The sequence below is a fragment of the Haemorhous mexicanus genome, chromosome 13, assembly GCF_027477595.1.
Source record: "Haemorhous mexicanus isolate bHaeMex1 chromosome 13, bHaeMex1.pri, whole genome shotgun sequence".
In the NCBI taxonomy this organism is placed as follows: domain Eukaryota; kingdom Metazoa; phylum Chordata; class Aves; order Passeriformes; family Fringillidae; genus Haemorhous; species Haemorhous mexicanus.
The window spans coordinates 9,322,730-9,440,635 of record NC_082353.1 but is presented as its reverse complement, the minus strand read 5'-3'; the positions used below and the strand labels follow the sequence as shown (position 1 = coordinate 9,440,635).

Genomic DNA, 117,906 nt, shown 5'->3' with positions numbered 1-117,906 from the left:
CAGTGCTGCCAGCGCTGCTCCCTCCAGCGCGCGGCCCTGTCACGGGAGAGCGATCGCCTCTCAGGAGTGTGAAGATAAACAGATTTGAAGCCTTCAAGGCATGTTCCCACCACCTCCTCCCCCTCACATGCACACAGAGGCTCGGCCTGCAAATGCCCTGTGCACAAGGCGGCTTTGGGGATGCAGACCGAGATGTTTTTGAAGGGCCACACGAAGCTGTGACTTGCACCAAAACAGCTTTGCCAAGAATTCGGGCTGACCCGCTAAAGGCAACACCCCAGTGCAAGGAGAGAGCTGAGGGGGGTGAACCCAGGGGAGCCAAAAGCTGGGCATTGCAGGGGGGATTTCTTTTGATGCCCAAATTGCTCCCTCCCTCAGCTGCAGTTGCTGGGATTTTATCTCAGCTGGGCCGCAGGAGTCACTTGGGAGCCTGTGGGGATCTCTCCTGTTTAAAGACTCTGGAAGAACTGTCTGCTCTCCAGTGCTGGACAGGATATGAAGGCAGGAGACACAGCTGGGTCACAGTGCCCTGCGTGGCCCAAGGGACTGTGGGGAAACAAAGCAGCCCTCCCCAATTCCTCCTCCCCCTGCATTGTTACCAACCTGGCTTAAGTCTCCAGCTGGTCTCTGCCCAGGCACAGCAGAGCAGGAGGAGATCAGAAGCTCTGCTGGAAGCCCATCCCCAAGTGCCCTCAGTTCAATGCAATTCAGCACTTGCCACTCCAGCATGGGCACTGCCAGCTGCAAAAAGGTTGTGTGGCCAAGTGAGGAATCAAAGGAACTAATCCTGATAGAAATAACTTGGGGGGCAAATTACAACTTGTTTTGTTTTGCTGGGATTAATTCCCTAGTTCAATTTAATATGTGGTATACACAGGTATGGCTGCATAATGTATCAGGAGAGCAACCAGCAGTTCAAGGCGCTCACAGTGTAACTGTGCTGCTATCCAGCTGTGCTGCTAATCATTAGTCCAGGACTATGCTTGCTAAATGCTAAATAACATTTTGCTGTTATTTGTGTTCAGATACCTCTGTAAGACCACAGAGGCCAGATGGTGGCACATGATGGAACATGTATTATTTAAATGATACACATATGGAATACATACCAAAATGTTCAAGCTAAGTAACTAGGGGAAAAAAGTATGTGTGCCATGTGTGTGGGGCAGTTATGACAAGTTAGGGAGTTAAATTGGCCTGATATGCTTACTGAGGACCAGGCACTGCAAGTCACAAAGTGTAAGTCCTATCTGGAGCAGCTGGGGCCGTCCCACCCAGCCTCAGCAAGCTGCAGCACCCAAAGCACGATGCCTAACCAGAGCAAACCTTCAACATACAGCAGCCCTCCAAAATCCTGCTGGGTTTTCAAACTCCTGCTGGCTTCAGCTGGAGCCTGCCCCGTTAACACCTCCAATGCAGGACTTCCCCAGACACATCCTGGAGCCCACTCCCACCATGGCCCAGCCCCACAGCAGCTGCAGCCCCACACCAACTGATGGAGCTCCTTCAATTACATACAGCCTGATCAAGATTAATTCCTTTCTCCAGTGAAAGATCAACTGATCCAGCCTGTTTGCACCTTCAGAGTCAATTAAATAGCTGGACCTTTTCCAGCACAGAAAAGCATTTACATGACCAAAATGTTGCTAGTTTTTCAAATTCAGGTCTATGTAACCATGCAAAATTTCAACTTCACCTCTTATCTTTACAAAATTGTAGACATCTATATAAATGAAAACCTCTTCTTAGAAAGACTTACAGCCAGACCCCAAATTCTCAGTGTGGAGAATAACAAAATTAATTAATGTGCAAAATAATAATTTTTAGCTACATATAGCTAGAGCTCAATTATATTATATTGGATGAAGCAGCACCTCACATTTTGATAGCTAACCTTTAATTATACTAAGAAAAGCACTTATAATGATCTGATAAAGCACAAAGAATTACTTTCTACTAACCTGTGAAATAATTATTCTTTAAGTCCTCAGCACAGGATGTCTCTAACTACTGCACTGAGACCCAAAATAGGAATGAACAGCTTCTCAGTCCCCTGGTTTTGGGCCCATTTCTGTAGGTCTACATAGAAAGGCAGGCATTTATTTAAAACTCTGCATTACTGCAAGCAATAGTGCATGAACAACTAATTAAGCATAAATCTATTAAGGATGGACAACTAATTGCTGGGCAGCAATACATAGAATGGAGGGGCTCAACTCCATCAAACACTTTCTGAAACTGACTTTATTATATAATTATCACAACTAGAAAACAATGTGTTGTAGCTGTTCATCATAAATAAAATATATGCTCATTAACTACAGCTCCAGCTAGAAAGTAATTTCTAATATCTTCTATAGAGAAATTCCTTTACTTGGGCAAAAGAAGAAAGATTTTCCAGACAAAGGGATGGCATGGCATGGTCTGGCCTGGGTAACTTCTATTAAAGTGGCATAGTTTGTCATATCTGACAACCCACTGAAGAAAGTTATCACTAGTTAAGGGCCTGACCCTGCATTCCTTAAGTAGACAAAAATTCCTTTGAAGTCAATGAAGCATCCTGCTCAGATAACTATATCAGGATTTGGCAATTAATGAAAACTTCTAATTTCTTAAGTAGATTATCAAAGGTTTTCCCTGAAAAATAACTATTACATGTTCCCCACAGCAACTCCTTCACGGTGTGGGTTTGCTTGCAGCAGCTCTTGCAGCACAGGAACTGTTTTTCACTAACTAGGAATTACCAAAAGTCAAAACCACATTGTTTTCTATTTGCATTGATCGGCCTTAAATGTTCTTCTCTAGCTGATGTCTAGTTGAAGGTTTTGACAGCTTTGCATTCAAAAGGTCAGTAAGCAGTCCTCGGGGCAATTTGATTTAAACCTTTAGCATTTTGCATACTCCCAAGCAGCAGTCCATAGAAGGAGGTGTAATCACAGCCTCTGAAAGGTCATACTTCCCAGCCCTCAAAATGAAACCCCAATCAGAAATATTTCAGCTTGCAGAAAATATCAGAAAAACTAACAATTATGAAAACATTTGCTATTGAATTAGACTCAAAATGGGTTAAGAAAAACAAATTGTAATGTATGTTTTTGGGCTTTGGTGTATTTCAACAGGAAGTTTTACATTCTGTCACAAATGGGAAAGCTGCCTTATCTGTCTTTCCTCAGGAGGCAGGCTCACTTACTTAATGTCTGTTTAGGTTTTCCAAGCCACTTGGCCTCCCCCTCCCCAAAATCCCAAGTGTCTCTCTGGGATGAGAACCTGAAACCTACAATGCAAAATTTGTTTGAAGTCTCATTAAGCAAGAAACCTCAAATTAAGGACAGCTCAGCAAAACAAAACATTTTTCTACAGAATCACGTGGACAATAAACCAGGCATTACATGGAAGTTCTCCCTCATTATCCCCTTTGTGAGTTGTTTGTATTCTGATTAGCGTGCTAGTGATATACCTTCCACAGAGAAAAAGCAATTAAGTCTCCACTTCAAAGAAAAATGATTTAGTATAAGAGCACCAAAGCTTGTGCTTGCATCTCCTACTGATTCTGTGATGCTGCAGAGCAAAATGGCAGCTGTTAAATGCTTAATTCCCTTTTATGACCATGGAAGATGGTACATGTGGATTGTCTTTTAAATGAATAGACATTTTAAAAACATGCTTCTAGGCCACCAGAGGTATGGCTCCTTGCTGGTGCTCAGACTGCAGATAAATGAGTTCTTCTCAGTTCACATAGTAAGAACTGCAGAGTGAGTCTTTTAATAGTTCATAAAGAAGGGGAGATAAAATAAACAAACTGCCTGATAAAAAGCAAAATCTCATAGAAAAATAATCTCATAAGACCCTATGTGAAGAAATCAAGCATCACAACAAACTAATTAATGAGAAACAGAACCCACACATGAACAGACAGCATGGAAATTACAGACAGAAGAATCTCATCTTCTAACAACTGACATCACTTTAGTAATTTCTTGTGGGGTCAAAAATAAAGACAATATTTAGAAGTACACAAATTCAGTTTTAAGTATTTCATGTTTTAGCATGTTACCATTGCCACAATAAAATTCCCACCCTAAGGAGTTGATGAGTATTATGTATCTGGTAAGTAATGCTGAAATTGCACTGAAAAAAGTACACAAGAAAAAAAAAAAAAAGGAAATGGGTGCTGATGCAGGACACGTTCCACATTGACAGCATGCCAGAGGCAGCCATGGATTTCAAGGACATGTGTGCAGATTTTTGTAAAGATGTCATCAATTAGTGAAGTAGCACCAAACTGTGCTATGGATCTACAGAACAAATCAAATGTCAGGACACTAGATAGCTTACAAAGTGAGTATATGTATGAAATAGTGAGGTTAGAGAGAGAAACAGGATAAAGAAGGAAAATTAGTAGTTGACACTCATGTATTTTGCCCAGGTTTTATGCATTAGTCCTAGTTTCAAAAAAAAACCTCCAAACTTGTTAGATACGCTACAGATGTGATTTTTTAATAGTAATTAAAAAGAATTTGAGTCATGTGTTCTTCAAACTGCATAAGTGAAGACTCAATGGCACTTTCTATAGAAACTATTGTTCTTCACTTCCTCTTAAGCCACAGCTCTAGCTCATGATGCAGCCAGAATGCTGAAGAATCACCTGCACCACCTCGAGAAGTGAGAGACTTGTATCAAGTAACACCCAGCCTGTTGAGAGAAATTAATTTTGAAGGGAAAAACGGACAACACCCACTGCCCCAAACCTCCAAGTGAGTGTTGAATGCGTCTTGTTCATGCCTAAAGTCTCATTTCCCTACCACCAGACTGCAGAGCAGTTACACAGACATTACCTTCAGAGTAAAGGAGAAATTTTCAAGTTTCCTCTGCAAGTCTTTGTTGGGGTTAATCTATATACTTACCTTTTTTAAGCTAAATAAATTCTCTTCAAAAGCATCATAACTATTTATTCAGAAACACCCTTTACTATATAACTGTAATAATTAACACACAAATAAACACCACCAGCAGCCTTCTAAAACATGAAACAGGAAAAGTTTAACTTCCTAGGGAAGTTCAGCCCCTGAAAAGTTTCCCAGAGGTTTCACACCATCGTAACACATCTAACCCCCGTGCCAGCAGCTCCCATCCCTGCTGTGCCCCATCACCCACTGACCCCAGGGGGCCTGGCCCAGCCATCTCCAGTGCCCAGGGATGCCTGTGGCCACTCCCAGCCTAGCCAAGAGACCAAATCCCAGGCAGAGCCTCCACTGGAGTCTCCAGGTTCTATACAAGATGCCTGAAATCAGCACTGAGCTGCAGAAGCCACAACCAACAGGAGGGAACTGTTTTGCTTACAGCTCTCCAGCTTGGAGCAGCCCAGAAAACTGCAACCACAAACTCCCCTGAATTTTCAGTGAGGTGTTTTTAAAGCTGAGAAAAGCAAAACTATTCCTGTTGCACTCATCCCCTGCCCTAGAATGTACATTTTTCTCAAGATCTTTTTAATCTCTCAGTTTCTTAACCAGATCTGCACAAAGTCTCTTACCAAACATCAACCCTATATCCATTTTTTTCCCCAGCAGATTAGCTCTTACCTACCTGAGAAACTCTTCTTCCTTACCCCTCACCTGGGTGTTAAGAGCAATGAAATCAGTGGGACAGAGCTGGTTGCTGGCTCACAAAGAAGCAGCTGTTAACCTCTCCTCTGCAATGGCTCATAAGAAATCTGCAGCTGGCACGCAGAACTGTTTCTGGTAAAAAAAGGGGTGTTCATAGGAGCATCTCTGGAGTTTCCCCCTCTCTCTGTGTATGTGCTTCAGGGAATACAGAGCTTGATGGGCAGAAAGTACAGGTGCAAAGGGACATGCAGCAGATCCCAAAGAGCATCTCCCTGGTTGCCCAAGACTGCACCCTTGTTTGGCTGCCCATGACCCTCCCTGTGGAAGCCTCCCAGGTTGCTTCCCCTTGCACTGCCCTGCCCACAGATGTGAGGGAATTTAGTCTCCCCTAAGAGCCAGGGTTTACAATTCCAGAATTCCTTGACAAGCTACAAAACCCACCCTGCTCCTTCCTCATGACAAACTTTAGGCAAGTCCTGACCAGGATGCTCCCACAAGTGTCTGCAGCAGCCTGTTGTCCCTTGTGCAGCCCTCACTCCATCCAGCAATACAAGCCATGTCTTTTACTCTCCCTGGCTTTTCCCTGGCTGCTCTGTGTTTAGGCACTCAAAGGCAGGTCCCCTTCAGCCTGTGCCATCCTCCACAAAGGCTGCCTCAACTCCCATTACCCTGTCCCATCTGACCAGAGGCTTGGAGCACCTCTCTAAGGAAAGGCTGAGAGAATTGAGACTGTTTTGTAAAAGAGAAGGCTTCAAGGTGACCTAACTGTGGCCTTCCAATACCAAAAGGGAACTTACAGGATAGATGGGGCAAGGCATATCGTGACAGAACAAGAGGGAACGAGTTAAGTTTAAAGAGAGTTGGTTTTGATTAGATATAAGGAAAAACTTCTTTACTGTGAGGATGGTGAAGCACTGGCACAGGTTGCCCAGAGAAGCTGTGGCTGCCCCATCCCTGGAAGTGTCCAAGGCCAGGCTGGATGGGGCTTGGAGCAGCCTGGTCTGGTGGAAGGTGTCCCTGCCAATGGCTGGGGGTTGGAACTGGATCATCTTCAAGGTCCCCTCCCCACCTAGGCCGTTCTATGATACTCAGCACCACCAAGCCTTCCTTTACTCAAGCACAAGCTACTATCACCACTCCCCCACAAACTTATTCTAAAGCCCACAGGAAGGACCTGCTGCTGGGCACTCCCTGCTGCTGCTGCAGGGTTTCAGGGCCCCTCTCCCACTCCCCACCCAGCTGTGTTGGCTGTGCACCTGCCAGGAAGGTTTCCAGAGCAGGGAGGAGCCTGGCTCTGCCTCACCTGCTCAGTGGCCTTGCTGAGGGGCCTCCCCTCAGCATCTCTAGGCTGGCCATGCAGTGAAGGCTGACAGTGCCCCAGAGCTTCAAGAAAAACACAATGTGTGTTCTTCCAAGGGTGCACAACTCAGGAGCAGAACACCAGCACTGCTGCATCTTCACTGCTCTGCAAAAGCAGCAACAAGTTGTGATGGAACTACTGCCATGGCCTACCTAGGAGTACAAAAATTACTCAGTTCTTGCTATTTCAAGATTACTGATTTGGACTTAAAAGAACTCAGTCACAACTTATTAGAATAAACTTTTATTTACTGCTCTCAGGATCCTTATTTTATACTTTAAAGTATGCAACAAAACCTGCTACATTCAAATCTATACAGATTTACTGATATATCATTCACGTTTTACAAAACTGCATATAGATTTGGGAAATTTGTATAAGTTACCTTTATTTACATGTAATACTCTCAGTCCTAATGACCTAGTCAAAGGATAAAACAAAGTGGGATTTTAAATATCCCTTAAGACCCATTAACATTTGTTACATAATTTACATATCTTCAGAGAGAGATGTGCTACACTTCCTTCTTGCATATTTATAAAGACCGTGACTAAACAGAAATTTGGTGGCCAAAGCCAGGTACTGTCATTTCCTCAGATCATATTGGTAATAAAATGTTAACATTTGAGCAAGCCAGGTATACAAACCAATTTGTTTTCTTTCAGAACCAACTTTGTTAATCATTTTAACCAGCACTTGCTCAAAAAAAAAGTTAATATTAATACAAAAAGGACCCACATTTACAAAAGAAATCAAACTAATATTTATATATGACAAGTTGATCTACAATAAATTGCACATTGTTGGTTATGACTTTGGTTATACTGTATTAACAAATTTGGTTTCTAGACTAACACTGGAGAAAAAAATATAAAAATGCAGCTGTAGAAACTAGCAACCTGTAAACATATCACAGAACCAAATTCTGCACCTGCTCACATGTGCATAACCTCCATGCAGTTCAGGAGCTTGCACATAACAGACTGCTGAATTTGGCCCAGAAAACCCTGTAAACATGTTCTTTATTGTTATGTAGTGCAATACTGCAAGAATGGATAATAAAGGCCTCTAACTATCAGTAACTAAATACTGTGTGATATCCATACAAATTTCATTTTAAGATTGATTTGTTGCAAAAGGCTGAATTGAAAATATTATCATTCAACTACAAATTTATCCAAAAAAGTGATGAACACTCAATAAACCAACATTAGTATACAAATTCAAACAAAAACTGGATATAATTTCTCATTAAAAGTCAGAATTATGCTGCTTATCTGTTTTGTATAAAAATCTTGGGTTTGTTACACTGTTTTAGCAAAAGCAAGTTAGAAACAGAAGTCTAACAACTGTAGCAAGTCAGTGTTCTGCAAACAAATGTTTCCCAATGTTTTACATAATATGCTGAATTATAAGGTGCTTTGGGCAGATCTGTTGCAAAGAGCCTGAAGCAGCACAAATTATGATATTATAATACATGAAGTTTGTTGGGGTTTTTTTAAAACAGTTCAACAATTTCAGTTGCTCCTCTTAAAGCAGCAAATCAAATTTAAATCCTCTGCAAAGTTTTCTTCACAGCTTAATTCAGTAGTTTACTGCAGGACAGTCTCAAATACTGTACAAGAGGCAACTGCTAAAAACATTTTAGTTTTTTACTTACTTGGCACTGGCTGATCCAATGTGTATATTGCATGTATCAGCAAATACACAAAGCTATGGAAATGACAAAATGCATTTTCAAAAGTTAGTGATTTTTAATACTTAGTTATTTTACACATGGTACTACGAAGATTCAATAGCCATGTGACTAAATACAATGTTAGTCCCTGGAAAATTCAGATTTGTTTGTAAACCCTTAAAATGAAATTGCAGCACTGGACCAACATAATTTATGTCTGTGTCTTAATCAACCCCATCAAAACCCTGAGTGTTTTCAATCGCTAGAAGAAGTTTATCCCATAAATCTTCAAACGAGTCATATGGAGGCAAATCCAAGCGATTAAAGCTGCAAAACAGATGAAAACTCTTAAGTATTTTATAACTTTTACTAGAGGACATAATTTATCTGAATTAAATACTCACCAGGTATGAGCTCTTGGCAGTTTTTCAGGGGTGCCCCACTGTTCAACTGTGAACAACTGTGGTCCATTTGAACCTGAAGAAAAGAACACATCAATTTTCACCCTATTATGAAATCCTTCTATAATCAGAGATACAAATGATGACATATTTGGGGGTTTTGTAATCCAGATCTGACATTTGAAGGAGCTATCTATATGAATAAAATACAGACTACAGGAAGTAATAGTCAAAAATCCTATCCCTTGTATTTGAATTATTTCTTGCTATACCTCAATTTCAAGAGACTTTTGCACCTTCAGCTCAGCAGTCTAAGACCTAAATGTATATGCATAGTAGCTGGCATTGAAGTTTTTATACTTTTATAAGTTTTTTATTATTACAAGTTTTTATACTTTTATAAATTTTGCATGTAAAAACTTTTACATATTTATCACCATGTGCCAAGTTTTATAAGCTGGTAGAAAGTAGTCAATGCACCTATGCAGCAACAAAAATAGAGGAACTGAGAACTTCTGGTAACATGGCAATCATATGTGTACTCTCAGGATGTTCTTATGCACCTGAGAGAACATTTTCTGGCTAGCAAAAACAGCCCCAGCTCCCTCTAGCCTTCAACAACTGTCTTGCAGCATCGTCAATTCTCACCAAGCAGACGCAAGGTGTATCTTATAACTGTTTCCTTAAGCTGAGAGAAAGGCTGCAATGAAAAAAAGCGTAAGACAAAAGCAGCACTATCTCAGAGAAGGTCTGTTCAGTGTGCCGGTTCACTCCCGAGCTGGGAGCCCCGGCATTTGAGGAGAGGAGCGCCCGGCGGTGCCACGAGAGGGAGATCTCGGCCAGGGAGCGGCTCCAGCGCTGCCGGGCGGGCGGGGAAGGGCAGCGGCAAAGCGCCACGGACCAGCAGCAAACACTGAAAAACCACGTACAGCTCTTTCAACACAAGGTACAGGAAATGACATTGTTACTGGGGTTTAGTAAGGACGGCATGCTGGCCACAGTAAGCAGAAATAACTGTAAGGGCAACAAACAAAGCACTGTGCAAACCAACTGCTAGTTGAATTTTTCATTAATAAGTGAATGAATACAACTACAGAAAACTGCTCAAGTATATTCTAATCCCTGGGCAGAAGGAAGCCAAGAACTTCAGCAGTTTTTTCCCCTGTATCAATCCTTATTTCTATCTCTAGTAGTGTTCTTGGACAAATGAGCAGAGCTCTTGAGGCAGCCGAATTCTGACTGGGATCCCCTGTGATGAGCACGTGCTGTAACACCAGCAATACCAAGGCTCAGGTGCAGCAGCAGACACATGGCTAAGCCTGCTGAGCACACTGTTCTTCCCACTCCAACTCACAACTCATTCACTGATGGAACAGAAAAACATAAACCAAGTATTTATGATGAAAATGAAGACATGGAGAAGTGGGAACACAAGATGGGTGGTTTTGCTCACAATCCTTTTGTTTTATAAACAAATTAATGTCCTGTTTATAAAAAAGGAAATGTTTAATCAAAGAGGCAAGTTAGACTATTCAGTCATTTGCACAGCATCTCAAGCACTTTTAGCCTTAATAAAGTAGTCTAGCAGAAAACATAATAGCTGATGGCAGCTGAGAACAGACCTCCCCTAAGCCAAGCATCCCCACCCTTTGTGGGCTGCTCTATCTGCTTGCCTGCAGTCTGCCCACAGTGGCTTTTCTGGCTTTGCTATTGAAATTTGCTCCCTGCTGTCCTCTGCTTGTCTCAGTCTCAGCATTGTAGGTTCAGCACTTTTCTTCCGACTTTATGTTTAACTCGTGACATTTCAGTGGTCCCCTTTGGAGTATATCCTTACAAACAACTGCTTCTGTACAACCATGGCTTGTGAGCAGATAAAAGCAGTTGTGGAACTGAAGTTAACTGCTGATGCCAGCATGTCTTTGTAATCAGATCTTGGATAACTGAGAATTTTCTTCAAGCTCAATCATGTGTTAAACAGGGATTTTTGCAGCTCTTGAGAACTTTAAAAATCCACATTCATTTGAGAACTCCTATACATCTAAAAACTTCCAAAACCAGAATTAAAACAGTATGTTCCCATATAAAACACGGGAAACGTGATGTGACTCTTCTCTAACTCGGTTTCTTATAACTGCCAGTACATACTAAATTTTAAAACAAAATTTGAAAAAAAAATTGGCAATGTCAAACATCAGGACAATGTTGGTATCGGGTTCTTTGTTACTTAATCGTGAAGATAATCTTAAGTACTCACCATACAGCTCAGCAAACCCATTCATGGGAACACGTGATGTGCCAGTAACAAACTGAAGTAATCTTATTCTCTTTTCAGAGTCCATCATTAAGACTGCCTGTGTATGATAATGTTTACAATTAAAGATTTCTTTTTAAATTAAGGTTTTAAGTTAGTAGACTTAGGCAAAATAGTATATACCTCTAAATCAGCATCTATGAAATACATATGGATTTTTTTTAGTGACACACACAGTCTAATTCATTGCCTATTGCTTAAAGCTATGAAGTCAACAATTTTTTAATGGCACTGTAACAAGAGTATGGTTACTGGCTTAGCAGGCTGTTAAAATGCTTCCCTTGAAGATTTGGCCCCATACTTTCTTTGAAGTTTCTTATGTTATGAACTAGAAGCCAAATTCCTGTAATTTATTAAACAGAAGAGTTTAACACCTCTTTAGTGTAACCATGCCAGGAAAACCTACATAAATATTTTTAACTCCAGTCAGACAGGGATATTTTTGAAAAAGCAATCATCAGTATTGCATTTACATTCTTACCATGCATCTCACCTTGAGTTTTCTTACTTTGTCAGGAATTTTAATGGTCAGATAATATTTACCTAACCTTGTAATGAATCAAACTATAAACTAGCAGAAAGGCAGCAGCTTTTGAACACATTTTCAATAAGAAAATATTAGAACTTCACAATACCTTCCAGAACCACTGTATTACTTGATGGTTTATGTTGTAGCCATTTTTGTATTTTGTGTGTAGTTTCCAGTCAGCCACGTCCACATCTCCCAATCCACACATTAATAACTACACAGATTAAAAAAAACAAACAACACCAAAGGTTAAGTCAGTAAACTAAAGTTTCAACATAATTTGTTCTCTTTTCCATGATACACCTACCTCTAGCTCATTTTCATCAAAAATTTTAATCAGATCCTGTGGTATTAGTTCAAAAAAGCCCTAAAAAAGATGAGGGAAGTTTGTAAAAATCAAGGCAACATTATATCAGTTTTCAGAAGAATATTGAGAGGCTTTGGTAAACACAGCCAAAGCAATATATCAAAGACAGATGTTTGGACACCAGTAGTCCTCAGTTTTATTATAGTACTTTTAATTGATTTCTCACATCTTTACTGTGCAACACTGAGTGATGAGCATGGAAGTCTGAATATCATCTATGTAATACAACTGGTACAAAAAAGGGTAAATTGCCTAGTTTAAATCAAACTAATATAATTAAATTAAGTTTAATTTCTGCAGAGGTCATTAAACATTTTGCTCTACAGCTAAAGCCGTCAGTCAGGATTGAGAAATAAGCACATTTTTTCAAGATGAATTAAACACCTCAGTAAAAACATACTAAAATATTTTAAACTCTGAAATAATTCAAAGCTGACCCTACAAACAGTATCACTGCCTTTTCTAACACTTTTAACAAAATTATTAGTGAGTCTTCAGGGCATCCAAAAGATATCAGATGCAACAAACTCTTAGAAGAATTTATTTTGTAATTAGAACTGTACCTCTTTAAAGGCTGTCATTTGTTTCTGTACTCGGCTCACAAATCTCCACTGAATTACAAGACTGCAAAAAAACAGAAACCCAAACAAAACCACATTTAAAATAAAAGTGATTTATATACAAAGCAACAACTTCCTTTTGTAAACAAAGCTAACACAGAGCCCCTGTACTAGAGGGCAATCCAGTGAGGTACATTGCACACAGCAGCCACTACTCACTGAATGTAGTCTCTCTTGTTCTTGTTGGTGACAACTATTTCTGATCCACCACTTTTCAGTTCATGTTGATGGGTCTAAATGCAATGCACAGAAGAGGTCTTAAGCAAGGTGAACATATAACAGAATTCCTATGTTAATATTAGATAATTCATGCAACTCTTGAAGACTGCAGAATTTGAAAACTATGAGAAACAGATCCAGTCACACAGGTCACCTAATAAATAGAATGTGGTACATTAAAAAAAAAAAAAGATATATTATTAAGGGGTGCAATGGGAAACCTCCATTTTTTCTGACCTGCTACAGCACACCACCCAAGACTGCACACAGGTTTACAGTAAGGCACACTCGTCTAACTGCACATTCCATGACCCAGCCCTCATTCCAAATCTCAAGGAAAAACAATTACAGAAACCACTTCAGCAATCATCCCAGCAAGTGAATCAATATACATCTCTGTTACAAAGTGACTTATACTACTAGAACCTTAGATCTAGCTGGCAACTGCAATCCGGAAGTTTTATTCAAGACCTGTGGTATTTCTACATGACTTATCTTAAATAGCTTTGTATGCAATAACAAACTTGTTTATTCTATAGGTTTCTAGTACATCTTAAGAGAAAGGAAACATGTTATCTCCCAGCAATTCCAGCATTTTCCAAAGGAACTCATCCTTTCCAGCCAATCACATAAATCCAACCTCTACTCCAGATCAAATAATGGACTGTGGATATCTTAGTCTTGGTTGCCTTCACAGCCACAGCTACATTTCCATGCAAGTTGTATTCAAGAAAAAAGCAGAAGCAATTTTTTAAAGCTCTGCTTACTTCCAAGTCCTTTATCACACCAGGCTGAAATGCACTCACTGCATGAGTGGAAAGAGCTGAGTGAGCAAAGGGCTTTTCTTAACACCAAACACATAAAATCCCCTTATTTCACAGGTCAAGTATTTTCTTCCATGTTTTTTCTATTCCACATTACATGAACATACTAACCTGACCAAAAAGCTCTTCATCAACTATGAATCTGAGGTCCAGTTCTGTTGGATCATTTTCGAGAATCCATCTCAGAGAATTGTAATATTCACTATCCTAAGAGAAAATTACAAAAGAGTAAATGCTAAATAAAGTAGCCACCCTGTAAACTGCAAGAGGTTCCATGACAGCCCAGTGAACACTTCTGCCTAGGGTAATCCTATACTGGATACAGAGACACTACAGTTGTACAAAGCTCTGAAGACCTTTAAAACCTGATTGCTCAGCAATCTATGTAAATGTCTCCAATAGCAAAATGGTGGTAAGATGGTATAGCACTATCTGAAGCAATACATTTTGGACTCTTCTCTTGTCTCCCATCCTCCATTTATCTTCTTTTTATTGTCAGACATTACTACAAAGAATCTAAGGAAATGAAAATTAAGATAAAGCCAACCACACATTGTCTCCATCCAAAGCAGTGTGACCAGAAGGTTGAGGGAGGTGATTCTGTCCCTTTACTCAGCTGTGCCCAGCTCTGGGGCACCCAGCATAAGGAGATGGAACAGCTGCAGCAAGTCCAGAGGTGGCCACCAAGATGCTGTGAGGGCTGGAGCACCTCTGCTCTGGAGACAGGTTGGGAGAGCTGGAGGTGCTCAGTCTGGAGAAGAGAAGGCTCCAGCAGACCTTCCAGCACCTTCCAGCATCAATACAGGAACCACAGAACAGATGGTGAGAGACCTTCTATCAGGCAGTGTAGTGATAGGATGAGGAGGGCAGATTTAGCTTGGACATTAAGAAATTCTTCCCTGTGAGTATGGGGAGTCACTGGCACAGGCTGCCCAGAGAAGCTACGGCTGCCCCATCCCTGGAAGTGTCCGAGGCCAGGTTGGACAGGGCTTGGTGCCACACCCTTCTAGTGGAAGGTGTCCCTGCCTTGCAACCCAAACCATTCCCTCATTCTAGAGCACCGAACAAAAACCAAATCATAACAAAAAAATCAGGACACATCTACTATAAATCTATTACTCAGAAACAGATAGCAACTACATGCTGTAATCTTAAAGGGCAGTAAAACCAGTAACAGATTAAAAAGACAGAATAAAAATCACTTTGTCCATGAGCATTCTAGATAAGAATCAGGGAACCACTGATCCCACACTATCAGGGAACCAACCAAACAAGAAAAGTCTCAGGGACATGTTTTCCTCTAAAAATGTTTCATCATATCACTCATATTTCAGTCCCTGAAAATTATTAATTTTTATAATAAAAGAAAATACTAATTTAAAAAACAGGTTAAGATAGGAATCCTGAAAGTATTTATATTCCATTTTAACAATCTCAGTGTCTTAAGCATTTTAAAAAAACATCACAGAAAGTTAAGGTTCCATTTTCCAATACAGCTTAACTGACTTGAACCTGAGACTACGTTTGGATTTTCATTGGAAGCTTTAATTTATACAACTTAGAGACTTATAAAAGATGTAGCCTAAGATATCTCTGAATTGTGCATTTTCAACCTTCAAAACGTAGATTATATATATATATATAGAGAGAGAGAGAGATATTATAGATAGATATATACATAAAATCTTAAATTAACATTAAATTTGTCAACATGATAAAGCAAATTACATACCACAGACTCCATATCATGTAGTGTGATTGGCTTTTGGAGCATCATCTTGTAAAAAGGACGAATAAAAAAGGCTTTAAAGAAGAAGAAATAAATTTAACAGATGCAACTTAGGACTCAAAACATATGCAATATTAATCTGAATATCACATTACATAAGATAAATACTAACCATCCAAAAGTTTGCCATGGTAAACAGCCATTCCAGCCACACGACCTATAAACTTGAAATAAGAGAGATGATCTTCATTGCAAAGTCCAGAGTTGGGATTGATCTGCAGAGTATAGTTATCTCTGAAGAGTTGAAAGAGGGAACAGGGAAGAGAAAGAAAAACAAAAATGTTGTACTATTGGATCAATCTCACATCTGAAGATCTGAAAGACATCACTTATCAAATTGGTTACTGCTTTTCATGATGGTATCTAATATTAAACAATACACAATAGAAGACTATCAGTATATCAGAAACAACCACCAGGAACAACCTCAGTAAGTTAGAGATAAACCAAAGAGAAGGGATTAATTCCCATTCATTTCAAAGCAGAGTAACATTCTCTGCATTACTGGTTACATACTGCCTCTTCTGTATGCAGGAGATGGTTGCAAGCACATGCTTGTCCATGCAAAAATGCCATGGCTTATGTCAGACTGCTGCAAAAAAAAACCCCCCACAATATTGTCTCCACATTACTCTTCTGACAAGCAACTGGTGCAGATTATTGCAGTTATTATCAACTAAACCCTCTGGTACATTTGCAAGGGGCAGCAGGAACCCCATTGTTAAAGAAGGTATGGAAATACAATTTCTCTTCCTAAGTTTTCACATCTTCCAGAGTGGTATTACTTACGTAGCTGAATATTCAAACAATCCATAATAAGGATTAAACATTTCTTTAGAGAGAAGGAAGAACCATTCCCTGGCAACTCCTCCATAGTCTAAACCTTTTTCACCATCAAATTCAATCCAAAGTCTTGCTTTAAGGAAATCTGCTCTCTTTACAGCTATGATTCTTCTGTAAGAATCTTCAAGGATTGTTGTGCGATGAATTTTCATTTCAAACCTATTTGGAATATCACTCTAAAAAAGAGAAACATGAAAACAAAGAATAATAAAACAAAACCCAGCATCTCAGAGATCTCAGAGTTTTGCAGAATATGCAAATTCTGAAAATAGAGAGCACAGAAACTGTTTCCTTACATAACTTGGAAACATAACACAGTATGATTGAAAAGAGGCTCCGTTTACCTACAATTCAAGTAGCAAAGAGAATTTCAGACACTAACTTCTATTTCATGCTAAGAAAATACAGTAAAGTTCTTACTAGTAACAGCATATGGGCAGTTGCTCTGCATGCAGCAAGGCATGGAGTCTCTTCTGACACTGAACATTTATCATATTACACACTTGATTAAAAACAGCTCACAGTTGACACATAAAATTATCTGGAACCATTTTACCTGACTTATTCACCTTCTAGTTCAATATTCTATGAGCCTAGGTGTCCTGTTCTCTTACTTAAGATAAAATCTACAGTTATATTTAAGTCTTAAACTACCACAATTGTATTGTGTAGCTGAGCTCTCTATCTCAGATAAAGAGACTGACATTTGAATGAATGTCAATCTTGTTTTACTAGGAACACAAAAACCAAGGTCATATATAATTGTGTGCAATTTACATGCAGCTCAAAATGCACAGGCAGACTTGGCAGGTAGGTAAAGCATGGATCTAAACTCAAAGGCTATTATATATGTAAAATATCTCCCAAGGATGTAAAATTTGATTGAACTTGTGCAGACCCATTGTTATCTGCCTGTCCAGATGCTATTTACAGTGTTTTATGCCACATGTTATAAATATACCTGGCACTGCCACTTCAAACTAGAGTTTGGAAACAAGATCCATAAACTTCAGATTTTAAGGCTGTAACAATTTATTGCAGTCACCCAGCCTGTTCATGATGACAGCAGAGATTTCTACACAGACTAAAATCTATTCTGAGAACTTCCCATATTCTGACTTTCAAAAACTATTCTGTGCTTGATCAGTCATTTCCAAACTTTTCTGTTGCCAGTCCTACTTTCAGGTTCATGACATTTTAACCTTTGAGAATTTCTACTTTTTAAATTAGATTGCTTACAGTCTTCATCAGTGCATAAAGTCACAAACCCTGCTGTTAGAGCAAATGCTAATTGTTATGAAGCTGGTGCTTCACAAATGTGTTTGTGACCAGACAGTAAATTTACCTTCCCTGTAAATTTGCTTTCCCTTGGGGCCTAAGTTTCATAACCTTCTGTTGGATTCCTACTGATTACTAACCTGTTTCTTCAATTTCTTTCTGAAGAATTCATACTTCCGCTTATAGTCCCTGGAGTAAGGCACAGCCTTTGGGGGAAAAAAAGGAAAAAAGTCTTGTGAGTCTTGTGAAACACAGACAAGCCATTTAACTTCTGAGACAACAGGAATACATGTTTTACTGAGTGCCAGGGGAAAGTTCCAATTTATAAACACCAGGAATGAAAAGCACTTCTCTGTTCAGATCAGATCCACAGAATTCATGCTGTACCTCCCCATTAGCTGATGCAACTGCCTGAGATCCCTGAGTGGCCCAGATCAAAGTGACCAAAATGCCTTTGGTGACGTCCATTTCCCTGCTGGATCATGAGAGACCTGGCTACAAACACCTCTATTTTCCATGGACAGGGAAGGTTGTTTACATATGCAGGCTATTAATAAACACAGATATCAGCTGAACACTAAAACCCATCTATAATTATAATGCAAACCATCTTTGCAATTAGTTCTGGTAATTTCACACTTCAGATTAAGTATTGAGGCTGGATAATTATTTTCAAGTTGAAAATCAATTTAATTCTTCTTTAAGCCTTTTTTTTCCCTTTTTCTTCTTTTTTTCTCAAATTTACTTCATGAATTGAGCTAGTGTAGAGAAAAAATAAATAAGTCTTCCTGACACACTTCAAAGCCCTCCCCTCAGCCTATAATGAAACTTTCTTACTACCATGGCAACTGCTTTTTCTTTCTGGCATTTAAAGACCATTTCCCTAGAAAGGTCTCTAAACAGTTTTTAAAAAGAAAAAAAATAAAAATGCTTTGTTCAGACACCCTGAAAGCTTCACTTTCTAGACTAACTGACCAATGACAAGAGTTTATTTGGATTCTATTAACAATATTTCTGAAAAAAATGAAAATCTACATTAGGAAAGCTTACTGGTCCAGTTATTGCCACATTCTGCAGTCGAGGATCCTCCCATTGTGTTCTCTTCGTATCTGCAAGAAAAATTTTAATTAGTTCCATTAATTCAAATAACGGTCACAAATAAAATGATGAGTAGGGAAGAACACTACACTGTACATACTGTGGTTTATGAAGAATATTCTTCCATCTGTGTGAGTTCTCTCTTCCCACCCTGGCTGTAAAAATACAACATTTTTATTACACTTTTTTATTACATTTTTATTACACTTTTTAATTACATTTTTATTATAAATTTCTGATCACATAGTGTGCATACAACTCAACATGATCTGCAGTTGTGGGCATTTCTCTCCCATCTACTGTCAGCAGTGAAATTCAAAACAGTATTTTTGTAGGAAGAAAGCAGTCTGCATTTTCTCATGTGCAAATTTCAATAATGCTAACTTAAATACTTAAATTGTTTCACCTGCAAAGCAAGCACAAAATGATTTACTTACTGGTAATGGGCCCAGGTCAACTGGATCTAGGGAAGTCTTTCTCCTCGGAGGAGCAGAAATTTTCAGTCTTGGATCTTCCTTTGAAAAGAAAACAAGCAGCATGTTAAAATCCTTTTGCTGTTTTGTTTTGCTTTTAATATTTTTTTTGGTTTTATTAATGATTTTGTCAAGAATATGCCTAGTACTAATTAGGTAATGGTTGCATATTCTGCAGCCAGAGGAATCCTTGTGGATTCTCAGTCCTCCAGTAATTTACAGTCATCTTCTAGTAACCTCTCACTTGATTTTATTTACACATATATAAATATAAATCCCTCATTCAACACAAGTTTTTGTGTAATTGAGTGGAATTACTCTCTCCACATGATTTCTGACACACCTTATACTTTTTGGGTTTGGTGGGGTTTTTTGTTGCTTGGTTGATAGGTTGGGGTTTTTTGTGAGAGCTAGGATGAAGGTGGCTGTGTTATATGAGTTCTTTTCATCTACCTGGAGAAAAGAACACCCAATTTAAATCAATTTAACGCATCTCTCTTTCCCTTTCAGCTGACAGTACCACTGACTTACTCTGGAGATGCTCAAGGCCATCTAGCAGCACTGCCAAGTGGTGTGCAGTGCCCCTCTGTGGAACTGCAGCTGTACAGCTCCTCATCCATATGGTACTTGCACCTGGTCTGCTCTTCTAAGCATTCACAGAAATTTGTGTTGTGCCCTGTGATAAATTCAAGGTCATGGATTTCCTGCTGAAGGTATGTTTACAGAACTCATTTCTGTGAACAGCTCCTATAAGCTACCACAGTTCTGCAATATCATTTAGGAGGGGCTTACATCTGTGAAGCAGATTCCTGTTTTCCTCCTTCCAAGCTAAACTTGCAAGTACCAATACAATTAGTAAAACTGATAATCTTCTACTCATGGCAGGTATTGTAACTTGGCATTTTTATTACATATCGCTCAGACTCACACAGAATATTTTGGGTTGGAAGGGATCCACAAGGATCGTGGAGTCCATCTCCATGGCTTGTACAGGGACTGAATGCCCTACCTTGGCTTATTAGCACCAAGATCTGACCATGCTCCTGAACAGACAGACACAGCTATCTTGGCACTAAAGAAACATATGGAAGCTTGCTGAAAGCAGCCACGTTTTGATTCAAGAGGAACTAGAATTTCAGTTCATGAGAACAGTTTTCCATTACCCATGTTGTAGTTTTGGTGTTGTGGTCAATAAAGAATGGTCTCCCATTGGGTGCATGTCGGACTTCCCAGCCTTTAGGGAGAAATCCTTGCTCCATTTCAGGCTGCTGCTGAGAAGACTGTTGTGATGAATCACTTGATGTTGCTTGTGGCTGTCTTGCTATAGAAATACTTTGTGCAGCTGATGCCTGACTTGTTTCCGCAGCAATCTATGGTAAATGATCAAAAACATCCTATCAAATCAAAGCCCTGTAAAGCAATATCTTTTTTCCATTAATCTGTATTTTGACTGATGAAAGCAGTTTCACAAAGCAAGTCCCTGACAGATTCCATGATATCAACCACACTGACTAACAATCACTGATTGTGGTGAAGGCTTACAGAAGCTTTCAGCCTCCTCAGTCAGCTACCACTCTCCAGAAGGGAGAGTGACTTACCATAAACATTACTGTTGCTAACTCTCCCTGCAGTCTCTCAGCTATTTTATGTGGTACTTTACAGTTTATGCCTTTCATGTGCTCTATTTCAAAGCCACCTCCACTTCTATTACACGAGATGTTTAAAAGGTTCAGTGAATACAAACATCAGTAAACTGAAGACAGGCAGTACCTGTACAACTGGTTTTATCCAGGTAGTGGTTCTAGAATTGTGATCTATATAATACGACCTTCCTTTTTCATCTTGTCGTTCTTCCCAGCCTGGGGGCAATCCAGATGAAGTAGGCAGTAACTAAATGTTAGAGATAACAGAAAAAAAACAATTAAGGAAACTATGAAACTTACTGGGAAAAGGTTTTCCTCTGTCAATTTAAAACAACAAAACTATATTCCAGAAGGTTTGTGACTTTTATGAGCTGGATAAAATAGATAAGAAGTATTTAAGTCTTTTCTGAATAGTATAAAGTAAAAAATTTTTATTTGATTGTTTATACAAAATTCAAACTCCTCATCATAAAGGATTCATTTAGATACCTGGTTTAGGCTGACCCAGCCTAGTACTTCTGGCTATGGGGTCACAGTTTGCAGTTCACCATAAAAGCATAATGGAATGTGGTATAGCTTTTAATTAGAAGTAAACAATTACAAGGCAAACCATTTGAAAAATGAAACTCATATCATCAGGGCAAGACTACTTCCTGCTGCAGGCTATGCATCAAGATAATGCTAAACAAAGCTGAAACGTGGAAGCTTTACAGCTGAACTAGACCCATTATTGCCATTTTGTCAGGACAGCTGCTGGGCAAGGAAGGCCAAGTCTCATTTGAAATGTCAGCAGCTAACACAGCTAAAAGCCAGTGTTTTTTGAAAAATGACTTACCACTGGATGTGCAGGCTGCTCTTCAGGTCTGTATGTCTGCAGACTACCTCTTCTGCTGGAATGGTTCTTGAAGGAGTGGAGAGGAATGACACATTAGCTATTACTGCACCTTTAAGGATGGCAGCAAACAGCCAGCAATGGTTATCACACCTCAAGCTATTACAGTTTCCAGCCTGAGCAAAGTGTTGCGCTTGTTTAGAAACATGATTTAAAATCATTCTTGTTTTAACAGCTAGAAACAGTGAGTTCACAGAGTCTACTATAATCTTAGAATGACAGAGGCTTGTGAAAGTTCAGAATACTCTACAGTAGATGTTTTGGCATGTAAAACATTAATTACAAATAGTTACAGTACAACTGAGTTTACAATACAGAACTTTTTGTGTTGTCAGTAAGGCCTGTGATAGAGCAGAGCTAACACAACTTCCCAGAAAGTAAATTAGGCCAATAGTGAAAAGGTATGAGAGCCTGAGATAATCAGTTTGAGAAGAGCAATTAAATCCCTAGACTTTGCCTAAGTGTCAACCTTCCTGCCCACAGCCACATTTAGATCTCACTTGCTACTTAATTAGGCACCTGTATTTCATTTTCCTCTAGAATTTCCACAACTATTTGAAGGATTTTTCCCTATCCACATACTACTGAAGTACTTCAAAGAAAAAACATTAACAACCTTTAAATTTTTGGGGGTTTTTTTTGGGTTGGGGGAGTGTAATGCAGGTGAAAAAAGGCAAGACTGCCATTCCAGCTGACTCTTGCAAATAATTTGAACATCTGCTTCTTTCTTTGCTCAGGCCACCCAAGCAAGCTGAAATAACAGTTTTTTTGCTGCCCATTGAATGCTGAACTGCAGAGATCAAGTGAAGTCTTGTTGCTCTCACTTGACTGTTTCCAGCAACACTAGTGATACATTTGCACAAACTCAGATAAACATTGTCAATTCCAAATTTACATCTGGAAAAGCATTCTTAACATCACACAAACTAATGATTATTTCAATACCAAAATCTAACAGACTAGATGGCCTGGGTCACCTCTAAAGGCTTTCCTCAATGGACAGTGAATTTCTCACGTCACATATCAGGTTACAAGGCTGTTTGTGGAGCTCGGGTTTCACAGGACAGCTGAGCTTATTTAATTGCTTGCTACCACACCACCAAAAAGTCCAGTTTCACCCTGGCTACATGCTCCTGCTGTTTTCCCTCTGCTACTGTAGCATTTGTCAGACAACCTAGCATGCTCTTTTCAGTTGTTCAAACTGCAAAAAAGCAGCATTGGGGAAAAGAGAGTAGTTTTCTGCTGGGTTAGCAAGCTGAACAGCCTCATGCAGAGGTCTGGCAAGTTCCACAGCTGGCACAAAGGCTGTGGAACTGTATGAGCAAGCTCTCTGTTTTGCTGCTAAGGAAGCAGCAGGTTAACACAACCCAATCAATAAAAGCTTATCCCAATATTCAGAATGAAAAATGGTCAATCTTAGAACTTTTTCTAATTGGAAAAGTAAATCACATAGCTCAACTCCCTTAAAAATAAGCTTTCAAGAAGCAGATTTTTTTCATTCATAGTTTTCAGCACTCTATGGCACTAGACTAAGAGGTAGATTTACAGACTGAAAAATAGTTCACACAAATCTGTTTTAACCTCAGGCAGAATTCCATATAAGCAAAGCAGAGAGGAAGAAAATGCTTGCTTAGATGGGATTCTACAGCAAAAAGACAATTCTTAAAGTGTGCGTATTTGAGATGAAATTAAAAATGCAACTCCTAAATAAAGTATTTATGGATCTAATTCTATCAGAACAAGTAGAAAAATAATTTACAGTGTAGCCTGTTGACTGGCCAGTAGCTGGACTTCCAGAGGTGGTAAGTCTGTTACTCAATTCTTCTGCAAGATGACTCTGTATATCACAGCTACTCTGCGAGAGAGGTATTTGAACATTCTGACTGCTGTACATTGTTGCCTCGTCTTCAGTTATAATTTCCCAGCTCTTTAAAAGGAAAACAAAGGGAAAACATTTTTAAAAAGTAGTTCCAAGTTACAATTATTTAAGACTTTTTGAGTAGGCTAGATTAAAAACACCACTTGCATTTCAGAAACACATCAGCTGAGATGTATGGTTTTACCTCAGGGGAATCTCTGCTGTCTGTGTTCTCTGTATCCTCTGATATCTGTCGCCGGTGAGTGAACACGTGCTGGGCCTCCAGCTGCACACTGCCAAGGTCTGCAACAGCCACACTGTCCCTGGGGGGGCAGGGTGGGAGAAGTCAGCTAACAGCAGCCAGAGTTTATCTTTCAACAGTAAGCCAGGCTAGCAGCAAAAGCATACATCACAGTCATTTTGGCAGAAGAAAAAGAAACAGTCTGGACTACATAAATTAACGTAAACTGTTTAAGATGAATAAGCATTTATGTCAATGTGAAGTGTAAGCTGAAGAAGCAGGTAGCATTCCAGGGTGGGGGGGGACAAAAAAAATAAGGCAAACAATTTAACAAAGTCCTTGATGGAAGGAAGAAAACAGGCTGAAAAACCGAAAAGTTATTTAGCTTCCATTCCTATAGTTGTTATCTCTCCAACTGCAACCAGTTTCTATTTGAACACACACTTCCAGAGCACAGGACAGTGAAAATGATCACTAGCCAGTGACCACTGCAAGAGGGCTTCCAAGTGAGGTAAGGGAAAGTTTTCTACTAATTTTCAAGCTGTTCACTTTTTATTTCTCCTTGCTTTCAATGTAACTAGGGTGAATTACACCAGCTAATATAAGACTTGAATTTGCAGGCTAAAAGACTTACTGTGCAGTTGGTCTTTTCCACTGTGTTCTTCTGAATTCATGATTGACATAGTAGGTCCTGCCAAGGATGTCTTGTCTTTCTTCCCAGCCTGAAGGCAGTGGAGGAGATTCCTGCTGCTGCTGTTGTGGCTGGCTAGCAGCCTCTGGTTGGTCCAATATAATCCACCCAGGCTGAAAGACATAATATAACTGCCTTTAATACTACAGGAGTTGAAAACCCACCCTAATTTTTCAAGCCACTCCCCCTTCTAAGGTGTAGTTCATCTCAGCCAGTAAATTTGGCTCTGGTTTTAGTGTGTTTATTTCTAAAAAATGACAAGGCATATTATGCATGCAGAAATCTTATTTTTAACTCAAGATTCTTAAATATATTAGTACCAGAAGTTGCTGATTCCAGGAAAATAAACAGCATTCACAGAATACATTAAAAGCTTAAATATTGTCATTTAGTACATCAGCAGCAAATGTACGAGGCAGGTGAGCACACCCTTCTGTAACAAAGTTTAATTACAGCAAAGCTGGTAATGCTGAATAGTTAAGTCTGGAAAAGAAATCAATTAATACACAGTGGATGTGCTTAAAAAGATCACATATATATGGTAGGTAAGATCAAAATGTCCCTATGGATTGGAGAGAGTTGAAATTCTAAAACCAGAGAGATGTTAGTGTCTGTCTGGGGTCAAAAAATATTAAACAGTACCTACAACAGAAACTTCAACACTTTAAATTGTATGCATAATACAAGCAACCACTTTTAACTGGTTTGTTCCTAAAACACGATTTATAGCTTAGTGATTCCTAAAATTTATTTTTCAGCAATAAACACATTTTTCCCACCTCTAATTCTTCAGCCTGTTCCGTGGTTTCTTCTTCAGACCCATTGTTTTTAGGTAAGTAAGTCATTTTTAATCTAAGGTGGCCTTTAACTCTTGATTTATGGCTGCAGAAGAGAAAATAAAATTATCTCATTGTCCACTTGTAAAACAAAATAGCTGAAAAAGCACAGCTAGAGGATTATTCTTAAGTGCTCCAACACAAACTTGACTTTCTATAATTTACATTAAAAAAGTTCTATAATAGCATTGAGGCTTCAGACTTCTGAATACTGTAAGTATTTAAAATAATGCTGACTTTTTAGTAGAACATCAATATCTTAGAAATGGCTACTTAAATTTCTTTGATGGAAACAGAAAAACTTAGAAAATGCATATGTAGTTACAACTAATTACCTAAGAGCATTGTTTAGATAAAAAAATTAGAATTTCCATGTGGTATTTACCAACCTTCTTGGATGAAGAACAAAATCCTTAAATGTATATGGTCTCTCCATACTTGGATTTTCTGTCTGGAATAAGAATTTTTTTTAAAGAAAAATCTTTATCAAGCACTTGAAATCAAAGAAAACTCTCAGAAATTTACAACTGATTTCTTTAAAGGACTTATAAAATTTTAAAATTTAAATTACAAGTTCAGGTACAGAAACAGCAATATCAGCTTTAATCTTAGCAGTGAGACCAATACTGTGGTTCAAGAAAACAAGAACTACCTTTCAGTGTCTATGCACACTACAGAATGAAACACCTGCTCTTGAAAGGGTTTGCCATGGTTACCACCCTGTTTTTAAGACAGTTTCTGATAAATCTGTTAGTATCTGCTCATATTTTGAGACCTTAGAAGAAAATGAAAAATCTTATTTATTTCAATGTTCTTAATGATATTTCTTAAAAACTGATTATCTGCCTTGCAAAAGGATTACAAGAAACAGAAAAAAATTGACCAAAGCAACAGTAGCTCTATTTCCCACTTACCCTCTTTTTTGTATCTCTTTATGTGAATAAGGAACAGTAAAACCAAATTTACAGACTTTAAAGAAATATTTTAAGACATGACAATAATTACAATCTCTTCTTATCTTTAAGACTGTAAAATTATGGAAAAGCTAAAAGCACTCCAGTATTGAAAAACAAGGTAACCTACACTGTCCAATAAATATCAGCACTGAAAAATCCCAAACAGATCTACAAAATAAAACAAAGAGCCCACAGAGCAGGAGAATTTAATCACATTATTACCAGTATTGTTAACTTCCTTAATAGAGCATATATAGAAATATTTCTTCCTTTTCATAGTTTTAAAAACAAACAAAAACCACAAACCGGTAACTGATAAAGAGGAATATCCACTTGTCCAAGAAAATCATCTCGAGTCTATAGAAAACAAAAACAAACAACACAGAAAGTTGAAAGCTTCAAAGTGTTTTAAAAACATTGTCCCCCACTCCCTGACAGCACACCAATGCTTTCGTAGAACCTGAAGGCACTTTGAATTATAGGCAATGACTTGTTCTGCACAGAGCAAGCGTGGCATTCACATTCTCTGAACAGAGAGATAATTCTCTCTCACAGGTTTTTTCCTGGAGAAGCACAGAGAGAAGAAGAGAAAACAATTCTTATCTCTACTTGCTGCTCCTGTTGTTTTTGCACACATGGAATGTGTTAGGAAGATTGTTTACCCGAAGTGATTTGTCAATTGGATTCTGCTGAAGACTGTTTTGTTTCCTTGGCCAATCACTCAAAGCTGTGTCCTGACAGTCTGGAGACAGCTACGAGTTTTTCTTCAGTATTCTTTGTAGTAAAGCACCTCTTTAATATAGTACAGTATAATGTAATATAATATAGTTTAATAAAGCAATTGTTCAGCTTTCTGAATCAATGGAGTCAGATGCCAATCACTCCCTGCTCTGGGGTTGCCTTGTTTACTATAAGCAAGTTCTGACTGACCAAACACTCTGAGCCCTGGACAGTTCTGCCTTCCTCAAAACAAAATTTGAGGGAGCTGGAAGTGAAGATTTAGACTGTTTCCTAAATTATACAGCCTAATGTTAACAAAACATGAGAGTTGTTCAACATCAGGAACTGTCAGTATGTCCAGTAGAAATACTGTCCTAAAGGACCCTCCTCCTAGGAGGGCCCAACAACTTCCATCAATCTAGGCAGCTGTTTCAAACATGCATGTCTAAACATTTTTTTCTTTTCCAAATCATACAGCTACTATCAAAGCTAACAAGAAGCAAAAGGAAGTGTAATCTGTGGTAAGTGCTTTGGAAGTTCCAGCAATTCCAGCGGTCCCAAGCTTGGCATGAAAATCTGTTAGAACTATGAAAAAATACCTTCTGTCTACACACATTGCAGAGTTTAGTTTTAACAATGACCATCCAAAAGATTTTACCTAACCTGGATGTCTGGACTGTCCAGCTGGGACCAGACTATGAACACAGCAGCTGCCAGACCAGGGCAGGGACTGACAATACACAATATCACTGCACACTTGACTTTTCATTGTGGATTTCTGCTTGCCAAATAAATTACAATTTCAGTCATCTACACAGGTAATTTCAGTATTCACCAACAATCACCACCACCAGTACTTGACTTGACTTCTTGCTGGATTACTGGAGCATGTGCTAAGTTGCTTCAAATTAATTTGTGATTGGAAAACCTTTGAGAACCTCCACCCACAAAAGCAGGAAAATGTATTATAAGGGTCATTTAACATGAAGACATATCAGTGCCTGTGGAATAAACTCAGGTCAGCATGGAATTTTTTTTAAACTTATGGCTTAAAAAAAAAAAAACAGACCTACACTACAACAAGACTACAAGACTACACTTTTTTGCACAGACTGAGTAAGGAGCTGTAAAAGCCTCCCACTCTGTGGCTCATGTAACCTCTGAAATTCTAGGCTTCCTGATTTTTCTAGCTAACAAAAAATGTGGTGCCTATTCTTTTCTAAATCTGTTGTTACATTTATTCAAATGAATCACCCCAGAATTTTAATGTTTATCCATAAAACTTTTCACCACAAGGCTCTGCAGCTTGTTGACATCTATTTCCTTCACTTCGGGGCAAAACCCTGTGTTCCAATTTTCTTGTGGAAATCTAATTTTAATTTTCAATCCAAATGTTTTACAGTCTGAAAACTCCAGCCCAATCCTATCTGTTTTTTGGTCCCTCTGATATTAAAGTACAGGTACTTCTTGAAGCAGTTCTTTTTGCCTTAGTAATTCTGGTACCTTTTTTCCTTAGCTCTGTAGCCCTAAGTTCATCCATTTAACCTATAAATCATACATGTATTTGGAGAATCAGTGTCTCCCATGGGTCTCTAATTTTTACACCTGCAAGAAGCACAACTGGATTGTCACAGGTGATAAAATGAGAAATTTGGAGATACACCACTTCAAATTCAGTTTGCAGTGTGGATGCCACATTCAGATCTGAAGGGGACAACAATGAAAATATATACAAAACATCCACTGTTTTAGTCCACAAACTCATTTGAGATAGAAAGCTACAACAGGTTTCATACCTGAGGAGGCTTCCCTGAACTATTGAAGGAACATTTTCTGTGCTATTATAGACCACAGGACTCTGGAAAAAAATACTTATCATTTTTGCCTATGAGGTTCTTTTTTAAATGGCACAGCACATACCTTAGACATGTTAAAAGGCTTAGTATTTGTAAAGTTCTTGGCAATCCTCAAGTGGAACATGCCTTCCAAATAAATTATTGGAATGTGGGACAAAAGTTTGCTCTATTTTAGAAACCCTCAGAACATTGTGTTTGTTACCAGCATAATTTGAGTATGGGCTCCTGTTATTCACTTTATTATTCTGCTGTCTCTCCTCCTATTTTTAGCAGAGTTAGCCTTGATAACCAACTCTTTAACAGTACTTTCTCCTCCAGCCAGAAAGCAAAACCCTGAGTGGAGATTTTTGTTGACTTCCAAACAACTAACACATAAATCAGATAGCAGGAATGATCTCCAGCAATGTGTCCCCCCATGACAAGCTGACTAACTGCCTGCCAAGAGGTGCCAAAGCAGCAACAGACATTGCACACAGGAACAACTAAATGCCAGCGGAGCTGAAACTGTTTGGATCTCTGTTTCATCAGAGCAGGCAACACACACAAGTGGGTCAGTTGTTCTTGTCAACTTCTAATTTCTTAACAGCCAGAGAACTCAAACTTTCTGCTTGGCATAAACTTCAATTAATGATATACTGCACTAACAGAGAGGCCTTGTATTTTACTGATTCACTGGTTTAGTCTATAGAAAGTTATTAAAAACAGGTGAGGACAGACAGCTGCTGTACACAATTCATCTGAAGAACTCCAGTGCAATGCCAAAGAAGTTAAAGAAAAGCACCAAAATACAGTAATTCTGTTCAAAACTAATTTTAATCTATTTTATGATTACATGCTTACTAAGTTTTAGATTCTGGACTTTTTTTTTCTGCAACTCCCATCAGAAACTGAAGTAGATTTTAAACAGACATGCTTATCTGAGTCACACATTTAATAGCAGTACTGAGAACATATCCCAAAATTCAGCAGGTTTGAAAATGGGTCACTGAATTTAATGCCTTTCTTAATTGCTGGATTCACCACACGGCCTTTTGAAACAGCTCTTGTACAAGACCAGGGTGTTGAAATAACAAGTATTTTCTCTAGAAATTTTTGTGACAAATGCTTGGTGGTATTAGTGCATTAATTAGAATCCAAGCATATTCCCAGTCTTTTTCTGAATAAACAGGCAGCTACTTGTGCCCAGGTTGGGCTTTGCACAGAAATCCACAGCTGTATGGCAAAACAAGAAAGCATACAGCTTTTATTGGAGGGAACATAAGTATCAATTCAAATTGAAAAAACAAACAGTGATCTGGACTATCGCTGCTTAAGAAAACATGAGCTCAATAGATGCCTTATAAAACCAACATTCTTCTTGCTTAAACACCCAAACATCAACATTAGTTACAAGCTTGATGAGAATGAAAAAAACTTTCCTGGGCTACACAAGCAAATTCAAGTATTTTTCTTTTCATGCTGTGCTGAGTGTATTATTTGGTTCTCTAAAACTCTAAACTGAAAAAAGTGAACATTTTTTCTTCCATAAAATACTGCCAGCATATGCTATTCATCATGAAAAAGTTAGTTTCAAAAAAAACAAGATTCAATTATGACATGAAGATTGTACCAAATTCACGGATTCCACAAGTAATGTTTTCTCTATCTTGCAAAGCAATAAATACTTGGTTGCATGGAATTCATTACAGTCCCAGCCTCCTGCATTTTTAAGGGGGACCTGTGGATTGTGTGATTTTTTTTTAATGACACGTAGGCTACAAAGGCATTTCTCTAGAGTTGGCATGTATGATACAGAGATATAAGACCCTATCAGCATTTTCAAAACAGGGAGAATACATACTGTCAGGTCAGGGGTTATTACACAACATGTGTTTCTGCAGGACCTTCAGCCCTGCTGGCTGTTTCAACAGCAAGGTGTCAGCACAACATGCCTCAGCAGTTTTACCATCTGCTTAACAGACAGCATTTAGAAATGACACTGAGGTTATTTTCACTAATTCTCTCTCACTTCCAAAGATATTTTCAGACAACTGCTTATCTAAAGACCATAGTAAAAGCATCATCTGTTTCTCCATTTAAAGCCTACACATTTTATATGGCACCAAAATCTTACCGCTTCCCTAAAGCTTCATATTTAGTTTACAGTACTTGTACATCAACATTCATATATTAGTCCACTCAGGGTGTGCTGCTTTGAGAACTTGTCTAAAAGTTCTAAAATAACTTGGTAAAAGTTTATTAACAATGAAATTTAAGATAGTTTTTTTTTTTCCCACACAGTTCAGAGGAAGGCAAGTTATCTAATATAACCAAAGCATACTTCAGAACAACATACACAGAGAACATGTCAAAAGTTATTAATGCATTGATTTTATTCATCAGAACTTTGACTTCTTTTGGTTTGATGTATGCATGTGCCAAACAAGCTACCATATAAAACCAGGTATATTACATTTTATGAAAAGTCAAAAGCCAATCCAGACTTGTCCTCCTGTGTTAAATCTGCCAATATTCACCACAAAAAAATTAGAAAACAGTACCAAATATTTAATTAGCTACTATTTCAACAAGTCATTCCAGACTTCAAGTCAGTTATCTTCACAGTAGTATAAAAACATAAAACTCTTGCAATCTGTTTGTGAAATCTTTTTTGCCATCTTAAGACTTCAAAGAAAATTTGAAAAACAAACTCTCATAGTAACAACTCCAGGTGCACTTTCACCTTCTCCATTTAACAGTATAAAGCTTAAAACACAGAAATATAAAACTACCAAATGTTAAAACTGCATGTGTAATTTGCCCCCAGAAGTAACAACAGATAAACCAGATATTGCAGATGTTTACTCCAGTGGCTAATTAACACATTCAGTTGAAGGACTTCATACAGTCAATCAACTTTTTGCTTTTCAGAGCAAGAGGGAAGAAACAGAATTAAAAATAAGATAAGCTACTTTTCTCCAAAAGGGAGACAATTGGAGCACGTCTGCATCATGGTCTCACTTGCTCCAGTTCAGGATCACACAGAGGCATCAAGTCAGGCTGAACCTGGAAGCTGCCTTTCAGCCCTAAATTAAATCTGTTGGCCAGGGCTCTACAGGTACCTGGCTACTTCTTAGAGAAGGAGCCTAGAGCAGGGCTGGATGCAGGCTGCATGGCCTCACCCTGCTCCAAAGTCAGTCCAGCCATTTTCAAAAGCATTCATTCCTAAGTCTACTGTCGATGCAGCATCCACACCAACTCAGGACTGCCCTGTGCCAGTGCAGCAGCACGCAGCTAGTGGCCACTGCCAGCCACACCACAGCTTTCCACACCCAGCTTTAGCCCTCAGCCACTGCTGAGCAGGAGTCTCAAGCTCCACCTATCGACCTCTCCCAGCCCCAAGCCTAAACCTCTTGCTGCCAGGTGTAAGGGTAGACACAGGACCTGGCCAGAGCAGAACTCAGTGGTGGGGTTTGTTTTAAGGTCTGCTGTGCTCTAGCTATAAATCCCACCTGTCCAAAACCAGTCTGCATGAACTGACCTCGGATGCCTCAACCTCTAACGACAAAAGGTGACCACAACACAAATAATCCAACCACAATCACCTCTCCAACGAAACAGTATCACAATTTATTTCAGACAAGCTCAACGACACTACCAAAGTTAGATTACACTTCCCACCTCAGACATGGTTTTATTAGCCTATAATTTGCCAGATGTTAACCACCTCAGATTTCTCACTAATAAGCTAAATATTTGTCCCAAAACAAACTTAGTAGAAACAACAATTAGTAGAATAACTGGCTAATGTAGAAACTCCCCTGAAAAAAAAAGTTATGTTCATAATAAATTCTGGAATTCCTTTTCCTTCTAAAAGGCCTTGTACTTCGATGTTACCAAAGAGGCCATCTCCCTTATGCTAGCAAAATCCCTGATTGCCAGAAAAATCATCCAGGTCTGAAGAATCCAGTTCTGTGTTTCTTACCACATTCCTCTGACTGAGTAGCTAGAGTGTCTCATTTGCATTTTAATACGCCCTAACTTCAATGACTCCAATTCAAGTTTGTATGTAATTTCAGCCAGGAACTTGCTGATGTCCTTCTTAAATTCTGTTTGCTTATGTTACAGTTGATACAGCTGAAAGCAGCCCAAGGTCTCAAACAATAATTGCAGCTATCTGTAGACTTTTCAGTTTATTGTAAACTATCCTGACAGAAAAAAAGAATGATGCACTCTCTTGAAACAGAGATGATTATAGATCCATAAACTAACACTGCAATGAGCTACAAACATTTTGCTGGCTGCATTCCCAAATCAGCATGTTCTGTTCGTCACAGGGAATAAGGAAAAAAGTACACTTGAAACAGAGACACTTCACAGAAATGCAGGGCAGTCCCCTTCAGACAAGGGTAAAAGTCAGTCACAAGCAAGTGACTGAAAAGGCCACTCAGTTTTGCTTACTTGCTTAATCTGTGAAATTCATCCACTTCTGGAAGATGAGAAAACACGTGTTGGAACACAGAAGAGCACTCTGCCAAGGGTGAGGGGAGAGCATTTCTACCACTTGATCCTCTGTGGCTGCAAAGGCTGAGCAGGCACCAGAGAGCCTGGAGGTCAGATTAACACTCTGCCTACCCTTGTATCCTTTCCATGTAATGGCCAAGAGCAGATGCTTAAGGAATAATAATAATAATAATAATAATAGTGGCAATTAAGAACAGTACTTCCTTTGATACAACCCCCAGTTTCCAATGAATAAGTGGTCATGGACCTCTTGATCCTGACATTAAAATACATATTGAAAATACCCTTTGATGGACCTTTCTTCAAGTTACCTAGCTTCTTAAAATCCATTTCTGTTTTTGGTATGCCAATCTTGAAAGAATTTGCTCAGCAACACATAAAAGAACATCTTTCTTAAAGTGGAATGGAAAAATTCACCTCCCCTAAAGTATAATTTTATAAATTCCCTCTACATCACCTTTTTTTTTTCCAAAGCTGAAAACCCCCTGGCCTACTTAGTGTTTCTCCTTACATAAAACTCACCCCAATCTTGCAACCCTTCTTTTTTCAGTTCTGTTATCCACACTTCCTGAAAAAGGACCATCAGAAAAATACATGCCATGCACCTATGATCTGCACAATTACATAATTGTGGTTTTAATTTTGTTAGTTTATTTCTTCCCTAATAAATCCTAAGCTTTTATTTGCCTGTCAACAAGATCTGAGCTGGCATTTTCAGCAAGTCTTTCCCCACAACACAAATGATTTCCTGACCAGTATAAGAGGCCATCACCAAGGGCACATCATTAGCTGCTTTTCATGTGTGCAATACTTGGCATTTTTCAACAAAGATTTCCAAATTGCCTATTTGGAAAAATAAAATTAAATTAAAGCAATGATCATGTCTCATACCTAAAAGCCTGCAAGTTCTTCAGGTAGTGAGGAATAAAGGAAGAATGTCTCTAGCTTGCCCTGTGAACAAGTTTTACTTTAACACATTCTTGTAGGTATACCACATTTTAAAAAACAGAGTAACTATAGCTTGTGGCAACATTAAAGAAGCCACAGCATCAACGCTACCCACTCTCTCATGGAAGATTAAAAGGACATGAATCACCCTGAAGGCTGGATAATTACATATTTACATAAGCTGTTTCAGGAGGCCTGCTCTGCATGGTTTTGCAGTCTTAGTTTCCCCATTTTTTTCTGGCATGAGAAACCTGCCCAAATTCAGTTCAGCTGCAGACTATAAACAGAATTAGGCTAATCATAATCTCCACAGAGCACAACCAAATAAAACTTCTCCTTAATATGTACATGTAATGTTTGCTGAGGACTGCAAAGTGCTAGAACTTTAATATACTGGTATATTCAAGTATCTGCTTCCTTAGAGTATGATGATATTCTGAAAGTTACATATGGGCCATAGTTGCCAAATACAACCTGTGAAACCTGAAAAACTTCAGGGATCAAGTTATTACCAAATGATGTTATTTGATCGCTTCCTTTGCATTACTTTCCTAATGCATCCACATAGCAGACTGTAAGATCTATCCCATTCTTTGTTGCCATCTTTTTCTTCCCCTGAAGAAGGACTCCTAATCAAAAGCTAAAGCATGAAGAAAGGTAGAGAAGAAGTTGTAACTTAACTCTCCATTTAAGAAAAACGAAAACCAGAAGAAATTAGTACCAGCTATCAATGCACTACAGGTCATTAAAGCACAGAAGAAGGAAATTACCCACAACTAATTATAAATTGTTCATTATTGTGATTAACACAGTTTCCATCGTCTTCCCTTCAATGTATTGATGTATACTTCAGCTTCCAAAATTTGTCTGAGATACAACACATACATTCCTATGTGACTGAAGTCTAACCTAATCACCCCCACAATTCCTCAGAAAGACACAACCTTCCTTTCAAGCCCAACTCTCCCTGACTGAACTGACAGACCATGACACAGCAATGCACCACATGGTCCTGTAATGTGATCCTCCCAGATATGCAATACTGAACAATACGAAAGTTGCTCGATTCTGAGGTTAGCATAGCACAATAGCACAAAGTGATGCCAGTTTGTGCTTTGCCTTGTATTGGCTCCATAATCTTCTGCTTCTGCTGCTCCTTTTCCACCTTACTTCCTTGCACAGATTTGGGACACTGATACACATGCAGCCCTTTGCTCCATGTGCAAAGCTGGAGCTGAGCCACAGCTGTCCTTCCCTTCTCTTGGCACTTCTCTCTGGCTGGATCACAGTTTTCTGGGAGGGAGTTATGCTGTGACAGAAGCTCTACACCTAAGGAGAACGCAAGAGACAAAACAACCTCAGACTATCTAGCACTAACTTGTGGTGCAGCATTTATCAAGGGAATCACAATCTTCCAGACACAGGTTCTGGTCCTCTCAGCATGTTCAGATCAGCTGGGGAGTTATTCAAGAGACAAATCCCCACACACAGCCCCCTCAAATCACTGTTTAACTAAATTTAAATTTAGTACAGCAAGATTCAAATAGCATCTTTTATGAAGGCAAAGTTCCAGAGTTTGGTGAAAAAAGCTCAAGAGTTCCAACTAAAAGGTTTCCCTTACGTGAATCTGACAGTAGAAAAACAATTTGGTTATTTTACACCATCTCTGAAGTTTGAAGGTTTTTTTGCCTCAAAACATGTCATTTCAATAACCAGAGACAAAACTTGAGCAAATTTACTTGAAAGGCCTATAACACAATTTATTCCCTCAATTGTATAAGAAATTATTTTAAAGGTATACAGCAGCTGAAATAGATTTGCATATACATTTACAATATTCACATTATCCAACAGAGAGTGATGCTAATGGGGAAGGAACAGCTAATGTCAGCAGGGATGTCAACATGATATTATATGTGTAGAAGAGACTAACAGAACTTTTAATTTTTTAGAAGTTTCAGTTGTCCAAGAAGTGGAACTGTATTCACTGTTTCTGCCTCTCTCTGTATCTCTTGGACTTTATGTATGCACAATGACAAGTAACCTGTTCCCTTACTCCTAGTCTCCCAATCCACACCTGTGATGCCAAAATGCTTTAGCTGCAGATTTATTTCTACCCTAAGCAGAGACAGATGTACTAAAAAAACCCAAAACCCAAAACAATAATGAAAAATCCAAAACATTAAAGCAGAAAAGCATAGTCAAGAACAACCTTCAACGCTATAACCATGGACTTCTTTCTCCTGCTTTGCATAAATGAAATTCCAGTATCTATTAGAGAACCTCTTCAGTAAGTTTCCAGTAAAGACCAGCAGTCACACACTGGCCAACACCATTCCCCATTTTGTAACTTAATTAAAAATAATCCAAAGCCAGTTGTCATAGAAATGGTGTTGATTTTTTTTAAGCCAGCCTTTAACAAGCTGTTGATTATGGAAAGCAGGAAATGTGATCTGAGGTAGCTGAAGGCTGGTAGCAAGGCATGGAAGAAAAGAATGCATAGACCTTTTGCTGCTTCAGCCTCTGGAGTCTCTGACCACAGCACTGATTTGATTTCATGGCTGCCCTGTACAGATAGCTGACATTACTAAATGCTACTCCAGTATCAACTTGTTAAATTTGAACCCAGACTCAGCATATCAATATACTAGGCCAGACTAACTGGAGTCAAGAGAAATATTTTGGGAGTTGTTTATTTTTAAATGAGTCACAATACACCATGATAATTAACTGGACTATGTAATTAAATGATTGCCATAGAATCTGTTGTATTGGTCACAAAGACTAATAACAAATACAATGGTATTTATCTATTTTATTCCAGTGAATTACTGAACTGCTGCAAAGTCAGCTATGGTTTTTCCTTGGTTTGGTGGAGGAAGCTTCTACATTTTTTGACAACATGTTTTATAGAATATTTACCTATTTACTGGTTTTACATAAAAACTGAAAATAGCCATTTGAGGACTGAAAATTTTTTGGACCTGATGTTTATGTCAATCCATTGTAAACACTGCTCCTGGGAACTGAAACAAACTACAGCCAATCCAGTGTCCTAGGAGGTTTGCTGGAAATATTAGCTAACAGTCCAATCCTGAACTTGGATTAAAATACAGATTATCTTTCATATCAGCTGCCATTAAGCACAAAGACCAGCAGTGCAAGTTGATGAGAAATGTAATTGAAGTGCATGACTCAGCTTTTTTTTCACAATATACTTTCAAAATAACTGACACATTTTAATCAGCCTGGATCTAATCTGTTTGTGCTTATTGTGGATTCTACCCCTCACTTTACTGCAAGATTTTGGGAAGAAAAATCACCAAACAATATATACACATATATATCTGTATTCCAATGGAATACTGATTATCTGTATTCCATTGTGAATTTTGTATAGAATCTTAAGCATAAATCACAGTTTCCCAAGAAGGAAAGAGCATTTTTTAAGCTCTAAACAAAATGCACTGAAGAAGTCGAAGTGTAGAATCACCAGGCACTGCTCTAAGGGCAACAAAAGACTGAAAATTCCAGGCTAACACCTCCAAGGTGTCTTACTAGTTTAGATAGGGATGGTCATAATTGTCTTTGGCAAAAAGCCCTTTCCTTAAACAAACATATTAGTTCTATGGTAGTAGTGTCAAATCAATGAGAACGAGTTCCTAAAACCATTTTAGTAACCATCAATTGTTGTATTTTTATCAGCATTCATAACTAAAAATACTCATATAATTTAAGTCCTCACAATGCTATTTAAACGAGGCTTAAAATCTACCTTCCATGTGGCCTATGCTCTACTAACTGCCTCAAGAGTTAATAAGAGTAGACACCTCTACCAGCACTTTAGCTGGACATGAATTTCATTACCAAAAAAAAAAATATTGAATATAAGCCTTCTAGACCCAAGTACTGTAATTTGAACAGCAATGTTGTTGGAAGAGGTATTAAGTTACTCAGTACTGCTCAGGCTGAAATAGTAGTTGGAAGAAGGAAAAAAAGAGTGAGAGGAAACTGAAAATTCCTGTGGTTCAGGGTGTATACAGAAACAAAAATTGTATTTACAGTTTCTGTGCTCAAATATGACTTATCTTTAATCCTACATACAACAAGCTGTTCTGTAAAACAAAGCCTATCTGAAATAAAACTAAAAGATCACTCATTTTTACCCATTTTATATGCAAACTTCAGTAACTACTATTAATTTACTGAAAAGTTAGGTGTTTATATCTACAAAATTTAATCTGAAGTTTAAATGACTCCCATGTCTCCATAACTAGTCAAGAAAATTCCTCTGAGCTCATGTAAACAGCAAACTATTGTTTAAAAATCTATTAAACACACTTATTTCACAGCAACACCTATTTACCTATGTCCCATATTCTAAGAAGCTAATCTAAAACCCAATGCTACAGATAATTAAAAAAATTAACTTCCTAATGGTGACAATTTGACACCATTAGGAAACTATGAAATCACTGCACTTGGTTGCAAACTTTTACTACTTTCCAGCTAAATTTCAACTCTAAGATACCATCACATTTTTCTATAAACCACAACACTCACCTTATGGGGCCTCCACAAAGTGCTAGACATTTCCCTTTTAGAGGTTCCATATCTTTTCCTAACACCAGTTGTTTTTCCTTCATTCCCAGCTTTGAACTGTATGTGCAACTGAGACGTCCTTGCACTGTGACACTTGTATTTAAGGCTGGATAAGCAGCAAGAAACTTTTTGGCGTGATCCTTCCAAGGAAACACTTCTTTGCAAAATATGGGGAGTTTTGCTCATCTGTGCATTTGGTCTTCCTAGTTCATTTATATTAATCTGATATTCTGAATCTGGTTTTGAGGGCAGACATGCAGATGTGCTACGTTCCAATTTTAAATGAGGGTATTTTGTACCAGAGTTCAGATTTAACTCTGGACTGCAAGAGCCATTAACCATTTCACTGCTCGATGCAAATGCTCCTTGTGTAAGATGAACTGAAACACATGAGAAGCCATCAGGTACTTCTTCACAAGTTGCCTGCTGAGGACCATTCAAAATTTGACTTTTGTCCTGTAATGATGCATTCAAATAAAGTGGTCGGATGTCTCTGACCTCGCCAGAAGAGCAAACTGTTTTAGACAGTCTAAGTCCATTGACTGCTGTTGAAAGAAATCCCTTGGAAATGGTCTGATCTTCCTTTTGTGCCAGCTCACTAGGAGAAATAATCAGCTTGTGAGATGTTTGATAGGTGCCTCTGTGTGGTAGCTGACCTGAGCTTACTGGAGAAGCTGGAGGAGTACTGGAAGGACTCCTAGGAAAAATAACCAGTGATGAACAACGTCGCAATGGAATTTTAGTTTTCTTCCTCACTGACAGAGCATCTTGGTCAAAAGTAGTATTACTTCTGTACAGTGTTTCCTGAGATGAGCTGCTCCTGGAGGGATTACATTTGTTTCCAGTGCTTCTATATGAAGAGTCACCATGTGCGACACTACTACAGAAAGTACTGTCACTTGTCCATAGAGTGCCACTGCCACTGTCACTGATGATACTGTTAGTATATGAACCTCCATCACTTGTGGTACTTGCACATGATCCGTAGTCACTGCCAGCACTGCTGAACGAGCCACTGTCACTTGCTGCAATGCTGCTGAGGCTGCCTCTGCCCAGAGCAGCACTGCTCAGAAGGCTGTCATTAGATCGATGGTCAGACACGGCTCCTGCACCGCAGCTCCCTTCACTACCAATACCAATGAATGAAGTGTCTTCACCAGCAGCCACAGCATCACCAAACCTAGAACATCCACTCTGCTTCCTAGACTGCAAGGAAATGTGCAGCGAACTGCTCTTTTTTATTTGCAGTGAAGAAATAGTTGTGCTTTTCTCTTGATTAATTACTTGTTGCACTACAGGTGCATAAGCAGCTTGTCTAGGAATTAGTTTCACTTGTGTAAAGCTAGGTGCAGAACTCTGCGATTTTTTGAAGTACACACAATTATTCCTATCCAAAAAATCTTCAGAGGTTTCTGATAACGGGTCTGTGTTGCTTCTTTGGGTAGCAAAATGCAATCTTAACCGTCGTGCCATTTGTTCTCATTTCCACGCATGTTAGCAAATGAAACCCACAAAGATCCTTCAGCAGAAAGGCTACAGGCAGCTGCACAGAACCCAGAGCTGGTACACTGCAACAGTAAAAGCCCATAAAAGTCGCCGTCTTTGTCCTAATTTCTACAAGATACTAGCATTTTAAAAGAAAGTACCTCTTGAAATAAGTCAGCCATTCCTTGAACTGTAGTTTCTGGACCGTCGTTATTGCTTGCAGTCAGAACGCCTTCATTTAAAAAGCACTTATGTTCCAAGGACCTCAGCTGCGACACGCTGACAAACACTGCTGACCTTGTTTCAATCACACCTTCTGGAATTTGCATAAATGAATGCTATAATAGGCTTCCAGAACTTGCAAGCTGCAAACAGCAACGCCTGCTGCGGCTGCACGAGCTGAGTCAATGTGTCCGTACTTTCCTCAGCAGCGTATGACTACTAATATTTTTACCCATAGGTTTAGAATTACAGGAAGTTGGTAGGAATGAAGTCCCATATAATTGAGTATCAAGTCCAGGATTGAATTTCCAAATAGTAACCATGATAGCAAACAGCTGAGGTCTGAATTATGCACAAACTAGTGAAATAAGCCTCCTCTCCCTTAAGAAAATGTTTTTTTGCACTATTTAAATAAAACTTGAAAGCAATCTGGCATTATCTTGCAATCCACATGCTGCTAAGCAGTCACACTTTCTAAAGATTTGGACATAGTAGAACCCTCTGTGCTTATTAATTCCTAATTTTAAATGAGGTGCAACTGAAAAGGAGCCAAAAAAAGTTTTGCTGGTTAATAATTTGGCATTTGTTTTTATTTCTAGCTTGACCTTTTCTAACTACAGCTGCTAAAGGTAGAAAGAAACAAAATTATTCTTACAAATCAAACTACCTCATCTTATTTGCTGGAAGCCCAGAGTAAGGACACATTCATTACAGTTCAATGTGATTTGCAGATTGTGACCAGCTACACAAAATTTAGAACACTGAACTAAGTATGCACAGACAAAAAGCATTACCAAACAGAACTACAGAAGAAAGCTATTCTGTGTCACTATATACAAAACGCCTCACAGTTTCACAACTAATTATTTAATTTTCATTTTTTAAAATAAAATGGTCAGCATGTCAAGAAGTCAACATACTGTCAATTCTTCCAAGAGTAAAGGGATTGAGAATTCCTACAAAATGTTTCACTGGCTCATATAATCTGTAGAGGTCCTTTGCTGGCACCTAGTGGGACTTTTGATAAAAGACAATCTTGAATCTTGCTGTTAAGTGGGATTTCTGTTGTGGGTTTTGTTTTGAAAAACACAAAACCATTTTGCTTTGAATGTACTTTTGAATACATAAGCCATATATGATGCAGTACTGAATGCTACTGCACTAACGTGAAATTACTTAGTGCTGCTGAAAGAGTACAAACAGAAGAGAACACTAGGCCATTTATACTTTTATAGGTCATACTACTAGGAGTTTTTCTGCTTCATATTTATTTAACCTTTACTGTATTTTAAGCTAGAAGGCAGTAAAATTAACATTTATACCTCCTTCCCAAAAAAGAGCCAAGAATCAAATTCACAGTACCTTGTTTGCAAGCAACAAATTTGTTTTCTAATTATACTCCAGGGCTTACTTAACCTCCATTACCTGAATTCCATTATTAGAATGCAGCAATAAATGAATACTAGCTTATTCATAAAAAGCCAACAAATACAACACTTCATTTATTTCATTATAACCAACAGGACTTCTTCTAAAGTTATATGTTGGTGGGGACTGGATGGGGAGAGAAGAGGAAAGGAAAATACCATGAAAGTTCTTTTGGTCAGTTTCAAAAAGTTACATTATACTTCAAGCAATACAGTAAAAAATACCCACAAAACCAAACAAACCAAGCACAAACCAAAAACATCAGCAAGTGACCCTAAGATATGTGAGCAAAGAGTAAAAAATGCATTTCTTAAGGCTTTTTCTCTGCCCAAGAATAAATATATTAGTGGCACAGTTTGTAACATGTTGGTGTGATGTGAAGTGCAACCATTGGAGGTGCTGGGTTTTTTTTAGTAAAAGCATTACTTTCTCCCCCAGTGGATGATCTGAAATGTTTTGTTCAATTTTACTAAAGAAATGCTAAAAAAAAAAATCAATAAACTGACATAATTTGGTAACTCAAGGCTTAAGATTCCAGCAAAATTTCTCAACATGTTTCTCTTCCATAGTTATACCTGTTTAGGTATTGCCAGCTAACTACAGCTTTCTCAGGCAATTAAAATGGCTTTTAAAGTGTTAAATTCAGTGTTGATGAATTAGAGTTGGCATAAAACTAAAAGTTAGTATTTTTTAAATATAACAATAGTTCCATTCAAAACTTAATATCATTGATTTCTTCAGTATCAATAACAGATTTAGGCACTTAGTTTGCAACATACTTAAATTGTGGCAAGGTACTGTAAGACAGATAGCAAGAGGTGTGGTCTCTTCACTGATTCATCTCCGAAGTGTTCTCAATGTTCTTCTTGACATTTTTCTAGTGTGTTTTCAAAGACAACCATAATTAAAGACTCTGCAAACCACTCAAGCCCTTTATTCTACCAAGGGTTTGCAAGTCAGAAGAACAACCAAGATTTAGCATTCCTTTACCAAATCCAAGACAAGTGATTTTTGAAAAATTTTAAAGCTATTACAAGATTTCAAAACTGTGACTACTGGTGATATAACCAATGCAGCAAGACCTGAAAATTACCCTAAAATCTGAAGAAAGGTTTTGAGGCTGGTATTCAAGAACACATTTCTTAAAAACAAGCAGGTATTTCTGGCTTCCATTTATCCCTAAAAGTTAAAGGGAATAAAAGCACTTGAGAGAAGATTTTGTAAAGAGGAAATTAACCACTGGGAGGACACAAATACAAGAATATTTCAGTTTTACCAGATTGCTCACATTTAGACTTTAAACAGTCATCCAACAGGTAGATGAAAGAACACTGAAAAGAACAGAATACTAAAATAACAGAGGATGAAACACCTTTTGATCATAGCTACTTAGCAAGGCACCTGATTTTTGACATGTGAGGATGAATTAATAGAAGTGGGAGAGCTTGTCAACACTAAATAACAATCATAGCTAAGGCAACAATTTATCTTACTTAAAACAGTCCAAGACTTTTGGGATATAAACAGTTGCTGAGAGCAAGCTGAAGAGGGCTGTTCCATTCACCAAGTGAGATGGAAACAATGAAAAATATAGGGATTTTATTATAGAACTAGAGAGTGACTGATGAGGTCATGACACTTTATTCTCTAAATAAAATCATGCATGAGAAACAAAGCACCATTTCCCAGTTGATACCAACAAAATATTTAACTGGTTCCTCTCCATAAGCAAACAGCTCAAAAAACTTACATATTTAGATTAGAGAAAGAATGTGAAGGAGTTCTATAGGAAAACAGAAAGAAAACACTGGCCTTCTCCCCCCAAAAAATAAGAATCCTACTCTCTGATCATGCCTCGTGGCTTCCAGGTGGTGGCAGCAACGCTCCAACGTGACATGCAACGCACAGAGTACTTTGAGGTGGTTAGGGATATGCTCTAGCCCATAATACTACATCCAGATGAAAATCTGAGCATCCTGAAAATCCACATTTAACCTCCCATGTAGGGACAGGTGCTTGTGATTCCCTTTAATACTGCTCTTAAATAAATCAAAGAGACATCATATTTTGAATACTTGGAACAGGTAATATCACCAGTTAAGCAGTAAATGGTCTGGGGACTGCGTAATGCCTATAACCAAGAAAGAAGCCTCCTCCTTCTTAAATCTCATTATTCTAGGCAGTTTGTACTTATATTTACACACATTTTCACTCTTCCCAACCTCAGAAGAGCAGCACCTTCATATGGTTTACTGAACACATGCATTTTAGGAAAAAATGTTTTTCATGGCCAACACACTACTCAAGCACAAAGAGATCCTTTCTTTGGAATGAAACTGTGTTTGGCCTGCAAGAGCACTCAATCCCTTCCATTAGTTCCAAACTCCTGCAGAAGAGAAAGGTATTTATCTTAGTGACAAGGAACATCAGTGAAACAGATGCCAAGTGTCATGACTGTACTGCTACAAGCTTACTCACAATGAAACACACAAACAAATACAGGTAATCAGACATCTGGACACAAAATGAGAGCTTGGGTGAGAGGAGGAATTTTGATTTCACTGAGATAAAAGCACAAGCTAGCCCTATCTCACCAGTGGCCTGCCATTCAGAGTGACACCTATCTACAATATCACAATCCATTGTTCATTTCTTGAGCTTTCCAAAGAAAATCCATGTATGCTTTCTTTGATACTACTCCTCACACACTGAAGAAGCTTCTCACAGCACATCTCAATACTGCTTTGTTTGTAGGGAAAAATAAACATCTAATGCAGAGCTTTCAATATCACCAAAGAATTTGGTCCTGTGATGTGAACAGCACTAGGAAAGAATGATGCTTTCATAAGTTAAAGCACATTAGAAGTTTACATTACTAATATAACCGATTCAAAGCTTCAGGAGTGTGGTAATGTAATAATAAATAATCAGGTTTGCCTTTAGCTTTAGGTTTTATTATAGAAATTAAGGTTGTTTGGAGTGGGTTTTTTACCCACATTCAATCCTGATGGACTTGCTTTCATTCAAGTCTTTAATACACTGCAAAGTTAACACAAAAAGACCTACCAAACGGTTTTCATCAAATACTTCAAAAAGGAGTCTGTGTTTCTGAGGATTAACCTACAAAAAAGAAGTACAGTGATAATTAACATTTGTACTGAATTCCAGCACTTGTCTTCAGCAAAATCTCTGTGTTTATGTAGGAGGAAAGAAATACCAAAGGTCTTTATTAAACAGCAAATTTATACCTTGCTGCCATTCTACTATGCAATGCATTTCTACTAGTACCATAACTGGTACTATCCCAAACTATTTCTAAATCCATGCACATGCTTTCAAACATTCACAGAATAAAGGAGGCAACACCAAGACTGAAAATCTGACATTTCTCCCAGAGTTAAAGTATTTCTGAGGAAAGCAGTTTATGAGGCTTTTGGAACATTAACTGTAGAGTTATTTCTGAATTAGGGAAGAGTTCTGAAGTGAGGAGAGTAGTGAGTAGTTTTTCCCAATGTGTAATATATCCAGCATGTAATAAGGCTATAAAAAAAATCACTTACTCTAAATAAGAGTTCTTCATTCCATTTTGGGTTTAAGGACTATGTGCAGAGGAACACAAAAAAAAAAAGTAGAGAGCATTAGTTATACTGAAAATTCTGTACAAGTGTAGATAATTTTTGATGTATTACACATTTTATTCCATGTAACAATCCCCTTCAGAAAAAAGTACCTTTAACCTTGATATTGCTGGTAAAAATCAAAGGAATCTTGTACTGTGTAATGCAGTGCAAAATGGAGACAATTTATGCAGGTATTGTGAGCTATTGGCTATGCCATGGATGCATAGAAGGTGCATGAGACACTTGAAAATAGTTAATTTAGAGTATGTCTCTTCAGTAATAATCACTGCCTTCCTCTCAGTTCAACACCCACTTTACTTACATGCAAGCTCTTTTACCAAATGCCAAATCTCTAAGCAACATAAACTACACAGACCAGGCACAGATGGGCCAAACACAGCATAACTCACTCAGCTCAGCTCATTTTTGAACTATGATTATTTAAAAAAATACTATGGATAGTTTAGCTACAAAGAGAGTTTAATGTAACAATTATCAAAATTTAAGGAAAAAAATGCATGAGTGATCTCATAACATAAATCAGAGACACTATCTGAGAACAACAATTTGGAAGAGTGCTTTCCTTCTCATATATGCAGTTCTTTATTTTAGTTAAATTGAGTTAGCAGTAGTGACTTTTTCCTGCATGAATTCTAGAAAAACAAGTAGTATCATGATTCAGGTGAGTGGTGCAATTTGATGTTTAAACAGAACAAACTGGGTTTGTGTTTTTCACATAAAAAGATAAAAAGTTGTACAACAAGAAAGATTCTTCTATCATTAAAGATCTCAGAAAAATGAGAACAATCCAGTACTTCCATTAATGACGTAGTTTTCAATCAGTACTCACCTTATATTCCTCAGTTGTTCCTCTACCTTTCAATAAAATTTCTGAAGAGAAAATACCACAAAAATGCCACAAACAGAGAAACTGAGCAGACCACGGAACACTCCTTTCTACACCACCATTCACTCAAAGACATGAATTCTCACATTTCCTATAGTTTTAACTTTTCCTCTGGAGCCTGTTTTAAAAAAAACCTCAACACAATACCAGAAACCCCAAACAAACCCCACCACACTCACACAGATAAGATGACTAACCTTTCTAATAGTTTTTGTCTGAATACTGGCAAGGGCTCCATTCACTGGATCGTACAATGTCACTTTCACATATGGGTCACTGGTAGGGAAGAAAACCAAACAAGTAGTATGCTGCTCTCTGCCCTTTTTGGTCACCATTATCAGCAGTCATGTTTTCAAAGGCTTATATTAATAGCAGTTATGTAATCAGGGGGTTACAATTACTTTACAAATACCACAGACATTTGTAATTACAATCATTTCCTGCACAGTTTTTGAGATAAAACTAATATAAACACTAGTAGTGATAATGATCATATTAGCTATGCAATTCTGTGTATCAGTACAATTTGACTCTCTGTCCTCTTTCACAGTTATTTCAGGAGAACAGATTCAATAAATCCTATCACATTTCAACAAGACAAGCATGAAAAAAAATCAGTTGTGACTGAAAAATCTCAAAGTATTAAGTATCTTAACACTTTAGAACACCTGGAATTTGAGGTACTTCCTCGAACATGCAACAACTTTACTAAATGTTCTATCATTTTGACAAAGTTTGAGTTTAACCTGAATTTTTCTGTAAATGAAAATGCCCCAGTATTGCTGCTTAAAATGTCCTACTGCCTTTCCCTTTCCTGTGGTACTAAACCCCAACATATTCATATATGAATACCTACTTTTCATGAACAGAGCACTCAATAGCTCAGAGTACTAACAAAAGGTGACCAAGACTGCCATACAGTAAAAGAGCATATGGTTTTCACATATTTAAGTTATGATGAGAAAAGCTGATCTATTTTTTGCTTGAAGTTAAAAAAAAAAGTGCATGAACAAAAATTTAAAGGAGACTGTCTAGCTTCAGGGAAAATACAAATTTCACAAGAGAATTTTTTCTATTGCTAAACTGATGTCACACACAGCAATTTTGTGCTAAAATAACAACATTCCTGCACATATGCCAAAGCAGCTGACAGCAGAACTTGTACTAAACCCATCAATACTTTTCTAGACCCTTTGCACAAAGGCCAGAAGCAAAAGTAGCTTTAGCACAAAATGCATTCTGCCACTTGCCAACTCCACAAGATCCCAAAAGCATTTCAATTACCAACTCACAAGTCTGAGCATTCCTTTGCTAAATTTTTAGCCACTGCACATAATTTGAGCTGAAACAGTCTTACAGCCACCAGTGTTTACTACTATGCTCATTTCAAGTCTTTCAAGCACAGATGAGAACTCTGACTACAATTAAACTCTAGTTACTTTAACTCTAGTTATTTTAACTGCAGCCTACCTGAAGTGAAACACAGACATGGATCTATCCTCCATGGCAGAGTTTTTTTATCATGCAGAGAATAAAACATTCCTCTACTTTGTTTTGCCAACACTTAAGATTGTCCAAGTCACTCTTGGACATGAAAGCAGATATCTTCATGTTTATATAGTCTCTAATAGTTTTATAAAGTTGCCAGTTGAAGGAATTCAGATTCTTTTTTTCAAGAGGCCCAGAAGAATTTACTGAGAACTAAAGAGCTGTAGAAGGACAATAAAGAAGCAGCTGTCCCTTAATACATTAACAGCATGTTCTTACCTGGCTCCTAAGATATCCTTCTTGGCCAGGCCAATTCCAGCTATGACCTTCACTCGGACAATTCGTGTGTTCTCCTTAAAAACAAAGGAACATATTCAAGATGCATTCAGATTTCTTTTTCAGGTCCATTTTCAATTAATAAAGCTAAAAGAAATTATGGGCATAATTTTGAATTCACACTGAAAACTACAGATTAAATGATGCAGTTACTTTGTCTGACAGAAACAGCTCTATCAGTAACACTCAGACAAATCTGCATGGACCACAGAAGTTTTCACTTAATGGTATCTTGGCATGCATCAGAGGGAGGGAAATAGTTATTTCCCTGAGAATATTTATTTCCTGGCAAGAATGAAAAGGGTATCAAATTTATCAAAATAGATTAATAAAGCAGTAATAAACTCTAGAAAGAAATGTAAGAACAAAAAATTCTTGCATCTATTTTTAGTAAACAGCACAGAGAGGTCATACTTAAAATATCAGGATTACTGATATGACCTGCCAGCAGGGAATGAGTTTTATAAGAAACAAAAAAATATTTTAATTACACATTGTACAAATTAGCTTCACAGGAGTGACAGAAGTAATTGCACTTCTCCTGTTAATTAATACAGCTGCACAGTTCTACATGGCTCATCTGATAAGGAACTGAATTCAAGAGGGGAAAAAAAATTCCCAACAGCTGTGACCGTATCAGAGGAGGGAGACAAATGATTATTGTTTCTCTGGAAAGCAAAAAGCTTTCCAGATGAAGGGCTGTTTGTAGGAGATGGTAGGCCAGAGACACTTGTGAGGAAAGCTGATCCAGTCTAGGTTAAGGAGTTAAACAGACACAAGAACAGTGGGTGAAGCAGTAGATGCTCTCCCTGGGGCCTTCCTGAATTCCACATACTATTGGAAGTGCTTTCTAAAGGAGACTCCTAGCAAACACTAAGAATGCTTTAATCATTGGTCTCCTGTATAACCACAGGGCTAGACTCCCCAACCAACCCCAACTGGAATGGTTCTTAACGCTAATGGAGAGAACTGCATCCTAATACTGAGGCAGGAACTGCTGGCCAAAAATGTAAAACTGAGACCACTAAATAAGTGAGCAAGTAAGCAAGTTTCTCCCACCCTCTACAGTCAGAGGTGATTGCCTGGGAGCTGAGATGAACATCTACAATGTCCACCCACTGACAAAACAATCAATTGTCCAAGTCAATTCCAGCCAAGCCACAAGTCTATCTCCGGCCTTCACCTCAAAGGAAATTGTCTCCTACTGGAAACTCTAAGAGCTCAGAAAAGGAAGACCAACAGACTATCCCTCCCAGCACTGACCACTTGAAAGTGGCTTGAGCTTTCAAAATCCTTCATCACAACCAGGCTTTTAAGGTACATAACATTATCATGTGTTTTATGACAACAACAGAACTGACCAGATTTAAGAAAACATAAGTAAAAAACTATGCTGGCCTCAAATTAAGAAGAGCTATTTGTTAACATTTTTATATATGACAAATATCCCAACATCTCCACCCATCTTACATTCTAACACAACGTCCAATTTATCTTCTACCAACTACTTGGCTTCAGTGACATTCAACATCAGTGAGTTTCTGTGATGATTCAAGAGTCCCTTGTGTGCATTTCCCCTCTCCCTGAGCACCTCTGCACTGCACCAGAGCACCCTGACCCCCTTTCCAGCAGGAGGATGGTCCTCAGTCACAGCCCATGGGACCCAGCTGACAGAAATCAGCTTGACAAACAACCCCACCTTTTCCTTCTCAGAAAAAGACCAAGAGCCAATGCTGATGTGGGACACACAGCCCTATAAGACAAATAAGTTTTCTTGTCTCTGAATTCAGTTGCTTAGACCACGAGATTTGCTCCATTATTCAAGCATGAGAAAAGCAAAGACAATTAGATGCTTTTGGGCACAGGCATCCCAGAGTCAGGCTTAGTGCATCAATGTAGTCCATACAGGGGTGATCCCAGAATAGGATCCACGCTCCTGAGATTTTAAAGTTGGCTTAATCACATGGTTTGTTTACTTGTATCATAATAGAGATATGAAAGCTATTTTCCAGAAACACAAATTGCTCTGCACATTGCCTCAGGACACTAGAAGCCACAAACCCAATGCTGGCATGCTGAAGGTTGATTAAAACATGCCTTGCTGAAAGAAAGGTTATTATTTATTTGGGGTCAGTGCCAAACTAGGACAGCTACAGCATTTTAGTTAGCTGAGCAGAGCAACTAACCAAACCACCATGAAGGTATGAAAAGGTATGTCCCACAGAAATACCTTCCTAGATTAACAGAAACAGTTAAAAAAATCCTGAATTGCTCACAACAATCTTCCCAACAAATCTCCATTTTCACTTTCACTTTTTCAACCACTCTCTCTGCCAAAAGCCACCACACCCCTTTTTGGTTTTTTTAAACTGATAGGTGACACTTAAGGGTCCACTTCTTCCTTTCCAACCTGCAAGGGCAAGACAGAATTGCAACATACGAGGTTCCCCATCCTCTGGTCAGGCCAGTGTGCAATGAGCATCAGGGGAAATTCAGCCAGCTTGATCCAAACACAGCAGAAGGGCCTGACACGGGAAGGAGCCATTATGCTGTGACCCCACACATCCTGAAGAGGCAAAGCCTGCTGACAGGATACAGCGCTGTGACCCTACGGCCTTTCCTCCTCACTCACTGATGGCAGAATTACTGAGCAACTGCTGCTGCAGCTCAAAAAAGCTGCCACAAACACACTGATCCCACGAAGCAGTGAACAGCCAAAGAGCTCCAGCACCTTTTGAAGCTCATTTCATGCAGACAGAAATTAGGCCATGCAAGCTCTGCATGGAGACAAAGCATTGGATACTTGATTCTGGCACCCACCAGGAACAGAATCAAAATCAAAATTTCATGGTTTGAAAGGCAATTTTTGAACCTCATCCTCTTCATTCACCTTTGCTCAGGAGATCCTTAATGGCCTCCTTCATAGCCTCATTAAAAAAACCTGTGTATCAGTAACTCCTGTAAATTCACAGGCAGCTGCAACATGAGTGTTTTTGTAATCCAAAAAATACACAGGCTGCAGCCTGTACCTTTACTCTTCCAAATAACTAAAGACACTCTCAAGCTTGCCTTGCTACTCTTTTACACCACTGCCATGCTTCCAGTGGTTCTGGTGGCAGAGGAGGGGACAGGCACCTAGCCAGTAAACAGGAACACACCAGCAATGCCTAGCAGCACTGCAGTTTATCTAAGAGTGCTCTCTCCGCCCAATTTATCTCCTCAAGAGTCTCTTCCGGGATATGTCTACCCAGGCTTCTGCAGTCCTGACATTAACCTGAACAGGTCAATCTGAATTTATTCAGTCTGTACAGCTAAAGAAACTGAGCATCCCCTGCTGCTTTGCACACACAGGGTGTTGTCCAGGTTTAGTGCCCTCGTACGCAGCTGCTCTGTAACACAGACATGCACACAACAGCCCTCAAAGGCAGCAGCTCTGGGCACAGCCTTGCACAGGGATTGTTTGTACAGATGGAACAAGGACGTTCAGCTTCGTTTGACAACTTCTGACTGCCAGCCATTCCCGAGGCTGGAGGCAAAACAAACAAACAAAAAAAAGAATACAATAATGTCAAAACTGAACTGTTAAGCTGTTCTCTCTGAGAATGTAAGTAACCCAATATGAATCAGGTAAAAACAGCAAATGGAAATAGAAGAAATATTGTTAAAACTACTGAATCTGCCAGGAAGTGGCTGCACACAGTCTGTATCAGTTAGGCCACTCCCAACAAATTCAGGCTTAAATTGTTTTTAGGGGTTATATAGTATTTTAAAGCTATGGGGTAGGGGAATAAGGTTAAGACATACAGAGTCTAAACTATTCCAAACGTCTTGGTCTGATTAAGTGAGACAAAACATCCTTTTCCAAGCTGAGTCAGCAAGATAGTTATCTTATTATCAACTTCCAGGTTTTATCATTACTTTATTGTTAACCATATTAGTATATTCTAAAGTACATGTTCAAGATGCTAGTCAAAATAGCTGGGACTACTAAACCACACCATTTTCACCATCTCTAACAATTAATCTATTTACTAACAGATACTGTGTAACAAGGGATGAAATAGAAGGTTTCTGAGCCAGTATGTTGACAATCAGTAACTTAAAGCTTTAAAGGCAATGCTTTCCAGCTTGTGATTCTTTGAACAAATAAAACAGAAATTCTTTGTATGTATGCCTTCAAATAGCAGTAAAATGTGTTCTCAGAGTAGCAAAGCAAGTGTCAAACTAATAAAGTGGCACTTGCAGAAGAAGACAGTTTCATTCCACAAAAGTCACTATGAAACTACCTATGTTCAATGAATATACATTAAGATGAGACATTCTTGAACTGTTCATTTTGGACATGAACACAGGACTTGAAAAGACATTTCAACCTTATAATGAGTTCAAAACTTGTTCACAACCTTGAAACTGGAAGGGTCTTGCCTGGCTTACAGTCATTTCCAGTCAATAATTACAAAGGACAGGTATTAACAAACTGTTCATTCTCACCCCCATCCTTTCCAAATTCACATGGTAGGAAAATAACACCAAAGACAACTGAGAGAATGAGTCCTGCCTTAGTGACAGAAGTCCAAGAAAGAGCAGAAGACAGAAGAAAAACTCAAGCAGGATGAAAGGGTGAGAAAAAAGGCACAGATCAAGAAATGGTGACATACTGATGACTACAGCCAAAGCCAGGATGGTTAATTTAATGTGAAACATAAAGTGGTAGTATCTACTGGACTACTAGATAGCTTTTTTTTGAGGAAGCCAACATAAAATTGACTGAGTGGTCTAACAGAGAACACTTGGTAGTAAACAATTCCTCTAGGCAATAACATCCTGTTATTCTTTTGTTCCTGTTAGATAGGTCAAGAATCAACTACCACTGAAGCCAAGATAAGAGCACCAAAGCTTATTACAACAACAAAACAGTACAGCAGCATCAGCTTTAAAGATTCTGGCAATATCAAGAACTATATATTAAAGCTTTCTTAAGATTCATATCATGTCTGCATATAGTACTCATTTGAAAGAAAGCATTTGCCACAGAATGGGGAGCCTTAGGTGGAGAAAATACTTCCTGCAATAATCAGACCTCTCAAGTGAGGCAGCCATACGTGTTAGGTGACATCCAAATGATAGCAAGTCCTTTTTAGCATCATCACTTCATTTCACCAGGAGATGGAAAACGGGAAGGACACTTTCCCATCTGACTCCTGCTTCACAACCCAGAGAACACTGTCCCCTCTACAGTGCCCAACAGAGCTGAACTATTTTTCTTTGAAGAAATTTCAAAACAAAGTTTTAGATTCACAAAGATTCCTATTACAAAACTACATTAATTGATCTTTTAAACATAATGAGTCATTAACTTCCTCCTGCCTGTTACAGATCAGTCTTAGTAATTTACTAGAAGAATTTAATTGTACCATGTGAGCATTTTCTGCTCATAAATGCAAAAGTCTCATCCATTAAGAAATGCTGGCTGTCACTACAGATTGTATTTAACAACTGCATTTGACTACAAATGAAGGAAGAGATTCAAGACAACTGAAGTCCATTAATGGAGTTACCAATTTGTCAACAGAATTTTAAAAAATCCAAAACCCCCCAACCAATTACCAAACACTTTTTCACCATGTGCAACCCAGTGTCCATAACAGTCCCACTCAGTGTTTATTAGTTTCGTGTAAAGGAAAGACTTTACAAAAACAACAGGAAACAAACAGAGGGATATAAAATAGCTTCTGGAAACCACCAGATCTAGAGAAATTACACTGCTGTTCAAAAAAATGCAAGCAAACTCCAAACCAAATCAGGAAACCTCTCAAGACTACAATGCCTTGCCTTGGTAAAGTCCTTCACAGCCTAGAAAAAACTGAGAGCCTTTCTAAAGCCCAGAGACACGAATGTCTGCTTTTTCTGTCCGAGTGCCTGCATAAGAACAGTCAGATATTGCATACACCTTGTACAGAGGCACTGTACAAGGCTTTGAACAGGTACAGAAGCACTGGGCTGCTCCAGCTCAGGCACCAAGGAGCCAAACAACATTACTGGCTTTGTCAGAGGCAATCCAAAAGCAGATGAGTCCATGCCAGTCTCTGAAGTCATGTCTGAAATGTTTCTACTCATCAGCATCACCTTCAAAAGACAGCAATATGAGAAGAGTTGTGGGGTAAGGTGTGCAGAAGCTGAGAAGACAAACCATGCATCCTAGACATTCAGTTCACCAACTACAAGCTAAATAACCATAAACAACCTACTCCAGTAGTAGATCCTAAAGGAACATAATAATATATCTAAAGCTTTCCAGAATGAAATGCCATATGCCTATGAGAAATCTTAGGCAACCTGCAGTAAACAAGAATGCTTGTTCTACACAGGACAGGTCTCAAGTGACTGAGCAAGCTGAAATGGCAAATGCCTGCAAGTAGGAAGTGTATTTTTGCCTGTGAGAAGTTCCCATTTCTAGTTTCATCCCTGAAAGCAACCCCACATAATAGATATAAAAGATGTAAAAACCTATCTAACTTAGAATGTTATCTGGGCAACATAAAAAGAGCTAAACAAAAAAAGAAGTCTTTGATTCAGGCTGGGAGTGTAGGAACTTTGACATACAGACATCTGTACATTAAACTACAAAAGACATGTTGTATATAGACAATCAGTGTTGTTTTACTGAATGCCAATTCCAAAGGCCCTGCAGTGCAAGCAGGTATTATAATAGAAAACAGAAATAGATACCAGACAACTCTCTAAAAATTACATTTTTAACACAGCAAACCACTGAAAAAAAATTAATTCCTTCTGTAACCAAAGAAATAACAGTGCATTAGCTAAACTAAGATATCAACAATTCTTCCTTCAGTCTTTGAAAGAGCATTCCATAATTACTGATAGACACCTCTGTATTTAGTACTGCAGTCAACTGTCACCAAAAAAAAAGCAAATGGAAGTGAATACCTCGTTAGAAAATGCTTGATCAAAGTGATTAACCTACAGAAATCCAAGCCTTAACACGTTGAAAGTTTTGTATGAGAAAGCCCCTCTTCCAAAGCCCTGCTGTGACAAAGAAAAGCAGGAGCAGCTGTGTCAGTGTGCTCCTGTGCGTGTCACCCAGCACCTGCCCTGCATTCAGAGGAAGATGTACCGAGCCCGGCGGGGCAGGCAGGGCTCGCACAGCACGGGCCACGCCTCAGGCTGCTCCACCGACGGCTCCAAGGAGCCCGCAGCAGAGAGCGCTGGGAGAGGAGTCGGACCTGCTGGGAAGAAGGAAATACATTTTATCGCATTCCTTTCCCCTTTAAAAAAGTTACTAGGGTGATAAAAAGAAACATGTTGTTCTTATTTCCATCCCATTTGAGATCTACTTTTCTACTGCTAAGACCTTGCTCTGAATACAGAACTATTGTTTTTTCCACTTTGACCTTACTAGTGCTCATTATTTCAATACTCAACTAAGCCAAAAGTCCCGTGGGTGACAGGATACTTTTACAGAAGAAAAACTGAACCAGAGAAATTAAAGAAAACTGCAACTGCTAGATTCAGGCACTGCAACTCACATACCTACATACAGCATATGCACAAACCCACTGTATACACAATAACCTCAATTACACCTTCTTTTTTATACCAGCTTCTTTTTGTGTCAGCAACACCATATTAGCAATCCTTTATTGAGTCCAAGTAATTAAGATACCATTAACAAAGAAATCTGTCATAAATGCCTTACCTGAGTTGTGATGGAACCCACACTAATACGGCATTCAACTGCCTCAACAATTACACCAACTTCTCCTCGCCTGCCTTCCTGAATGACAATTTATTTATAATTATTATATTTACCATAGGATCATACCCAAAAGCTGCAACAAGAGGCTTTGCAGATAACATTGCCTTCTTTTACTAGACAATTCTGATTTACACCCAAAGCCAATCCATCTTGCAGAACAGGCCCCAGAGCAGCCCTGGGAAAGCAGCAGTGTGCAGACAAACTATGACAAGACTGCAAAACAATGTGGGGGGACAACAGAAAAGTCCTTGATGATACTTTCAATATGACTTGGGTTTCTGACTGTGTTTTTCTTGTGCTTCTGTGTACACAATCTTCCAGACTTAAACTCTGTGAGGACAGAAAAAAGACCATCCATGGAGGGAGAACTCTGTTTTCCATTCTTGTATCCTAGGCAAGAGCAGCCAGCAGAGCAGTTTTCTGGTAACCCTAAGATCATTTGTTTTGACATTTGTGCATGCAGAATCTCACACAAAAACTATAGAGATAACTTTACACACAAATCAGTATGTACTCACTGAATATTAAAGTCTCTGACCATAAACAAACTGCACTTTTCACATATGTCACTTGAAAAAGTTTGGCTAAGCTTTTGAATTACAGAAGAAATTAGAACTAATGGATTTTTTACATGCTTTTCCATCCTTCCCCCAGTTCCAAAGGAATATATTTATGCTCAAAAAGATTGAGGGAAGATCAGAATTGTTACATTTTAAGCAGATTTTTCAAAACATTTTCACCATAGCAATGGAGGCTACAAAGCAGCTAAACTGAACAAAGCTTAACAATGTAAAAGTAGAGAGCCTAAGGCATGGAATCTTTTAGTACAACTACACAGCCTCAGAAAATTACTAGCAAATGAAAACAGGATCTTGCAAAAGGAAGTGTTATGCAACCCTTGCAGTATGGAGTGCTAATTTTGTATTAGAAATCCTATGTAATTCAAATACTAAGATGAAGAAAAAAGTCATTCAAGAGCTTTTTAGTTACTTCTCCAGAAATAAAGGACAACTTGAGAAAGAGAGTTATGCTTACAAGAAAAGGAATAGTATTTTAGAGCTTTAACAAACCAAATCCCTATTATGGATGCAACAAGTAGGCATTGACACAGAGACCATCACTGCCTGAAAACAAAAAAGAACTGATCAAAGATGATCTCGGTAAAATATCCTGTTGGCTCAAAGACAACATTACTGACATTTCACACAGGTCACCAAACAGCTTTCAGAGATACTGCTTTTAGTCTTCCTGCATCTGCAATTAAAAAAAAACCCTGACTTTCCTTCTTCTTGATAAAGTTAACTATTCCATAATATTCCGGCCCACGCACAAGCCTCGGTTACAATGCAACAGCCACCCCCACCTGTCTGCCACTTACACCCAGTAACAGGTACACCAGCCCCAGCCACCTTCCAAAAGATCCACGTGCTCAGGAACTACGACCTGAGGACAGAGGCCACTGCAGGAGTCACTTTCAGTCACCCACAGGTTTATTGCAAAAAAACACCGACACGCAGACAGGTTTTCACACTCCCGCTAATGGCAATGCTGGGATGAGCCCCATCGCTCAGGCACCGCTCTACCTTTTGTACCGCTCTAATCACGCACGGCTCCTGTCACACCGCCTGGGACAAAGCCCGGAACAAAGGCGCGATTCTTCGGTACCGGGAAGAGAGCGGGGGGAGAAGAAATCCCGCTTCACTCCGTCACGAGGAAGTTGCGAGCGCACGCGGATACCTCCGTCCATAGAGGAGGCTCCACAGCTTCCACTGGGAGAAGACAAGAATGCCGGTGCTAGACGGCACGGCAACCGCCACCTCACGGCGGGCCGGGGCGCAGGGCAGCCGGCACCGGGGCGCCGATCCCGCCGGAACCCCCCCTCCATCACCTCACCCCGCTCCCCCGCCCCGCGCCACACCGCAGCAGGTCCGCAGGGAATACCCGCCCCGCAGGGGGTTCAGCCCCGCGGAGAAGCCGCCGCCCGGCTCCGCGGAGAAGGCAGCGGGGGGCGGCCCGGGGCCTCGCTCACCTCCTCGCCCGGCAGCCCGAGCACCTCCGCAGGAGACGCCGCCATGGCCGCACGGCGTGCGCCCCCCGCCGCCGTGTTTACCTACGCCCCGCCCCGGGCCCCGCCCTGTGCCCGCCTCGGGCCCCGCCCTGCGCCTCTCCCCATCGTCTGATTGGCGCGCGGAGCTTTGGTCCCGCCCACCCGTGTGCCGGCAGCGCCTTCCGATTGGCTCCCTCTCTGCGCCCCGCCTGGAGACACGCGCCGCGCGGGCAGCCTGAGGGGGCGCGCGGCCGCCGCCCTCAGCCCCACCGCCCCTCAGGGCGCCGCGGGAGCCGCGCCGTGCTCCGCCCTGCCTTCCTCGGCAGTCCTGCCCAGGGCCGCGGCGGGATAACGCCACCTTTCTAAAATTTTCCCTGGTGGTTTACGCTGTCGAGGTCTTTCTTTACAGAATCACAGAATCGATTATGTTGAGAAAGACCCCTAAGATCAACGGGTACGACCTATGACCGAACACCATCATGTCAGCTAGACCATGGCCCCAAGTGATCAGTCTTTCCTTAAACACCTCCCGGGACGGTGACTCTACCAGCCTCCCTGGGCAGTATCTAATCACCCTTTTTATGATTCTTCCGAATGTCTAACTTAAACCTCTCCTGCTGCAGTTTGAGATTATTTTTGCACCTCTGAGGGCCAGGCCCGAGCTATGGAGCTCTTGCCTAACCCCTCGTACTCAGGGAACCTGAAATAGCAAAAATTTAGGGAAAACTGAGAGGAAAAAAGGACTTTCCCTGCCAGGATGAGGCAGTGCTGCCTTCCAGGGTGCTCTGAGGAGGAAGGAAGTCCCAGCTGTGTGAGGAGATGACCTGACATAACATCCAAGCAAGGAGATTGCCAGAGGACAGAAAAAAATAAACTGTAAAAGCTACGTCTGAAATCAAAACGATGAGATTGTCAAGACTTTTCTCAAGAAAAAATATCTGCTTGCCCCCCATGGAAGCCTGTGACTCAATCCCTCAGGAATCCCTCCCTGACCATCCATCTTTCCAGCAGGCAGAGGACAACAGCAAGAGCTGTTCCTAAAAAGCTGTAAATAAAATGGTTTAGTCTGAGCTTTGTAACCATAAGCCTTACTGCAAGCTTAGGCCAAACTCCTCCAGGCACTGCACAGTCTGGGAGTGCAGAGAACATACCTCCCTCTTAGGATGAACATGCTGAAAATCACTGGTTGCTAACAACAAACAAATGTAGTAGCACCTGTACTGGCAAGGAACCAGGGGCTTTCGTCACCTTTCAACTGATCAAACCTGGCCCCTCGCGCCCTGAGTGACCTATTTCTGCCATCATGATCTGATGAGAAACTCTTGCCTTTCCAAAACAAACACAGACCCAGGCTCAGCTCTTTGGACTGTGCCCCAGGCAGGCCACAGAACACGCAGGTAACACCTCCTCAGAAAGACTCAGGCAAGCCTGTGCCCATTAGCACACACACACACACTAATGTCCTGCTTCCAGAGGCTAACCAGCTGCTCCAAGGAAACAGTCTCAATATCAACATCAGTTTGTGCATGTCCCAAAATCTGTGTAGGGTATTAGCTATGAAAATTGAGGTGAGTGTCTTACAAACAAAGTGGCATTTGGGCAAGTGGCTTCATGTGAATTGGTAGATTTACTCAGGGAAACAATGTTGTGAGACAACATCAAGACAATTTGGAAAATAAGACCTGGAAAAGTTTTTGGGTATTTCAAAATAAACAGCCCTCTTCTGTTTCTGAATAGACCCTCTGAATACCCAAAGTTTCCAATTCCTTTGGCTCAGCTTTGCCTACATCAGCCTTCCAGCACAAGTTTAGAGGTGTGTCCAAATTGAAGTTTCTGGGTAACAGCCAAGGAAGGAAAATCTGCCCAAGTTACAACAGGCATGACTTCCAGGTCCAGTTTTTTTCTGGGACTGAGTATAACATTGTTTAGTAAATTGTTGTTACAACTTGCTAGAAAAAGCACGTGGGTTTGTGGCTGTCAAACACGAACACTGGGTTTTGCAGTGCTGTCTCATACTCTGCTAGAGTGTACAAACCAAGTCAAAGAAAAAGCATCAGAGCCCCAGAAGCTCACAGCTGAGGTTTTTTGTTAATTTTTTTTCATAATTGTAGTCTATTAAAAGATACTCTTTTATTTCTCCCTATAAATATCTTAGTACACATTATTACTGTCACTAGCCAGAGCTCTGCCTGCCTTTCTGCAGTCTCAGTCTCATCTTTTTTGTACAGTAAAGGTTATAAGAAGAAGCATCCCAAAGTCCTGTTTAATAAAGGTTTTATTGTAAATGTTCTATTAGTGCACTACTTATTGGGTTTTTTTTGTAGGACATCCAAACTCAAACATTAAATTTTAAGTAATGTGTCATTTCAATAACTTTGAAATTTAAAATAATGCCCTTTTGAAACTTATAACAGGACATTAACATACACATTTTGTTTTATTACATTTTTTAAGTAGCAGAGTAACACAGCACTGACTCATTTTTTGTGTGGGAAGACCACTGACTGAGAACAGGCGTTAGTTAGTCAATGCCCAAATCCATAAGCAGATGACCTGCTATGAACAGGTCCGAAACACAGAAGTTTTGTTTCTGGGTTTGATACCCAGAGGCATCCATATATTAAGGTAAGGTCTATGTGCATTTTCAGTGGGATCAATAGTTATCTCCAATATTCCAGCAAGATATCTATCACTTCACCCAAATTATTATTTTGCTTAAAAATGAGGGAACATAAACCACAATATGGTTGTTAACAAACATTCAGTACTTATGTTAGATATATATCTCCAGCATTTAATATTTTATGGTGGTATGCTGTTACAAACTATTAGTGGAAGAGAGCTATTCTGAAATCAAATAATTGATTTTCAGTTGCAGAGAAAAACCTGAATTTGCATCATGTAAGTGCAATGGAACACTTTGTATATCCATACCATTAAAAATCTGTTAATATTTTACCTCATTAGCCAATCCTAACAGTGAATTCTTATCTGGTAACAAATATGATTTCTCTTGCCATCTAAATTAACCTTCAGTCCAGTGAAAGATCAAAAATTTACAAAGTTTTAAAAAATTCCACCTCTAAGCTGAAGGCATTCATCCTCATAGATCCAATTTATGGCTTGAATTTTGTATACATTTATGCTAATATGGTTTGTCTCTTTCTTTATCATAAATGCTTTTCCTAGGCCAAAGAGAATCTGTACACCATAATACTGAATTACTTTGGAAAAAAAACAACAAAGCAGTGTTTGCTTTTAAAGGAAGAAATAATGTGGATAAAGGATGTTTCAGAATTGTAAAGGATTATCACAATAGCCTTTGATTTAAGAATATATGTTAACTTTAGTGATGGTTAAGTGATAAAAGCTAGGACATCAAGTAACAGCAAAGTATGTTTTAACGTATTAAATGTAGGATACACTTTTGCTACAGAGGATTTCAAATCAAACTGGATACATTATTTTTGCCGGCCTTCCTTTAAACAAAAGGAATAGAAGTAATTTTAACTGCAACTAAATAAAACAAACCAAAAACCCCCAACAAACCACCCCCAAAAAAACCCAAAAAAAAAACAAAAACAAAAACAAAAAAACAAAAAACCAAAATCAAAACAAAACCGAAAAACCAGATGCAAATGGCAGAAACAGATTTTTGTCCTATTGTCTTTTGTTCTACTGAGTCATACAATAGAAAATGTTATGAACCACTCACAATGTCACAGTGATAGGTAAATGGAAAACTGTGTACAACAGGGAATTAATAGAAAAAAATTATATTGGTCATGAGTCATTGCTATGACTAAGAGAAGTAAACACTTATTGGTATCCTAATAATCTCAATTTCTTTACTATTAAGGCAATGTCTCAGTAAAGGGACTAATGTAGAGATGTAGTTAAGAGCCCAAGGCTTAACACTTGTTGGCTTTACTGCTAAATGCAGACTAGATCCTGGCAATTAATACTGATTTCAAACACCATGACAACGAGATGCAAGACTGATCCAAACATGAAGGCTTATAATTTGTAAGCAAGGACTTCAGTCTGGTAGTCGCTCCAGGCTGGCAGCTGTCTCCGAGTTGCATTGCAACTGGGCTGCTTTTAGCTCATTTGCAGGTTTTCATCAGCCTCTTCCTACTCCTTTTCACTCTCAGTTCTCCAAAGTCACAGGTTCTGTTTCCCTTAGCTTTTCTTCTTTCCCTTAAAAGAAACATATCCTTGTTTGGATACATGTGCTTTGCCTGAAGCCAAGCCACTGCCCCCTGCAGCTCTACTCGCTCCTGCAGGATGACAGCGAGGCGTGACCGTCACCCAGGGGCAGACCAGATGTGAACCAGAAATTCTCTGCTCAAGTAGCTCCTTTCCAGGACAACCTACAGACAAAATTTAACACTGCTCTCCGAGCGTGGGCCTATGTTCCCCAGGCACCAACACCTGCTCTGGGCCAGCTCCCTTCTTCCCTTCCTCCCAGGAAAGATGCTGAGCTCTCCAACTCTCACAGGGTTGAAGAGAAAGATATAAAAAATGTTTTTCCTAATTTTTGTGACTTGTATAACAGTTTACAACCAATTTCTTTTGGAAATATCTCTGTCTTGATGAGCAAACCTGTATAGTAGGAAGAGCAACTATAGTGGAGGTGGAATGTCATACTTGTTTTGTGCATATGCATTTGAATGAAATGGTAAACACTTGTCTGAATCACCACCACTCAGATGTCATCTTTTTCTCTCTATTTTCAGCTTGAGGGGGAGGAGAGCTGCCAGAACAGAAACCCTGAAGTGATGAGCTCCAGTCAACTGCTCCCAGATTAATTATCCACCAGTAATCCCATGTTTAACACACTACTTATGGATATTTTTGCTAACAGCTCAACCCATCGCAATGTTAGAGAAGTAAGAACTTTCCAGGGATTACATATTTGGGCTTTTCTTCTTTAAATACCTTGAGAGTATCCTTCTCCATATGTGTATGAAGTAGTATGTGCCATATCCTCTTTGCCAGTGCCTAAAACATTGCTATGACCAGGAGAAGCTGTGTTCTGATATGGTGTGTGACTGAACATCACTAATGCACTCTCATCTTCCCACATCTCAGTTTCACACAAGATGTTCCTTCTTATAGTGTTTCTCTCTTATTTCATTAGGAAAATGAGAATAGTAAATAATTGCAGTTATAAGTTGGTTTGAATTACTTCTGAGGTGTTTTTAATGTTCAAATACTTTTGAGTACACAGATTTTCAATGCGTTATCCTCCGTCCACTGATTGGCTTCCAATGATCTTGAAAGTTTTGTCACTGGGAATTAATTACCAATAATACCAAACTACCCTTAATAGCACACCATCCAAGAAATGTCCACATATCTTCAGGTCTGGCTGGCATAGAAAGTAATCCCACAAGAAGGTACTCCTAAAAACCAGGCTGACTGACAAGAATGTAGAGCTTTGTGCATGCTGTAAAATGATATTTATTAATGATTAGAGTATTACCTCTGCCAAAACAAAGGGAAATGTAAATATCCTTATATTATTATACAGCTACTGTTTTTGATAAAAAGTTCATCTCAGATAATTCATAACAGGTCTCCAGCAATTCCTTATTAGTAAGCACTGAGATCTGCCATTTTGCTTTTTCAGAGACAGCCATTTTAGACCCTTGTGTCAGTTTTGCTGTCCACAATTAATCCTTGTCAGAGCAGATTTTAGTTATACTTTTGGGGCAAGAACCAAGAACCTTTGAGCAAGGACTCTTAGACAAAGGCACTTCATCATCATTCTCATCTGTACATATGTAGCAGGAAAGATGGTTTTAATTTTTCAAAGCAATTTGAAATAGAATCAAGGAGATTTTTTTTTTTTTCTAGTCAGAATTAATCATTGCTTATACACAGCTTTTTAAACAACACATTTCAAAATGCCTCTTGTCTCAGAGCAAGGAGGATTTGGGCATGATCCCTCTGGGAAATGATTATCATAGCCCTTGGAATAAGTGTCCTTTTGAAGTACTGATACAGAGCAGGCAAATAGAACACTCAAGGGTATTCTTGATAGGAGAAAGAAGACGACCAAGTCCTTATCAGTTAATTTATAATGTAGAATAAGTTACAGTGCTGTATTTTCCCATCCATACTAGAAACAAAAAGAGAGCCCAATAGTTCTCTAAAGTAAGTATGTTGAGAAGTACTGCTTTGAAGCCATAGGTAGGTTGGCTACCTGAGGAAGGCTGCAGGGACAGCAGCTTCTCTTGATTCCCACTAGCTACCTCCTCCACACAGTGCTTCAAAAACCTGAGGCTACCGATGGACTCAGCTCCAGCAGCAGTCAGGTAATACCCTGTTCTTTTTAGTCATCATGGAAATCCACTACCAACAAGTTAATAAGTGAACATAAGGCTATCAACCCCTGAAGAAATAAAACTGTATTTTCAGCTTCCTATGTATCTTCTTTTAACTACCTTCACCACATATGAAGGCTTTAAAAGCACATTTAGCTTATTTGGTATAATATATTGTCAGCTTTAAAAATAGTTCCATCAAAAAGTGGCCCCTTGCATGCATAGACAGGTTAAAATGAAGCTCACAAGCTGCTGAGGCTCATTTCAGTCCTTGGGCCAATTGTACCTTTTCAAGTACAATTTTAACATTTGACTCAAAACCCCCCTCCACAAACAGCAGCATATGCTTTGGATCAGTAGCATACTGCTAACATTACTTGAACCAGCAGCTTGAGATCCACTGAAATTTTATTCTAAGAGGCATCATCTAATTAGGTAGTGTGGATAGGCAAAGTTCCAATGATACATAACTTAACACAATCCATATAAAAGCAGTTTATTTAAAAGGAAGCTGACAGCAGAGAAAAGATGAGCCACAGGGACAAAAATGGAGCCTTTTAATGATTTCAGAACTGAGGTATTACCAGATATAGAAAATGGGTAGGCAGGCCCAGGAAGAACAGACTCAGGAGGAGGCACGACAAAGCCATTGGAGAACAGATATGCAAATGTTCCAACACATTTCAAGTATTTACATCACTAGTAGGATATTTCCTACATATCCAAAGCACATGGCAGAAATGTTATGACCTATCACGAACTATAATAATTCAGTTATGTATTCTGCATTATATCAAGACAGTCTCTTATTTGGGGTATTTAAACACTGTAATCTGCAAGAAACAGCTGTCTTTTTAGCACTAAATGCTTTCTAAACAATTGTTTCCATGTTCTCAGTTCACTTCTGACTTAATTAATCTGGCTTTCCTGAGATTGTATGTCACCCCTTCCTCATTTTTTAACAAGTTGGGTAGGAAAAACAAAAGAAACGGAAAGATTTGCAATTTCATCAGGTAATGTTAACTATGCACTAGAAGGTGTTGGTTTGTTACAAAATCAGTAACAAAGGCACTCAGATCCTGTGAAGTAATGCCTAAATTACAAGAAAGGACAGTACGGTCTCACATCCCTTCAGATCTCCTAACTGTGCAGCACAGAATGGCCCTCCAAGCCACACACACATCTTGCCCATAGAACGCCACCTTATTTGAGTTTTTACAGGATTTTCCTACCAGAAAACAACTCTGCTCACTACTTCAAAGGTCAAGCAGAAAGGATGTTCACATGAGAACTTCCAGCTGCACTTTCAGATAAAATGCAAGGACACACAAGTGGCATCATTGCCAGCACTGAGTGGGAGCTGCCTGCAGGCTCCTCTGTTATGGCTACCTGGCCAAGGTTTCCCTGCAGCCAGAGGACAAATACAGCACAGCACAAGGACAGCATAGCCCAGGCCTGGGCACATTCAGGTTAATTGTTAACTATTTTTGTGGATTCCAACTCAGAAACATCTTAAGCATACAGTCAGGTCCCTGCTCCTTCCTTAAGTTTGGCATAACTTCCCAGTGTTGCTCTAATTTGTAAGCCTCACTATATATTTTTCTTCAATTTGGTCTCCTTATCCAAGCTTAACTTGTACCTTTTTTAAGAGAGGGAGGAGAGCAGCAAGATCCAAGCATTGGTTAACTCTGACTGGCTTCAGATGGAGCTTCTGCCTCGAGTCTAGAACAGTTTCCAAAGAGCCGTGTATTCCATGCCCACGTAATAATGCAGGTCTGCTCGAGAGAAGAGGTATCAGTTGCCAGAGACACTGTATGGACTACATGAACCACTGCCTCATTTGACACAGCAATCCCTAACCCCAGAGGTGGAATTCTGTTTACTAGAATACCAGCTGCATTCACACATACAGATTTGTATTTATGGAGATGTAAAACTATTTCAAAGCAATTGTTTGGACTTTCTCTGGATGTCTTTATTAAGCACATAAACATCTAATAATTTTAAATCTACAAAGCTTGTGACTTCAGTTCCAAGATTTCTACCTTCTTAAACCTTTTCTGTTAGGACATTTCCATTCAGAGATTTGTTTGTTATTTTGATCCTTTTTACTAACCATTAAGACAACTTCTTTCAAATTTACAGCTGAGAGGTTCCAATTAAAACCCATTATTACTTCAGGTGAATCAGCAATTTCTAAAGTATCCTTCTATTATCTTCTACATTATATTTCATCTCATATCTTATGAGTTTTTAATTTGCATTTTTTATGACTGTGGAACATAAAGGGTGTCTGTCAATTGCTCGTTGGGAACTCTCTGTAAAGCATGTTTAGAATGCAGTGAGATATATTAATAGTATTTCCTCCCATGATATGTTAAAATTTCTATCTTTCTGATTCTCTTTCATTTATGTCATCTTATGTCTCTGTGATAATTCTTTTTCTTTGTTGAAGAGCCTAAGGGATTTGTGCAAACATCAAATCTTATCACCTGCCAGCTCACTTCAGCACCTCTATAGCCTGGGATGTAGTCTAAGTCTGAACAGGTGCTATCTCTTTGGCATGAAAACCTGAATATTTATCCTCTCTCATTTTTCCATAGCCGGCTCCTGCTCTGTGGCAATGCCTTTCCATCCTGTTCACACAGACTGTGCTAGGTACACTGATGGGTTTACATGCCATTTTACAATCCACATACAGGACTCCATAGATCAAAGCACACATTTCCCCTTTATGTCAGCAACCCAAGCCACACTAACACCGCCTTGTAAGAGTGCCTTATGAATACGGAAAGCAAAACAAGGCAAGCACCAATACAGTGGATGGCAACACCAGCAATGGGATCTTGTATGTCACAACAGCAAGAGCTAGCACCCAGGTGTGAAACCAACACTTGGACTAAGTCTGACCAAGGCACCCAGTGAGGAAGATTCACCTTCACACTCAGCTTTACTGGGCTCAGCAATTGCAGCAAGGGTCAACTGGGCAGCTGTCCTCTGTCATCGCACAAACTACAAAGCTCTGTATTTTAGGCCAGCCCTAAAGCACATTTTCCATATAAAGAAAAACTCCAGAAATAATTTTAATACAAAATGTTTTTATTGTTTTTGAAAACATTTAAAAAACAATTTTTGAGCACTTTCAATAAAAAAAATAACTGAAATGCTACTGCAATATTCAACTACTGTAGTTTCAGCAGTACAACAGACAACAAAACACCGGGGAAGAGGGGAGAAACTGGATTTCCTGCACTAAATGAAAATGTGGAACAGGGATTTTTCTCTCCTTATGGTGCAGTAAATAAAGCACAGTATAGTACAAGACTATTATATGATCCTCAGATGCACTGCACAAGAAACGCTTTCCTTCTTTTCAGTTCAGAAGTCAGTGCTTATTGCAATTATTTGCAAATTATTTACTTCATGAATTCTTATCATGATAAAATGATGCAAAAATGTTTTTCAACACCAGAACAATAAAAAATAATCCAAGAAAGGAACATATTCAACAATAACTAAGCTGAATTAGTTAACATAAAAAAGTAAATAACTTGTGAATAACTATGCTCACCTGGTTAACACTGAACCAGCTTCAATACAGCAAAAGAATAAAAAAAATAAAAGTGGTTACAGGAATATATCTAGTACTGTACAAGATTAAGTCATTAACACTCATGCACGTTTTGTGATCATGTATTAACATGGTGAAGCAAACTAAACTTAATTTTTCCTGCTGCAATATTCTCATGTAAGAGAATCAAAAATAGAAATATCTCATTGAGATCAATGCACATTGCTACATAAGACAATTTCACCTGTCACTTTTAATGACATTTTGCCTTTTAATAATGAAACACATTAAAAAGTTTTTTTTTTTTTCATTTTGCCTTTTTTTTTAAATCTGTGGGCCGTATTTGTTGCATTTATCCTAAGGAATGTGCCTGCCACAGGTTCAACAGAATTTTAGTGCAATATATGAACCCCGAAAGTTTGCTGGACTAACCAAGCAATCAAATTTAAAGTGTTTGCTGCAATACTGTACACAGGGTACAAATTCACTAGTTTGTATACTTTAGCAAAAACTGCTATCAAAATAATTTATTTCTTATGTTAGTAGGAAGCCAATAATGTAAACAAGGGGTCAGAACTGTCTCAAATTCAAAGTTTTGGAGTATCTGACAAAGACAGGCTTCCATTTGTTAGGATCACAGAATTTTCCTTTGGGTATTGCATACTTTGGTGTGCAGTAGTGCTCTGTCTCAATGTATCATAAAGAACTAACTAGCACTAAGTACAGGGACCTAACATTAATTGTAACACCAACACACAAACATCTCTAGAATGATACATACCAATGTACAAAGCTGTGCCTGTGCCTTGGATTTTACTTGAAACAATTCTTATCAAATTTAATACTTTTAAAATTAAACATATATTTGCTTTAAACACACTGATTATAGAATATTTCTGCTAATTAAGTCACATGTTAGGCCCAATGTAATGCTTGCATTTAAAGAGAATTTTAAACGCACTTTTTTTAAAAACCTTTGGTGATGGCTGCATAATTTAGAATGCATCAACTTTAAATCTACTTTTGCTTTTGTGAGAAATTTTCCTAAAAACCTAGCAGTTAGGCTAAACCTTCCTTCCCCCAGGCACCCCTCAGTGTCAGTGTGTGCGACCCGAAGTGAGGCCAGCCCACCATGGCAGACGGGCAGCTCCTCCCGCAGCTGGCTCTGAGTCACAGCCACACAAGAAGTGAGCTGCAAGGACCCTCCCCCTTCATCGAAGCAGGTTTCACCTATTCACAGTAGTGCTGGCACTTCACACAGGGCCAGGAAACAGAAACAAAAGGGAGCTGAGTGTCTCTCAGACCCATCCTCCTACCAAAGGCCATGGGCAGGATTCAAGCCCTGCCTTCAGCAACTTTAGTCTACAAGAAAAATGGTTCAAGTCTTACTGACACACACCTGGCAGGACAACAAGCAGAAGGTTACTATGCAGCTTTTAGTCTCCTCCCCATCGCCTTGGAAGAGTCACTTGGTCTTAAAGAAAACCAACATCCTTGTGCTTCAAGGAGGGATCAGAACTCTCCAGGTTTGCTCCTGATGAAGTGGCAAAACTTCTGATGCAAGCACAGAGAAATCAGGCCCCCACAAGGTGCCATTACTTGGCACACCTGTTTGTCCTTGCAGAAGAAGCCATCAACTGGTGATGAACTGGGGCAAGGGCAAGACAAGCCATGATACACCAGCACCTCCAGTGCCAATACAGCAGCACAAGTTGAATCAGCACTGCCAAAAAAATTGACCAGTACTGGGATCTCAAGTCATTTACAAAAACTGAAGAAACAGAAGACCACCAAGTCACTTAAAGAAAACCACTTATCACATGAAAAAATCTGAGCATCTTACCCTTAGAGAATTTAGGGGGGTTTACTGAACCTCCCCCTTTGTAAATTTTTTACCACTCATCAAAGAAATGCAAAAGAAGAAAATTTTTCCTGCTCTATTTTCTGCTTTGTGTCAGGTCACAGGAAAAGTAATCGATTTTATACTAGGCTTAAGGGATAGTAAGGTAGCATACTCAGTGCACCACTTCTTTTGTAAAAATCTGCCTCTGCAAGTCCTCTTTCTAGCATCAAGGCCATAGCTGGGTAAATACCTCTCTCTTTTGACCATGAGAGATCCACGTATGCCATGCTGATAAAATAAAAGGTCTTTTTAGTTTTAGCAATCCAGTGAGACAGGAGTCTAATTCTTATTTTCCAGAGGGGCAACATTTTTTTCCTTAAAAAAAAAAATAGATTCATCAACCCTGTCAAATCACTTTTGAAAACTGAATTCAGGCTTCGAAAACAGTAAGGACTTTTAAAAGAAGTTTTACCAAAAGAATGATTGTGTGTCTTACTGTTTATCTGTAAAGTGCCTGGCAGTATTATGGCTCTACATGAAATATTTTTAGATTAACCACATTTTCTAATATTTTAATAATCTCTTGCTTGAGAGAAAGAGGGCGAGCAAGAAAGACAGGCTCAAACTACTGAAATAGAGAAAAAAATAACATCTTCCTATGCCCTCCACTAGGTTAGAAAAGAGCAAACTTAAAAAAACCCGAGCTTTTAGAAACAGCATTTTAATGAGCTCCAGCAGCTCTCTATAAAAAAAAAAAAAAAAAAAAGGAAAAAAGAAGGAAAATACCACGTTCCTTCTCTAGAATTGATACATAGTACCTATCACTTTAAAATATGGGGGTTATGCCTAGATTAAATCTCAGTGCTCTAAATCTTTTTGCATTAATTTTACCTAATATAAAAACATTGACATGAGAAGTAAAATATCAAGTATGTCATGGATATTAATGGATAAAATAACTACATAGATTTATTTCTCTTAAATAAAAAAATTTAGTGCATCTTTTTCCTTGATCGTTCCTGTTAGCTTTTCCCATCTCTGTGTTTTACTGGAGATGCCAGTGGCACCAGTGCTACAGAGATTTCCCAAAGTTCACCATCGAGCAGTGCTCCAGACAGCTACACAATTATCAGGCATCTGCATGTCACCTGGTCCACTTGTACCCACTCCCCACCACCTTACCTACCTGCAGGCACCCTGCATTTCAAACCTGGATGACAAAGGTCAATAAAGATCATCTACTAAGAAGTAACAACCAATACAAAGTATGGAAAGCCTACTAACAAGCTAGAATTAAAACCCTCCCAAAGCATCAACCATAGCTGTCATCACTGGCTGCCATCAACCACTTCTTTATTTGCTAAAACAAGAAATGTTGAATGGGAAACACTCCAAAATTCAAATTTTAATACTGGCTCTTTGATAGCCCATCACCTTCAGAGATTTGTTTAAAATTGGTAAGACTGCCTTTTCCTTACTGAAGAATGAGCAACAGGTACAGCAAACTTTTTTTAAAAATGCCACAATACATAGCAAGTGTTTCTGCTGCAGGAGGCACTTCCATTAAGACAAATACAATACGTCTGTCTTTTAGATACAGTGTGCTACATACATATTATAAAACAAGATTAACCCAACATTTCAACAGCAGGATGATCCTTACTCTCCATCCACTCAAAACCTGATGCAGTCATTGAGTTAATGGATTCGTTGCAGATTTGTTGAAACAAGGGGTCATTTTTTAATTCCTCCAGTGTAGCATCATCATCTTGTCCCTGCTGACGACCTGGATCAAACAGTAGATTTGTGTCTAAAGTGTTCAGATCGTTAATGCTGCCTGAGAGCTCGGAAGACAACCTGATGTCGCTGGGAAAGACAGATGCAACGTTATTGAGATCTGATGCCACCTGATTCACCAGCTGCTGGTTTGTTGGCAGACTGTCCTCCCCTAAAAGGTCTTTTACAGTGCTGCTAAAATCTAATTGCTGCTCTCCGATGTCTGATTGTGCTTGGTTATCTCCAGAAGAAAAACTGATCTGATCGGTGCTGCTATTTTTTGTGAGGTAATTTGGTGTTTGGAATTCATAAACTGAAGTGCTGGAATTGATCATACTTTGTGGGTTGGCACTAGGAAAAGCGGTGGATGTCTCCAAAATCTGAGTGAGATTCATCCTGGCTGTGTAATTTGAGGGCATGTTGTTCATTCCCAAACCTCTCACTGCATCATCACTATCAGAATCAAGTTTGTTTAACAACACACTGGTTATTTTTTTAGTGTTTGTTTGTTTCTGAAGAGACGGGAAGGCCGTCTGCATCATCACAGTCAACGGGACTGACTGGCTTCTCTGTGCTATGTTATTGGCACTGGTGTCTGCATGGATATTAGCAAATACATTGTGAACTTCGGGAGTCACCGGACTTCCAAAAGGTGTCAGATTAGAACGTGGTATATTTGACACAGGGTAAACAGTGCTTCCACTGAGATTACGCTGCCGATGGACAGCAGGGCTCACGCTCCGGCATCTCAGACTGTTGTTGAGAGATGAACCAGTTCCTTTGTTGTCCAAAGGCGCAGGAACAGCAAAGCCCTCCTGCTTGGTAGTGCTACTGACAGGGGCTGCCTGGTGCTGCACAGGTGAAACAGGAGTCACACGACCAAAGTGAGTGTCGTGGTGGCGCGGCTGAGACTGGTATGACTGGCCGGGAACTGCAAAAGCGTGAGGTTTCCTGAAGCGATCTTCCACCAGCTCCTGGTAGCTTGTGAGGATGCCATGGTTTGCAACCGAGGAATTACCAACCCCACTGTAGCCGTTATTCATCCACTCGAGCTTGGTTTTGTCAGGATGGGTAGCCATAGGCCGCTGCATCGGCTTCACAGGGCTACTTGATATGATGCTGGCATCGTGGTAAGCCATGCTAGAGCTGATGGGAGTAAACGCAAATGGGTTTCGGCATTCCACAGGACTCGGAGGGACACTGCTGCTGCAGTTGGAATGCGGTGTGCCGATGGGCGTGTGCCGGCTGCTTCCTAGGGCGCTGTCTACCGGAGTCGTCTGAGCCAGCCTTGAACAAGGGCTCTCTCGAGACAAGTTCTGAGATCCTGCAATCATTTCGGAGGTGGGTGTTGGAGTCGGGGTGGGAGTGGGAGTCGGGGTGGGAGTGGGGGTGGGAGTGTGAATTGGAGTGCTGTTGTTATGTATCGAATGGTAAAAGTGCGTGCCGCTTGGATGAGATGATACGGGAGCTCCTTGAGCTGCAGCCTGACTCTGAAGTGCCATTCCTAGACAACCACTATAAGGATGGGAATTATTCATGGACATTTGCTCCTCCATGAGCACCAGCTCCTCCACAATGCTGTCCTGGGTAAGGTCATCATCAAATGAAAAGAAGTTTTCATTTGACTGAGGGACTGTATGCTCAAACTCTTTCAGCTCAGACTGCAGAGGTAACTGATTTGAAGACTGTGCTTGTATTTGATCCAAGGAGTCCTGGATCTGGCTCTGTAACTGCTGGCTGTACACATCCTGCTGTATACCTTCGCAGTGCACCGGCTCCCACGCCGATTCCTGTAAGTCACTAGAGCCAGAGTGCCCAGCAATAGTCATAACACTGATATCTTGTTGCTGATCACAATTCACAGATGCAAAATCAGAGGTTTTGGTGATATGGTGCCAAGTATTTGGGTTAAAGCTGCCATCAGATTTTGAATCATTTTCTATGATAAACAAGTTTCCTTCCAATTTTACTTTTATATCTGGAGATGATGCTGATGCAAGCTGCTGTTCTAAAGCAGGATCACAGGTATTTAAATTGGTGCTCAAAGAAAGGTCTGTTGCTAAGTTCGCAGCAGCTGTAGGAGGTACAGGTACTGTCACGGGTACCTTGATGGGAACTTGAGCAAGCGTTGCTGTATTGTCACTGCTAGCTATTGATCCAACCTTCAGAACCTTCTTAACATTGTTAGCTTTTTGACCCTCCACAGCACTGCCAGCTGTAAACTGCTCCACTAGTGGTTTCTTTACAGGTGGTAACTGGGAATCCTGAAGTGTGGAAGGTTGTCGCTTTCTTGGACTTTTAGTGCACGTTTTGTCTTTAATCATAGACTCACCAGTAGGAGGTGAATTGATGCTGGTGCTGGACAAGTTTTGACTGGCAACTGTGAGCTTAAGAGTGCTTTGATTATTGCCTGCTGAAGAAACTGGTGTGATTTCATCAGACTGTGTCTTATACTTGGTCCCTGCTTCTTCAGCTTCCTGATCACAGCCCTTACCTGGTTTTAGCTCCATGACATCATCTGTTGAAACCTTCAAGGCTGCAACCTCAAAATTAATTAGCTGTGCAGGAGGCAGGTCAGGGGTTGCCTTTATGGATTTAGACACGTCAGAACTCTCTTGGCCCTGTGCAGAGTTCTCATCCAGCAATGCTTCTGGTTCTGTTTTGATCTTGACTGCAGGTGTAGCTGCAGCAGTGCTAGGCTTGGATCCTGGAGACTGAAGTGAAACAACAGATCCATTTTTGATCTGTGGACCAGTCCTCCCTTCTTCCACTGCTCCTGCACTGGTGCTAACTGAAGGCGTCTGTTTGACGGGCACACTACTGCTGCTTGGGGCAAGAGATATTGCTGTCATTTTTACCACGTTTAAGGAATTCACATGTGGAGCTGGCACAACAGTCTTGATTGGGCTACTGGTAAATAGCACCGTCGTGGGAGAGCGGATGGTGAGAGCACTGGTGTTTGCTGGCTTGGGTAAAATCTGCGGGTAGCGATGGCGGGCAGAGCGGTCACCAACGGGGCTGGCGGGAACGTTCTGGGGAGTCTTTGGTGGCTGCTTGACTGATTGCATGTGCTGAGTGACCACCTGAACATTGAGCGGCAGGACCTTGCTATCAGACGATCCCATAGGACTTGGAGAAGTCACCAACTGCCTGGTTCTTGGCACCTGTAAAGAGAGAGAAAGAAAAGGTGTGGTAATGAAGCCAGAGGTCCCCAAGCCCACACATGACCTCAGCCCCAAGCATTTCAAAGGTGAAAGACAGCATAGCTCAATACACCAAAGCTAGTGAATATCAGTTTGAAACGAAATAAGCTCTTTTACTTGTCCAAGACAATTTCTATTTCTCTGCCTAAGGATTGGTAGACAGACATATGTCTCCTATTTTTAAGGCATGAGGCACTGGTATATACACTAGTGTGCTCTTCTGCTAATGAAAGGGTTATTCTCATACAATCCTTCACCACCTGGGACAAAAAGACTGACATACAAAGGCTAAGAGGAGAGGATGTGTTCAAAATACTGCTCATTGCTAAGGTTTCAAAAGTGAGTTAAATACAAACTCACTACCAGAGAGAAAAACTGGCTTACCTATCAAAATGAACAGCACAGTGAACATCTTAACACCAAATAACCTTCCTGTACTCCCTTGCCCAATCTTACAAGGCTGAAAGACAAAAATGTTCTGTACTACAGACATTAATTCAAAATAAAATTGTAACTGTCACTAAACACACTGGGCCAATGAAAAGCAATTTAGATTCCATATTAGGGCCTCAGTGACCCACACAACTGATGTCAGCCCTCTCATCTGGTTAAACTTCACCAGGCTCACTTTAATGATGTCAAAGATGAACTTGGCCTATGCTACATGATCAGAATTCTGCTGCCTCTGTATCAACCCTGTAACTAATGTGCTATAACATAACCCAGACAGAAAAGCATAGAGGCACCCAAGCCTTTGAATGGAAACTGTTCTAATCCACTGACACCACTGCTTATGTACTGGCAATGTACAATCTTTTCATAGGGTGGATTCTCTAGAGAATTGCTAGAGAGCATTACCGGAATGGGGCTGGGGACAGCAGCCACAACAATGCCAATAGGTGGAGGGGACAGAATGGCTGGACTTCCATTAGATATACTGGTCACACCGTTGGTTGCAGCGCCTTCTGTTTTCTTTACTGGAGACTCTCCTGGCAAAGGAGACTGCAGTTTCTGTTCTTGCTGCTTCTTCTGGATCTTACGCTGCAGCTGCTGCTTAGCATCAACAGGAGATGGCAGAGTTTTCACTTGTGGTTGAAAAGAATTACTTTCAGCAGTAGGTATGAAAGCTGAGGGCTGGGGGATCCCTTTTATTCCTGAAAACAAAAGAAGGAGAACGAATTACAACCAAATATATCCTGTCTGCTGTGGTGCCACTTCTACATTTAACAGAGAATATCTGGCAGGCATCTCCAAAACCTTTCTGGGAACACCTCCTCCATGAGCTGCTCCCATCCACTTCATGTTTAAATCTGTTCAGCTTCAGTTTATTCCCATATTTGTGGCAAAATCTCTGTCTTTTAGACAAGTTGGGCATTATAGCTGCTAAAACACTCTGTATGGGCCTCTTGTTTCTAATAATGTGAAATGGCATCTTGTGTGTCAGCACTCTCTCAGCCCCGTGCACTTCACTGAACTGGCAGCAGAGGGCGGCGGGCACGTTGCAGATGAGCCTTTAAAATCCAGCACCTGACGTGGTTTTGTTACCTGTTCTAAGGCAGCTTTAAATGAAAAATGCTTCCAGGAAGCTGCGGCTGTGTGTCACAGAGGAGCAGCTTTGAGTATATGACAATATCTAATGGCCAAGGCATTAAATACAGTGCATCTAATATCAGAATGGATCCAAACCTCTGCGTGATCAAGGGGAAAATGGCAAAAGGACAAGTGTTATCTCATTACCTGCTGGTGCCCCTGCCATTACTGTTAAAGCTGCCATTGACTTGGTACCAATATAGTGACTTTTGACAAGGAAACGAGCCAATTCCAAGACTGTATCAAAAGGCTGGCTCAGCACTTTCTGGGCCCATTCACAAACAAGCCGGCAGGCTGCAGACACAACTTCCTCATCCGCACTTTGCAGCTGCCCCGATGGCTCTGCTCCATCCAACTAAACCAAACAAACAAAGGAGGAAGGGTTACTTACATTAATAAGGGTCATTAAGGCACAAAAACAAAAATAGAAAGCAAATTATTATCCGAATCACACCAGAAGTTGGAGTAGTGTGTTCACAGTTTTACATGAAATTATGAGACTGAGATCACAACATCAGTATCTTTCAAAATTAAATGTCTTAACGATAATCTGTGGGGTATTCCCAAAGGCATTATATGGAATTGACATTTCTGGAAGAACATCACAGACAGAATCCTAATATTTGGAGCACCAACAATTCATTTCCCCTGTATCCAGAGTCTTGTCAATTCAGTAGTCACTATTACCCAGGAACTGCTTCTTTCACTGGGGTATCTCTTCACTAGTACTGACTTTAAAAAATACAGTAAAAGCAAAACAGAATCAGAGTTTAAAATATGTATATGGTAGATAGGAACACTGTGGATGTCTACCTCCCCTCCTAAATTAGTTTAAGAGTATTGCAATTCATCACGAACTTTACAGAAAAAGACATTAAACAACTATTCAGAATATAAGAATCGCGGAGAAAAATCTTAAAAGCTGCATAGATCTTCACTTTGTTTTGAAAAGTTCTGACAGAAAAACAGCATAATAAATGCTAACTTGCAGAAATATATATAAATAAGCAAATGTATATCATACCCCATCTCCAGTTTTATGAAAGTCAAGGTTGGGCAGTGTTGGCATATGCACAAAAGCCTTCTTCCTCAGTCCACTGTAGCAATATGTGAACAACAATTAAGGTCTACATTGTCTGCTTGTTAGCTGGGGGACAGGGGAAAAGAGCAGTATTTCCTCTGATAACCCTCATGAGCTTCAAAAGCAAACTCAACACAGAACTAAGAATTCCTGTCATTAGCATGATCTCACAGCCAGTGAGAATCAAAAGTCTATCAATGGCTGCATTCTTGGCCAGGTCATTGGGTGTCTCGATCCATGCAGAGATGCTGGGTATGAATAACTTCATTTGATGACTTAGAACAAGCACTAAACCATTCCAGGAAGCTTCAATTAGTTAATTGAAATCATTAACATAAGGTTTTACTAAACTCTCTTTCTAAAACAAGATGGGAGATTTAATTAAAAAAAAAGAAAAAAAAAGTTAATCACTATCAAAAAACGCATTCTTAAACTTAGGTTCTACTTTGTTTCCTTCTCCTGAAGGACTTCCTCAAACTGAAGTTCCCCAGGACAAGATAAAGTGCCCAATGACTGCATCTCTTCCTAAGATTTCACGCTATTTTTGAAGCCCTCTCTCCTCACCCATGATAATTTTTCTGTGAAAATATAAAGACTCAGACTTTTTCTTACACCGACCTCATCAAATCGGTACACAAAAATATGCTCCCTTTATTATCTGTACTCACTTGTTTATAGGTCTAAAAATCAAATCAGCCTTTTTTTTCCTCTCCTCAGCATCAGTCTGGGAGTTCATACACAGTGTCTTTTCTCCATGATACACAAATCCTTTGCAGGATCACTGATTTTTCACATTCTGTAAACATGTCTGTATTCTTTCCTAGGCCATGTAGTTTGCAATTGCTTGCATTAACCTGGATGGAGCATAATTACAGTAAAAGAAATCTAAGGAGCCTGGGAATTATGGTAGGTGTGAGACAAGGTCACATTTTAATCATTCTGAATTAGAAACATTGGAAATAGAACTTAAAGAGATCCCCTGGGTCAAGCTACAATTACATCGTATGAGCTCTTCCTTAACACTTCTCTAGCTCTATCCAAACATGAGCACTAAGTTTCAGATTTCACTGCTATATAATCCAACACTGTATTTTATGAAACAGTTTAACTGACACGTAACTTCCCCATTTACTACAGCATGGAAGGTTTTTTCCCTCAGTGGAAGACAAGCAATTCTGGGCTACCTGCTAGTATTTAATTGTCTAAGTGCATGCTTCAAGTGAGACCTGGCAAAGGCCAGTATCACAGCACATCCATATAATTACTGTTACTTCTTTTGAGTGGTTTTTAATTAGGGCCTACCAGCACCTCAATGCCTTTTAGCCTTTTCATGCTCACCCTCCCCTACTGACTGCTGGGGCTTTGCCCACCCAGCATGTCAGAATGCAACGAGAGCCAGCCCTGGGGAATGAAGCAGGTAGGACATTACTTCACCATGGCTTCTAAGAGCTCTCATGGGAAGGTACAATTCTCAGCTCAGAAAAGAAAATATTCTGACTGATGAAAAAACTGGTTTGAAAATCACTAACAGTTTTGGTTCCTTTATTCCAATATCTCTCTTTGCACTAAATTGTAAAACTTTTTTGATGCCTTGCTGCTGTGACAACTAAGTGTCAGAACCTAAATTTAAATACTTGTTTCCAAAGTTATATTTTGCAACCTAACACTACTGCAACTAATAATTTTTAAAGAACGTTGGAAGTGTCGGCATTTTTTATTCAACATTACTTCTACATTTAGCCAGTAGTTAAGCCACAAAGACAGATGCTCTCCAGGTAAGGGCAGAACCAGTTACTGAGAAGCGTTCTAGCAAAGGATATTTTGATTTGCCTCTAGTGCCTAGACGACGGGCCTTCATATTTGGAAAGACATTTTTCATGATCTTTCCAAAGTCAGCAGCACTTAATGGGTGGTAGCCAAGATTGTCACAATAGCTCCTGCAACAAAGAGAAAAAAGCGTGAATGGAATCGCAGTTAATGCAAGAGGCCAGCCTACATGCTAGACTCCAAAGGTTTTCAAAAGAAAACACTTATTCCCGTCCATATTTAGAACCACATTTAACATTAATGAAGCTATCCGCAATGAATTGAATGCATTAAAAATGTATAAACAGAGCTATTAATATCATAGTTTTTGCCTAGTTCTCTACTGAGTTCAAAGACAAGTCATGTGGAGACATAACAAGCAGTGGCACTATCTAGAGCACAGTTGAGATTTACTCCACGTTTCAGTTTGAAGCATATGTTTCGATTCACATATTTCAGGACATAATAAAGCAGAGACCCTGCTCTAGCCAGAAGCACAGCTTGAGTGTGGTAAGGCCTGCCGGAATATTTGAAAAGCAGTAGGTAAGAGATGTGTCAGTGTCCAGAGAAAGATTTTCCATATACAGCTTCTATTTAATAGACCGCAACAGAACCCAACTTAAAAGATGTCTTCCCAGGAAATCAGCTTTGTAGGTGCAACATAAGCACATATTGAGGACCCAGTCCTCCTACCACTGTGGCTCTACTGAACTATGAGAGCTTCTTGATTATAGACAATCCTATTTAACAGTCCTAAATTAACAGAGATTCCAACTGCTGCTGCAAATGAAGACCATCATGCAGCTCAGTATACAACCTGATGATATAGGGGAATAAAGAAACAAAATGTAATTATTTCGCCATCTTTACTTGTTCTAGTAAAATGGGCACTGTTACTTGTCTTCAGTTCTCAAAAACAGGAAAAGGAATTCTGTTTCAGCGTATGAGACATTTAAAAAATACGTTCTTGAGGCAGAGAACAAGAATTGTTGAATTTGCTGCAAAAGGTGAATGTTCTGGAAAATCAGAAACATAAAGCAAAGGAGAAAACCAGGACCTGCTCTGGAAGTGTGAGAGGCTGGACGAAGACAGCAAATCCCTGCACTGTTGCACAGATGTGCTGTGGCCTAAAATGCACCAGTATAAAACCTTCTCAGTGAGACTGCCAACAGCCACCGCATCAACCCGAGATAGCAACAACCTCCTTTCCCATAAGAAGTGCTATCAGCAATACACAAAACCAACCTGCCTCTGAAAAGGTGCACATGATCAGTGTGGTTATCAGCAAGAGCGCAGAGAAATGATGATTTCCCACCTCACAGCTGCCTCTACTCTAATCAGGTACACACACACAAACCAACCCCAGAAACTCAGGCAGATGCAAAGAAAAAGCAGCAGTCTGAAACAGATGCTTCATCCCCAGCATCACCTAGTAACAATCTGCATCCAAGTGGGCCAGTCAAAATGTCTTCTCTTCAAGTCATAGCTCTGTAGAAAGCTCTATGTATTTCTTGAGATACTTCCACTACTTTTATTTTCTCAGTAAAAATATTGGTTACTACAGAGCAAGTATCTGCTGCTTTCACCCTGGCTGTATGTTGGTATCCTCCACTTGGAGAGCACCACCACAGACTGAATGATTTTGAAGACAAACAGCAACATTTACGCTCTTTGGTGCTGACACTCCCCTGCAGAGCCTCCCCACCACATCCAAACCAGGAGACATGGCCTACAACTGGTACACAGCCAGGCCTATCAGTCTAGTTTCCATGTGGAACATCAAGAAGCTTTATATCCAATTTATATACCAACACATTGCATTTCAACATATGTCACTCACAGAGGCTGGTTTCTAGATATGCCCCTTTGAAGTTATTACAAAGGAATTCTTTGCTGCCTCACTGTACCCTCGCAGGAATCAGACATTGCTCCATGTTTAATAAATAGATCTCTGTGTGCTTTTTGTCCCTAGCATCTTCCCAGACCTCCATGGATGCAAACTTTAGTCTGAAAATTCCTTAATGGAGGGTCCTTGTTGCTTACCAATGCTGATTACAAGACTTTAAAATTCAAATACCATTCAAAGGAGGACTCTCTAAATTTCTCTGCCATAGACAGCAGTATCTTGGATTGAAACTCAACAACGTCAGCAAAATAAAAAACCCCAAAAAAACAAGCTAGCAAAACACCAGGATTAGAGACCTACTATTAACTTCAAAGTTAAAATTATTTCCCCCTTAAGAGAAACTAAATAAATTAAAAGGAAATAAAATTATCCTTTCCTCACACCTAGCACATCTGCTGTAAGACAATCACTTCCTAGCAGCAAGAACATACAGTCTAAATGGTCTCCTCATATCCACAGTGGAAGCTCTTGCAAGCCTGTAAATTCTGAGCTATCAGTATTATCATGGAATTTCAGCCTTCAGACAGATCATCCTCCATGGCCCCTCCCCCTCCTGGCTTGGCAGAGAACCCTCCATGTCCATCTGTGGTCTCTCATTGACTTGACAGGACATAGCAGGAGTCTCTCCCCTGAAGCTCTTCTCTCTGCTACTTGCACTCTTGGCACATGGCTGAGCCCAGGAGCTGTTTTGCTCTTTGAAGGGTGGGTGGGAAACAGACTGGGGGGAGGGAAGGCCTGAGCAGAGACAGGAATGACAACGGACACGCGGTTGCTTTGTTCCTTTGTACACAGCTCCTCTACATGATAAGCACAAAAGTTTTTTTTTTTTTTTGAGTAAGATCTTCAAATTGAATGTACTCCAGACATAAAATACACTGGCAATGCACCTGAATTAAAACACACAAACAAATTAACCAAAAAGCTGAGGAAGAGAGGCTATGCAGCCCAGCTTACACAGCTTCCTGGGCAGAAAAAACCAGCAGGAATACCAAATGATAAAGAACCTATCGAACGAAACAAAATGGAGTCCTTGGTTTATCCAACCCCCAAAACAACTGGTCTCCAAAAATGGGTTAGAGTCAAGAACCTCAGAAAGACGTAGGCTCTCATTAGGCTGACAAATAATGCTGGCACATAAATGAGTCCTTATAATCAGGTAGGATGGAAACCAGATGTCTGAAAACCACTAGAGAAATGAAATTGCAGGTCAGACTCCCAGGAGCAGCAGTAGAGGTGAGAAACAACTGCTTTAAGTGGACTTTGATTGGCTTTCGAAGGAATTATATGGGTAGTTGCTTATGACATGGGACTAGACTTTGCAACACAATAGGTCCCATCCTATTCCTACCAGGGAATTTTATATAAAAACCCTGGCTAAGCACTACCCAACTAGATTAGTATGTACCTTGTGTCCTTCATGTGTTCAACAGACATGGTATACCTATACCCACTGCTTCTTCTGTGTTAGCTTCTGAATATTCTTCTAACTTGTTGGTTAATATTCTTAACACTTAGTGCATATAATCTATGCATCAGGTGACACCAAGTGGCCTAGCAGCCAGTAAAGCAAGGATTAATGATTTACAGACTAAAGGAGAGAGATACAGGATGACTCAAAGACCTCCTAATCCATATTAAGCGCATCAAGTGAATCTTCAGGACACCAAACTTAAATATGAATGACTTTCGTCCATTGCGTCACGGCAGTAGAAGAAAGATAAGAGGACTCAAGTGTTTACTGAAGGCTCAACAAATCATTTTGTGGGCAAGTAAGGATTTTGCCTGCATAAGTACTGCAGGACTGCATTTATATTTGAAATCCTAATTCTCTAAACTCAGGTCAATCTACACATGGCTGTGTGCAGAAGGATGTTTTCTAATAGGGACAAGATACCCAAGTAAAATTGACTTACACGAAAACACTGGAAGGATCAAATGGGAAGCAGCATCCATTCACTGCAGGCTGGATAACGTGCTGGGCACCTCCCCTTGAGCTCCCACACTTTCCAGCCTGTATTCCCACATAACTCCCAGAGGAAGATGGCAGAAGAACTTTGAGCACCCAAGAGAAACTCAGCCTCTTACAGCTCAATGTATTCTATCAGTACAAGGAGGATCACAGCACCAACAAGAGGTGAACCAGCTCCCATCTACCTCCTTTCTAAAATTCAGCTGCAAGCTCTCAGCCTTCCCAAGTGCTACTGCCTTATATTGTGATGCATTTTTAATTTATTTTATCCCTTTCAAAAGCAAGATGAATCCACTCACTTTTATCCAGTTAGAATTCACACTTAAATTGAAGAGTAAAGAAGCAGAAAGAAGAGTCATTGTATTGAATAAGCCCAGTGAGAAGGGGCTACTGAAATGTGGAGGACCTGAAAACACTATCAGCACTTGCCAATGGTGAACTTGTGTGGAGTGCAAGCTTCTGTCTTTCCCTCTTCATAGAAAAAAAAATATGGAAGATGATGCAGAAGGCTGGTAGTTTTGCAAGATTTATTTTGACCAAAATTTATGGCAGGAACAAAGATGCTGGTATGATGCAGCAGTCTTCTGAAGCCTGGCTCTGTGCTTGATTTACACATGCAGAGTGCATAAGCTTGCTTATGTGAGCTCATGCAAGATCCATCTCTGCACACAGAAGAGAGACATGGTAACTGGTTAACAGAACTGCGTTTTGGGAGGTCTTAGCACTCTTAGGTAAAGAAAAAGAACATATCAAAACTAACTCACATATTTATATGCCTGTTCCCCACATCCCACTCCAAGACTTCTCCTTTTGTGTGTAAGAATAGCTCATGAAAATGTTCAAAGAAACTGAATGTTTTAAAAACAGAACAGAAGCTTTCAAAGGAGAACAGATTCCAAACATTTGATATTTTCCTGAATATTTGCTTACCACCCTTATTTTGTTAGGGAAAAAAAATACAATACACAAATACTTGATGCAGCTACATACAAAGCCATCCAAATTTCACACTCCACAATCTGTAGATGATGATATTTCCGGGCATCTGCAGCTTGGCACAGCATGGAAGCCAAGCAGATTTGTTGCTGAAGCAGGCCATAAATTATTAAATAAGAAATATATTTAAGAATAAGGCTCCCATCTCTCTCCCGCACAGCAGCTGCCGCTGTTGCCGTGTCTGCGCGGGCGCTGCTGCGCGGGGATTGGCCGCCGCGGCGGGTCTGCGCCATTGGCTGCACTGCCAGGCTGCGTCAGCGCTGCCAGCCCTGCAGCAGCTCGCAAATAGGTGTGTGCGTGTTTATCAACCCCGGGCAGGCCAATGCCATCCTGCTTCAGCTCAATCACGGTAAAACACTTCAGCACAGAGAGTTAATTAAAAGGAGCTATTTGCAGAAAGCAGCCCTGCAATAACAATTACTGTGGGGTGAATCCTGTAGGCACTTAGGAGGTGAAGGGATTCAGCTCCCTGCAAATTACAGTAATCGTTCAGATTATGGAAATATTCATACTAGATCATAAATCTGTTATTCATCTTCAGGCAACTGGGCTGAGGACGATTATTTCCTTCCCCCTCCCCCATGAGGTATGTTCTGTAAATGAATTCAAATCCAACTTTCATCAGACAGCTCCCTCTCCCTTGCTTCTAATCGCTTTCTCATTACACGGTAGCTTTGAGACTTGACAACACAAACTCACAGTGGCCTTGGTTACTGGTTTCATACATATTCAGATATATTGTGCCTCTGTAGAAATCAGGTTTGCTGTAGGAAGGTCCAATATTTATGCATTATTCTGGAAAGAAAGGTGCGATGGGCAACACCATACGTGCAAAACAGCTGCATCTATGGGGAACAATTCAACCCCTCACCCTTGTTAAGGCAGTCATTTGGGTATGCAAACAAGCAGGCCAACACATATTGTAAAATAGTTACTGATGCTTTTTACCTGTGCCACTGCACAAAACAAACCCAATATTCATTCATTCACCTGACAGTGATATTCACTTGTTGAGAAATACTTGTACCTTTCCTTCAGCAACCGAACATGTAATGCACAATTTAAACATCACAGTCTTATCTCCAGAGGCAGTAGTAATAAATAGTTTGCCACTGAGCACCTACTGCATTCTCAGGTACAGCAGCACGGTCCATCACGTGTCCCACGCACACCAGTGGGGCACCTGCAGAGTCAGTGTCACAGAGCAGTGCACTGGCTAAAGCAGCACACAGGGCACTCACTTGTACTCATCGTACACCTCCTGCTTGGGCAGGGACGTCTCGGGGTGCTCCTCCAGGGTGTTGCGTATCCACGAGAAGGCGTGCATCTGCTGGGCACGGCTGGACGACATGGACAGCTGATCGCTGCAGAGACAAAGCAGGGCTCATCAGGACATGGCTCTATGGAAGCCTTCAGAACTGTCTGCCTATACAGGTGGAGAGACACCACAGACAGAGGGCCTGCACCTCATGGATTTACCTATTCCTTGAGCCTTGGGCAGCACTTTCTTCCTCTTTCATCCACAATTTAACAGACTCCACACTCCAGGTCTTGACTGATACACAGCTGCCAGTACACAGTGACTCTTTAATTTATTATTCCTTACTGGCCACCTCTAAGCTTTTGCCCACTGAGTTTGCCAGCTGTCCTTTGGGAACGCCCAGTTTCCCCAGGAGATACTCAGGGTGCTTCCTATAGGCATCTGCCTGCCTATAACCATCCTGCTGGGAAGAGGTTTGTTTTGTGACACTCTGATCTGCAGGCTGGTTTTCTAGAACTTCCTTTAGTCAAACGAGTGCTATCAGAAATACCATCAGTTTTTTCTTTCACCCACCATCACATTGGTGTTGCTATTTTATGACTTCATACATAAACACTGTAGGAACAATTACACAGACTGTGAAACACTTTCTCTGATGACGATTTCATTTCAGGATATTTATAATCACACGCTTTTCATGGAATAAAAGATTCTAAAGTTTTTAAAAACCCCCAACATCTGATCTTCAGGGAAAAAAGAGTACTTAATGTTTAATAAAGGTTGCTTCTGCTACCAACATGATGTGAATGATTCCTCAGCAATTAAGTGCCACAGGAAGTAAAGCAAGTTTTCAGTACTAGCTGCTCACCTTCACACTCACACACATACCTTTTGTCTCCATTGTTGGGACCCGAAGGCAGCTGAAGGTAGAGGTAGAGTTTCTCTAGGTCTGTAAACTTCTCAACTTCTTGCTAAATAAGGTATTTTGGTTTGGGGGAAAAAAAAAAGGTGGAGAGAGGTAGGAGAAGAAAAAGGAAGTAAGAATAGTTGAGTTTGACAGCTAAAAACTGTTATCTGATAGTGTACTCCTAAATATTAATATTATAATTTCAAACAAGAATATATTTATTTATGTGAAAGAACATGACTGTGAGCACTATGTGACTAGAAATGTGATTTTCTATTTTATTTGCACATCCTCACCCACCAGAAAGCACTTGTTACAATTACAAAATCCACACGCAATAAAAGCAGAATCTGGAAAACTGTTAACAACGGACTGCTTCTGTAACCAGACATGTAACATGAAAACTTGGTCTTGTCAGACAGAGCACACATGAAGCACCTCTGAGAATCAAGAATCACAACCAGCTATGCTGTAACAGCACAGAGTGCCAGATGTGATCCTGCAATCCACTCTAGGCAGGAATAGTTAAGTGCCACAGACTTTCATGAAGCCATTTAAAAACCTATTGATGTACATATGTATTTTTTTGTTTCCTTATTGAAACTGTTACTGCACACAAGCCCTTGAGTGAACATCCATCTCAGTTATGCCAGACTCCTCCTCCAGAGATACCAGCTGAGGATCAGACAGGAGGGGGAGGTTTACCTGGTGTATGCAGCCAGTGAATGCTACACAGAGACTTTTGGTCATCTGAAAGCAGTACATGGACTTAGCAATAGAAGGGAAATCAGCTGTGATAAGATGCTCAGGGCCTGCTCAGCAGCAATGCAAGGAAAGCCACACAGCAGGAAGCACAGGGGGTTTCCTTTGGGAAGATGCTACAGAAGCACTGCCTGAGCTGGTGCACCATTAATACAGAGTTGGAGACTCAAATGGTCCGTTTTAAAGCCAGAATGCAGCTTCTGGATTACTGCTAATTCTCTTTGTCTTTACTAGTGTCTTACTGCCAACGTAACATCTTCCAGAAGGAAGAGAAAAGAGGAGGGACCAACATGCAGTGAGACCTGCCTCACTTCAGCAGTGAGCAGAATGGGGAGTGGGGAAACAAAAAACCTAAACTTCACTTCAAACTGGGGCTTCCTACCAGACCCAGCCCTGTCCAGACCAACCTTGCTGGCACAAAACTGAGAGCAGCACACGGAAGAGGAGGTTCCACTTCCTCCTCCCTGACCCAGACCCTGCACAAGGACTGCTGGGACAGGGTGTGCAGGGAAGGGTGCTGGGAGAGCACGGGGTCCCAGTAATCCCAGCCAGCAAAGCCCACCCCAGGAAGGCTGCACACAACAGGGCCACCAGCAATGCCACAGACCTGCCCAGAGCCAAGAGAAACACTTCCAGCAGCACACAGGTAACAGACACTGCATGTGCTGCTTTTATAAGCTGCAGCAAACCACAACATTTGGTTGGGTTTTTTTTTCCTCTGACAAACTCCCGAAATTCGCTGACACCAATTTCTGTGTGGCTCTACAGCAGCTTACACAGCAGTGGTTGGTGCTCAGACCACCAAGTATCTGGAGAGGTATTTCTTAATAATAGGTGCATTCTGTCAAATTCTCTGTTGTGCCTTTCCTGTATGAATCACAGCATTTAAATTGGTGGGTTTTCCTTTAGCGAGCTCATTATTGCCTAGTCAATGTTCTCCAAAGAAAGAATTTACAGAAAATTAATCATTTTTGAGAAGACAGAAATTTAATAAGAAAATTTGTACTTCATTATTAGACATCCTCTTGTGCAATGAACTTAGGTCTTTTTGTTTTAAAAAGTAAAAGCCCAAGCAGCACACCAAAGGGCACTGTCTGGGTGGGATTGCCTTGCATGGTAAGCACTAATCCATGAGACAAAAGCATCCCAGGTGAAAGAAATCCCCCCCTCCTCTCCCCATGAGTCTGATACTGAAGTGAAAGACAAGTTCTCCCTTCCAAATCTATGCCCAAGTGCAACACAGGAAGCTAGGTTTTAGAAGAAATATTAAACCTTTCATCAGAACACACTGCAGTGGTCTCTGCAGTGCCCCCTTCAGCTGAAGCCATTTCTGTGTCATGGTAGGAGGAAGGGGCTGTGTGGAAGGGCCCTGTCTGAGCCACTCTGCTACCCAGGTCCCACCTGCCAAGCCCCCAAATTAAAGAAAAACAAAACAAAAAACCCAACGACAAAGGAAAAAAATGTGACTGGGATTGTGTTAGTAGAACCTTTTCCACAGGATGTGAGTGAGCTGGTCACTCTCCCATGAGCAAAACTGCATCCCTACATCTGAGGTGCCTGAGGATTACAGCTGCCTCTCATCTTGGCAGAGGCAGCTGGAGAGTGATGTTCTGTCCCTGTCTGCACTCAAACCCCATTCCTCTCCATGCCTGGCCCTAGGCAGCACTTTCTGCACAACTCCTTCAGCTTCCAACAATAGTAGCAGGGAAGCCCTGGAAGGCAGGACCTCCTCAGAATGGGAGAGTTAAAAGAAGTCACAGGCAGTTCACAGAGGTAATCCTACCTGGCTGATAATTAGATAAACCTAAGCTTATTAGATGAGACTGAATCTATTTAGAGAAAATCATCTTAAAACTGAAGAAGTGGCAGCAAGGAGATGGAGTGTGACAGTCAGTGCAAGTAGGTTTGGAAAAAAACAGCATTTTGTTAAACAAAGTTTTGTTTAGGCTGTTTTCTCTGCACATTTCTGAAACCCTCAAAACTTGGTCACAGTCTTGGTAAGTACAGTCTCTTCTTCAATCTCAGCTGACATCCACCAGTTCTCACTGCTAAAGGTCTGGTGAATCCAGTAATAACTGCAGTTGCTGTTACTGCAATTGTTCAAAGCATCAAGAATTTACAATTTTTTAATGCAGTCAGAATAACAGAATTTGGGAAATTGGAGGAGCACTTCAGCTGCTCTACTAACTGACCAAGAAGAAGAAGGTTCATTCATTCCGTGTTATTCTTTGTGCTAGGCTGGATGCATATGGAAAAAATAAAAAGAAACAAGACCACAAAATATTCTACAAATTCCCACCCCAATCCCCAAATAGGTCAACAGTGGGGAAAAAATAGGTCATTAGAGTGGAAGAGCAAAGGAATGATGCCAATGGAGTGGCATCAAAAGGAAGAATGAGATGCTGGCACCATCTTGGACAAGCTCCCCTTTGTGCAGCCTGTTAAAGCTTGTGCTACTGTTGTTCTAAAAACCACAGCCTGTGCAATGTCTGGGGAATCCTTTTCTGCTACTTAAAAGGACCTAAGTAAAAATCCTGCTCGAAGTATCCTGACCTTGATTGACTGGTTCTATCACACCAGATGAAGATGGTCTAATCCTCCAAAGGCTATTTATAAATCATATTTCTTGCAGTTACATTAGGAAAATGCACAAGCATGCTAAACTGCTTGCAGGACTGAGGTGTAAAGGCAGCACAAAGCATTGCCTCTGGTACTCTGCTCTTCACACATTACCTCTATTCCCTGCCACTGGAACCTTATAAAAAAAAGGGATATTCAAAAATGGGGAGCAGGCAGGCAGTGCTCATACTAATTTTTACAACTTGGCTTCAATTTAGCCAAAAATCTATCAAGCACTCAAAATGCCTCCATGATCTTATATTCTGAGACAGAAAACCTAAGGACAAAGAATTAAAAACCTCAAGTCACAGCTAAGCAAAGACTTTCAGTAACACATAAAGGAACAGACATCTCTGCTATTTCTGTTTTGACAGTTACCAAATACAGGCAGGTGACTACAAAAAGGCACAAAATAAGTAGCAAACAAATTAAACCACACAGATCTGCTCCAAATGAATTTGTCCTTTTGCTGCCTAAGATAGACCTGGAACAAGATTTTCATTGAAACAGATACAACTTTCTTTATCATTTTAACAGGCATTTTGATTGAGCAAAATAAACACCTGTGAAATTAACCAGTATGACCAAAATTATGTGGGGTAGGGTTTTTTAAAATGAAAATAGCTGGTTTTGATATCTGTTTCCATTCTGGGAGACACTAACTTGCCACTGTAAGTTTCTGCAGCATAAAGAGACAAAGATTTATTCCGCACAAAATGAGGTTAAGAACTTAATCTGTGCTATAGGAAGCAGAGTTTATTCATGTTTCTGCTTGAAGCAGAGAACCTAGAGATTTGAACATGAATCCCCAAAATCAAAGAATATCTTTTGGGGTTCCTGACCTTGGTGGGTTGGTTCTCTCCTGGTTTTCTCTGACTGCTGATCTACTGTCAGGTCACAAACATTAGTCAAACTTCATTTCAAAGTTGTCAAAGGGGATTACCATGGGAAAACTCCAAGCAAAAAAACCATGTGCTTTTTCTGGATTGTTTACCTAGTCAGACCAAACTTTAAATAAGATAGAAGAAGAATATAGCAAGAACAATCAGAAGAGCTGCTACCTCTGCAATGTACACAGGGCAAAAGTCATTCAAATTTGAACTATTTCAAATTTCCCTAATGAAAGCAGAATTACAAGTTATTTCTGCCCTCAAGCTTGGATAAGGAGAGCTGAAGGCCAGGGGCACTCTGCAAGCTTTATGCAAGACTACTGCTTTAGAGAGCAGGGACTGCTCTTAATATTTCTTTCCACATTTTGAGTATTTATAGACAACTATGCCCTAATCAAAGTGAAAAAGGCTGTGCCAATGGCAATGTTACCTGCACCTACTGGCAGAAAGGCCCTAAAATTTGTCATACTTCAGCAGAACAATTATCTATTATTTAACAACCACAACTAAAAATAGCAAAGTAGTCAAGCAATCATCTCCCCATTCTAAGAATAGAGAAACAAAAAGCAAAGGTGAGTTACTCTAGGTCAGATGGCTCGTTGGAAATATCATCAAGACAGAAAACAACTAATACTAAAAACACCTTTTTAATTCTAGAAAGCAGCTAATAAATACATTTGATATGCCTTATCTGAGCAGAAGCAGGAACATATTTCACGTGCTAAACACTCCAAACAAGCCCTAAAAACACATGGCAGCTTTGTTCTGACAGTGCCCAAGCACAGCTGCCAAGGCTTCCTGCAGCTTCTGCCTGTCTCCTGCAGGGCCCAAGAGACAAGTGGCACCTTTGCTGCCACAGGACCAACAGACACTGCCTCAGCACACCCCACAGCAGCTCTGGTTTCCATCAATCCAGCACTGACCTCTTCTCAGAGCACTAAGGAAAGAAACCTTGGCCTTCTTGCTGAGTGATTATATGGAGCAAACAGTTTGAAAGATCGGGTTCAAAAGTTCACTTCGTATGTGGCTACAAATATAACAAGTGAAATCATAAGAGAATCTACAGCTAGACATGTTTACTACAGTTAAAAAGCTGTTATAATGAATTTTTAATGACTGTTTACACCACAATTCTTGCTAATTATCTTTTTTGGACTGCACAGCACACAATGATTTCCTTATGATCTCCCAGAAAGTGACAGTGTGTCTGGATGTGGGTGGTGCAGTGTAACAAGTGGAAGGCAGGTGACTCTGGACTCTTGGATGAGCAGTTGCAGTCTCAGTGCCTGCTCTCCACAGCCCTCTGCTGTGAGTGACCTCCACACCAGACTATTGCCACCACCTCTGCTCCTTCCTAGAGCTCTCCCTGCTCAACTGTGTGAACTTGGCAGCCCAGGAACATTTGTGTGCAGCTCAGCACTCAGGGGCTGTGACTGGTGCTACCAAGGGAGGGATTCAGAGCTACACAGCCACAGCCTTTCAGTCCAACAGGCTTTTAGATTCTCTCTTGCAGCTCACAGCTTTCCAAGCACTTAAAACCAATGAAACAATTTTGCCAGAATTCAGCTAAATTTTCATTTCCTCAAGCTATTCTGATCTTGGATTTTTCTTTTTAAAACCTGAACAGCATTAGATCTACCTTTGCTAACCTAGAGTGGCTTTTCCACTGTTGACACAACTCCTCTGAACTCATCAGCAGGACAGATAAGGAGGCATCTGGAACAGAAAATTACACCATCAGGACACTGCTGCTCCAGTCCAGGTCAAGCCATGGAGACTGCTTTGTGTCCAAGACTTCTCTGCCAATCCAATGGATGAGACCTACCCAACACCCTCAATCCAAACTGATAATCCCTCCTTCAGTACACAAAGTCCAAAAATCTGCAGAATTTAATGCAAAAATAGTCCTAGCATAATTCCATTTTCTTAAAACAGACTGCCAAAAGTAGATGACTGGTTAGCCTCCTACTTATTTACTCCCTCTCCAATGCTACTTAGAAACACCTACCCCAAATCCCTATTTTTTCCCTACAGAAATACCTGGTGTTAAAAGAGTTTTACAAACTGTCCTTTTACCACTGAAGACTCACATACAAAATTAAGATCTTAAGGCACTTGCTTGGTGTTCACAAATGTCAATAAGGAATAAAGGGGACAAAAATTACATTCTGTATCCCTATTCCCGCTGGGTGCATCCAAGAACTTTTAAACAGAGGTTAAACGGGGTCCAAAGTTTGTTTGAAACACAGCAAAGCTTTAAATCTTATACAACAATAAATTAAAACATTTTATGGCAAGACAATTCAGTAGCACCTGAATTAGCCTTTGATAATGTGACTTCAAAGAGTATCTTTGTTAGCTCAGCCATACTGTTTGATAGGATCCAGATGGCTGCCTGTGACACTTTTTTGTCTTATCCACTGGTACCTCTGGATGAAGTGCTGAAGGTAGCAAGTCAGGATAAGCAATCCTGTCCTAAGATTTATGAACTCGAGACTCTGATTTTAAAAAACTTGCAACCCGCTCACTACTAAAAACAAATAAAACCTCTTTCTGAACTAGTGCTTCCCAAAAAAAATCTCTCATCACTGCCTAGATCCTGTTATTTTAATGCACAAACAAAGATCTTGCAATTCAAGGGCCTTTCCTGCTCCAAAAAATGATCTCTCAGCCCTAAGCAGCACAGCAGAGCTAACAGGACCTGCAGTGTTGCACATTTCTGGGAAGGTAACTAATTTTGATCCCATTTAGTGGTAGTACCTTCAAGTACTGCTAAGGAAAGGCTTCATAATAGCTGTCAGTCTCCAGAGCCATCTATTTTGGTCTTGCAGCTCATTAAATATTGAAAAGCATTCTGGAGTTGTACTTACCAAAATGCAGTCCACTTTAGATTGTACAGTTTTGCTAGATGTGAGGGAAGAAAGAGAGAAGAGAAAAACTGAATTAGTCTAAAATCAATGACAAAAACATTACATATTAGAATTTCTATCACTGCACTATAGGCTTTATATCTTACTCTGAAAAATCCTGCTAACCTATGGAATAATAGTCAGCTATTTTTCTACAGAAAGTCACCCAAACTTAACTGCTTGCTAGAATTCTTGCTGCTTGTTCTTTTACATAAGAAATGCATTTTTTCATTAAATACCATTGCAACTATTATCCCAAGCTGTTATCCCAAGCTGCAGTGCAGCCAGGATGGATGTCACTACTTTTATTGTAGCTCTTACACAATTCAAATGCATTTGACTTGTTTATCTGTAAACACAATTAACATCCCCTTCTCCCCATGCTTCAGTAAATCCCACCACTTCAAGGCATGGACTTCTAGCTTTCCAAAGAGCTGCTACAAGGCACACAGCTGTGATTCCACTGGCAGCTCTGGAGTTTTCCAAGCTAGTCTCTCTACCTCCCAGCTGGCCTATTAAGACTCCACTGGGTGGGGATTCAATAGAAATATGCCAGGAATGACCTCAGTGCATGTGCCAAGGCGGGCAAACAGCATGGAACTCATTATACTTCCTATAAACACACCCATGAGCAGCTCTTGTGTTTCTAAGGGTGCTGCACTTCACATGCTTCCTCTGACAGCATTAGGTGAAGGCATTTTATCACTGCTCTGAAGAGGAGCAGGAGGTTTCCCATACAGAAAACCCTAGCCTGAGCACGTACTGAACAAGTACCAAACAATTATTTTTTTGAGTTCAGAGAGCAATTGTTTTCCTAGTAAAATAAAACATAATTCAATCTCCTTAAACAACAAAACATCTCATGGAAGCTGTTCTACTTTTGTACAGATGCTAAAAAAGCTAGACTGTCAGGCAGCTTATGGATCTCCTAAAACTCTAAGTAAGAAACAAGCAAAACAAATGGCTCCAGTGTCTAGTGGTGATAGGAACCAGCATCTACTGTTCCATCAGATGCCCAGAGGCAGGAGTTTGGTTGCCCTGCTTGTTACACCACTTCCACTTTGAAACAAGACAGTCTAAAAATCTGTTTTGTAGAGGCTGCTAACACTGATGCCCCTTCCCATACAAGAACCACTCAGTTCACAGTGATAGAATACAATAAAAGTTTTCAACAGGTAAGAACATTTGACAAGTTCCCTGAAACAGATCCATCAGCAGACATCCACTTCAGCTGACTTTGTGTAGGAGAAGCCATCAGGTGGGTAGACAGGAACACCAAGGAGACAGGAGCAGAACTGCTGGGGATTTTGAAGAACAGGGAGTGCTAAGGATGGTAATACGGAAGCTTTGCCTTGCCTTGGGAAAGATGCTCACATATACTGCAGCAACTGAAGAAGGGAACCTAAACGTCATCTCACTCATCAAAAATCACCATCTTACCAGAAAAGTCAAGGGACACCAAGCACAAAAACCTGCTGCTGCTGCATGTTGCCAGTGCATCTGACCCAAAGCTGAGCAAATTGATGGGGACACAGCTGCTCCAGCAGCACTTCTCCACCCTGGACTCCACCACTGCCTCCAACCCTGAGCAAGATCTCACAGTCCCTGTGCTGCTACAGATCAACAGCCTCTCCTACAAAGCAGCAGGCAACAGGAATCAGGCATCTGTACCCATTCCTGTACCCAAACCTCTAGTATGGCTCCACATGACAGCTCATGCAGAAAGGGTGCGTAGAGGGCAAGGGGATGCAGGGTACACACACAGGAAGCTCAGCCTGAACACAGCCTCTACAGACACCACCATGCACACTCCAGCCAGCACAGCTTCCCTTCTGCCAACCTGAGCATCAGCATGCCCATCTGCATTAACATCTTCTTCTTGCAAAGAGAAAGAGGCAAGTTGCCTGGAGGCAGTTGGGCAGGAGACCCCTAGAGCTGTCCTTTTATCTCCAAATATCAGTCTGAGTCAGGAAATGTGAGCTCTCAAATTTAGCTCAGGTTCTTCCAGTTGTGACCTCTGCTCCTACAGCACCGATCAACAGCGCTGAGAAGCTGCAGCAGAGGAGCAATAACAGGGCCAGCAAATACAGTTCACTGGGCTTCCTTTTGTAAACTGGTGGCACAAAAAGGACAGTCAAGTTCACGTCCTCCAATCTGCAAGCAGATGTTGTGACAGTTTAAAAGGCAAAGGTCCCACTGCTTCAGCAGGGGTAAGTGTGATCTCCATTTAATGAACAATTTTTCCATCTCCTGCTCCAGGCTCTTGAGTATACTGGGAGGACAACTTTAAAATTTGTTGGTGGTAAACTGAGGTTTCTTTCTTCCTAACCAGAGCACAGGTAAATGTTGCTTCATTTTATAAAGCTTGTGCCTAATGACAAAAATGCTTATTTCCCTTCCAGTAGAGGCAATCCAAGTCAAGCAATGGCAACCCTGAAGAATGAGCCCTTTGACTGGGACAGTACTGGGAGTGACTTCCTCATGGTCCTGAGCACTGCACAGAAACACTCCATTAGGTGACACTGCAGGACACATCCCCAGCACATCAGGAGATAGAAGGACAAGTGACAAAGGTGGCAAAGGGAGAGACATCCCAGTTACACTTGCCACCTTAATTTATTTTGCCCCTCTTCTTCTTCTCTAGCAGGACATACATGCTTTGAAAGCTGAAGTTTCATTTACAGGTAAGTCAGTCTGCTTCTGTCCCTGTCAGATGCATCCCTTACCTAATGACTACTGCAATTACAGTGCCTGCAACCAGCAATCCCAACAACCAGGCTGAATCAGACCCTACACAGAGCCATTTCTAACATCTGGAGACCATTACCCACATATTTTTGCTACCCATGAGCAGCTGCAGGAGAGCAGCAGGAATGATGTTCTTTCTAATGAAAATAACCATTTGAATCCATTTGGAACCTAAGCCCACTGGAAACTCAGAAACTGCACCTAAAGCCCTCAGCCAGCACTGCCCCTCCTGGAGGCTCACTGTGATTCACCCCCACCAAGAAGCACAACTGGTGTTACTCTCTCTTTCACAGCTCTTCACGATGACAGTCTCCCTCAAGTTAAACTAGTTCACTTACTTGATCCAAAAATTAATTCAGGCTACTTCATGCAGTTTTATCCAGGACAAGATTGGTGATTCTGGGGGTAGGTGTCTCCTGTGAGCAGCAACAAATGTGGCTGCTTTTACAGCTGCCTTGGATTTACCAACTTGTGCCCAATGATCCAACACAAGAACCATGGAGCATAAAATTTTATATCACAACCTTGTATGTGCTCCTCTCCAATCAAAAAATACAGACACCACCCCAACACCAAGGAGGCATTTATTCAGGGGGTGCCATCCTATTGACTGTTTCAAAGTTAAGGCCCACAAGTGACTCAAGAGGGAACCTGTTGTACTGTCTACAGCAATGCTGAAAAATGTCAGCTCTGCTCTGAACACCACCAGGGCAGATCAATCTGGCCACTTCTGCTCATCTACCCACCAGCCAGTCAAAAACATGCACCCAGCTTCTACTAATTAATAAAACAGCAGAGAAAGGGAATTTGCTTAGGCTGTGCTTGGAGAAGCAGCACAGGGCAGCTCCCTGAAAAAGCTGCTGTGTCTCATGAAGAACCCCAGACCCTACAACTTCCCAGAGAACCATGTGTTGGCTGTTTTGGGTCTGCAGCAAAAAGCCTTACAGGAAGGGCCAAGACCTCTCAGGGATTCTTGAAGGTAAGTTTCAAAGGCTGTAGTGACTGAAGCTTCTAAAGGCTGAAGACAAACTCCTGAAATTATCTTTGGGAGAATGAGATCAGATGAAAGTATTTCCTCAAACTGCTCTTCTATCTTCTGCCAAAGTATGCATTTCTGTTTTCCCTGACCTATTTATGTATTTCTGCTCAGAACAGCCCTGACTTGGCATGGGCAGAATGAGGTGTGTTCCCTTCCCAGGTGAGCAGCTGAGTTTACTTTGCTCTGAGGGAGAGAGAGGGAAAAAAAGCAGAAGAATAAGGCAAGGAGATGCAACTCTTTTTTCTAAGTGGCATAGAACCAGATGCTGCCAACCTTCCTCTAATTAAGCAATACTTTACTTTCAGGAAGAGGCAGCTGAATTGTACTGAGCAACATGGGACTACTGTATTACCAGAAGTGGCAGAATTCAGTTGCTCTAAGCACGAGTACCTCCTTAATGTTGCAAATAAGAGAAGCCATATAACCACAAGGGATAAGAGAATCCTTATGCCTGTGAGACCAGAAAAAGGGAGGTGGCTGGGAGAAATAAAAGAAAGCCCTTGAATTTATCAACTACTGCCTGGTTAACCCTGAGCCTTCCCAAAGCCTGCACAGCACTGAACTAACCCTTAGCAGCTTAGCAACTGAGAGCATTCAGCCCCCACGAAAGGCAGCAGCAGGACCAACACTGTGGGAGCACAGTGAACACCCACCCTGCAAGACAGCTCCTCTCAGGGACACATGTCCAGAGCCTGACACTGCCACAGGGGCTCCTGGGCTGAGTCCCTGGCAGAAGGGGGACAGCAGCACCTCCAGGACATCGCTGCTCTGCTCCATCAGGAGAGACCTCCCAGCCCCAGAAGTCACACAGGACATGGCTCCCACCATTCAGGCACTGGCAGAGGACTCATCCCTCAAATGGAGGAGGATGTCAACAACAGAGCCAGTTCAACCTAACTGTTGTCAGCAGACAAGTGGAGCTACAACTTGTTGTGCGGAATTTAATAATGGTTTGAGTAGGTGGTCACATGTGGGAAGCCCAGAGTGATTTTGTTCATCAAAAGTTTGGTGCATTCTGTGAAATTGCACAGATACTCTGTATCCCATTCAGCCCAAGACTGCAAATATTTGCATGAACTGAAACATCCTCCCGAAAACAGCCTCTGTATAGCTGTGTTTCATGTGCATGGCCAGCCTAGAGAAAACATTAATTTCTGCCAAACCATAATGCAGTTGATGAAAAGAAACCACTTTCCATCACTGCTCAAAACTGAGCCTTACATCAGGAAGGCAGGGCTCAACTCCTGACCAGACAGCAAGGGCTCCCCTCGGCAGGGTCCCAGTTTCCAGTACTAGAGTATTAAGTTACATTATTACCCACCATGCAGGACTTACAGCAAAAAGTTGCAACTCAAATGGAAAAGCCCAGCGTGCAGTTACTTACCAGGGGCACAGTTACCTAGTTATTCACCTCAGACTGCAAACCACCCTCTCAGCCATCTGAGAGAGAAAATGTTTACAAAGTTATAAAGTAAAGGTCCTGTGGAAAAACGGGGAAACCAAAAACCCACCAGAGACTGTTCAGGCCACAGGACAGTTCTGAGTGGCTCACGTGCAGTGCACACAACCCTGACAGTCCATGGTGACACTGCTGCCCTGGTATTTCACTCACACCTGAAAACAAGCCTTCCACAAGAGAAGAATACCCAAGACAACACTTAGAGCTGTCTCTCAAAGAAGGAGTGTCTTGGCCACACGTCCTTTCAAAAATTACTGTGATCTGAAAAGCCTCCATTTCCCACAGCATCAGCTGCTCGCCCATACCATCCCCACAGGCTGTTTGTCCAACTGCTCAGCAAAGGGCCCAGGGGTCTGTGCTGCAGGAGCACATGGGCAGCACTGCCAGGCACCTGAGGCATTTGGATGCCGACAGCACCCAGGAACTCCTCCTCCTGTGCTGTGTCCTGCTGCCCCTTTCCCTCTTGCAAAAACCCACTTCAGCTCCCAAGGAAAACAAGTCAGAGTCCACTACAAAGTACCAACAGCGACAGTTTTGGCAAAGTCGTCTTTCTGAAAACCTTGTTAAAATAGGGAGGGTCATTATTAAACTGACCACATACCTTTTGGAATGATTCAGTCTGAATTCCACTACTCTGAAGACATCAGGTGACATTAAAAAAAAAAAAAATCTCTATTTACTCTGTGTGCTGTGAGGAACCACTCAATAAAAGGATTACCAAGCCCATTACAGTAAGTGGTACTATCAGAAAGGTACTATTATCACATCCTTACCACGACAAGCACTGTGTCCCAGCAGTGCCTGCAGCAATCAGCCCTTAATTCTTAATCTTACTGAATTAATGCTTCTCTTTCTTAGACTAACAGCTCTAAATATATCTTTATATAACCTTCCACTCAGAAGCACAAAGAAATGTTAAACTGGAGCCAAGGATCATCTAAGGAGAAAATTATGAAACAGCCGCCTATGCGTGCTGCTACTCAATTAACATCTTAACATATGCCATGTTACATTGTCTGGCTCGGCTCACTGTGATAAAGAAGTAAAATGGCTGTAAAAGCATTTCAATTAAATATTTAGAAAGCAGAGCTGCACAAGGTTGAAACTTGTTTGAATTAGCAAAATGACGACGATCCGTACTGCTCAGCTAATGCCGTGAGAGCTCTAGCACAGGGCAGGGGGAAAGGAAAGCACCCCCAGGCACAGCCCTGCACCCCAGGGCCAGGAACCCCCTCCCATCCCCACCTCTCACCCTCGGCCGTGCAGCAGCCAAAAATCAGGTGGCTTCTATTGCCACCTAGGGGCTCTGTCCCTGCCTGCACTGCTCCCTGCCCCGCGAGAATCCAGGGTCGTGCCCCAGACACCAGGCACTCGAGCCTCCCACAAACACAGGCAAACAGTGGCAAGGCATTTAATGCAAGACAAATTAGTTCTTTCAGGATTCAAATGCAGATATATTTTTACTCCATATAAAAGCCACAGGGACCACAATTGCATCCTAAAAGCACATGAAGTATGGCTGAAGTATAAAATATTCCCTGAAGTATAAAAATAGAGGAAATGCAGAAAAGTGTCCAACTCTCAGGCCTCAAAAAGTAAACAAAGCGAGAATTCACCAAGTGGTAAACATTGTCTCTTTCATCTGAAAGCAGATTCCTCCTCAATCCCAGGCAAACCACCTTCCTCAGCAAAATCAGCCAATAAAACAGTGCAACAAGAAGGGTGAGCTGCAACTCCATCATCCTCCCTGTAACCTAACCCACCTCCTTCCACTCACCAGAGACAATAAGCTAAACCAGTTTTCCATCAGACATAAGAAGGAGCAATGCTATATCACAGTGCTGAAAAACACAGTGCTTCAGCATGCCTTGAAGTTAATGCAGGTTAAAGTGTGTCAAACATGTGACTTCAACACTTGTTACTAAAATAAATGCAGTTAAAATGGTTCATAGAGAATAAAAATTTAATCCCTTCACCATTTCTGACACTACGATCATTTTATGAGTATAAATAATGCCAACTATACAAACAGCTGAACAAAGAAGGAAGATGAGGCTGCTAATGAAATGCCCAAGTCTCAAATGGAGCCCATTGTAATGAACTGCCAAGAAATAATTAGGCAGCAGACATCAGAATACCTATGTCTGAAATGTAGGTCTATAAACACCTCTTTCAGCTCTCTGAAAAAATCTGGTTGTATTCAATACTAAAGGCTTGTTCCACTATTCTTAAAATAACTGGGAAGAACTTGCAACAACCACACACTGCCAGGTGCTCTATTCCAAAAAGACAGTCATTTAAGTTCCTGGGGTTGGGGGTTTTTTTTTACATTTATTTAATTCAGTATAATGCCATAAGTTACTGTAATGAACTCTGAGAAGAGACAAAGAAAATGCTTTTACACAGCTCTCACCCTGGTTCTTTCAGCACTGCTCTGAATTAAAATCAGTACATATTGTTACATTCAGGCAGGAGATTCTGTTCCGAGGATGCAGTGCCCTCTGTACAGGATGTGGGAAGATAATTTGACTTCAGAGGAGATGCTTCCTGTATTTATTACTCACAATCTACAATCTCAAAAAAAACATAACTAAAAAAGATTATTTCAGTAGAAATTTCATCTCAGGAATAACCCACTGAAAGCATAAAGATGGAAACAGTCACCAGACATGCAGGTTGTGGCTACAGAGCAAATCATCCATTGCAACAACTCACATATTCCACAATGAAAACTGCTGGGTTTTGAAACTAATTAATCAACCTTTGGTTGCTTCACAATCCAATCTATAGATAGCTGAGAGATCTGCTGTGCTATTTTCAGCCAAGGTCATCAGAAGCCCCATCACAACATTATTACTTAAGGGTCTGAACTGGAGGCACTGGAAAGCCAACTATGAGACCCTGGGATTTTACTCCAGCCTTGGTTCCACATGGCTCCAAGGAAGGATGCCTAGTGAAACTAAGGGGGTGACTGACACTCCTTGGCAGACCTTAAAAACCAACCAGGAAATTCAGTGCATCTCTAAAACACGGGCAAAAAATTGTTTCTCTTCCATGCCTGCAGAGCCAACCAGCTGAGGAGGAGGAGGAAGGCAGCACCTTGCTGTGCATCACAGCCTGGAACAGGTCACAGACCTGGTCCTCTGCCGCCTTTCCCTTGGGAAATGGTGGCTACGACAGCTGATGGCAAAGCAAAATAATATCCATGTGAGAAAATAGGAAGAGTTCTACACTCTGCTTACATGTAACACACACCCAGAAATGTAGAAATCTGCACAGTGCTGTGTTTACTGTACATAGCTCAGAGCTCAGCTGAATCCAGCAGAACAGCTCCAGTGTCAGCAGCTCTGCAGCAAGGCTTTCCCACCACACGTGTTTCCCAGTGCTGGCACAGGTGCCCTGATGGCAGATTTAAGCCTGCTCATAAAAACTGGGTTTCTTCTTCTTTATTTCACATTATTTCCTTCAACATTTTCAAGACCTACAGCTATCCTAGTTATGTTCTCTTAACAGAAGAGATTTGCTGCTACTGGTTGTACCTCTTTATATCCCATTCATTTGATACCCAGGGGCTGTCACCTGGCTTGCAGTGCCACAACCCAGTCCCATCCAAGCTCTTCTGTGGCTTTGTCCTGAGGGAGCAGATAGACCCCCTGCCCTGCAGAGCCCCACACAAAAGCCAGCACCCAGACAGTGCACACAGCCATCCCCTCCCCAAAACCTGCAGGGCCAACAGCTGCAGGTGTCCCACTGCCAGCCTGGAAATGCCTTCCCAAGGCACTGCCATCTCGATGTCCCCTGGGCCTGGCTCACACTGGGAAGCAGAGGAGCAATCCAGGGGCTGCCCGAGGCCTTGCACAGACACTGCACTGAGGAGGCCCAGCCTAACCTGCAGGGTTTCCCTGGCACACTCTTTGTCCCCTCTCCATGCCACAGACATCCTTCTCTCCCCTCCACATTGAACAGCTCCCCCCATAGGTATCAGCCTGTCTTTCTGCAAACAAATTCAGCTTTTATCCAGCCCTCTCCTCCCAAGGCTGCTTGCAACATCCTATTACCCCTGCTTCTGCCCTGGTTTCTGCCCACCTGCATCCCTCCTTCTCCTTGCTCCCTTTTCTCTCAGGGCTGCCCACCACACAGCTCCTCTGCACCCCTTTTTCCACCTGAGGAACCTGGACCCGATTGCTGACTCCCATGGAATGCAATTCTTTCAACCTCTTGGGTTTCCCTGTGCTGAGTAATGCCCTGAGTATCTACATGAACTCTCCAAGCATCTGCCTACTAAAAGGGTCTCTCACTTCTTTCCTGCTTGATGGGCATGGCTTCACTGCCATAGGAAAGGCAACTTCTCTCCAACTTGTGCCATGTTGCTCACTGGCACATCCCAGAACCCTCTCCTGTCCTTGACTTTACCATCAGGTGAAAATTTAAAGCTGAACACATGCAGGATGAGCATGGCACTGCTGCCTGATGGTGACCATACAACCTCCCATCCCAGAGGACTCCCCCTTGCTCAGCTTCCACAGGTTCCTACAGGCATCCATCCTCCAGCCTTGCACCTGCACCGAGGCACTTCTCACTCACCTCAGCTCATCAGCTTCCACCCACTCTAGACACAGAAGCTCCCTGCTCTCTGCAAATAAAGTAGCCAGAAGACTCCTGCCTACCTCAAAGGTCAGTTCACTGAATGCTAAAGCAGTGTAACTCATCAGCTTTCCATACTCTGCTTCTGGGGATAGAAAATAATCTATGTGGCACCTTTTAAAATGGTTTTAAACCTGAAACTAGGATCTTCAGAGGAGTTACAAACACATCCTACAACAATTCTTGCGGATCTCATGAAAAGAAGTTTCAACACAACTGCACTCACTCCTAGGTGGAAAGTTAACTCTGTCCAACAGGTACCTTACATGGCCTTGCAGGGCAGGATTGGCTGCTCCCACCTGGATCCTGTCTGCAGCTCTGGGGCTGCCCCCATCGGGCCAGCCCAGCTCCACAGCAGAGCACAGAGCTCCAGGGCAGCAGTGCAGAAGCTGCAGCGTGGGGCAGACCAACACCAAGCACTCCACCCCACACACTGCCTCCTTCCCTGCCAGGCTGCCTCTGCAGCTGCGATGGCTGAGTCTGCCAGAACACTTCATCTAAAACCTGCTCATGAATGGAAATTATGAACAGCAAGCATCTGACCAGCATTTAATACCCCTTTAATACAACTTCAGGGTTCAGTTCTCTGTCCTCAGAACAGGGAACAATGTGTGCAGCCAGTTTGTTGCCTTGCCATCCTACTTCTACAGGCAACGAAGGGGACAGGACCCAAAAACCCAACAACTTAGCCACTTTCTTCTCAGGTAAAACACCTGCTTTGCAGGCACAGCATCATCCATAGGCATTTTGATACCTACTTCAGAAGATTTCATATTGTCATGGTTTTCTTTTGAAAATGCAGCAGAGGGCATGTGACCTGTCCTAGTACAAAGTACTGAAGCCACAGCCACACAGGCCACTGAGTTTAGCACCCTATTCAGACAATTTACAGCACACCTGCATGGATTCATTATTCATAGCATGTGTATTCTAAACATCCCAGGGAGCTGTACAGCTACACCACAACTTAGTAAAAGAGTCAAAACCAGAAAAGGCTGTGCTTGATTAAATCTGTATCAGATTTCAGAAAAGCTGCACTAAATTTCTGACTTTCCAAAAATCATAATAGCACAGAATTATATTTCAGATGTATGTAAACAGTTCCACACAAGTACTCACCAGGGTAACAGTGCTGTTGACGTTCACCTGTAGGCTACCACACATTTTCAGCATCTAATAATCCACTGAATTATGCTTCTGCAAAAGCCTCATGCTAGTGGTACCCACAACTGCTTGTCTGAGGGGTCCTTTCAGAAGCAGACATTGTTTAAGAGCACTGCAGAATTGATCAGTCTGGATTTTCATTCCTGTGAATCACACCATGCGTAAACATTGCAGCGGGAGAGCAGATGTTCACATTACGAGAATGAAAATGTCCTTTCCTGATTAGTAACACAGTTTGATTTCAATTTTCACAGTGAACTATATGCTGCCTTGCCACTCCTTTGCTCAGGAGCTGAACTAATCAAGCCACAACTGCAAGTCACCTTCCTGAGTTAGACAAATTCCAGGAGAATACAACACACTCAAGCTACCTCCAGATCTTACACTGGGCCTCAAAGCCTACACTACTGCTATTTAAAGTACTCAGCAGTAACTAAGAACTTTACTAAAGTGACAAGAACCACTGTGAAGTGACAAATAACAATTATTCGTCCTGCACTGCACTTACCCACTGCAATTATTTTCACCCTGAACAGCTGCAGCTACTCACCAACAGCATCCCAGGGCATACATGGGCGACTAAATGTTCACAGAGGGGCTTCAACACACTGAACCATGGTACACAAGAGCTAAACTGTGTTCTTCAACTAAGTAACAAGGTTCATCAAATTGATTGTACAAAAAATAGTGATACATGAACCCACATTCCTACCCCCTCCAAGAGAAGGAAGCTGCTAGCAAGAAAGATGCAGCCCCTGCAGACATGTTCCACAAAAGCTAAGTGAGGACTGCCTAAACTCACTGGTACTAAACAAAAGTATTTTGTTTCATGTTTATTCTTAGCCTTAGAGCTCAAGACCGTTATGATTTTTTAGCTGCTATTAACCAAAGACTGACTACTCAAAGTATATTCAGGCATGGATCTAGAGGGTAACCTGGCTTCTACTCAGAAGTAACCAATAAGGGAGAGGTATCTGGATATCTTCATGGATATCAGACTTAATTATACAGGTTACCAAATCTTAAAGGTCAGCATTTTAGCTTTTTTTTCCATGATAAAATGATGCTCAAGATTAATTTTTAACTGAAGATTCACTATAAACTGCATTTAGACAAACCTTTGTCCAGGGTAACTAAACACACGCAAACCACCAGTATTTCCAAATATTGTATTCGATTCAGCAAGCTATCTCCCAACAACTAACAGATTATGCTCAAAATATCCTTTTCCAAGGATATTTCATGTATTTTAAAACTATATCTACCAGCCCCATTTTACTCACTTGTTGAATGGAAGAGGCAAATACTTTTCCCTCAGCTGCCATTTAATTTCACAACTTTTTAGGAGTCAGTGATTGAACTACACGACTGGAATCAAGCATAACGAAGGTAATGCTGTAGAGCAGGCTCCTGGAGCCAAAAGCAGGCTTAGCTCTTCAGCAAAATGTGGTTCCAGGTGTGCAGCTTCCAATTACTGCCAGTGAGTAACCTGACTGTCTTTTAAATATCCACTAATTAATTTAGTTTATATGGCCACTAATAGCAACTGCAGACCCTCATCATTTATCATGCCAAAAGGCTTAATACAGAAAGAAAATCAAATCATAAAGAAAACTGACCAACCTTTTACAGACCCTTAATGAAAGGAATTCTGTCACATTTTGTGAGAGCTTGGATAAAAAGTTTCTGTGGCACAGTCTGACTCCAGCAAAAATAGTTCAAAATTATTTTTAGCCTTTTCTTCAGACAGTCCCATCACAGCAGAAGGAGCTGCAGCTTTCACCAAGGGCTGGCTGGCCTCACAGATGCCTCACCCACAGCTCCCAAGCTCCAGAGAAGCAGCACAAGGAGCACAGAGCAATCAGGAGCTCGCACAAAGCGTGTGAACCCAGCTCAGAGCGGATGATGCCAAGCTCCCACGAGCACAGCTCTCCTGGGCAGGGCCCCTGGCTGCTCTTCCCAAGAAACTGCTGCCCACACACCCTCAGCACACACAACTGGTGCTGCCAGAGGATGTCCAGCCCTGAAGCAGACACCTCGAGTCTCAATTTCAGATCGCCTCCAGACACAGCCTTCACACAGCATCCAGAATCCCCTGCAGAATTCTCCTCCTGATTCAACAAGCACCCAAGCCTCTCAAGCACTTTCCTCCACTGAACCAGCAATAAAACTAACACGGTTCTGAAAGAAGTTGTCACATTTTTTCAGAGCAGATTAAAAAACTAGACTAAAATTCCATCCACAAAAAATATTAAATAAATGGTAAAGCTTTTCAGTTTAGAGGCCTTCAAAGAGTTACCACCTGTGGTACTCAGTAACTGCCTTTCCAGTCTGTATTTTAAGTAGCAGTGGTTCTGAAGAGGAAGGGAGAAGGCACCCAGGAATATTTCCACTGAAGTCACCAAGATACTCCAGGTATTTTCAAGCGATTTCTGAACAAGGGCAAGAAGGAGCCAAGGCAAACACAGGAGAACAAACTGCCCATCCTATTGTCCAGCACACTTTTCTTACACACTAATTTTTTTTTTGTCTAAAGGATGCTTGTGTTGATACTTACAAGGCAACCTCGTTCATACTGAGAAAAATTTCCAACAGTTTGTATTGCTGACCACTTTAAAAGCAGTATAATCCACTGCTTTATATGCAAAGCCACAAACTGTAACTTCTACTGTCCAGTGCAATCTTCTTCACCCACAGGTGTCCCAACAACCTTATAATGGCACTTAGGAATTTCTGACAGAGAAATACAGATTGCCTGCATGCCTGTGAGGCCATTCATCAGAAAGGACAGCCATCCATCACAGACCTTGACATTTAACCACAAACTTCCTCTCGAGGGAGATACAAATATGCCTCATTTAATAAACAAGTTCTCCCCAGGAACAAGATTTTCTTCCCAAACTTGAAGTACCTGACAATGGGCAAGAGCCAGCACTCCCAGCCAGCTCCAGGGAACAGCAGAGTGGGACTCGTGGCAGTGGAGGAACACAGACAGCCACGGGCACACGTCCTGCCCTGGAGCAGCCAGGTGCTGCCCTTGCAGGGTGGCTGTGGCTCCCAGCTGGTCACACAGCCATGAGGACAATGCCACTCCCCGGGTGCAGGTCCCAGCAGCCAGAGCCACCCCCATCCCCACTCCTGCAGCAACACCCGGCCTCCCCACCCTTTGACAGGTACTGTCACCACAGCAACCCAAGCAATTAAAAAGTAGCCACAAGGAAAATATTTGGGAAGTTTTGAATGGTGTTTTTTTCATTGTCTTCATGACTAAATGTTCAACAACACAAAACACTGGGCAGCTTACTGAAAGCCTGTTGATGGCACAGCAGCTGATAACAAGCATCCTACTTGGTGAGAGATAATCCTTTTTCCATTAAATCAAGAAAGCATTAAAATTGAGATACTGGCTAACTCCATTTAGAACAAAACAAAACAAACCCTTGAAATTCCCAAAGACCTAATGAAACACCATGAAACATCCCACCACCACTTCCAGAATTTTTAGATATAGGGGATTCTTCTCAATGGATTGAAAGCAACAATTTGTGCTGGCCTTTTGCTCAGGCTCTTTCTGGGTGACAGTGCACACACTGCTTTTTCACCTATTCAATTTACCTTTTGAGTCACCTGCTGACAGCTTTGTAACACACAGTCCAGCATTCTACCTGGACTGCTCCAGAGGGAGAGGAAGCTACTTCCCTGTCCTCATCACAACAGCTTAAAAATAAAGAGCTCCTTATTTATATATAAGGTTTTGTAATATTAGATATTAGAAAGGCTTGAACCAAAAATCCAAATTTGGATCCTGATCTCAATTTTGCAGCTCTGGCCCTTTTCCAAATACTTCTGTTTGGCAAGCAGCTGAGTAGAGTAACAAGAGAAGGCAACATACATAACTTATGGGATCTGTATAAAAACATTAGGCTCAACCTCTGCTCTCAAAACTACACACACACACAGAGAAAAAGATTAACAAAACCACCCCAAGCACCAATTAATTAAAAGACTTATCAGTGCTTCAGTGTAAGTCTGATCACCCCAACCTGAGCAGTACTGTCATCTCACCCAATAACACAACTTTTTCTGATTAGTTTATACAGTATCCAGAAACTTTTAGGGGGAGGCTCCAAGTGTTCTTCCAGGTAGAGAAGTGGATTCCTACCTGCCAGTGGCATACAGACACATGTAAATAATGCAGAACTCTCCTAAATGGCAAGCAACTCAGCTACAGAGGCCTGGGATGACGACCCTGCAATTCTGTGCTTATTAAGGACTCATTAGAACTGCTGCACTGAACCACAATGTCACAGCATCTGACTTGCTTCAGTGAAGAAACTCCTGCAGTGGAAAGTAAAATGTTTATGAAACAAGGAATTGCATATGTTTAATGCTGTGAAGTCAACAATTGCATGCACTCCAATGAATTCCAAATGAACAACAGTAAAACTTACCCAAATCTTTTATAACTTGAATAGCGCTTTTCCCCCCATATAGTTTTTTAGATTCTATTGGTTCAAGAAACAAAGACAAACAAAATCCACAAACAAGAGTGAAAAATCCACTCTTCCTAAAAGCAGGTCTATAAAGATCTTTTTTCTGCAAAGCTATTCCCTCCAACTCAGAGCCAGGATATTCAATAAAACCTCAGCTCCGCTCTCCAAAGGTTACATAAAGGTCACCATTCATTTTCCTCAGGTTTATTTTCTAACCATGTAAAAACGCCTGCAGACCAAATTGGCCTCCACACCTGCTGACCTAGAAACTCCCCCACAGCAGTGGCCGTGCCCCGTTCTGGGAAGCTGCTCCTCCTCCCACGCCGCTGGCACCGCTGCCCTGCCCGCTCCTGGCACTGAGGGATGCACTGCAGCAGGGACAGCCAAAGCTTCTGAACCCTGCCTTGAACCTGAAGGTGACAAGGAGTCCTTCTGAGGGGCTCCCCCACAAAAGGAGCATCCTGTACACAGGAATGTGTAGGAACAGATAAAGGGTGGACGTGGCCCTTGTGCAGAGGAGTGGAAGGTCTCCCAACTACCCAAGGAAGCCTTCTCCAGGAGAAGCTGAGAAAGGGACAAATGATGTAGGATTTATTTTGCCCAGTTCATGAGTTCTGCACAACAGAGGTTACACCCTGGTTTAAAATTTGTTTGCAGTCAGAAAATTTGGCACATGAAGTGATGGGATGGATTGTTTTATGGAAACATCTTTCCTAGGAGTTAGTCCTCACCTCAGAGATGCCTTTTTTTCCTCCACAATAACTACATGGGAACTTGTACAGAACCAGGTGGAGTGAAATGAAACAAATTCCACTTTCTGTTCCTATCCATTTGGGGAAGCAGAGTGTGAAGGAGAATGACAAGCTGCTAAATGCTTTGCCCAAGGAGGAGTGACCTTCCCTGAAATCACCATGACCTACTCTAAAATATGGTCCAAGGTTCAATTTTTTCCTATGTATTTGACTGCTTATACACCATATCAGGAGACACACTCAGGACAGGCAAACCTTACCAACACCTGGAATCACTCGAATCAAGAAGCCACGGAAAACTGAGTCAGTGACAAGAAATTTTTGCAGCTTTACACTCTCATCATCTCTCAGCTAAGGGGCTCAAGGTACTTTTTCAAAGCAGGTAAAGACACTTCTGATATTGCACAGATTAAGTGAAATAAGTACAGCCTGCACACCTGTCAATGACAATTATTTGATTTTCCTCACAGAAATCAGTAATCTGCAACTGAAGAATTATAACCTGTGTTTCCCACCTCCAACAATGAATTAACCAGGATGAAGGAGGGAATGATGGCTGCTGCATTTTGGGCTGGGGGCACAGAATAACCACAAGTACTCTGTAATCAGAGGAAATTTGGAGTTCTCCCAGTTTTGATGGGCTACTTAACGAAATACTGAAGGTTATTTTAGGGTTTTTTGCTCTTACTTCCTGTCTCCCTCTCCCAAGCTACAAGAAAGAGAGAAAATGCAGATGGATTGGTTTACACATTAATCCAACCTGACTCAAGAAATACTTAGTTTTAAAAAAATACATACAGAAATTTCAGCTTGAAAAGAAAACTACCAAAAAGGTATATCCATTTGCATTTGCTAAAAGCCTGAAACACACACCCCTCAAGCTTCTTTCTTCATTGCCAGGCATTTTATTAAAAATATCAAGTCAATCAATATTAATTTTTATTAAAAATATCAAGTCAATCATTTTTTTCTGCTGACCTAACTATACAAATGAGTAGCAATTCCTATTATGAAAAACCTCGATGGCATTTCCCAAGTTGCAGAACATTTGCTCTGCCAACAGCTAAGTGACAATCCAAGCTTGCTGACAATGCCTAATGAGGAGTGATGGATGCAACTGCAGGAGGGAGCAGGAATGTTTGAAGTCACGAAAAAGAAAGGAGCCTTCCAAAGATTAGCTGATTGTAACACCAATGGGTTCTAATCTGGTTTTCTAGCACAATAACAAGAGTCCAAAAGTAACAAGGGCACTTCAACATGAGACAAACTGGGCATTAGAACACAATTTCAGCACTGCCCAGGCTCACTCGTGGTTTTCCAATACAACTTGTAGCTAGAAGAGCGATTGGAGGACAAAAATTATGGGTCTGAAATCCACATCCAGTCTGAAATAGCTGCAAATGCAGTGCTTTGTGTTTGCCACTCAACACTGCCTGGTCCTCAGCTTGGTTTACACAGGAGACACTGGGGCGGAGAAGGAGAGAAATTAATCTCTCAAGCAGAATTGCTATATTCAAATCCTAACAGATGCCTTTAGGACAAAAAGAGCTGAGATGCAGGCAAGGTGAAAGAAGCTGGGGCCAACCCATGCACAGATGCAAGCCCCAGATTACTATTTACAACGGTAAACAAGTGCTCATTGCAGAACCATCACCAGTTATCTGCAACAGTGAACAAGAAAACAAACCTGTCTGCTCCTTCAATGTTCACAGCTACCAGATTCTGGATTATTACAGTGAGCAGAGGGATTAAACTGCCTAAAACTGTTGGTCTTTTTCTTTTATGCCAGCAAAGACAGACCCTCAGCTGACACCATTCTCCCTTGGCCATCTCTGCATCTCAATCCTCGTGCCACGCTGCTTTTACATCCCTACTTCACTGGCTGTCTTCAGCTGTAAGATATTCCTTGGCAAGTCAATGTGATACTGAGTAGACTCTGTCTTCACCACCGTATGTTCGGGTACAGAAACATCATATACAAATAACACACATTTGGTAATACAGTACCCTCACCCAAAGAAATAAGTGAAACCCCATTAGTCTATATGCTCAGACAGCTGACTAGGGAGGTTTTCCCGCCTCGGGCTCCAACGTCTGGACAAAAAGCTATTAATAAATATGAAAGCTTTAACCAATCTAAAGAGAAATAAAAACAGGCAGATTAAGGCCCAGTGTCCAGCGAAGACCAGGGCAATTTACAAACCCGCCCATGCTGACACTAATCAGCCAGGCTGGGCTCCCAAAGACGTGTTCTCTCTGTCTAGACTTCTAATCCGTCAATGGGAAAAGACATGCAGTATTATTTCTGCCCGCTTCACCCACACCGTAAGAACACATCCAAGCGCCTCAGCAACTCACACACGCAGCACAGAACAAAACCAGACACCACTCTGCTGTATGTGCTCCAGTGGGGCAGCCAGGACACAAATACAGAGAGACAGTGATGAGCTTCAATTACTGCAACCAAACCGCAGGTAAATACCTGGATATGATGTTGTAATGCAAATAAATACTTCCTGATTTGTTTTTAAGCACAGCTAAGTCACTCTTTTATCTTCCCCTCCTCAGCTCAAACTAGTGGTCACCTTATATGCCAAAAAACACCCTAACAAAAAAAACCCCAAACACCAACAGACTGGACACCTAAAAAGCATATTTTTAAGTGTTCAGTACCTATACTGACCATGCCTGCAAACGTAACCAGCAGGGCTTAAACTATTGCTTCAATTTAAGGGACTCCACATGTACACAATTATTTAATTTGTTTTTGTCAAACTACATTTTAATTTAATAAACAGAGTAAAACAAGTACGAGTTGAGATAATTAATAGCTCATTGTCCCACTCGTGGCCTGCATCAGTCTCTATATTTATATTTGTCTGTGAAGTGGAGGGACAAGCACAGACTTGTTTGTGATCCTCAAGTCCAGTATTTACATAGCTGCTATATTCTGCTTTACTATTTTCACTGGCAATACAATCTGAAGACTGAAACCTTTTAAAAAACCAACCAAACAAACAAAACCTGCAACAAACACAACCAACCAAAAGCCTCCATCCACTATGTACAAACACGTGTAGGAAAAAAGAAGGTGGGGGGACAACAACAGAGAAGAGTACTGAGCTGGATGTGCTAAACCTGCTGGGAAGCAAAGGGGGAACTGAATGCACCAACCTGCCAGCACATGCAACTGCACGGCAAGGGAAGAGGGGAGGAAGAGGAGGGAAGGAGAAAAGAGGAAGAAGCTCTGCTTTGCACATTACACCTCATTCTGTTAACAGCAGTGCACTGCCATTTTCACCCCGGCCTTCCACAACCTCTCCTGCTGTTTATCCATCACCAGCACCCACTGAACAGAGAACAAGCCCAGTTTGCTGCCAGTTCAGAAGGAGACTTTCCACTGTTTATTGGGCTGCAATGTGCACAACACCCCCGGTAGTGCTCCTCATCCCTGCTGCGCCCAAACAACCACCACATGTCCAGGAAGATGCAAATTCACATTAAACTCCAACCTCAAAGGAAGACTGCTTGATCACAATAGAGAAATGTGAGAGTTGAAAACACCAAAAGAAAAGGTTTTCTTATAAAAAATAACATTATCTTCAAATACTGCATTTCAACAGCACAACGATGCTGCCTGAGAGCAGCAGGGAAGTTGAAGCCCGTGCAGAAGTAGGTAGCCAGGAGGAACACTGTGAAGGTGAGGAACACCTGTGAAGTACCAGGAGACAGGGCTGCAAGGTGCTGGGAAACCTCTGCCAGTCACAGGCACTTGGCACCAGGCAAGCCACTGATCCCGGGCAAAACCTACATTTCTTTGTACCAAACACGGGCTTGGGCTATTCACCAAGTTCACCTGAATCAAACAAGCAGTTTTCATTTCAGAAGCTAAAATATGTGCCCTTTTTCCTTGAAAAAGAAAAGCCACAATAAAAGAAGAGGTTTTACTTAGTAGCCATTTTGTCTTCAACTTGGACATGATACCTCCTAATCTGAATGCAATGTAAACATGCTCTCCGAGGCTCATTTACAAACAGCACGTTCATGCAAAGAGAAGGAAAGATGAAAAGACCATCACTAAATACCACAATAAATTAGGAGGGTGTGAAGATTTTATGATCCAAAAAGACAGAAAATTCTGCAAATCACATTCCTTCTCTAGGTCACATTGCAGAGAAGACCAAAACAAAAGGTAGCAAGTGTGGATGAAGGAGGATGAGCTACCTGTTTAAATAAATAAAAACAAAACAACCACCATCTCAATAATAAAAGCTATTTCAGTATGCCATACAATAAAAAAATTTGAAGGCAAAACTATATTTAGATGCTCTTTATTTTCTAGCGACATCCATTCAAACCACACAATCTAACTGTAATATGACGTAATATGCAAGCTCGATCAGTATGTTTTTATTGGGATGAGTTTATGTATAAAATACACATGGTGTGTGTGTATATAAAGGAAAACATTACATGAGTAACCTGTATTTACAACTCCCAACTTTCAGTACTCTTTACCAGTACCCTCAGCCAAAAGCAGCTTTTAAAAACATACATAAAATACAAATGCTGCAGGTGACAGCCTCTTGCAGATACTAAAAAAAAAAAAAAAACACCAAAAAAAAAAAGAACAACAAAGTGCTCTATTTGCACCAACCTAAACTCGGTTCACCTCGTCCCCCCAATACACATAAAATAAAATTCTTAAATAAAATGCTGTTTTACTGAGAAATTAAATGTTTAGGGGGAAAATATCAACAAAAAATAACCTGGATTCCTATGCAGAAACTTGAAAACCATCGTGAGCTCCAGCCAAAACTGCATTTTAACTGCCTGACTGGGACCTCAGAAGAGCAGAGGCTTACGGGAGGCTGGACAATCGCACCCTTCCTGCCCAGCTCCGCATCCCCCGCTGCACCAGCGCCGTGCTGGGCGCTCATGTGCGCGCTACAAACACGGCCGGGAGCGCCGCGGGCCGCGCAAGATGCGCCCGGCTGCAGCGCCCGCGGCAGGTGACCCGAGCCCACCGCCCATCGCAGCCGGGCAGCGCCGCCGCCCGCCCGCACACGGGGCTGATCCTGCCCGTGCGGCACCGGCCGCGGGCACGGCCCGGCCGCGACCCCCGCCCGCGAACACGCGTGTGCTCCGCGCTGCCCGCACAAAGGGGCCGCGACGCCCCCGCGCCCGCGCAGCCCCCCGGCCCTTCCCCCGCTCGCCCGGCCCGGGGCCCGGCCCTTACCAGATGGAGCTGCGGATCTTGTGCTGCAGCGCGCTGGCCTCGCCGCCCTGCAGCCCCGGCACCAGGGCCGGCAGGGCCCCGCCGGGCGCGGGGGTGCCGGCGAGCCGCCGCGGCGGCTGCCCCCCCTCCGGCTGCTGCTCCTCGGCCATGGGACGCGAGCGGCGCTGGCCGCACTAGGCCTCTGCCGCAGCGCTCGAGTGAGTCGCCTTCCCCCGCTGCCCGGGGGACATCACGGGCGGAACCCGTCCCGCCGCTACGCCGCAGGATGGCGAGCCCGGCCCGCGGCTCGGCGCATGGCGCCCGGCCCCCGCCGCCCCCGCGCAGGGTCGCTCCGCGCTCCCCCGCCCCGCAGCAGCACCTGGCCCGGCCCGGCCCGCCCCGCGCCGCTCCTCGCCCCGCGGCCGCCGTGCCCGCCCGGCCGCCGAGTGCGCAGGCTCGGCGTGCCCGACACACGGGCCGCCCCGCGCCGCCGCCGCCGCCGCCGCCGGGGAGGGGGCCGGGGCCGAGGCCGCGACTGGGGCCGGGGGCGGCGAGCGCAGCCCGAGCCGGGGGGGAGGCCCCTCCGTCAGCCCCGGGACCCCCGCCGAGGTGGGGAGGGGGGTGGGGTGCGCCCGGAGCGGCCCGACGGCGCAAATAACACGTGTGTGTGTGCGTGTGTGTCCCCGTGTGTCACGGCGCACACACCGTGCGGCACACGCTGCTGCCCCGCTGGCCGGGCGCGCCGCAGACACGTGAAGGCGCTGCGGCGGCAGCAGCATTACATCAGCTGCGGCACCGCGGCCGGGTGCGCCCCGCAGCCCCCGCGCCCGGCCCGCCCTCCGCCGCGGCTCGTAACAAAATAACAAGTGCCGCCGTGCTCACATGGCGCCGAGGAAGCCAGACACCGGCACGGGCGGCGCTAGGCCGGGCCACTGCTCGCCCTTAGGCTTCCTGTGTGTGTCCCCCAGACATAAGTGGGGCCGGGCTGCCATTAGTGCCACCGGCCTTTACCCACAACCTTTCTGCGAAAACATTTTCCCAAAATTTAAATTGTGCAGATGCCACAACTGCTTTCTCTGAGCTACAGGCACAAGCCATACTTCTGGTCCTTGGGATTGTGGCTTTTAATGAAAAAAGCCAGAGGAACTGCACAGCCTTGGATAGTGGACAGATAAATACCTAAATTCAAGGACGATGATACAAGGTGACCATTAGTAAAGGCATTGTTAGGAGCTGGACTCGATGACCCATGTGGGTCCCTTCCAACTCTGGATATTCCATGGTTATTGTTTCTCTTCCCTCTAGGGTTATGGTAACAAAGCCTGCTTAAGCTGCCCCCCTGTTGCCCCTCTTTTCCCAGCCACTCAAGTCCTGGTCTGTTCCCACTGGAATTCACAACTGGCACACTCAGCCCACTTGGCAGGGGCATGGACATGCAGGTACCCTCTCTGACACAAGGATGCAATGACTCCCTAGCTTGTGCTGATCACAGAAAATGTGGGCTTAAAGGTGACTAATAATATAAATATACACATGGAGACACACCATTGCTAAATTTAGGAGATGAGCATTTTGTCATCAACTGAAGCAAAGGCCTTTCAAAAATAAATACTTGCTTACGTCTCCACTGCTACAAAATCAGAACATTAATGGCTGAGACAATGATGGTGATCTTCCCCTTACAAAACCTCTCATTAGAATCAAAAAACCTAAGCTTTCTTATTCCTGCCTCTTATTAAAAATGTTTTTTAATGATAATTGAAAATTTCTGAAGGTCATTAAATATTTACCTTTTTTCCTTATTTTTTAAATCAGAAGTAAACAATTTTAAATCCTAACTGCTATGCTTTTTGCAAGAAAACTACATCAGTGTGCAGGTAAACTGGCACAGGAAGACAAGGGTGAATGCCCTTGGTGATATTTTTTAGTTTTGTGGCAATTTCCACTTAACAGCAACTGTATCAATGCAGCCAGGGTTGCTTCTGTTGAGATCTTTTGTTGGACTCAGTCACATCTGCCTGATCAGAATTTAACCCACAGGGATCCAAGCCGTAAAATCATTCTGGCCAACACCTATATATTGTTCCAGATTGAAATTGATGGCCCAACACCTCAGAATAAGGTTCAACAGATGTGTATCATGTTTGCAGGAGCACAGACCATTACAATAAATTCTAAAAAATACACATCATTTCAGTGTTGCTTCAGTCTAAACCAGCAGCTGGAAGACAAGTTTATTATTTAGTTCCTCATTCATTTAGGCCCCAGACATGTCCTTTTAATCATGTTTATTTACAGCTGTATGGGCATCATGTGATCAAAATAAAAAGTCACTTCTCTTCTGCAAAATCTGCAATACCATGCCAGGCTGGCACCCAAAGGCCACCAGTGCCACCCTGAAATCACACCAGGTGTTTTAGGGCAGAATGGAATTAAACTGGCATAGAGATCAAACAAGTGAGCCAGATTCCCAGGTTGCATTTGGTTCATGGGCTTCCAAAGCTATGCTTATGCTCCCA

The 117,906-nt window shown here is 41.1% G+C and overlaps 2 protein-coding genes across 3 annotated transcripts; both read right to left on the bottom strand.

The window, feature by feature from the left end:
• Positions 1-7,190: 7,190 nt before the first annotated feature.
• On the bottom strand, positions 7,191-58,542 carry NEDD4 (NEDD4 E3 ubiquitin protein ligase). Of its 2 annotated transcripts, XM_059858302.1 has the most exons (29): positions 58,432-58,542; positions 48,569-48,642; positions 46,999-47,077; positions 45,835-45,873; positions 45,341-45,394; positions 26,817-26,867; positions 25,944-26,005; positions 25,498-25,600; positions 24,662-24,831; positions 23,992-24,109; positions 23,688-23,855; positions 21,872-21,937; positions 21,164-21,283; positions 20,557-20,763; positions 19,358-19,435; positions 19,021-19,075; positions 18,873-18,931; positions 17,963-18,028; positions 16,491-16,720; positions 15,814-15,935; positions 15,645-15,715; positions 14,024-14,119; positions 13,029-13,102; positions 12,813-12,873; positions 12,190-12,249; positions 11,989-12,096; positions 11,297-11,393; positions 9,046-9,118; positions 7,191-8,968 (listed from the first exon to the last, which is right to left on the bottom strand). In XM_059858302.1, exons 1-29 carry the CDS (start codon positions 58,474-58,476, stop codon positions 8,866-8,868), a joined length of 2,709 nt encoding a protein of 902 aa, XP_059714285.1. In that variant the 5' UTR covers positions 58,477-58,542; the 3' UTR covers positions 7,191-8,865. The 2 variants fall into 2 exon arrangements, with proteins under 2 accessions (XP_059714285.1, XP_059714284.1); XM_059858301.1 differs by lacking the exons at positions 45,341-45,394; positions 45,835-45,873; positions 46,999-47,077; positions 48,569-48,642; positions 58,432-58,542 and adding an exon at positions 39,101-41,027.
• A 9,317-nt stretch (positions 58,543-67,859) lies between these two features.
• On the bottom strand, positions 67,860-115,706 carry RFX7 (regulatory factor X7). The gene is made up of 9 exons (XM_059858298.1): positions 115,409-115,706; positions 93,832-93,865; positions 86,672-86,754; positions 85,764-85,886; positions 79,666-79,782; positions 77,789-77,873; positions 76,912-77,119; positions 76,033-76,328; positions 67,860-75,135 (listed from the first exon to the last, which is right to left on the bottom strand). Exons 1-9 carry the CDS (start codon positions 115,555-115,557, stop codon positions 71,824-71,826), a joined length of 4,407 nt encoding a protein of 1,468 aa, XP_059714281.1. The 5' UTR covers positions 115,558-115,706; the 3' UTR covers positions 67,860-71,823.
• Between the last annotated feature and the right edge of the window lie 2,200 nt (positions 115,707-117,906).

Bases quoted from the DNA above. Each gene is read 5' to 3' on its own strand.
- NEDD4 (XM_059858301.1), bottom strand. From the start codon at position 40,612: ATGGCACGACGGTTAAGATTGCATTTTGCTACCCAAAGAAGCAACACA. The intron at 24,832-25,497 runs GTGGGAAAAATG...TATGTCTTTCAG, and splicing joins AACAGGCTGAAGAATTAGAG to CCTGGGTGGATTATATTGGA. The intron at 12,097-12,189 runs GTAGGTGTATCA...TAATCTGTGTAG, and splicing joins TTGATGAAAATGAGCTAGAG to TTATTAATGTGTGGATTGGG.
- RFX7 (XM_059858298.1), bottom strand. From the start codon at position 115,557: ATGGCCGAGGAGCAGCAGCCGGAGGGGGGGCAGCCGCCGCGGCGGCTC. The intron at 93,866-115,408 runs GTAAGGGCCGGG...CCTCACATCTAG, and splicing joins AAGATCCGCAGCTCCATCTG to CAAAACTGTACAATCTAAAG. The intron at 86,755-93,831 runs GTAAGTACAACT...TACCTTATTTAG, and splicing joins CTAAAGTGGACTGCATTTTG to CAAGAAGTTGAGAAGTTTAC.